Source organism: Ranitomeya imitator, chromosome 9, assembly GCF_032444005.1.
Source record: "Ranitomeya imitator isolate aRanImi1 chromosome 9, aRanImi1.pri, whole genome shotgun sequence".
Taxonomy (NCBI): Eukaryota; Metazoa; Chordata; class Amphibia; order Anura; family Dendrobatidae; genus Ranitomeya; species Ranitomeya imitator.
The window spans coordinates 133,820,233-133,926,067 of NC_091290.1; the positions used below are offsets into that span (position 1 = coordinate 133,820,233).

A 105,835-nucleotide genomic window follows, 5' to 3' on the forward strand; every position below is an offset into this window, starting at 1 on the left:
TAAATGAGACAACCCCTTAAACAATTCTCCGAAAATGAGAATAATCGAGATTCATGAGTTACTGGCATAGGGATATCGAAGGATGTTTTCACGTGATTGCTGTACTTGAAATTCCGCACCAAATTGGTAAATAAGTTTTTGCAGATATCGCTGTGGTTTCCGTTGCAGATTTACAGCCAAATTCATCCTTTCAATTTAAAAAAAGGTAAGATCATGATATCTGCGGCATAAAATGACATGGTTTGGGATTGGCGCTGGTGCTATAATCCACTGCGGCGTCTTTCTCGGTTTTATTGGTCCCGGTTTATAGTGATTGTTGCAGGACGTGTGTGAGTTAAATTTACAGATATCGGAGAGTGCATCCTCAGGAAGGAAGGAAGGAACGCCTCGTGTTGGTGCCGGGCTTCCCAGATAAGCAGCTGTGACAAGTGAGATAGTCGCTGTTTGCAGTTCACTTATTTCTTGTATCTGGGCATTGAGCTTTGGAGGGCTGAGCGTTCTGGGAAGTTGTATGCGTGTAGCTATGGGATGTTTTCCTATAGGGCATCGCCACGTAACTAACGAGAAGGGTGAACGAAAGTGATCAGTTAAAAATGGGGCTATTCTCACACTGACGGCAGTATGTATTACATATCCCACTATTTCCCCCCCCCATTAAGTCTCTATCCCATTTCCAAAATGGATAGACTAGAAATGAGTAATTTGATAGACACTACATCGGTCTGGTCCTTTGTTGAGTCATGACACCATAAGTTGCCACGGAGGACTGGACTGGACGCTGCACTAAGCCAGTGTGTTACCAAAGTGCTTTATCCCTCCCCATTGTAAAATGACCCTAATATTACACCTCCTCCTGTATGTACGTGTATATATAATGCAGAGGGAGACCTTTCTGAAAATGTTAGACTCCCACTGCATGTACAGCCCCCTAAAATGTACACACTAGCACGTGGTTTGAAATAGTGACACCCTATAACATTACTGGCTGCTCCTTCCCCCATACCCCCTGGGAGTGAGTACCCCAGGGTAAGAAGCACGACAATGAGGTATTGTGATAAGTGGGGGTCTTCAGAGTCAGTCTGAGGGCCAGTAGGGACCCTAATTTTGGTCTCCACCACTATGTGTTATTTTATTTCATTTTCTGCCACTGAATGTGCCCAAATCATAATTCTGCCCCCTATTTAAGGTTTTCAGATCTGATACAACTTTAGAAGAGTTATTTTTATAAGGTTCGGAAAAAGTTTTTTTGAAAGTTTCTCGATTTTATAAACTGTGTATCATAACCTCGTCAGGAAAAAAAATAAACAAACCTGTAACTCTCCAAACTCTTTAACTATAACATAGGCGAAATCTTGAACGAAAAAAAGAAACGTCCTAAAAGTCGAGAGAAATCTGTGAAAGTATTTTTGCTGCGGTAAATATTTCTACTCCGCAGAACAGTGAACATGGTGATTGTGAGATCTGCCGAGCTCCTGACCTCACAGGAAGCCTCGCTCCGAAATACAGACGGCAGCAGAATATAGGGGTCGGGGGTTAACGTCTTTAATCTGAACAGTTGGGATCATTTTCTCCCGGCGCAGCTACTAGGACTGAAAAGTAAAACTCCGGTTTGGAGCAATTTTTAAAAATCTGAGGGAATTGCTAAAATAGCAATTACTTTATATAATCCAAGGTTCTTTTAGGAGAATCGATTTTTATTTTGTCTCATCCCAGCCCTGCAGAATCAGTCTCTAACCTGCCCCCTCTTATGTGCAACTACAAATCCCAGCATGCACAAAGCTGCAGTAAGTCAGCCTGAGACTATATTTTTTTATTTTGTAGATTGATATAACATCTGCAAGTGGAAGAAGTTGTATTAATAGTTGCAATCGCTTCTCATGCAAGTCCCAACCCAGATTTTCGCTACGATTGCTCGCGTACATGACACAAGGGAGCGCTTCCCCTTTTTTTTTTCTGTGTTGTATTTTTACTTTCCCCTATGAATAATTGCATTAAATAGAGCTGCACTACCAGATCCAGCCTACTGACCAGAGAGGCGCTGTTTCCGCTGATGATCTGCATGTGTCTGCTTTCCGTTTATCAAAAAAATACAATAATAATTTGTCAGGGGAGTATACAGATGATATCCATCGGAGGCCGTACACCTGCTGCGCTCCTGCTGACGTAGCGCCATCGCCCACCGGGCTGTGCGGAAAGAACAATGCAAATAATAAACATCGGCTTAGGATTGGACATGACCTTCAGGCTCCAGGAGGGGAAATCTCCTAAACCTTCAGGGAGAATGTGATATGTAGGCAGGATAAATAAACGGAGGCATTAAGGGATGTCTGCAGGGGGTGTGGTGGTCATACATGGGCCCTAAACCCTAAGGGGGGGTCCAGAAGACCCCCTGCCACAAAGGGGACTGGTACGTGATAATCATAAAGTGCTACAGAATTTAACATCGTTGGATCAGATATGTTATTGATGCCTTGGGCCCATGGTGGCATAGGGTGGTCTACACTTCGGCTGTGCCCCCCATTGCAGACTAGGAACGTCGGCATGTATGGGGTCTGCTGTGCGCTAAAATGCAGACGGCTGGAGGAAAAGAAAGCTGTAATACCTCCAGAATGTCAGCTTCAGGGTCTGGATTCTTTTCCTAGTATTTGGCACAGGGGAGAGTTATGTGGATCTGACATACTTTCAGATCTTTAAAGGGGTATTCAGATTAAATATATATTTTTCTCCCTTTAAATGGCCCGTTTGATCCTGCAGCGACATCTCTTTGTTGACCACTGCAGCCAATCACTGACCTCAGCATTGATGCTTGCATGGCTATAGATTGGCTGCAGCGGTGAGGACAATCGGATCATAGGACTCTAATAAGGCCCCATCTATGTATTGAACTGTGGGCCAAAGAGACCTGCATGTGAACATAGACTTAGATTTTTGGAGGAAACTTTAGAAAAGCCATTTCCTCAGTAGTAAGAAATCTAAAGTCTGCAGAAAGTGTGAGAATAATAATTTTATGGGGGGATGTGTGAGCTGTGCCTGCCCCCGCTGCCATGTGTAATAGCAGCCAGCAGGTGGCGCTGCGCAGCGGGAGGAGGGAGCCGCCGCCGCCGCGGACACTGGCAGGAAGTGTGCAGCGCACAGGGGGCGACCATGGCGGTGTGGACCCGAGCCTCCAAGTCCGGGCTCCTGGAGCTGCTGCTGCACGACCACTGGGTGCGGGTCCATGCGGAGCTCTCCGGGGACTCCCTGAGCCTGACCTCGGAGCAGGAGCCGCCAGCACTCAATGGCATGAGCAATGGCACAGAGGTGGCCCCTGGCAGCTCCCCTCAGGAGTCAGGACTGGGGAGCCCAGGTGCCAGGTTCCCCCCGGACAGCCCGGAGCTGGGCACAGAGCCAGTGAGGAGGGTGAGGGTGGTGAAGCAGGAGTTTGGAGGACTGGGCATCAGCATCAAGGGCGGCCAGGAGAACCACATGCCCATCCTCATCTCCAAGATCTTCCCGGGGCTGGCAGCAGACAAGAGCCAGGCGCTCCGGGTAGGGGATGCCATCCTGTCAGTGAACGGGGCAGATCTGACCAATGCCACCCACGACCAAGCTGTGCAGGTGCTGAAGAAAGCGGGCAAGGAGGTGACCTTAGAAGGTAAGCCGTGCCAGGGCATGCCAATCAGGGGTCCGACACCATTTCCCAGGACTTGTCATTGGAACTTGCACTTGTTAGAAAAAGTTTTGGCAGAAACTGCGCCCCCTCTTGTCCATTGGCGGTGCCCGGTATTGCAGACTAGAGGCAAAATTGGGGTCAACCCATAGACATGTTTTATCGTAAAGAAAGTACATGACTTCTATCAGCCACCAACTGGGTATTTAGGAGACCCCCATAAAGAATCTGACAATAACCGCCCGACGCCCCGCATCCACATGAACGCGCAGCTTGGACCAGTGTGCAGGTTTGTTCTAACTGACACTTCTGGGGAGCATTTATCTCACCGATGGGGCATGTCAAAATACAACATGTCCAATCCTTTTCCCACCCTCATTATCATCCTCAAGGAGAATGGCAGTTTTTGTAGAGTTTTCCTGAATTGATCTATCTATCTATCTATCTATCTATCTATCTATCTATCTATCTATCTATCTATTATCTATCATCTATCTATCTATCTATCTATCTATCCTTCTATCTATCTATCCTTCTATCTATCTATCCTTCTATCTATCTATCTATCTATCTATCTATCTATCTATCTATCTATCTATCTATCTATCTATCCTTCTATCTATCTATCTATCTATCTATCCTTCTATCTATCTATCCTTCTATCTATCTATCCTTCTATCTATCTATCTATCTATCTATCTATCTATCTATCTATCTATCTATCTATCTATCTATCTATCCTTCTATCTATCTATCTATCCTTCTATCTATCTATCCTTCTATCTATCTATCCTTCTATCTATCTATCCTTCTATCTATCTATCTATCTATCTATCTATCTATCTATCTATCTATCTATCTATCTATCCTTCTATCTATCTATCTATCCTTCTATCTATCCATCTATCTATCTATCTATCTATCTATCTATCTATCTATCTATCTATCTATCTATCTATCTATCTATCCTTCTATCTATCTATCTATCCTTCTATCTATCTATCTATCTATCTATCTATCTATCTATCTATCTATCTATCTATCTATCTATCCTTCTATCTATCTATCTATCCTTCTATCTATCTATCCTTCTATCTATCTATCTATCCTTCTATCTATCTATCTATCTATCTATCTATCTATCTATCTATCTATCTATCTATCTATCTATCTATCTATCTATCCTTCTATCTATCTATCCTTCTATCTATCTATCTATCCTTCTATCTATCTATCTATCTATCTATCTATCTATCTATCTATCCTTCTATCTATCTATCTATCTATCTATCTATCTATCTATCCTTCTATCTATCTATCTATCTATCTATCCTTCTATCTATCTATCTATCTATCTATCCTTCTATCTATCTATCTATCTATCCTTCTATCTATCTATCTATCCTTCTATCTATCTATCTATCTATCTATCTATCTATCTATCTATCTATCTATCTATCTATCTATCTATCTATCTATCTATCTATCTATCCTTCTATCTATCTATCCTTCTATCTATCTATCCTTCTATCTATCTATCTATCTATCTATCTATCTATCTATCTATCTATCTATCTATCTATCCTTCTTTCTATCTATCTATTAAGATTCAAGATTCAAGATTCAAAGAAGCTTTATTGGCAGGACCAAATACACATCAGTTTTGCCAAAGCAAGTGTATAGAGGCAATAGGGATAGGGACTGAGGGGATGTTGGGTAGGAGCTGTGGGGGGAGGTGGATGGGGCAGATCCAGGTTGGGGGCTATAGTCCATGGCATAGGGGAGGTGGATGGGGCAGATCCAGGTTGGGGGCTATAGTCCATGGCATAGGGGAGGTGGATGGGGCAGGTTCAGGTTGGGGGCTATAGTCCATGGCATAGGGGAGGTGGATGGGGCAGGTCCATTGTGGGGGCTATAGTCCATGGCATAGGGAAGGTGGATGGGGCAGATCCAGGTTGGGGGCTATAGTCCATGGCATCATAGTTCTCTTTCTCGCAGTCTATGGCATTCGCTCACATACCGCGCTGCTATCTCCACCGCTCTCTCTTCTTCTCCCAGCAAGATATATGTTTTCTCTTCCTCCTTCATGGTGATGAAGTCTGGGAAGAGATGTGAGAGTCTCCTGAAGTGAGTGTCCCTCACTGCTGAGTATTTGGAGCAGTGTAGCAGGAAGTGGGTTTCGTCCTCTATGGCCTCCTGGTCACAGTGTTGGCACAGTCTTTCCTCCCTGGGCTTGTAGCTCTGCCTGTGTCGGCCACATTCGATGGCCAGACTGTGGGCACTGAGTCTATATCGGCTCAGGATCTGGCGGTCTCTGGGGTCCGGGAGTTTCTCCAGATATGGGGCCAGTCTGTAGTCTCTCTGTAGGCTCCGGTACATGGTCAGTTTCTGTGAGCTGATGATATCATTCTTCCAGTCACTGACATACCTCTCCTGGCCTTCATCTGCCATCTTCCTAATTCCGGCTTTTGTCAGGTTGTTGTGATTGGTGTTCTGCTCCGGTTGGGTTTGGCTGGGCTGTTCCGGGGGTTCTGGTTTTTCTGTTTCACCTTCATGTATCAGGGCTTTATGGTGATGGGAGCTTGGATTGCTCCTATGCAGGTGAGCCCGGAATGACAGCGCCCTCTTTAGAACTGTCAGGTGTAGAGGGAATCTGCCCAGCTCGGCCCGACAAGCACTGTTGGAGGTGCTCCGATGGACCTGGAGAAGGTGCTTGCAGAATTCCAGGTGGAATATTTCTGTTGGACTGGAGTCCCACTTTGACCAGTCTGGGTAGGTGTGAGGACCCCAGACTTCGCTGCCATACAGGAGGATTGGGGCGATGATGGAGTCGAAGATTTTTAGCCAGACCCTCACTGGTGGCTTCAGATGGTAGAGTGTCCTTCGGATGGCATAGAAGGTTTTGCAGGCCTTGTCTTTCAGGGTCTCTATGGCTTGTTTGAAGTTCCCTGACCGGTGAATCTCTAGGCCCAGGTAGGTATATTTGTCCGTTCCTGTGAGGTCGCAGTTGTTGAGGATAAATGATGGGTGTTGGTCTGATCTTCTCTTTCTCCTCTGGAACACCATGGTGTTGGTTTTCTTTAGGTTGACCGGTAGGGCCCAGGTGGAGCTGAATTTCTCTAGGATTTTCAGGTTGTCCTGGAGGCCTTTCTCGGTTGGTGACAGCAGCAGCAGGTCATCTGCATACAGCAGGAATTTCACCTGAGCGTCGTGGAGGGTGAGTCCTGGTGCTGAGGAGGATTCCAGGGCGGTAGCCAGCTCGTTGATGTAGATGTTGAAGAGCGTTGGGCTTAGGCTGCAGCCTTGTCTTACTCCGCGGCTCTGCTGGAAAAAAGCCGTTCTTTTGCCGCTCACACTCACGCTGCAGCGGTTCTCGGTGTAGGAGCTTTTGATGACATCGTAGGTCTTTCCTCCTATTCCACTCTCCAGCAGTTTCAGGAATAAGCCCGGGTGCCACACTGAATCAAAGGCCTTTTTAAAGTCCACAAAGCAGGCGTATATCTTCCCATTCTTTGTATTGTAGACGTGTCTCTGAATGAGGCTGTGCAGAGTATAGATGTGGTCAGTGGTGCGGTGGTTCGGCATGAACCCTGCTTGGCTCTTGTTGAGGACGTTGTGCTCGGTGAGGAAGGTGAGGATCCTCTTGTTCAGGATACTGTTGAACAGTTTTCCCAGGTTGCTGCTGACGCATATGCCTCTGTAGTTGGCTGGGTCATACCTGTCCCCACTCTTGTGGATGGGTGTGATGAGGCCTTGGTTCCAGGTACGAGGGAAGTAGCCGGCACTCAGTACAATATTGAAGAGTTTAACCATTGCAGCCTGTATTTCTGGTGGGCTGTACTTCAGCATTTCTGGTAGGATTCCATCTAGGCCACCGGCTTTTCTACTTCTTATGGAGGAGAGTCTCTCGGTTACTTCCTGTAGTGTTATAGGTGTATCCACCGGGTTTTGGAAGTTTTTGATTTTTTCCTCCATTGCTTTTAGTTTCGCCATTATGTTTTCCTGTTCTTGGCTTAGTCCTTCCTTTGGAATGTCTTTATAGAGGTCTCTGAAGTATTGGAGCCAGAGGTTGCCATTTTGGATATGGTTGTTGTTTTTCTTGTCTTTGGTGTCCATGTGGTTCCATAGTTCCCAGAAGGAGTGGTCTTGGAGGGCGTCTTGGAGTTGATTGAGCTTCGTAGAGATGTAACTCTGCTTATCTATCTATCTATCTATATATCTATCTATCTGTGTGTGTGTATGTATATATATATGTATGTATATATATGTATGTATATATATATGTATGTATATATATGTATGTATATATATATGTATGTATATATATATATGTGTATATATGTATGTATATATATATATGTGTGTATATGTATGTATATATATATGTGTGTGTGTATATATATATATATATATATATATATATATATATACAACCCAGAAGCTGAGAGCGCTGGGGTGTAGCGTCGGCCGTGCTGGCTGTCACCCAGCTTTCCCAGAACCAGATATGACTTAGAAGTGGCAAAACAACATTTTTACCAGCTATTACTATACTTACTCCTCTTATTGCACTGCATAAAATGAAACTTGTTTATACTAACCACACCCGAAATGTACTGGTTTCAAATTGCAGAGATTTCTCCTAGTTTTTGTGAATACCTGATTTTTAGTAATTGTCTTGCGCTTCTGTTTATCACTAATAAAATCTATAGAAACAGGCAAAAAAAAGTTAGTGGAAAACTGGATATTCTTGTTCCACTGACAAATAACTTGCAGACGATATCTACCGTATTATACTCCAGAGCTGCACTCACTATTCTGCTGGTGCAGTCACTGTGTACATACATTACATTACTGATCCTGAGTTACATCCTGTATTATACTCCAGAGCTGCACTCACTATTCTGCTGGTGCAGTCACTGTGTACATACATTACATTACTGATCCTGAGTTACCTCCTGTATTATACCCCAGAGCTGCACTCACTATTCTGCTGGTGCATTCACTGTGTACATACATTACATTACTGATCCTGAGTTACATCCTGTATTATACCCCAGAGCTGCATTCACTATTCTGCTGGTGCAGGCACTGTGTATATACATTACATTACTGATCCTGAGTTACATCCTGTATTATACCCCAGAGCTGCACTCACTATTCTGCTGGTGCAGTCACTGTGTACATACATTACATTACTGATCCTGAGTTACATCTTGTATCTTATCCCAGAGCTGCACTCACTATTTTGCTGGTGCAGTCACTGTGTACATACATTACATTACTGATCCTGAGTTACATCCTGTATTATACCCCAGAGCTGCACTCACTATTCTGCTGGTGCAGTCACTGTGTACATACATTACATTACTGATCCTGAGTTACATCCTGTATTATACTCCAGAGCTGCACTCACTATTCTGCTGTGCAGTCACTGTGTACATACATTACATTACTGATCCTGAGTTACATCCTGTATTATACCCCAGAGCTGCACTCACTATTCTGCTGGTGCAGTCACTGTGTACATACATTACTGATCCTGAGTTACCTCCTGTATTATACTCCAGAGCTGCACTCACTATTCTGCTGGTGCAGTCACTGTGTACATACATTACATTACTGATCCTGAGTTACATCCTGTATTATACTCCAGAGCTGCACTCACTATTCTGCTGGTGCAGTCACTGTGTACATACATTACATTACTGATCCTGAGTTACATCCTGTATTATACCCCAGAGCTGCACTCACTATTCTGCTGGTGCAGTCACTGTGTACATACATTACATTACTGATCCTGAGTTACATCCTGTATTATACCCCAGAGCTGCATTCACTATTCTGCTGGTGCAGGCACTGTGTATATACATTACATTACTGATCCTGAGTTACATCCTGTATTATACCCCAGAGCTGCACTCACTATTCTGCTGGTGCAGTCACTGTGTACATACATTACATTACTGATCCTGAGTTACATCTTGTATCATATCCCAGAGCTGCACTCACTATTCTGCTGGTGCAGTCACTGTGTACATACATTACATTACTGATCCTGAGTTACATCCTGTATTATACCCCAGAGCTGCACTCACTATTCTGCTGGTGCAGTCACTGTGTACATACATTACATTACTGATCCTGAGTTACATCCTGTATTATACTCCAGAGCTGCACTCAGTATTCTGCTGGTGCAGTCAGTGTACATACATTACATTACTGATCCTGAGTTACATCCTGTATTATACTCCAGAGCTGCACTCACTATTCTGCTGGTGCAGTCACTGTGTACATACATTACATTACTGATCCTGAGTTACATGCTGTATTATACTCCAGAGCTGCACTCACTATTCTGCTGGTGCAGTCACTGTGTACATACATTACATTACTGATCCTGAGTTACATCCTGTATTATACTCCAGAGCTGCACTCACTATTCTGCTGGTGCAGTCACTGTGTACATACATTACATTACTGATCCTGAGTTACATCCTGTATTATACCCCAGAGCTGCACTCACTATTCTGCTGGTGCAGTCACTGTGTACATACATTGCATTACTGATCCTGAGTTACATTCTGTATTATACTCCAGAGCTGCACTCACTATTCTGCTGGTGCAGTCACTGTGTACATACATTACTGATCCTGAGTTACCTCCTGTATTATACTCCAGAGCTGCACTCACTATTCTGCTGGTGCAGTCACTGTGTACATACATTACATTACTGATCCTGAGTTACATCCTGTATTATACTCCAGAGCTGCACTCACTATTCTGCTGGTGCAGTCACTGTGTACATACATTACATTACTGATCCTGAGTTACATCCTGTATTATACCCCAGAGCTGCACTCACTATTCTGCTGGTGCAGTCACTGTGTACATACATTACATTACTGATCCTGAGTTACATCCTGTATTATACCCCAGAGCTGCATTCACTATTCTGCTGGTGCAGGCACTGTGTATATACATTACATTACTGATCCTGAGTTACATCCTGTATTATACCCCAGAGCTGCACTCACTATTCTGCTGGTGCAGTCACTGTGTACATACATTACATTACTGATCCTGAGTTACATCTTGTATCATATCCCAGAGCTGCACTCACTATTTTGCTGGTGCAGTCACTGTGTACATACATTACATTACTGATCCTGAGTTACATCCTGTATTATACCCCAGAGCTGCACTCACTATTCTGCTGGTGCAGTCACTGTGTACATACATTACATTACTGATCCTGAGTTACATCCTGTATTATACTCCAGAGCTGCACTCACTATTCTGCTGGTGCAGTCACTGTGTACATACATTACATTACTGATCCTGAGTTACCTCCTGTATTATACTCCAGAGCTGCACTCACTATTCTGCTGGTGCAGTCACTGTGTGCATACATTACATTACTGATCCTGAGTTACATACTGTATTATACTCCAGAGCTGCACTCACTATTCTGCTGGTGCAGTCACTGTGTACATACATTACATTACTGATCCTGAGTTACATCCTGTATTATACTCCAGAGCTGCACTCACTATTCTGCTGGTGCAGTCACTGTGTACATACATTACATTACTGATCCTGAGTTACATCCTGTATTATACTCCAGAGCTGCACTCACTATTCTGCTGGTACAGTCACTGTGTACATACATTACATTACTGATCCTGAGTTACATCCTGTATTATACCCCAGAGCTGCACTCACTATTCTGCTGGTGCAGTCACTGTGTACATACATTGCATTACTGATCCTGAGTTACATTCTGTATTATACTCCAGAGCTGCACTCACTATTCTGCTGGTGCAGTCACTGTATACATACATACATTACATTACTGATCCTGAGTTACATCCTGTATTATACTCCAGAGCTGCGCTCACTATTCTGCTGGTGCAGTCACTGTGTACATACATTACATTACTGATCCTGAGTTACCTCCTGTATTCTACTCCAGAGCTGCACTCACTATTCTGCTGGTGCAGTCACTGTGTACATACATTACATTACTGATCCTGAGTTACATCCTATATTATACTCCAGAGCTGCACTCACTATTCTGCTGGTGCAGTCACTGTGTACATACATTACATTACTGATCCTGAGTTACATTCTGTATTATACTCCAGAGCTGCACTCACTATTCTGCTGGTGCAGCCACTGTGTACATACATTACATTACTGATCCTGAGTTACATCCTGTATTATACTCCAGAGCTGCACTCACTATTCTGCTGGTGCAGTCAGTGTACATACATTACATTACTGATCCTGAGTTACACCCTGTATTATACCCCAGAGCTGCGCTCACTATTCTGCTGGTGCAGTCAGTGTACATACATTACTCATCCTGAGTTACATCCTGTATTATACCCCAGAGCTGCGCTCACTATTCTGCTGGTGCAGTCAGTGTACATACATTACTCATCCTGAGTTACATCCTGTATTATACCCCAGAGCTGCGCTCACTATTCTGCTGGTGCAGTCAGTGTACATACATTACTCATCCTGAGTTACATCCTGTATTATACTCCAGAGCTGCGCTCACTATTCTGCTGGTGCAGTCAGTGTACATACATTACTCATCCTGAGTTACATCCTGTATTATACTCCAGAGCTGCACTCACTATTCTGCTGGTGCAGTCAGTGTACATACATTACTGATCCTGAGTTACATCCTGTATTATACTCCAGAGCTGCGCTCACTATTCTGCTGGTGCAGTCAGTGTACATACATTACTGATCCTGAGTTACATCCTGTATTATACTCCAGAGCTGCGCTCACTATTCTGCTGGTGCAGTCAGTGTACATACATTACTGATCCTGAGTTACATCCTGTATTATACTCCAGAGCTGCGCTCACTATTCTGCTGGTGCAGTCAGTGTACATACATTACTGATCCTGAGTTACATCCTGTATTATACTCCAGAGCTGCGCTCACTATTCTGCTGGTGCAGTCAGTGTACATACATTACTGATCCTGAGTTACATCCTGAATTATACTTCAGAGCTGCGCTTACTATTCTGCTGGTGCAGTCAGTGTACATACATTACTGATCCTGAGTTACATCCTGTATTATACTCCAGTGCTGCGCTCACTATTCTGCTGGTGCAGTCAGTGTACATACATTACTCATCCTGAGTTACATCCTGTATTATACTCCAGAGCTGCACTCACTATTCTGCTGGTGCAGTCAGTGTACATACATTACTCATCCTGAGTTACATCCTGTATTATACTCCAGAGCTGCACTCACTATTCTGCTGGTGCGGTCACTGTGTACATACATTACTGATCCTGAGTTACATCCTGTATTATACCCCAGAGCTGCACTCACTATTCTGCTGGTGCAGTCACTGTGTACATACATTACATTACTGATCCTGAGTTACATCCTGTATTATACCCCAGAGCTGCACTCACTATTCTGCTGGTGCAGTCACTGTGTACATACATTACATTAATGATCCTGAGTTACATCCTGTATTATACCCCAGAGCTGCACTCACTATTCTGCTGGTGCAGTCACTGTGTACATACATTACATTACTGATCCTGAGTTACATCCTGTATTATACTCCAGAGCTGCACTCAGTATTCTGCTGGTGCAGTCAGTGTACATACATTACATTACTGATCCTGAGTTACATCCTGTATTATACTCCAGAGCTGCACTCACTATTCTGCTGGTGCAGTCACTGTGTACATACATTACATTACTGATCCTGAGTTACATGCTGTATTATACTCCAGAGCTGCACTCACTATTCTGCTGGTGCAGTCACTGTGTACATACATTACATTACTGATCCTGAGTTACATCCTGTATTATACTCCAGAGCTGCACTCACTATTCTGCTGGTGCAGTCACTGTGTACATACATTACATTACTGATCCTGAGTTACATCCTGTATTATACCCCAGAGCTGCACTCACTATTCTGCTGGTGCAGTCACTGTGTACATACATTGCATTACTGATCCTGAGTTACATTCTGTATTATACTCCAGAGCTGCACTCACTATTCTGCTGGTGCAGTCACTGTATACATACATACATTACATTACTGATCCTGAGTTACATCCTGTATTATACTCCAGAGCTGCGCTCACTATTCTGCTGGTGCAGTCACTGTGTACATACATTACATTACTGATCCTGAGTTACCTCCTGTATTCTACTGCAGAGCTGCACTCACTATTCTGCTGGTGCAGTCACTGTGTACATACATTACATTACTGATCCTGAGTTACATCCTATATTATACTCCAGAGCTGCACTCACTATTCTGCTGGTGCAGTCACTGTGTACATACATTACATTACTGATCCTGAGTTACATTCTGTATTATACTCCAGAGCTGCACTCACTATTCTGCTGGTGCAGCCACTGTGTACATACATTACATTACTGATCCTGAGTTACATCCTGTATTATACTCCAGAGCTGCACTCACTATTCTGCTGGTGCAGTCAGTGTACATACATTACATTATTGATCCTGCGTTACACCCTGTATTATACCCCAGAGCTGCGCTCACTATTCTGCTGGTGCAGTCAGTGTACATACATTACTCATCCTGAGTTACATCCTGTATTATACCCCAGAGCTGCGCTCACTATTCTGCTGGTGCAGTCAGTGTACATACATTACTCATCCTGAGTTACATCCTGTATTATACTCCAGAGCTGCGCTCACTATTCTGCTGGTGCAGTCAGTGTACATACATTACTGATCCTGAGTTACATCCTGTATTATACTCCAGAGCTGCGCTCACTATTCTGCTGGTGCAGTCAGTGTACATACATTACTCATCCTGAGTTACATCCTGTATTATACTCCAGAGCTGCACTCACTATTCTGCTGGTGCAGTCAGTGTACATACATTACTCATCCTGAGTTACATCCTGTATTATACTCCAGAGCTGCACTCACTATTTTGCTGGTGCGGTCACTGTGTACATACATTACTGATCCTGAGTTACATCCTGTATTATACCCCAGAGCTGCACTCACTATTCTGCTGGTGCAGTCACTGTGTACATACATTACATTACTGATCCTGAGTTACATCCTGTATTATACCTCAGAGCTGCACTCACTATTCTGCTGGTGCAGTCACTGTGTACATACATTACATTAATGATCCTGAGTTACATCCTGTATTATACCCCAGAGCTGCACTCACTATTCTGCTGGTGCAGTCACTGTGTACATACATTACATTACTGATCCTGAGTTACATCCTGTATTATACTCCAGAGCTGCACTCAGTATTCTGCTGGTGCAGTCAGTGTACATACATTACATTACTGATCCTGAGTTACATCCTGTATTATACTCCAGAGCTGCACTCACTATTCTGCTGGTGCAGTCACTGTGTACATACATTACATTACTGATCCTGAGTTACATGCTGTATTATACTCCAGAGCTGCACTCACTATTCTGCTGGTGCAGTCACTGTGTACATACATTACATTACTGATCCTGAGTTACATCCTGTATTATACTCCAGAGCTGCACTCACTATTCTGCTGGTGCAGTCACTGTGTACATACATTACATTACTGATCCTGAGTTACATCCTGTATTATACCCCAGAGCTGCACTCACTATTCTGCTGGTGCAGTCACTGTGTACATACATTGCATTACTGATCCTGAGTTACATTCTGTATTATACTCCAGAGCTGCACTCACTATTCTGCTGGTGCAGTCACTGTGTACATACATTACTGATCCTGAGTTACCTCCTGTATTATACTCCAGAGCTGCACTCACTATTCTGCTGGTGCAGTCACTGTGTACATACATTACATTACTGATCCTGAGTTACATCCTGTATTATACTCCAGAGCTGCACTCACTATTCTGCTGGTGCAGTCACTGTGTACATACATTACATTACTGATCCTGAGTTACATCCTGTATTATACCCCAGAGCTGCACTCACTATTCTGCTGGTGCAGTCACTGTGTACATACATTACATTACTGATCCTGAGTTACATCCTGTATTATACCCCAGAGCTGCATTCACTATTCTGCTGGTGCAGGCACTGTGTATATACATTACATTACTGATCCTGAGTTACATCCTGTATTATACCCCAGAGCTGCACTCACTATTCTGCTGGTGCAGTCACTGTGTACATACATTACATTACTGATCCTGAGTTACATCTTGTATCATATCCCAGAGCTGCACTCACTATTTTGCTGGTGCAGTCACTGTGTACATACATTACATTACTGATCCTGAGTTACATCCTGTATTATACCCCAGAGCTGCACTCACTATTCTGCTGGTGCAGTCACTGTGTACATACATTACATTACTGATCCTGAGTTACATCCTGTATTATACTCCAGAGCTGCACTCACTATTCTGCTGGTGCAGTCACTGTGTACATACATTACATTACTGATCCTGAGTTACCTCCTGTATTATACTCCAGAGCTGCACTCACTATTCTGCTGGTGCAGTCACTGTGTACATACATTACATTACTGATCCTGAGTTACATCCTGTATTATACTCCAGAGCTGCACTCACTATTCTGCTGGTGCAGTCACTGTGTACATACATTACATTACTGATCCTGAGTTACATCCTGTATTATACTCCAGAGCTGCACTCACTATTCTGCTGGTGCAGTCACTGTGTACATACATTACATTACTGATCCTGAGTTACATCCTGTATTATACCCCAGAGCTGCACTCACTATTCTGCTGGTGCAGTCACTGTGTACATACATTGCATTACTGATCCTGAGTTACATTCTGTATTATACTCCAGAGCTGCACTCACTATTCTGCTGGTGCAGTCACTGTATACATACATACATTACATTACTGATCCTGAGTTACATCCTGTATTATACTCCAGAGCTGCGCTCACTATTCTGCTGGTGCAGTCACTGTGTACATACATTACATTACTGATCCTGAGTTACCTCCTGTATTCTACTCCAGAGCTGCACTCACTATTCTGCTGGTGCAGTCACTGTGTACATACATTACATTACTGATCCTGAGTTACATCCTATATTATACTCCAGAGCTGCACTCACTATTCTGCTGGTGCAGTCACTGTGTACATACATTACATTACTGATCCTGAGTTACATTCTGTATTATACTCCAGAGCTGCACTCACTATTCTGCTGGTGCAGCCACTGTGTACATACATTACATTACTGATCCTGAGTTACATCCTGTATTATACTCCAGAGCTGCACTCACTATTCTGCTGGTGCAGTCAGTGTACATACATTACATTACTGATCCTGAGTTACACCCTGTATTATACCCCAGAGCTGCGCTCACTATTCTGCTGGTGCAGTCAGTGTACATACATTACTCATCCTGAGTTACATCCTGTATTATACCCCAGAGCTGCGCTCACTATTCTGCTGGTGCAGTCAGTGTACATACATTACTCATCCTGAGTTACATCCTGTATTATACCCCAGAGCTGCGCTCACTATTCTGCTGGTGCAGTCAGTGTACATACATTACTCATCCTGAGTTACATCCTGTATTATACTCCAGAGCTGCGCTCACTATTCTGCTGGTGCAGTCAGTGTACATACATTACTCATCCTGAGTTACATCCTGTATTATACTCCAGAGCTGCACTCACTATTCTGCTGGTGCAGTCAGTGTACATACATTACTGATCCTGAGTTACATCCTGTATTATACTCCAGAGCTGCGCTCACTATTCTGCTGGTGCAGTCAGTGTACATACATTACTGATCCTGAGTTACATCCTGTATTATACTCCAGAGCTGCGCTCACTATTCTGCTGGTGCAGTCAGTGTACATACATTACTGATCCTGAGTTACATCCTGTATTATACTCCAGAGCTGCGCTCACTATTCTGCTGGTGCAGTCAGTGTACATACATTACTGATCCTGAGTTACATCCTGTATTATACTCCAGAGCTGCGCTCACTATTCTGCTGGTGCAGTCAGTGTACATACATTACTGATCCTGAGTTACATCCTGAATTATACTTCAGAGCTGCGCTTACTATTCTGCTGGTGCAGTCAGTGTACATACATTACTGATCCTGAGTTACATCCTGTATTATACTCCAGTGCTGCGCTCACTATTCTGCTGGTGCAGTCAGTGTACATACATTACTCATCCTGAGTTACATCCTGTATTATACTCCAGAGCTGCACTCACTATTCTGCTGGTGCAGTCAGTGTACATACATTACTCATCCTGAGTTACATCCTGTATTATACTCCAGAGCTGCACTCACTATTCTGCTGGTGCGGTCACTGTGTACATACATTACTGATCCTGAGTTACATCCTGTATTATACCCCAGAGCTGCACTCACTATTCTGCTGGTGCAGTCACTGTGTACATACATTACATTACTGATCCTGAGTTACATCCTGTATTATACCCCAGAGCTGCACTCACTATTCTGCTGGTGCAGTCACTGTGTACATACATTACATTAATGATCCTGAGTTACATCCTGTATTATACCCCAGAGCTGCACTCACTATTCTGCTGGTGCAGTCACTGTGTACATACATTACATTACTGATCCTGAGTTACATCCTGTATTATACTCCAGAGCTGCACTCAGTATTCTGCTGGTGCAGTCAGTGTACATACATTACATTACTGATCCTGAGTTACATCCTGTATTATACTCCAGAGCTGCACTCACTATTCTGCTGGTGCAGTCACTGTGTACATACATTACATTACTGATCCTGAGTTACATGCTGTATTATACTCCAGAGCTGCACTCACTATTCTGCTGGTGCAGTCACTGTGTACATACATTACATTACTGATCCTGAGTTACATCCTGTATTATACTCCAGAGCTGCACTCACTATTCTGCTGGTGCAGTCACTGTGTACATACATTACATTACTGATCCTGAGTTACATCCTGTATTATACCCCAGAGCTGCACTCACTATTCTGCTGGTGCAGTCACTGTGTACATACATTGCATTACTGATCCTGAGTTACATTCTGTATTATACTCCAGAGCTGCACTCACTATTCTGCTGGTGCAGTCACTGTATACATACATACATTACATTACTGATCCTGAGTTACATCCTGTATTATACTCCAGAGCTGCGCTCACTATTCTGCTGGTGCAGTCACTGTGTACATACATTACATTACTGATCCTGAGTTACCTCCTGTATTCTACTCCAGAGCTGCACTCACTATTCTGCTGGTGCAGTCACTGTGTACATACATTACATTACTGATCCTGAGTTACATCCTATATTATACTCCAGAGCTGCACTCACTATTCTGCTGGTGCAGTCACTGTGTACATACATTACATTACTGATCCTGAGTTACATTCTGTATTATACTCCAGAGCTGCACTCACTATTCTGCTGGTGCAGCCACTGTGTACATACATTACATTACTGATCCTGAGTTACATCCTGTATTATACTCCAGAGCTGCACTCACTATTCTGCTGGTGCAGTCAGTGTACATACATTACATTACTGATCCTGAGTTACACCCTGTATTATACCCCAGAGCTGCGCTCACTATTCTGCTGGTGCAGTCAGTGTACATACATTACTCATCCTGAGTTACATCCTTTATTATACCCCAGAGCTGCGCTCACTATTCTGCTGGTGCAGTCAGTGTACATACATTACTCATCCTGAGTTACATCCTGTATTATACCCCAGAGCTGCGCTCACTATTCTGCTGGTGCAGTCAGTGTACATACATTACTCATCCTGAGTTACATCCTGTATTATACTCCAGAGCTGCGCTCACTATTCTGCTGGTGCAGTCAGTGTACATACATTACTCATCCTGAGTTACATCCTGTATTATACTCCAGAGCTGCACTCACTATTCTGCTGGTGCAGTCAGTGTACATACATTACTGATCCTGAGTTACATCCTGTATTATACTCCAGAGCTGCACTCACTATTCTGCTGGTGCAGTCAGTGTACATACATTACTGATCCTGAGTTACATCCTGTATTATACTCCAGAGCTGCACTCACTATTCTGCTGGTGCAGTCACTGTGTACATACATTACATTACTGATCCTGAGTTACATCCTGTATTATACCCCAGAGCTGCACTCACTATTCTGCTGGTGCAGTCACTGTGTACATACATTGCATTACTGATCCTGAGTTACATTCTGTATTATACTCCAGAGCTGCACTCACTATTCTGCTGGTGCAGTCACTGTATACATACATACATTACATTACTGATCCTGAGTTACATCCTGTATTATACTCCAGAGCTGCGCTCACTATTCTGCTGGTGCAGTCACTGTGTACATACATTACATTACTGATCCTGAGTTACCTCCTGTATTCTACTCCAGAGCTGCACTCACTATTCTGCTGGTGCAGTCACTGTGTACATACATTACATTACTGATCCTGAGTTACATCCTATATTATACTCCAGAGCTGCACTCACTATTCTGCTGGTGCAGTCACTGTGTACATACATTACATTACTGATCCTGAGTTACATTCTGTATTATACTCCAGAGCTGCACTCACTATTCTGCTGGTGCAGCCACTGTGTACATACATTACATTACTGATCCTGAGTTACATCCTGTATTATACTCCAGAGCTGCACTCACTATTCTGCTGGTGCAGTCAGTGTACATACATTACATTACTGATCCTGAGTTACACCCTGTATTATACCCCAGAGCTGCGCTCACTATTCTGCTGGTGCAGTCAGTGTACATACATTACTCATCCTGAGTTACATCCTGTATTATACCCCAGAGCTGCGCTCACTATTCTGCTGGTGCAGTCAGTGTACATACATTACTCATCCCGAGTTACATCCTGTATTATACCCCAGAGCTGCGCTTACTATTTTGCTGGTGCAGTCAGTGTACATACATTACTCATCCTGAGTTACATCCTGTATTATACTCCAGAGCTGCGCTCACTATTCTGCTGGTGCAGTCAGTGTACATACATTACTCATCCTGAGTTACATCCTGTATTATACTCCAGAGCTGCACTCACTATTCTGCTGGTGCAGTCAGTGTACATACATTACTGATCCTGAGTTACATCCTGTATTATACTCCAGAGCTGCGCTCACTATTCTGCTGGTGCAGTCAGTGTACATACATTACTGATCCTGAGTTACATCCTGTATTATACTCCAGAGCTGCGCTCACTATTCTGCTGGTGCAGTCAGTGTACATACATTACTGATCCTGAGTTACATCCTGTATTATACTTCAGAGCTGCGCTTACTATTCTGCTGGTGCAGTCAGTGTACATACATTACTGATCCTGAGTTACATCCTGTATTATACTCCAGTGCTGCGCTCACTATTCTGCTGGTGCAGTCAGTGTACATACATTACTCATCCTGAGTTACATCCTGTATTATACTCCAGAGCTGCACTCACTATTCTGCTGGTGCAGTCACTGTGTACATACATTACATTACTGATCCTGAGTTACATCCTGTATTATACCCCAGAGCTGCACTCACTATTCTGCTGGTGCAGTCACTGTGTACATACATTACATTACTGATCCTGAGTTACATCCTGTATTATACCCCAGAGCTGCACTCACTATTCTGCTGGTGCAGTCACTGTGTACATACATTACATTACTGATCCTGAGTTACATCCTGTATTATACTCCAGAGCTGCACTCACTATTCTGCTGGTGCAGTCACTGTGTACATACATTACATTACTGATCCTGAGTTACATCCTGTATTATACTCCAGAGCTGCACTCACTATTCTGCTGGTGCAGTCACTGTATACATACATTACATTACTGATCCTGAGTTACATCCTGTATTATACTCCAGAGCTGCACTCACTATTCTGCTGGTGCAGTCACTGTGTACATACATTACATTACTGATCCTGAGTTACATGGTGTATTATACTCCAGAGCTGCACTCACTATTCTGCTGGTGCAGTCACTGTGTACATACATTACATTACTGATCCTGAGTTACATCCTGTATTATACTCCAGAGCTGCACTCACTATTCTGCTGGTGCAGTCACTGTGTACATACATTACATTACTGATCCTGAGTTACATCCTGTATTATACTCCAGAGCTGCACTCAGTATTCTGCTGGTGCAGTCAGTGTACATACATTACTCATCCTGAGTTACAGTACATCATACATACATTTTCAGTTTTGTTGTTTTTAAAGAAAATTAGCAAAACTTATTTTTTAGTGACCTGAGCTAATTTGCATACCTTTTTTCCCAACGAGTCTTGCTCATAAGACTTTGTTCCCAGAGTTATTTTTAATTTTGTCTCTTTCACTTACTATTCATTTTTATTAGAATTTCATTTTGCTGTGGATATTTTTGTGCAGTTTTTTTTTTTAACTGAATCTTAAAAAAAAGCCTAGTGGCAAAAAAAACCCACAAAAAACCTGCACGTCAGTTCTTATAAGCCGATCTTGAAGAAAATATTTCCAAATTGGACACTATATAATCAAAAGGCTGCAAAGCATACTTCAGTAAAATAACAGCTGTCATCAACCCCAACTACCATTACCCTGGGCAATTGGGAAGAGCTAGGCAAAGTTCCAAAATTGGCACATGCAATGGATGCATCGAAAATATGCTGTGTCCAGAATGCTAGTATTACTGATCCCAGCCTTAGATGCCGACGTACCCTGAAGACACTTTAGGAAAACGCTGGTGGGTTGTTGTTTTTTATATTGTCTTTTCAGACATGTTTTTGCAGCAGCTTTTATTATATATATATTTTTTTTACTTTTCATATATAACATAGTGGTGGCTTTCAAGCTGAAGAATGGAAAGGTCATTTCTTTTAGCCTCTTCACGGCTGAAAGAAGTGACAAAAGATGAATCACGTGCATATCAAAGTTGTTTGGACATTGCCGTATATTTGTTCTTTTTGCCGTTTTTATTAGCGATTTTTCCGAGGTGTTGTAGGCAGAATCTGTTTGAAAAATACGCCCAAAAAAAAAAATGCCTGTAAAAACACCTTAGAAATGAATAGGAAAAGTTTTCCAAATCTATTTGAGGAGCATTTTGGACTGGATTCGCCCTATAACGTTCGTCTTATTCCTATGGGCTGCAAATGTGCAGGTTTGTCCCAGAAATCTGGGTGTGTTCGTGTAAAGGATTTTTTTTTTTTTTTTTAGTAGACGCTCCTCTTTGCCCAGTTCCAAAAAAACAGAACATTCTGCAGCCGCGTTAACCCTTCCATGCAGAATTTTGCCTCGCGCTTGCCTACCAGAATGGCCAGATTTGCTGAGTCTGCTCCTGACAATACTAATCGGTCTTAACCCGGCATTAATATTAATACCCCGCTCCAGCCCCTGCTGATGACTGCTGTCACCTTATAGAGCGCATCATCTGCTTCTGTGTATGCGATTTCACCAAAAAAGTGGGAAGATTACAGCAGTGGTGTCGTTACATTGGGATTATTTCATTATCTGGGTCCCTGATTGGCGGAACCCATAGGGTAAGCTACTACGGGGCTCAGATAACCATAATCCTACACAATTATAGGAATTATCGCTCCATGAGATGGTTAAAAATAATGGAGGTTTGGCAGTGGGAGCTGCAATATTTTAACGTTTTTATAAATTACTTTTTTTAATGGCGGAGCTGTGGTCTGCGAGACCTCATAAAGATTTGGCGCCATCTTTCACCGCGCTGGGATGCGTCGAAATGTATCCACCAAGTCCTATGTTTTACAAGGTAGTGCCTGCTGTAGGGACTACAACTCCCAACATTATCAGCAGCACAAATCTTTCTTCTATTCTTGCAGTTTGCTACAATGTATCACTCTGTAGTCTTGTCTTCGTTTTGATCTTGATGATCTTGTGTAGCAAACCTTCAGGATGTGACTTGGGCTGATCTTATGTAGCAAACCTTCAGGATGTGACTTGGGCTGATCTTATGTAGCAAACATTCAGGATGTAACTTGAGCTGATCTTATGTGGCAAACCTTCAGGATGTGATTTGAGATGATCTTGTGTAGCAAACCTTAAGGATGTGACTTTAGCTGATCTTATGTAGCAAACCTTCAGGATGTGACTTGAGCTGATCTTATGTGGCAAACCTTCGGGATTTGACTTGGGCTGATCTTATGTGGCCAACCTTCAGGATGTGGCTTGGGCTGATCTTGTGTGGCAAACATTCAGGATGTGGCTTGGGCTGATCTTGTGTGGCAAACATTCAGGATGTGACTTGGGCTGATCTTGTGTGGCCAACCTTCAGGATGTGACTTGGGCTGATCCTGTGTAGCTAACCTTCAGGATGTGACTTGGGCTGATCTTGTGTGGCATACTTTCAGGATGTGACTTGGGCTGTTTGCACACATTGAGTATTTGCAGCAGATTTTTTTTGCACCAAAAGTCAGACTGTTGGCAAAAAAACCCGCTGTGGAGAATTTCAGAAATCGCGTTCACTTTTCTGGTACTATAAACAGCAATTTTTATTTATTGTTTAAAGACAGGGCAAAAAATGCAGCATGGGAACAAGTCTTAACACTTCATGGATCAATTTCCGTTTACATCCAGGAGTTGGGAGAAACAAACAACTAAACCTGTTTGCTACTATGTATCCTGTGCAGACTGATACAATGTATCTGCATCTTGTTTATTTCAAAGCCTTGTGTGGATGAGATACAATTGTAGCAAATTGTCAGCTGTGGAATTCTTCGGTTGTCCTGGTTTTCAGCCTATGGGTGCATTCACATTAATGTATTTTCCATGCGGATAATGCGTGGACTAACGTTAGCCACGGTGCTAGTCCACGTGGGCGATTTTTCGATTTACGGAACCAGACGAGGACATGGAGCTTCTTCCAGGTCTGCGAAGTTAAGCTCCCAACTAAAGCAAAAACTTATTTTGAAAATGTGGTTCGTTGCCATACTCCCAATTCCATAGCTATGAACATAGATGGTTAGGACATGCTGAGAGTTGTAGTTCTACAAGCTTTGGAGAGGCGCAGTTTTGAGAACACCGGTATAAAGGAAAAACTACAGACCTCAATGTCCCTCTCCCCCAGATAGAGGCATCTGTTGAGCTAGGAGCGGCCGGGTCTCTGGGCACTGGGTGTGCCGTGTATGTAGCCAGCATATGCTCCGCATGTGACTGACACATAAATGTTACAAGATGGTGATGTTTACTCGGCGCTGTAAAACTGTCGCAGATGGTTAAAGTTTGGGAGTGTTCATGAAAAACACAGCACAAAATTTGTAGTACGCATAGATCTGCATTGGAGCTGTATACACAAAACGGTAATTTTTTATTATTATTTTTAATATCGGAAAGTTGCACATTTTCTTTTATTTTTTTACCGTTTCAGAAACTTGATAAATTTATTTAATTTTCCTTTTTGTCACGTTTTGAGAATTCCATATCATGTGCATGTTTGCCCAGAATGAGAGGTGATTTTCTTAGCAGGCGTCCCAGGTATGTCTGATTGTGAAAAACATGGCTGTTTTCTTCCAAAATCAGGGTCCTCAGGTTGTGTCGGGTATTGCAGATTTATTTCTTGGAACTGCAATACCACGCATAACCTGCAGTAAGAGGTGGCGCTGTTTCTGGAAGCTTGGATTGATAATCCTAAGTACCAGCTTTCATGATATTGGTAAACTGATGATCCATAGGAGGGTGAATATTCGCCTCTAGAGGAAAGGTAATTTTTCCTCCTCCTCGTAAATTTGATATCGTACAGTATTTTATATGATGCACTATGATCCACTCGCTAATAAATGTGGATTATACCAATGTCCTTCTGTTCTCTACATCTGTTGGCTGATACTTCTAGAAACTACTTATCCCATGACACCTTGCTTCACTGGGGGAAATAAGTGTGCAAATTGCCTCTTCGGAGAGGTCAAAATTGACTTTTAGGATTGCTTCTTCCAGTATGTGTCAGTAGAGTTTATGTTACCCTTTAAATGGTGTAACCGGTAGTCTTGCCAAATCCTTAGGGGACAGCAATGGAGTCATGTGAATCCTAAAGCCTCAGGCAAAAAGGAGGGCAAATACCTTTACGTTATTTGTGGTGGAGCCGTTTAGTTTCAGCCAATCAGCTTCTTCATTAAGGCTACGTTCACATTAGCGTTGTGCGGGGCAGCATCTGCGACGCAACGCACAGCGCATGCAAAAACGCATGCACAACGCAGCTTTTTGTGACGCATGCGTTCATTTTTGCATGATTTTTGGCGCAGAAAAAAACTGCATCATGCAGCGTCCTCTGCGCCCTGACAGTTGCGCCAAAATGACGCATGCGTCACAAAACGCAAGACAACGCATGTCCATGCGCCCCCCCCATGTTAAATATAGGGGTGCATGACGCATGCGTCGGCGCGGCTGCGCCCGACGCTGCCCCGCACAACGCTAATGTGAACGTAGCCTAAGAGGTTCTGGTGGGGTATATTAGTGAATTCAAGGGTGTGCATATAACACTAACTGAACAGCACCAGAAATCATTTCAGGGGTATTGAGTGCAGCCTGCAGTCCTTCTGGAAAGGACAGGTGGGCGGGGCTTCTGGAATAGAGCCCTGTCAGTCATTGGCTTTCCTCCAATCAAGGCTCACGTGGCTCTTCCCTCTGAAGTTCTGCAAACATGTCCTTTTCAGAAGGACTCTAACCTTTCAGGAATTTTTTTACAAGTGACAACTGTATATTAATAGTGATATAAGTAGTCCCCCTCCCCCCCCAAAAAAAAAAGGGGTGCCCCAGAGTATGTATTACACAGCCTTTATTGGAAAAAAATGGGACAGTCACTCTTTCCAGTAACTTTTTTCGGGGGGGGGGGTGCACTGAATGGACCCCCTAAGTAACATCAGTTTCTGTTGGTTCAGATGGAGAACAATGGAGTTTGCTTTATTTTTCTCGTTGCCAAATTTGGTGGAAAAGTCCCAAAAGTAGGACCGCTCGGTACGAGTGGCTTTAACATGTCTGATACAAAAAAAAACTGTTGTCAAACTACAACCTCCAGCATTTAGCGGTCAGGACATGCTGTGATTTGTAGTTCCACAACAGCTGTAGAGCCACTGATAAACAATGCCACTGCCTCCCTCCTCTCTCAGCTGTGGACCTCATTCTCCTCCTCATTCTGGAGTCAGGTTATGCTGGGATTTGTAGTTTCACAACAGAATGGAACTGATAAGCAAACAATGACCCGGGTGACCCACCTTTACCAATATCCAGCCTTTAAGGAGTTTTGGAAAGCTGAGTGGTTCCTTAAATGGGGGTCCATCACCCAACTTTCCGTGTAACTGATATTTAGGAGGGATGGCTGTGGAATACAGCGACTTATTTTGGCTGCACCTGACAGCTCTGTCCTTAGGGGCTGCTGGTATTGGAGCGAGACCCTTCTGTGCCCCCCTTTCCCCTCTTCTGCGCCTCTCCATTTATAACACCCTGCGATCCCTCTCTCCCTTATATGGAGACTCTCCCTAATCCTCCCCTATTCTGCAGCAAGCCATATAATCTGCAGCGAGATATCGGCTTCAGACCAGATTAACCCCTGACGTCCCCGAGGAGCGAGGGTGGGGGGGTAAGATGTCTGGCAGCCACCTTCAGTCTGGCGTCATTATTTCTTGCCATATTTATTCTGGGGACCCCATTTAAGGGAATATTCTAAAGTTTTTCTTAAGCCTTTTTTTTTTTTTTTTTCTCCCCCATTACTCGCATCTTATGCAACTTCCAGGAATAGATTTAACGAAAATTTCATTGTGAAATCCATAACATCAGCAGTAAAAAATATGAAATTCTTGACTCATTAAGATGCTAAAAATATTCCAAGAAGTATAAGAAAGTTGAGTGAGCTCAAACCCAACTGTAACCAGGGTTGTCACCCAGCTTTTCCAGGATCCTGAATGGCAATGTAATTGCTGTATGCATGCGCCGTATTAACTCTTTAATTCTCCAATCTTCTCTTCTCCGCAGTGCGCTTCCTGCAGGACGTGTCCCCCTACATTCGGAAGGCGTCCCTGGTGGGTGATCTTCCCTGGGACAGTTGTGACCTCCGCAGTCCGGCGCACAGCGATGCATCTGGATCCCCCAAACATGACCCCAGGGACTGCAAGGTCATTCCCTTAAAAATGTGTTACGCTGCGAGAAATCTGAGCATGTACGACCCCGAGGGACGGTCAGTGACAATGTGTGCGTGGCTCCAGTGTTCCTGTTTGTCTCCGTAGGAGGTACATGTAGCGGTGTGCCTCGCGCCTCTGCTCCGTGCCTCTTATGTCTCCATCTCTTCCAGGCTGGTAGAGCTGCGCTCGCCGGATGGATGCCACTCTCTGGTGCTCCGCTGCAGGGACTCGGCCTCCGCTCTGTCCTGGTCACAGGCTTTGCACAATAACATCACGGCTCTGCTGCCGCAGGTCCTGGCGGAGACCCAGTGCATGCTGGGAGCTGCGACCGATGACCTCAGATACTTAGGCTGGGTGGCTGAGCAGGTACGTATACGGTCCGATATCTACTCAATACATGATCGCTGAGGAACTGACGGCCGAGACCCCCTCCAATAGTGGTCCATGCTGACCACTGCTTCATTCACTTCTATGGGAAAGATAGCGACCATCGCTCCCATACACAGTGAGTGGCACAATGGTCATGCATATGTGCTCCCTCTTTATTCACATGGTGGACTTTGGGGTCCCTGTACTCGGGACTGATAGGGATCCCAGCAATCATATGTTTATCATATATTCTGTAGATATATTATTAATGGAACAACCCCTTAAAATGCTGTTGATGAATTCTGCATATTTCCAGTCAGTGTTAAATTTCACCATTATGAAGAACTCTGCCTGCTGTCAGTAAATGGGGACGATTTACAGATCTAGCACTTCTCACAACTGAGACGCCCTCACATATACCCCTATATACAGTGTGAGCCCCACATAGCCTTCTATATAAAGTATGAGCCGCTACATAGCCCAATATATTAAGTATGAACCCTCATATAGCCTCCTATATAGTGTAAGCCCCCCACATAGCCTCCTATATACAGTATGAGCTGCTAAGTAGCCTTATATATTCAGTATGAACCCCACATAGCCTCCTATATACAGTAAGTCCCCACATAGCCTCTTATATAGTGTAAGCCCCCCACATAGCCCCCTATATACAGTAAGTCCCCACAAAGCCTCTTATATAGTGTAAGCCCCCCACATAGCCTCCTATATACAGTATGAGCTGCTACATAGCCCAATATATTCAGTATGAACCCTTATATAGCATCCTATATATAGTGTAAGCCCCCACATAGCCTCCTATATAGTGTAAGCCCCCCACATAGCCTCCTATATACAGTATGAGCTGCATAGCCCAATATATTCAGTATAAACCTCCACATAGCCTCCTATATACAGTATGAGCTGCTATGTAGCCTAATATATTCAGTATGAGCCCCCACATAGCCTCCTACCTACAGTGTAAGCCCCCACATAGCCTCCTATATACAGTAAGAGCATCTACATAGCCAAATATATTCAGTATAAACCCCCACATAGCCTCCTATATACAGTGTAAGCCCCCACATAGCCTCCTATATACAGTATGAGCTGCTACGTAGCCTAATATATTCAGTATGAACCCCCACATAGCCTCCAATATACAGTGTAAGCCCCCACATAGCCTCCTATATACAGTATGAGCTGCTACGTAGCCCAATATATTCAGTATAAATCCCCACATAGCCTCCTATATACAGTGTAAGCCCCCCACATAGCCTCCTATATACAGTATGAGCTACTATGTAGCCCAATATATTCAGTATAAACCCCCACATAGCCTCCTATATACAGTGTAAGCCCCCCACATAGCCTCCTATATACAGTATGAGCTACTATGTAGCCCAATATATTCAGTATGAACCCCCACATAGCCTCCTATATACAGTGTAAGCCCCCACATAGCCTCCTATATACAGTATGAGCTGCTACGTAGCCCAATATATTCAGTATAAATCCCCACATAGCCTCCTATATACAGTGTAAGCCCCCCACATAGCCTCCTATATACAGTATGAGCTACTATGTAGCCCAATATATTCAGTATAAACCCCCACATAGCCTCCTATATACAGTGTAAGCCCCCCACATAGCCTCCTATATACAGTATGAGCTACTACGTAGCCCAATATATTCAGTATAACCCCCCACATAGCCTATATACTTGTCAGCCCCCACATAGCTTCCTATATACTTGTGAGCCCCCACATAACCTCCTATATACTTGTCAGCCCCCACATAGCCTTCTATATACGGTACGAGCTGCTACATAACCCAATATATTCAGTATGAACCCCGACATAGCCTCCTATACACAGTGTTAGCCCCCACATAGCCTCCTATATACGGTTTGAGCCCCCACATGGCCTCCTATATACAGTATGAGCAAGCACATGGCCTCCTAGATACATTGTGAGCCCTCACATAACTTCCATTATACAGTATGAGCCCCCACATAGCATATTATATACAGTATGAGCGAAGCACATGGCCTCCTATATATAGTATGAGCCCCAATATATAGTATGATCCCTCACAGCCCCCTAAATACAGTATGAGCTCTCACATAACCTCCTGTATACATGCAAACATCCCATACACGTATTAAAAAAAAAAAAAAACCCTACTTGCCTCGCTCCTGTTTCCCCAGCGCTCTGCTCCAGTGCGCTAACTCGTCGCACAGTAGACGCAATGTAATGACCTGATCACATCTGCTGTCTCAGTTACGCACACCGATTGGGGGAAGAAGGAGCCGGCGGCTCTCTCCTCCACCAATGTATTCACCGCTGTCTGCATCCTGAGGATGGGGGTAATATCGGGACGCGGGTGGTAAGCGAGGACATGATGCAGCCCGTGGGCCACTGTATTCAGCCCTTTGGCTGTCTCAATCTGCAGACTGGACTGGACCAGCCAGAGGACCGGATGTGACCCACGGGCCTCACTTTGCCCAGGTCTGGTCTAAGCTGCATGTACTAATGCAAACTCCTGGCTGTGATAAGTATTGTAGGATTGTAGCTTGTGACTAAAGTGGCTGATAACAGAGACTCGTGTACTGACCTTCATTATTTTCCACCTCAGATCTCTCAGGATGATGGACGGGCTTTATGGCATGCTATGCTTGCCGTTGTTTCGCAGAAGGATTTTCTTCTCTTTGAGGCAATGCCCAAGACTCGGGAAGAGTGGGTGCACCCCAAGCAGAAGCTGCCGCTTATCTCCACAAGGTAATAGTCCTGAAAATTGAGCTTTGGAAAGCATTGAATTCCTTATCTTAATTTGTTACGGCATGTTTGATACTTCAGAGCTGCATTCACAATTCTTCTGGTTTTTGGCATTGGAAACCATTGACATCACTGTAAAGTGCTATGTGCTCCCACTGAATAGGATAGGAATGCTGGGAGATTTCTGCTCTGAACCCTGCAGAACTGTTAACGCATCTCTAATAGAGGTTGAGATTCTGCACAAGATTAGTAATGTATGTATTAATAAAGTTGCAGAACTTTTTTACGTAGCTTAAACTTGAATAGAAGTGGTTTTTAAAGGTAGACATGCCCTTTAACTGAAATGTACATATTTATGTAGGCTAAATTACCGTTAATCGCAATCGGACCACCAACAATAACGAGAACTGGGCTCCTCATCTTGAATGCAACAGAGGAGCACATTCAGGACATCTGCTCTATTCATTGTCTATCGGACTGCTGGAAATAGCCGAGCGCTGTACTTGGTTTTCTCCAGGAGTCCCATAGACAATGAATGGAGCAGCGCATTGCAGACAGGTGTATACACAGTCATCATATACATATTCACTACAATTACAATATCTCACAACGTGGCACTTACGCCTTACGTAGGACCATCCAGGACTGTCCCCAAACTTACTAGCAACAGCCTTTTATGGGTCGTATTTGTTTAAACCATGTGTGGTGCACAGGATTGTCCTGGCAGAATTGGGGCTGTTGGCAGAATATACCTTTTTTTTTTTCTTTTTTTTCCCTCTAGAAGGCATTGTTCAGTCTCTACCTATGTTTTATTTTTGCCCACGATTGGAGCGTATAAGGACGGGAACTGTCATGTTCTTGGGTGACCGATGCAATTAACATAAAGGGGTTGTCCACTACTAGAAAATCCCTTTTAATTGTCATAGGCAGGTGGAAGATATTTACAATATATATATATATATATATATATATATATATATATATATATAATGTAAAAATTGGAACAGCATCACGTATTACCGCAGTTGTCGTGCAGCGCTTTCCCAATGTTCAAATGGCTTCCAATAATAGAGATAAAAAAAGGAAAACAGCACAAAAATTAAAGAAAAACGGGCTTTTAATGCCTGAACGGCGTGGCAACGTTTCGGATATGGTATCCTTTCTCAAGCTTTATCTATCTATCTATCTATCTATCTATCTATCTATCTATCTATCTATCTATCTATCTATCTATCTATCTATCTATTATACTAGCTGAAGAGCCCGGCGTTGCCTGGGCATAGTAAATATCTGTGGTTAGTTATAGCACCTCACTTCTCTTATTTTCCCATCACGCCTCTCATTTTCCCCCTCACTCCTCTTATTTTCCCCCTCACTCCTCTTATTTTCCCCCTCACTCCTCTCATTCCCCCCAACACTTGTCATTTCGACCTCACATCTATCATTTTCCGATCACTCCACTATTTTCCCTCACTCCTCTCATTTTGCACTCACACCTTTTCATTTTCACCTCACACCTCTCATTTTCCCCTCAGTATATACATGTTTGTCATCTCCCCTGTATATAGTATATACCTGTATGTCATCTCCCCTGTATATAGTATATACCTGTGTCATCTCCCCTGTATATAGTATATACCTGTATGTCATCTCCCCTGTATATAGTATATACCTGTATGTCATCTCCCCTGTATATAGTATATACCTGTGTGTAATCTCCTCCTGTATATAGTATATACCTGTGTCATCTCCCCTGTATATAGGATATACCTGTGTCATCTCCTCCTGTATATAGTATATACCTGTGTCATCTCCCCTGTATATAGTATATACCTGTATGTCCCCTCCTCCTGTATATAGTGTATATACCTGTGTGTCATCTCCTCCTGTATATAGTATATACCTGTGTGTCATCTCCTCCTGTATATAGTATATACCTGTGTGTCATCTCCTCCTGTATATAGTATATACCTGTGTCATCTCCCCTGTATATAGTATATACCTGTGTGTCATCTCCCTTGTATATAGTATATATCTGTATGTCATCTCCTCCTGTATTGGACCTCGTTCACACGTTGTTTAGTCAGTATTTTTACCTCAGTGTGGCGAGTTTTCCATGAGGTGAGTTTTGCACTTGTGGCGAGTTTTGCATGTGGCGAATTTTGCGCGTGGCGAGTTTTGAGCGGTGACTTTTGTGTTTCGACTTTTATGTGGCGAGGTTGGTGTATGTGTGGTGAAATGTGTGCTGAGGGTAATATGTGTTCAAGCACGTGGTAGTGTGTGGCGCGTTTTCTGTGTGTGTTCATATCCCCGTGTGCGGTGAGTATCCCATGTTGGGGCCCACCTTAGCAACTGTACGGTATATACTCTTTGGCGCCATCGCTCTCACTCTTTAAGTCCCCCTTGTTCACATCTGGCAGCTGTCAATTTGCCTCCAACACTTTTTCCTTTCACTTTTTCACCATTATGTAGATAGGGGCAAAATTGTTTGGTGAATTGGAACGCGCGGGGTTAAAATTTCGCCTCACAACATGGCCTATAATATGCAAATTGCCTCTTCTGAGAAAAAGAGGACTTAGGCTCTACAAGGCCAATGACATGGCCTATGATGCTCTCGGGGTCCAGACGTGTGACTGTGCAAAATTTTGTGCAAAACAGCCACGACCAATCAGCGACGGGCACAGTCTGGAAGAAAATGGCCGCTCCTTCCTCCCCACAGTCAGTGCTCGGCGCCCGCATACTCCCCTCCAGTCACCGCTTACACAGGGTTAATGCCGGCAGTAACGGACCGCATTATGCCGCGGGTAACGTTACCGCTGAGATTAACCCTGTGTGTCCCCAAATTTTTACTATTGATGCTGCCTATGCGGCATTAATAGTAAAAAAAAATGTAATGTTAAAAATAATAAAAAAACTAAAAACCTGCTATTATCACCCTCTGTAGTCCGCCGAGCCGCACGCGCCTGCCGCCATCTTCCGTTCCCGGCGATGCATTGCGAAATTACTTAGAAGACTTAGCGGTCTCGCGAGACCAAGTCATCTGGGTAATTTCGCAATGCATCCTGGGAACCACGCGGGGGGACCACGCGGGGGGACCTAGTGAATGAACTGCAGAGAGCTGGGACCAATGTAACAAGGCCTACCATAAGTAACACACTACGCCACCATGGACTCAGATCCTGCAGTGCCAGACGTGTCCCACTGCTTAAGCCAGTACATGTCCGGGCCCGTCTGAAGTTTGCTAGAGAGCATTTGGATGATCCAGAAGAGTTTTGGGAGAATGTCCTATGGTCTGATGAAACCAAACTGGAACTGTTTGGTACAAACACAACTTGTCGTGTTTGGAGGAAAAAGAATACTGAGTTGCATCCATCAAACACCATACCTACTGTAAAGCATGGTGGTGGAAACATCATGCTTTGGGGCTGTTTCTCTGCAAAGGGGCCAGGACGACTGATCCGGGTACATGAAAGAATGAATGGGGCCATGTATCGTGAGATTTTGAGTGCAAACCTCCTTCCATCAGCAAGGGCATTGAAGATGAAACGTGGCTGGGTCTTTCAACATGACAATGATCCAAAGCACACCGCCAGGGCAACGAAGGAGTGGCTTCGTAAGAAGCATTTCAAGGTCCTGGAGTGGCCTAGCCAGTCTCCAGATCTCAACCCTATAGAAAACCTTTGGAGGGAGTTGAAAGTCCGTGTTGCCCAGCGAAAAGCCAAAAACATCACTGCTCTAGAGGAGATCTGCATGGAGGAATGGGCCAACATACCAACAACAGTGTGTGCCAACCTTGTGAAGACTTACAGAAAACGTTTGACCTCTGTCATTGCCAACAAAGGATATATTACAAAGTATTGAGATGAAATTTTGTTTCTGACCAAATACTTATTTTCCACCATAATATGCAAATAAAATGTTAAAAAAACAGACAATGTGATTTTCTGGATTTTTTTTTCTCAGTTTGTCTCCCATAGTTGAGGTCTACCTATGATGTAAATTACAGACGCCTCTCATCTTTTTAAGTGGTGGAACTTGCACTATTGCTGACTGACTAAATACTTTTTTGCCCCACTGTACATACATAAATATTTTAGAATACCCGACGCTATATATATAATATACACTCTTCTCCTGTACCGGCTCTGCTAGTCCGTCTGCTGGGTCCAATATCCAGCATGTGAGTAAGGCCGGGATCACACTGGCGACTTAAATGGACGAGTGCAATGCGATTAAAAACCGCATTTGCACTCGGACCAATGTTACACTATGGGGCAGCTCCCAGCAGCCGATTGTTTTTTTTTTTGTCGGCCGTTTTCCTCGGTCCGAGACAATCGCAGCATGCTGCGATTGTCACGGACACTCGGCCGACTCTCGGCTCATTCGCACCCATATAAGCCTATGGGTGCGAGTGAGACAGCGCACACCACTCGGATATCATCCGAGTGCTGTGCGTTAAACGCGGACCCCGGCAATGGAGGAGATGGAGAAATTAGTTTCTCCGCCTCCTCCGCAGCTGTGCTCCGATCCGCACTGTGCGAGAGGCTCGGAGCACAGACGCCTGACACTCTGCTCGCAGGAGAGCAGGAGCCGAGTGTCATTAGCATATCGCATCCGATGCCATAAGCTAGTGTGACGCCGGCCTAATGCAGACACTCAGCGGGCAGGTGACTTTACATTTTTTTTTCTACTATCCGTAGCCTAATAAGGGTTTTCCAGTAGTGGACAACCCCTTTGATATGAAATCTTCAATCCTTTTTTAGAGGTGAGATTTCTGCAGCAAGATCTGTGCGATTTTGACACGGATTTTCCCACAAACTGGAATCTGTTGTTTTTGGCAATATCTGTAATTTTGTTAGAAATAGCGCCACTTTTTGTTTGAAGGCAGTGTCTGGTATTACAGTTCAAGGCGGGCAGTATTTCCAAACACAACCAGTAGACCAGAATGGCGCTACGGTCGGATCTTTCACTACCTTGAATGTTGTATAGTTGTGCTATTGTGTTGGTCATGTATAATTTTGTCTTTTTTCAGGTTGGTGCACTCGGGACCCGGGCAAAACTCGCCCTCTCTAGGGCCACATCTAACATTCGCCACTCGTACAGGGCATCCTCAGGGAATCGATATGCGCATTTTCCGCGTGGAGAACCAGCGGGATCTTTCCGCCTGGACGAGAGCGTTGGTGCAGGGGTGTCACGCGTCAGCTGAACTCACGAGAGAGGTCACAATTAGTAAGTCTTTTTTTTTTTTTTGCAGAATGTAGAGTCTGTTCCACATAACTGTGCTTGCTGTCAATAAATGAGAAAATTCATGTTAACGTGCACAGGGTGACTTGGGGTCAAGAGTTTTCCAGGTCTCTACAATAGGTGCAGTTGTAGCAAACTCTCAGCTGTGAGAAGTATCAGCTAATGGGGAGGATCTTTTCTGTTTCTTGTATGTATCCTAGTAGACCCCTTAAATTTAGGCCAGCCTGAATTATAAATACTCGCTGCTAATGAATATTCCAGTGCACATACTTCTATTTTATGGCAAGATTCCTTAGCCCTGCAAAGGATTTAGCAATACTGTCCGAGTTCCCAGCATTCTGTCATCATCCCATATTTAACATAGGGAGGATTTGGCTAGGAAACTATTTCCATGAGAGAAATTGTGGGTCCCCTTGAAGACATATGGAGCGTGTTATTGGCCTTCTTATCCTTTTACCCTCTTGTATAATATATATAATTCACAGACGGATAAAACAATCTCCAATATTCTATGTACAGATACTCCTGATGTCCTAATGTATCACATAACACATTGCTATGCTCCCTGTCACCAGGCTGCTCTCTACGCGGGGAATCAGTGTCTCTCTCCATCCATTATGACACCGGATTCACATTGTGCCGGGGAGGACCTTCCGGCCCCCTCATGTACAGATACCCGTTCGAGAAGCTTCGTATGTCAGCAGATGATGGGACCAAAAATCTTTATCTGGACTTTGGCGGACCAGAAGGAGAACTGGTAAGAGATGAGTGTATTAATATAATAAATATTTAGTATATAACATACTGATAGAGCATCTGTACCTGACCCCCATAGACAAATGCATATGTAGCCCTGCTGCACATGGTGCCTCTGGCTCCCAGTCTCTGCCCCCTGATTGCTCTGGCTGCTAATCCCCAGTCTGTACCCCGATTGCGCTGGCTGCTGGTCCCCATTCCCTGCCCCCTGATTACGCTGGCTGCTGACCCTCAGTCTCTGCCCCTGATTGCGCTGGCTGCTGACCCTCAGTCTCTGCCCCTGATTGCGCTGGCTGCTGACCCTCAGTCTCTGCCCCTGATTGCGCTGGCTGCTGACCCCCAGTCTCTGCCCCCTGATTGTTCTGGCTGTTGACTCCCAGTATCTGCCCCCTGATTACGCTGGCTGCTGACCCCCAGTCTCTGCCCCCTGATTGCGCTGGCTGCTGACCCTCAGTCTCTGCCCCCTGATTACGCTGGCTGCTGACCCCCAGTCTCTGCCCCCTGATTGCGCTGGCTACTGACCCTCAGTCTCTGCCCCCTGATTACGCTGGCTGCTGACCCTCAGTCTCTGCCCCCTGATTGCGCTGGCTGCTGACCCCCAGTCTCTGCCCCCTGATTGCGCTGGCTGCTGACCCTCAGTCTCTGCCCCTGATTGCGCTGGCTGCTGACCCTCAGTCTCTGTCCCTGATTGCGCTGGCTGCTGACCCTCAGTCTCTGCCCCCTGATTGCGCTGGCTACTGACCCCCAGTCTCTGCCCCCTGATTGCGCTGGCTGCTGACCCCCAGTCTCTGCCCCCTGATTGCGCTGGCTGCTGACCCCTAGTATCTGTCCCCTGATTGTTCTGGCTGCTGACCCCTAGTATCTGCCCCCTGATTGCGCTGGCTGCTGACCCTCCAGGCTCTGCCCCCACATCGTGACCACCGATATGACTTCTTCCGGCCATACTGAACTCTAGAATAATATAGTATTTGCATAATTTCTTCTATAACAATCAGTGTTTTTTTTCCCCCCAACTTTTTAGGCTCTGGATTTGCACACGTGTCCGAAGCCTGTTGTTTTCCTGTTACACACATTCCTTTCCGCTAAGGTCACCCGGATGGGTCTTCTGGCGTGACCCTAGCGTGTCGTCTGCAGAGCCACGCTGATTAATCTGTGCCTTCCAGCGACAATCACAACACGTAATGAAGGACCACGCAGAGCCATAATACCAAATGTATTATGACCTGGGAGCCATACTGTCTTATGAGAGCGCTGATCCGCAGGACGCCCTCCTCCCAAAGATGTGAGCGCACTAGCTACAACCAATCAGAAGTTACCGGTATACTCAGACTTTTGCTGTTTGTTTTGTCTGGCGAGGACCGCCGTACCCTAGAACTACGGTGTTCGTCCCCTTTTTCACTACAATGACTGAAGTTTTCCTCTGGGAATATGAAGCCATATTGTTTATATGACCAAAGTGCCTTTTATGTTATTGCTGCCTTAAATTTTTATTACGCACAAATCGTATTTATAGAGGATATAGATATATACATATGTATAGATCTACACACATTCCTGCACCGCTACATAACACATACACAGTTTCTAGACGCAGGTTCCCCGCGAGCTGCCGTGAGACACCATTTTAGTATTTTTTGGCCGCCAACGGGTCTCTGTTAAGACCAAAGATTATACCGAGCAGGAATATCTGTTATGTATTGTGCAAAAGATGACTTGCTTCAACAAAAAATGTACAAAATATACAACATTTAAAGGATTTATTTTGTCTCTCATTTTTCCATAATTCTACAGCAATTGCGCATATATTCACATGCTAATCCTATTTACATCCGATTTTACATGGAGAATACACCGCTTGTGATATAATACAAAAAAAAAAAAAAAAATCTGCAACTTTCTAATGGATTTTGTGCTCCCATGCAATTTTCAAACAATTTTTAATTTTTTAACTTTCATTTTTTTTTTCTTCCAAGAGCCATAACTTGATTTTTTTTTTTTTCCGTCGACAGGCGTTTTTTTACAGGGTGAATTGTAGTTTCTATTTGTACCATATATGACTCTTTGATTTATTTTTTTTTTACTTCCTTTTTTGGGGGAGTTGATGTGATAAAAAAAAACCAATGCTCCTACAATTTTGATTTTATTTTCCATTTCACGTGCACTGTATGGGATAAATTTCTTGTCGATTTTTTTTTTTTTTTTTTTTTTTTTTTTTTAATTTATTTTTTAATTTATTTTTTTAGTTTGTATAATCGCACATGAACATTGGCATTTTTTTTTTTCATTTATTAGATGTTCCTATTTGAATTTAGAGGAAAAGAGGGTAGAGGAAGGATTTCAATGGAACCTGTCAGCTGATTCATACTGCCGAAACAATGGGTTGCATAAATGATCTTCTGCTGCTCCGTAGAGAGATCAATAAAAAAAAATGAAAGCATTTAAAAATATATTATTTTTTTCCTATTTTTTTTTTATATATATATTTAATTGCTTTCACTTTTTTTAAATTGGTCCTCTTCAAGACTTAACCCTGCAATCACATATAGTGTATTGTTTAAGCTGACTCCTAGCAGTTGGGTATCGGAAATGAAACCTACTCCCCATTCCTAACCTAAATTTTGCTGCGGCGTGGTATCTAAAAGGTTAAAAGTTTTGATTGGAGCCTTTTCTGGTCTGTACGTATCAGGAAGGGCCAAGTTCACTCACAGCAAGCAGAGGCCTAGGATGTAGTGAGGCATTGAATTATATTAGAAAGTTGCAGAGTGGGTCAGATACAGATTTTTGGTTTTTTTGGTTGGTTGAGGGTGGGGCTGGTATTTGTTCCTGACATTGATGGAACACTAGCTTTTGTCATCCCATAATAGCTGGATACTGGAATACTTTCCTTCTAGGAATACTGGCATAATGCAGTTCCCCATGTCATCGGTCATCTCTACACTCACGTACCTCTATCTGCCTCCAATTTCGGGGCAGGTTTATCAAAAACAAAAGGTATCTCTAGCAACCAATCACAGCGTAGCTTTTATTTTTCCACAGCTGTTTCAAAAATGAAAGCTGAGCTGTGATTGGTTGCTACTGGCAACAGACCATTTAGAAAATTGAGGCCTAGTGTGTCTCTGATGCTCTTCTGTTACTTAGTGGTGTCATGGTGCCGCCTACTTGCCTGAAATAATTAAAAAAAAAAAAAAAAGCAATAAACACAATTTATAATGTTTTTATTTGCTCCCAGATCGGCTTGTTGAAAACATTTATAACATTTTTGCTATAACAAAGTGTTCTATTTAACCCCTTCACGCCACAGCCCTTTTTCATTTTTGCATTTGTTTTTCACTCCCCTCCTTTCCAGAGCCATAACTTTTTTATTTTTCCGTCAATACGGCCATGTGAGGGCTTGTTTTTTGCGGGACGAGTTGCACTTTTGAACGACACATGCCGTGTATTCAAAACCAGGAAAAAAAATTCCAAGTGCGGTGAAACTGCAAAAAAAAAGTGCAATCCCACAACTGTTTTTTTGATGTTTTATTTTTAGCATGTTCACTGAACGCTGAAACTGTGCCGCCATCATGATTCTGCAGGTCATTACGAGCTCATAGACACCAAACATGTAAAAATCAAAAGTTTGTCTAAAAAAAATAAATTGCGCCATTTTCCGTTACCCTGTAGCGTCTCCATTTTTCGTGATCTGGGGTCGGGTGAGGGCTTATTTTTTGCGGGCCGAGCTGACGTTCTTGATTATACCATTTTGGTTGGATATGATCTTTTGATCGCCCGTTATTGCATTTTAATGCAAGGTTGCGGTAACCAAAAACAATAGGAATAATGGCGTATCTTCCAGACTAGAAGACACATTTTTTTTCTCCAAAAATGTGAGGAAAATGGAGGTGCGTCTTCTAGTCTGGCTGTGCTGGGGAAGCGGCAGCGGGTCACAGGGGGCGGCATACACCCGCAAAACCGACCCTATTCAGCCCCGCCAGCATTACACAGCCAACTACCACGACACGCATGCGCCCAGCATCAGAGACCCCCACATGTGTGAGCCTTCGCCCCCGCCACCTCTCGGGGATGCAGAGGAACAAGCGCTAAACATGGAGCAGCCCTGCAAGCGTACAAGAAACCAAAACACGCCCACAACATGTGCCGGAAGTGACGTCACGCCTGAAGGAGCGTTCTTGGCGTCTACTGAAACGCAGCACGTGATGTCAGCTACTTCCTGTTTCGATTAGACGTCGCTTCCGGTTCCGGTGAACTGACAGGCCCCGGAATCCAGAGGAAACCCCCCCAAAGACACCGGGACCGGGAGATGAGATGACAACATCAACTCTGCAGGTAGCGCGGTGTGTGAGGGCTGCTGGGTGCTGCCTACAAGGGGTGGTGGCGAGTGCACACCCGGAGGGGCGGCTGCACCCAATAATGCCCGGGCCCTTGTGTCGCCCCCTGCTGTTCGGATCTTATTAACCCCCATTTAATGGTCTTGGATTAGTCCGTTCCTGGGAAAGCTGGGTGATAGTTTATTATTTATACATCCCATGCAGGGTTGACAAGGCACCGAGGCTGTCACCCAGCTTTCCCTGCCTCCTGATCGGCATATAATTTCATCAATCACTAAGACATCCTGTGAGCTCATTACCATTGGAAAAGCCCCGTCTTTCAGAAGTTTGGGAAAGCTATAATGATGGCTTTATCGCTGTCACTCAGCTTTCCCAGGTTTCAGAGAGGAAAATCTTTTAATAATCCTCAAGGACAGTTTTGATGCTCTATAAATGAACCGATTCATCAGATCAAGAAGACCTTTCTGAATACTATACTGGTGGCTGTATAGTCGTCACCCAGCTCTCTCCGGCTCCTGAAAGGCAAATCTGACTAGTAATTACTGATACATCCCATGCTGGTATTATAGTAATGTAATGTAACCCGAAGGTTTTTAATTTCCTATCAGGATTGAGCAAAAGTTTGGTGATTTGGCTATGGGAGCTGTGGTGGAGGTTGCAGTGGTTTTCTCCCAGCTTTCCCAGACTCCTGATGGGCTTTTGAGTCTGATCACTCACTTGAACATCTGCTGCATTGTAGAAATATTCACTTTCAGCATTGTGGAAAAGCTGACACCCGGCTTTCCTGGGAATAGATAAAATACGATAATAGCCAGAACAGAAGATTTTATTTATTACGTCAGTATTAACCCTTCAGCCTCCATCTGTTGGTTATGCATTGCTGATTGTGGTCAGGGTGTTTCAGCAGAGGCCCGGTGACATTGGGGTGCACCCCACACTATTGTAGGCATCAGTCATCCAGACCTGCCAGTCCTCACCTGGAAGACAATGGCCGGAGAGAAGGATCAGGGCTACACATGACTTTTTTACATCATTCCTATACAAGTAGTCGAGGCAGATGCAGTTTTTCCCATTCACTTCCAAGGAGTGAGATACAAGTAATGAAATGCTTTCTTTGCTCTTTTGGGATCATACAAGTCTTGGTTTAATTGTAGCTGCTGGTGGGTCTGGGCAGGATCAGTCTCCTTCCCCTTCTGGCAGCTGTCAGTATGTTTTTTTTCTTCTATTCGCCTCTGTGGAGAGCCAGGGCCAGTCCGGGCATTGTGGCGCAGAGCCAGGGCCAGTCCGGGCATTGTGGTTTGGGATTGGACTGAGCTGCACAGATGTCTAAAAGAGCCCTAAAGGCCATGTAACCTCTGCCAGGAGGGGTTGTCTATAGGGAACCTGTCATCAGTGTTTAATGCCACCTGAACCACCGGCAGGATGAAATCCCCACAGGCTATTTATCAATCAAGCTGGTCAGGGAGAATCTGCAGTGTTATGTGTCTCCGTGGTAACGGGCAATCTAAACACCGTATGTAGCCTGATCCTGCACCCGCTACTTGTACCATAAGTATTACTGATAAGTAGCTGCCAGATGGATGGCACTGCAGGATCCGTGCTGGCAGCTGTGACCGGGCGCAGGACTTGGCGAGTATCAGAAGGGCCTGTTTTTGGCAGTATAACCGAGGGCTTGTTTTCCTCCTTAATGTCGGTGCCAGGGATTGCAGGGACAGAGCCTGCACATTGTGAGAGATTGTAAAAGGACTAGAACCAGGGATGGCAATCCAGCTGTTATGAGACTACAACTCCCAGCATGCTCTGACAGCCGCAGGTTGTTGACCCCCAGCACTGAGATCAGGTGACGCCTTATCGCTGCCTTGTTTCCTGTTGTGTCTGACCTTATAGTGATCGGGCTGCACCCAAAGGTCTCGTTAAAGGTACATGTCATGTGATCGCTAAATATATCTGCGGTGACTCAGGTAGAGCTGGCGAGTCCAGGCGTCACATGCTTCACTGCAGCAGAGATACATGACGGGGCCGAGGTTTCCTTGTAGTATTTCCTCGTCATATGATAACTCATAAAAGCGCAGCTCAGGGAGCCATGTACCATGTTATGTACCGCGCTGTGCCATTATTGGTGTTGTGGCAGGGCAGAGCAGGCACAAAGGCTTTTATATGGAGGCTTCTGCCATAGACCTGTAAAATAAATATATAATCTATGTATTGCCTCCATGTTACAGATCCATGTTCCCACCACCTCCACGCTCAGCCCCCCTCCGTGCCGCCACCGCCGCACTCTGCCCCCCCTCCATGCCGCCACCGCCGCGCTCTGCCCCCCCCTCTGTGCCGCCACCGCCGCGCTCTTGCTCCCTTCGTGCCACCATTCTCTGCCTACACCCTCTGCCCCCTCTTTCCCTGCTTGCCATCTTCTGCCCTCAACTCCCTTGTTGCCATCTTCTGCCCTCTACTCCCTTCTTGCCATCTTCTGCCCTCTACTCCTTTCTTGCCATCGTCTGCCCTCTACTCCCTTCTTGCCATCTTCTGCCCTCTACTCCTTTCTTGCCATCTTCTGCCCTCTACTCCCTTCTTGCCATCGTCTGCCCTCTACTCCCTTCTTGCCATCGTCTGCCCTCTACTCCCTTCTTGCCATCGTCTGCCCTCTACTCCCTTCTTGCCATCTTCTGCCCTCTACTCCCTTCTTGCCATCTTCTGCCCTCTACTCCCTTCTTGCCATCGTCTGCCCTCTACTCCCTTCTTGCCATCTTCTGCCCTCTACTCCTTTCTTGCCATCTTCTGCCCTCTACTCCCTTCTTGCCATCTTCTGCCCTCTACTCCCTTCTTGCCATCGTCTGCCCTCTACTCCCTTCTTGCCATCTTCTGCCCTCTACTCCTTTCTTGCCATCTTCTGCCCTCTACTCCTTTCTTGCCATCGTCTGCCCTCTACTCCCTTCTTGCCATCTTCTGCCCTCTACTCCCTTCTTGCCATCGTCTGCCCTCTACTCCCTTCTTGCCATCGTCTGCCCTCTACTCCCTTCTTGCCATCTTCTGCCCTCTACTCCCTTCTTGCCATCTTCTGCCCTCTACTCCCTTCTTGCCATCTTCTGCCCTCTACTCCCTTCTTGCCATCTTCTGCCCTCTACTCCCTTCTTGCCATCTTCTGCCCTCTACTCCCTTCTTGCCATCTTCTGCCCTCTACTCCCTTCTTGCCATCTTCTGCCCTCTACTCCCTTCTTGCCATCTTCTGCCCTCTACTCCCTTCTTGCCATCTTCTGCCCTCTACTCCCTTCTTGCCATCGTCTGCCCTCTACTCCCTTCTTGCCATCCTTTTCTCCATGCTACCTGCCTCTTTTGGTTGTTTTATCTTTGCTTCTTATCTGTTTTCCCTACCTTATGCCTTCTTGGTCCTTCTCCTCCGTTCTGTTGATTTATTCCTTCTGGTCTTCTTTGCCTCCTCTTCTCCCAGTCTCTTTTCTTCTCTACTTTCTTCACTCTTATATCTCCACCTTTATTCCTCTGGGTCTTGCCGCTTGTCAGGTGTTTTTTCCATTGAGCCTCCTACTCAGTGATTACTACAATTGTTTATGTTGAACTTATATTGATCGGAGTGTTTCTTCATCCTTCCAGAAAGCCATTGATTTGGTGACCAAAGCCACAGAGGAGGACAAGAACAAGAACTATGAAGAGGCCTTGAGGCTTTACCAGCATGCGGTGGAGTATTTCCTGCACGCCATCAAGTGTAAGTCATGGGTTACGAGGTGGAGGTGCTGCCGGTCAGCAGGGACGGAAATGCGGCCAACGTGGTGACGTAGGGCGAGATACCTGCGATGGATGCCTCACCAGTATGGTTGCAGGCTGGATATAGAAAATGCTCATCATGGTGCCATACTGTGCAGAAGGTGTCGGAGGGGTGGACAGGTCAGATTGTTGAGGCCCTGAACACTATTTTTTTTATTGCCTACAGATGAAGCTCACAGTGACAAGGCCAAGGAGAGCATCCGAGCCAAGTGCATGCAGTACCTGGACAGAGCCGAGAAGCTTAAGGATTATCTAAAAACGAAGGACAAGCAAGGCAAAAAGCCTGTGAAAGAATCCCAGAATGAGAAAGGGTGAGTTGTCCGGGTTTCTTGTGGGGGTTCCCGTTTTATAGCCGACCAGTGTTAGAGATATGACTGAAGTTCTAGGTTACTAATTTGGACTACATGTCCCAGCATGCACTGCTTGCTCCACTCAGTACTCAGCTGTGTTGTGAGCTAGTGTGCTTTTGCAATAAAAGTGGTATCCCTTCTCTAGCGTAAGAAAAAGACCCCTCTTACTACGATCTCACTATGCAAACAGAAGAGTTAGGGGGCTTTACTGCGACCCCCTAGGGCTGCTACTCCCATCTATAGCATCTCAATAGAAGTGTGTGGTAGGACCCCGACCCCTGTTTACAGGGGAGACACTAGGAAAGCTGAACACGCTCACGTGGTCCATCAGTGCGTGTCACAGGCCATAGAGGAGTGTATGGCTACCCCTGCTGCGAACCAATGGAGTCGGAGTTAGAAGTTTGGCTTACCGACTCCTCAGCCCTGTTGCAAACTGAATTGTTGTAAGACCCTTGTTAGATTCGAGGAGTGCATCTGCAGCCCCCTTAATAGCAAGTTGACCACCAATGCATTGTAAGAATATATACCATATACCCAACCTCACCATAAATCACCAGTATTTTCTGTTTTCACAGAAGTGACAGCGACAGCGAAGGGGAAAATCCAGAAAAAAAGAAACTACAGGAACAACTAATGGGTACGTTCTGAGGGGTAAAGAGGATTGTCCGGGAAATAGAAGAAAAGTAGTTGGTGGGAAAGGGGTACAGTGGTGGAGGAGGAGTATGGTAAGGTAGGGGTGGCTAAGGGTTAACATGACACTATTCGTGTAGGAGGAGTGGAATTAATATGGGTCATCCTGGCAGGGATGGTCATTGTTGGACTCAGAAGCGCAAAGGTAACTCTAGCCTTAGATTCTGTCCCTTTATTGCAGCCGCTCAGTGTATCGCCACTTTTTCTGCACCTTGTGTCTTATTTCTACATTTATCTTATGTTCCCCCCAATATCTGCAGGTGCCATCGTAATGGAGAAGCCAAATGTGCGGTGGAACGACGTTGCCGGGTTGGAAGGCGCGAAGGAAGCTTTAAAAGAGGCCGTGATTTTACCCATTAAATTTCCCCATCTCTTCACAGGTTAGTCTTTCTAAAATGCATGTGTTCCTGTGTATATGTTTAACTTTTTTTTTTTTTTTTTTTTAAACCTATTCTGGTCCTTGATCTCTGACAACGTGCAATAATACTTGCTGTTCGAAAAACTAGTTATCCTCTGTCTCTCCTGTGGCTGTAGTTGTATATTTTGAGGTTTTTCATTCACACCGTTTTTCTTTTCCTTGTATTTTTTTAAGTTGCCATGAAGTATGGAAAAATTATACTAAGCCTTTGGCGTTTCTGGTTGACTTTTCCTGATAACAAATACTCAAAAATCTAAAAAAACAACAACAAATGGGCAGAAAGTGGATGGTAAAAAGGCCATGCAGTGTATTTCAACAGTAGATAAGAAGCTTTGTTGACAATGAAACGCGTTGTATAGACTTTTTACCTCTTGTTTTATGCCAGTTTGTTATTTTACTACGTCCTGCTAGATCCTCTTTGTATTCCATTGGAATATGCCAACCAGACTCGCCCAAGGCTCAGTACATCATGTCAAGTTTTTTTCATGGCTGTCCAGACATCACATACGTTTTGGGAGTTCCATGCCGTTTGAGAAAATCCGTGCTTGACGTTCCCTTATCACTTAATGATCTTTTAGATCGGTGGGCGTCCCATCTTTGGGTATTTGAATCCCTTATAGAACTGCAGATCGTACGTGTGCCCGTCCCCCCATATAAGTCTGTGATAGTTGGCAGCTGTGCGCCGCTGTCTTCGGTATCATAGGCTTGAATGGTAGTGCACATGTATGACCATTCGTAATGTTCTGCTCCTCCTGACACAAGTTCCCCTTCCTGACGATTGGTAAGGGACATAGCAGCGGGACTCACAACGATCTAACAGTTTTCTTATTTAGTGGTATTTCTTGTTAATACAGGTATATTTGTAATGTATGTTCTAAAGTCTTGGACAGAAGCTTAAAGAGACTTTTCATTTTTAGAAAAGTGGACCCCAGACGTTGCCCGTCATGTAGTAAGAAAATCAGATAGTACTCACTCATCCGAGGTCCAGCACCAGCTCTCCTAACTTGCTCTGGTCTCAAAGTTTTGGTTGCAGGCATGACGTCATATACCCTCCCCCCCCCCATCACCAAAGTACTGTATTTTTCAGACTAGAAGACAACATTTTTGCTAAGAAAAACTGTATTCAAGAAGTGTGTGCATCTTATAGTCTGAAGGCAGCTTCCTGTGATGGAGGAGAACACTGACCATGTCCTTCCCGATCACAGAGAGCTGCTGTCTCTCCTCCTGCAGTTCACTGATCTATGTGATCGGTGCAGAGCGGTAGAGGAAGACATCAGGAATGAACGGAGACTGCAGGAGCTGAGCAGATGAAGCACCTTCTGCACCAGTAATTCTAGGACCTTTCAGGTCATGTGACTGATCATATGACTTGAAAGGTGCTTGAGTTAATCAAATGCTCATCTGCTGCAGCCTGTGTTCATGTCCTGATCAAGAAATGCAGGATGTGGGAATGTATAGTGTGTATGTCTAAATGCACATGTAACTGAGCTGTGTGTATGTCGGTATGGGCATGTAGCTGAGCTGTGTGTATGTCAGTATCGGCGTGTAGCTGAGCTGTGTGTTTGTCGGTATGGGCATGAAGCTGAGCTGTGTGTATGTCAGTATGGGCATGTAGCTGAGCTGTGTGTATGTCAGTATGGGCATGTAGCTGAGCTGTGTGTATGTCGGTATGGGCATGTAGCTGAGCTGTGTGTATGTCGGTATGGGCATGTAGCTGAGCTGTGTGTATGTCGGTATGGGCATGTAGCTGAGCTGTGTGTATGTATAAGGGCATGTAGCTGAGCTGTGTTGTGTATGTATAAGGGCATGTAGCTGAGCTGTGTTGTGTATGTATATAGGGAGGGCGAGCGCTCTCTGATGGACCCAGGGAGGGCGAGCACTCTCTGATGGACCCAGGGAGGGCGAGCACTAACTGATGGACCCAGGGAGGACGAGCACTCTCTGATGGACCCAGGGAGGGTGAGCACTCTCTGATGGACCCAGGGAGGGTGAGCACTAACTGATGGACCCAGGGAGGGCGATCACTCTCTGCTTTTGTATTTTACTTGACAGAGCAATCAGTGTTTTATCTGCCATCGATTGGGGGCATCCCACTCTGCCTTCCTACATAATGAGACCTCTGTGATCTCTTCTAGGGAAGCGTACCCCCTGGCGCGGTATCTTGCTCTTTGGACCACCAGGAACAGGCAAATCATACCTGGCCAAAGCCGTAGCAACTGAAGCCAATAATTCCACTTTCTTCTCCGTCTCCTCCTCTGATCTGATGTCCAAGTGGTTGGGAGAGAGCGAGAAGTGAGTGATCCGGGAGTCACAGGTACTTGCAGGTGTTTGAAGCAGGCGTCATAATGTTTTTCTTTTGATGTTTTCCAGGTTGGTGAAGAACCTATTTGAGCTAGCGCGGCAGCACAAACCTTCAATTATATTCATTGACGAGGTCGACTCGCTCTGCGGCTCAAGGAATGAAAATGAAAGCGAAGCAGCACGGAGAATCAAGACAGAATTCCTGGTGCAGATGCAAGGTTCGCTCACAAGTCACGCATAGTCTGGATATATTGTGCACGTCATATTTAATCAGTGGAGCACTAGCCTTAGGGTATTAGCAAAGCGTTTTTATAATTCACCATCAGGTTCTTCACACACTGACCACGTCTGCTGTAAGGGCTCATTCAGACATCTGTGCAAATCGCTCCGAGCATGGACTGGCCATGAGTCTCCGTGAGCGTGAAGGCCTCATAGAAATGTATGAAGCGGTCATGTTCCCGTCAGGAGAGCCACGGCCAATCCGCGCATTGCTGATCCACAGATGTCTGAATAAGGCCTTAGGTGGGCGGCACACACCACTTTTTGTACAGGAGGGACTTGGCGCCACATTAGCTGACTGGGTGTTTTGCTTTTCAGGTGTTGGAAATAACAATGATGGTATCCTGGTTCTGGGAGCCACCAACATACCCTGGGTGCTGGACTCTGCCATCAGGAGGAGGTGAGATTTTTGGATATTGAGGATTTGTAGCCACTTAACTTTTTTTTTTCCCAACATATTAATGTTCTCCTAGTTGCTAAAAAGTGACACTTCAGCCTCAATTCATTAATACTGGTGTTTAATTGTCCAGTCTAAACTGAGGCTAAGAGGATGTTCTACAGAAATAACGGGGCTTATGTAATTTATACACAATTATAATGATTTTTTTGGGGTGTGTAGAAGCTTGATCCACTTCGGCAGAACTGGCCCAGTACCATCGTAAAGACTAGAGATGAGTGACTATGTTCAGAAACAATTGCCTATCCGAATTTTCCATATTGATACCCTATTTGTGCACAATTTATGTTTGATGATCAATTCTGAACATATTCGTTCATTTCTGCTCCCACTGACTTCAATGATGTTTGGTTAATATTGCAAATACAATATTCGTCGGCGATCGTAATCCAAACATTCAAAAATTTGCTGAATATGAGCCATCACGTGCAGGTTGGGTGAGTCGTGACGAGTCTGTGCTCGATTGACGCGGGTGTCTGAACTGAATGAGTCCTAACACGGGTGTCTTGAATTTCAGGTTTGAGAAGCGGATATACATCCCTCTGCCGGAAGAGGCCGCCCGAGCTCAGATGTTCCGGCTACACTTGGGCAATACAGCTCACAGTCTGAGCGACGCAAACATCCGCGAGCTGGCCAACAAAACGGATGGATACTCAGGGGCAGATATTAGTATTATCGTCAGAGATGCGCTAATGCAGCCCGTGCGCAAGGTGCAATCAGCCACACACTTCAAAAAGGTAAGTGGGGTGATTGAGGCGTGCATGCGCGTAGTAGAGCTGGTGTGGCGTGTACTGAGGCCCTTGCATTTGTTGTTAGGTACGAGGTCCATCTCGCACCAACCCCGGAGTCATCATAGACGACCTCCTAACTCCCTGTTCTCCCGGAGACCCCGGGGCTATTGAGATGACCTGGATGGACGTGGCCAGTGATAAACTGCTGGAGCCTGTAGTATGCATGGTAAGTAACAAAGAGTCTACGCTTTCTATAAAATGTTCATATATATCTTCTATATCTCTTTTTTTATTGTTCCCTCTCACAGTCCGATATGCTGAGATCTCAGGCTACCACTCGGCCCACTGTAAATGCGGAGGACCTGCTGAAAGTGAAGAAATTTACAGAAGATTTTGGCCAGGAGGGATGAGGTGCCCTGGCAACTACAGTGGGAGGGGGCATCAGATTTGCTTGCTTATCTCTTAAGTGCCCCCCACCAATAATGTTACAGAAAAGCGCAGGCTCTGACTACCCTCTCCCATGTCCAGGACTCCTACCCTCCCCTAGGGCCCTGCACTGCCTGGGAGGAACCACATACCTTCAACAAGCTTCTGTATCTGGGGTTTACATTCATCAGTCACCAGACCTTCAGTGTGATGGCCTTCCCTGTACCCTCCGTCCTCTTAAACTGCGGGGGGCTCCCTCAATGCCTGACTTACAATTACAACTGACTTCTAATTGACTGTAATGTCCCTTTCCCTTCATCGCCCCATGCTGGGAGCAGTGGCAGGTTGGTGCCAAGCCCAGACCCCCTTACCGAAGCCTGTATGTTCCCCCCATTTCCCCGCCGGTCTCTGATGTGTGCATTACTGGGGATGAGTGTTCAGCTGTGTAAATATATCCTATCTCTCTTCTCTTTGAAATCACATCCTATGTCTGATGGCCATTCTTAAATAAAGCGGCTCGTACACTGCTACCTGCACCAACAGCAGAGGGGCAATCCCCCCGACTCAACTGGGCCAAAATATATTCCATTATAGCCATACTGCCTGTCTATCATAAGGGTATCGTCCCTGACCTCTGCAAATGTTACCGGAAGAAAGTCAATACTTCTTCTCCAAGGACAGACTACTGTAGAGTACACAGGACGAGTCAGTGCAGGTAAAGGAGACCTGGGAGCTGTGTCATGTTCACCATCGGTAATGAAATTCCTGGCCTGACACTGACTCAAGAACTGAACTTACAGGATCGTGGGGATATGTGATGCTGTAAGGGCAATCGGCACAAAATGACTGTCCAAACAAAGCACAGTCGCTCAGAGCACCTTTGTCATGGCGAAGCAGTTCAGCCTATCAAGGAAGGTAGAGATAGGAAGATGCACTGAGCAGGTTGGCCATGACGGGTGCACTGAGCACCTGGGCTTGTTGTTCTGTGATTAGACTCTCTTAAGGGCTTGCTCATAACACCGTATTTTCTATCCGAGTGCAACCTAACAAAACATCAGATCGCACTCAGACCAATGTTAGTCTATAGGGCCGTCACATGTCCAGTTCTTTTCTTTGCATGTAAAGAAGCTGCGGAGACACCATCACGTCCCCGGGAAGGAACAACCACGGGAAGGGCAGCATCCTATGAAGGAAAGCCACCTATGCCAAGCATGGTATCCATCCACAGACAGTTGTTTCGGGGTATTTGCCCCTCATCAGTGTGGAGTAGGAGACTTGCTATTGGGAGCAGTGCCTAGTAAAAGGCTGTGAAGGTACAGATGAATGACCTCGGGGAGACCAAAACATCCAACACCGCGGAGACACCATCACGTGTTTCTCAACGCAGTGATCCAGCACACTGCTCCCATCCCTTAGCGTTGAGAAACACGTGATGGTGTCTCCGCAGCTTACTTTACATGCATTTGCATATTTCCCATAAGGGATGGGAGCAGTGTTCTGGATCACTGCGTTGAGAAACACGTGATGGTGCCTACGCGGTGTTGGATGTTTTGGTCTCCCCGAGGTCATTCATCTGTACCTTCACAGTTCTTTTCTTTGGACTGAGCTGGTCCAGGGAAAAAAACCTGTATAATACCTGATTTTGATCAGATATTCGAGTCGCACGCATCCATGCAAGTCATTGAGTGTGTGGTAATCGTCTGACAGCACTCAGCAGGCATCTGAGTGCAGTCTGATTTCCATGCACTGACACAATGAAGACATTTTGGTTTAAGGACGGACGTCTCAATGATGTTTTTGGCTAAGTTCAAAAATGCAATGGCACCAGGACCCACTACCACAATGACTGCCGTATGTTGTGGCAAGAATGAATAATTTCTAATATATGCCCTATCCAAACTAACTCAGTGCTCATCCAGCGTGAATGAGACATCCCGGATTTGCACTTTTCACTGTTCTATGCGCTATGATGGAAAATAAAGCAAAAAAAATAAATTTGCACCCTTCCTGCTCTCAGCTTTGGTGTAGAAACTGTATTAGGGGCTCAGTTGGTGATTGAGGTGTTTATTTACTGGGAACAAACAAACAAACAAAAAATCCTGTCAGTCATTTACTTCCATCCAGTTAATGTTCACGAAGGTCCGAGGATCCATTTTATCAACGTAGAGAACTCCGTCCAAGTGGTCCATCTCGTGCTGGATGACGCGGGCTGCCCAGCCTTGTGCCTTCCACCGCGCGGCTTCTCCTTTCTCATTCAGACCTACAGCGAACAGATAAAAGACAGAAATACAAGCTCAGTACCAAATCTAGATCTGCAAGGTCTTACTATGCACAGATAAAGCCAAAATGTATTCACAACGTTGTGCCCAGTAATGGGTAACACCACATGCACTAATATATAACCCACGTGTTCCATGGCAGTATAGACACTCTGTAACGTAAAAGTGAATGTCCATCTTTAGTGACTTTTTTTTACTTAAATGTGTGTATTTGGAGCTAAGAATCATTTTTGCAGTTGGATTTCGTTATCAATTTTGCATTGTTTTGCTTTTACAGGCTCTTTGTTTCGCTGCACTTTCAACTATGATGTGGTCTGTGGTCATAGATCAGCTGAGAGGAGCTAGAAAAAGACAGCAGATAGTAATTCTCCGAACAAGCTCGCTGACTAATTCTGCCGCCAGCAGTAGGTAGCGCAACACAGAAGCTATAGAAGGTAAACGGTGCAAAATTTCTCATGCCAAAAAATAATTTTTAGACTCCAATATATGCAATTAAGTAAAATAAAAGGCAGATGATACCCATCTGTACAGGGGCCGTGAATCTCAGGGTGTGTCAAACTGACATTTGAGCAAAGGCATATATTAGTTTATTTTTTACATCCAGGTTCTGCAAACATCCTGTTCATATTAAGTTTTCATCCTTCCAGGAAAGCAGACATGTTCACAGGGTTCCATTAGGCAATTGTAAGCCCCAAACCCATACCGATCTGTTAAAACCCAGACACCAAACTTTGGGAGGAAGCATGCTCTGCTTCCTATGCAGGCCAGTGATTACTTTCATACGGATTTTGGAGCATAACCAGTGGTATTTCTCTCACCTATGGATCACACTTGCTTTTCACAATATTAATAATAATCTTTATATAGCGCTAACATATTCCGCAGCGCTTTACAGTTTGCACACATTATCATCACTGTCCCCGATGGGGCTCACAATCTAGAATCCCTATCTGTACGTCTTTGGAATGTGGGAGGAAACCGGAGTGCCCGGAGGAAACCCACGCAAACACGGAGAGAACATACAAACTCTTTGCAGATGTTGTCCTGGGTGGGATTAGAACCCAGGACCCCAGCGCTGCAAGGCTGCTGTGCTAACCACTGCGCCACCGTGCTGCCCCAATAATTATTGAACACTTCAGTATTACAGATAATCGTCACCTGATATCTCCACGGAGTGATACCGGGGCACGACAGCTGAAAACCCGTGAATGCTGCTGCAGCCCTCCGGGAAGCTCAGCTTTCGAGAGTCCACAATTCGCATAGTGGGGTTAATAAAAATCTTGAGCGGGAAAGGCTCCATCTCGCGTTGCTCCCGCACATCAGGAGGCACCAGCTGGCACATCTCTTCTCGGAGCTCCAGAGTCACGATGCGTAGCGGGAGCCCCAACTGAGGGGCACTTAGTCCCACACAACCACAGGAGTTCAGGACCTGCACCATTCGTCTTAGGACCGCCTGTGTATCCGGGTGCGAGATGTGGTCTGGGGGAACAGTCTGCGTCGAGACCCTCAAAATTGGATCTCCTGTTTGAGCTACTTGCTTGTAAGGTGGGGAGGGGGCTCCCAGGATGGACCGCTTCAGATACTTCCAATAACTGCGCTTCTTCACTCCAGCCCAGGAGGCACTGAGACGGGAAGACTGGATGCCGAAACTAGGAGAGTAGCGGGACAGGAGGAGACTGAAGACTCGGTGACTTCTTGAAAACCACATGATCGGTTCATCTGCTAAAAGAAAGAAATGCATCAGTCCTCTGAGCTGTGCCCCGCAGAGCTCTATACAGCAGCCATCAGAAAACCTATCTCTGCAAAACATCAACCCAAAATCATTGCTAATGCGTCAACGCCTCCAAATAACTCGAGTCCTACAGTCGTCTCCTCCTGTTAAACTCCTAACAGTTCTAAGTCAGTTTTCCTGGAGTTATGGATAGAACAGTGGGAATTCGGGAACAGCATTGGCGCATGGATTGTAAGGGGCCTCGTTATACTATTAATTCATGCAGAAGTAGATTTCACTATTCCAGCTTTAGGCCGGGGGGCTCCAGTCACAGATCATGGCCGTTAACTGCAGGATGTCACTTCTTATGTAATACTAGGGTCATGCTGTTACTCTGGCCGTGACACAGGGCGCACTGTCAAAAATTGCTGAAACACCATGACGCCGATGAATGAGGCCACAACTGTGGCAAGCAAGTCACAAAAATGACTGAGAATTTTTTGCAAGCTGCTTGTTGTGGTACCCTATGGGTAATAACACAATGTCAATGTTCTGCAGAGCATTGCGACATTTGCCCAGACCTCTGTGTAACCCGAGTGGGGGCAGGGTATAGTACGCATGTGGATCTTTGGGCGGTTCTCAATACACTGTGCAAAGGAGAAGCGGCCGCACATGTGCTGATCTCTCCATTCACTTCTATGGAAGTTTGAAAACTGTCTGACCCCTCTTGTGCTTTACAATTATGATCTGTGGCTTTGTCTGCTCTGCCGTCTACCACAGACTTCATTGGATATGTGAGACACGGCTCCTCCATTCTTGGGATCACTGAGGTTCCTGGAATTGTTAGTAATGTTGGCCCTCATTCATCCCATCCATGACCAAATTAGGTCCTAATAATCAGAGCGACCCTGCACCCGTGCCATCTCGCTGCATCCGATGTCAGACATAATGGAAAAGTGGCAAGCCCAGGACAATGGATGTAACTAAGAATGTTCCCATTCACTGATAGGAATAAATTAAAGAAATACCAAAAAGTTGCAGAAACTCCTGTTATGAGATCAATTACTCTTATTTAAAATCTCATTAGAGAGAACCTCTCCTGCACACTTTTAATCTCGGCACCAGGTATGGATATATAGGTGCTTTCTCCATGATGGAAATCTAGTGTACAAGTCACATGCATATCAGGCTGGAAGGGCACAGGAGGTGTGTCTAAGTGCATTGCCACGCCCCCTGTGTCAATGCACTTAAAAACACCTCCAGTGCACTCCCCCCACAATTTGGATATGACTTTATCATCAGATCTGTACCAAAAAATTGTAACCTTTTTTTTAATGGAGAGTGATCACCTGTACAGCCAGATGACTAATTTCAGGGGTAAAAACATGCAGACGAGTGAATGATAAATGCTCTTTTGGCCTAGTTTATTACTGTATGTGATGCCCCCCAATGCCCTTGACTATGGTGACCCCATACAACACACGTGTCTGTGCACCCGAGGGTCAGACATCCGCCTTATATACAACCTGCCACTGGTGCAGCACAGTCCTGCCAGCACTGACCCGCACACCTAGCCTCACCTGTGCAGGGACCACACTGCTCTGCGGCGCACGAGTTTCACGTCACCACGCCGCGAAGCATGCCGGGAGATGTAGTCATCCATCCTGTTCGCGTTTCCGGAATGGTAAGACACCTCTCCTGCCCCTCAGCGTGCATCCTCGCTGCCGTATAACCATGAAGCGCTGTGTATTTCATCTATAGGGGCTTGTGCGTTACTTTATCTAGTGCGCACATAACGACCCCCCTAATAATAGATAGCGCGTTACCCCCTTAGCAACCAATCAGCTTCCGTTTTTGCAGTACAGGTTGTGAAATGAGAGAAAGCATCTGATTGGCTGTTACAGCCTGTCTTATGTACGAGGACGCCATCTTTGTTTTGGGTCAGGCCTGTACATGGTGCTGGGCTGGTTTTCTAGCGCCCCTGCAGTAAAGCTTGTGATATGTAACAAAGGGGTAGGGCATAGGTGACCCCCCAAAACAGGTCAAGGCTGCAAGTCATGGACCCTCTGATAAAGTGAGGAAACGAGACAAAGGGTATAACACGTCCAAGTTAGAAGACATTGTACAGCAGTCGGCCCAGATCTGACATTATTTTCTAAGGCGGATTGCTGAGAATCGGATCACATGCCACCGTACAAGTCTATGGGTGCGTGTGAAACAACGGACTGCACTCTGATGTCATCTGAGTGCAGTGCAATTCTGCAAGCTAAACACATCTGGCCGCCATTGGGAACTGCTGACCGGTGGGACTGCTGGGTGCTGCTCCCTTATATATCCAGCATAGGCCATCAATATGAAAAGCACCAGACTGCTAGAGTCCATAGATAAAATTAAAAATTCCCGTAGTCTAACTGCTTCCGTGAAAAAAAGCCAAGAGTATTAACTCCAAAAGGGAAAGAAAACCATCTAAATCTAAAACTTCTGTGACGAATCCTATCTGGATTGTACGATCGCTTTCTCTTTATTTTCTTAAGTTAACCTACGAGTGCCCGATTACAGAGATTGTTGCAATAATTGATCCCAGTGGCTGAAATGCTTCGAGGATGGTACACAATCCCCAAAATCCATTTTTCCAGAAGGCAAAAAAAGAAAACATTTTTTTTAAGCTGAAACAGTCTTCAGAAAACAACTTTTTTTTTTTTCTTTTACCCTGAAGATGTTTTTGTTCGCCTTTTCATTAACTTATTCTAAAGCGGTTTATTTACATTTTTGTGCGTTTTTCAGGTGCGTATTTAGCAACGATTAAAGTGTGACCATTTTAGGGGGAAATCACGATTTTCCATAGAGGCCTTTCCTGGCATTTTATTTTAGGGTTCCCGTTGACTTCTATTGTATACTATGGAAAATCTTCAGAGCAGAATACGCCTGAAGAATGGACCGGTCACCTCTTTTAACCATTTGACTTCTTTGGAAACCTAAAGCAAGCCTGTTTTTTTTTTGTTTTTTTTTTTTTTACATAGAAACGAATAAGAAGACGTCTTTGGAGTATTTCCCTTGACATTTTTCACAGCGACTCATTCCAAACCTTCTTGAATTTTTTTTTTGTGTGTGAACGTACTCTAAGAGCACTTGATTTATTAAAAAAAAAAAAAAAGCATCATAAGAACACGGCCTAAAAGGGTTCACCAGGCTCAATGAACGCCAGGAAGGAGAGAAATGCCATAGGGTAATAAAAGAAGCATTAATTACCTATTACATGGAGTCTATCAGCCCAAATTGCCTTCTAAACTACTTATCCTTGTAGGAGACTGAGGCTATGTTCACACTTTGCGGATTTTGCTGCGGATCCGCACCTGATTTGACCGCTGCGGATCCGCAGCAGTTTCCCATGAGTTTACAGTACAATGTAAACCTATGGGAAACAAAAAACGCAGTGCACATGCTGCAAAAAAATCCGCGCGGAAACGCTGCGGATTACATTCCACAGCATGTCACTTCTTTTCTGCGGATTTTCACCTGCTCCAATAGAAAACTGCAGATGAAAATCCGCAGAAGAAACCACAGTAAAAACCGCGATAAATCTGCAGTAAAAACCGCGATGGGTTTTCACTGCGGATTTTGGAATTCTGCTGCGGAAAAATCCGCAGTGGAATCTGCAAAGTGTGAACATAGCCTAAGCCCATATATAAAACATGTTGATTCATGTGACCGCTGCAGTCAATCACTGATCACAACAAAGGCACGTGACAGTGAATACAACTTGAGGCCATATAATTCAAGGAAAACACAAAAACAAAAAAGGCAGAAATAAAAGTTAACTTTTTTTTAATTTTTATAAATACATATCCCCTATGGAGGGGGATAAATTACAGTCATGGTACAACCCCTTTAAAAGGAAAAAAAATACTCCTGGCAACCAATCAGATGACTGCACTAATTTCTGAAATGCAACTCATCTATGACTTATCGCCAGGGCTCGGGCAAGTACCCAAAAGTGCAAATAGTCAATAATTAAAAGACATTTTACAGAATTTGGATGGAAATGTTGGCGTCGTTGTGGACGCAGGTGATGGCTGACGTCTGTGCAAGCCTCACCTAACATTAAATAATTGATTGACAGCAGACAAATCCCTCTCCCCAATGTAGAGTTCATTCACAATAATTGCAGTCACGGGCCATCTCATGCCTAAGGCTCAGACACTGCAGACACGATCTGTGTATCCTCGTTATTGTTCATTTTCGCATTCTCTATGGATGGTTGAGATTTCTCCGGCTCGGCCTCAAGTGCGGGAAGGATTTCGGGCTCCTTTTGAGGCAATATACCCTCCAAGGCTTCATGCAGTGGAATCTTATTGATAGAACCCAGACTGCTGTAACGGGAGAGGTGAGTGGGGGCGACACCTGAGAGGGTAAAAAAAGATCAAAACTAAAATATCACACTACATAAACATATTACAGATCCTGAGTTACATCCTGTATTATACCCCAGAGCTGCACTCACTATTCTGCTGGTGCAGTCACTGTGTACATACATTACATTACTGATCCTGAGTTACATCCTGTATTATACCCCAGAGCTGCACTCACTATTCTGCTGGTGCAGTCACTGTGTACATACATTACATTACTGATCCTGAGTTACATCCTGTATTATACCCCAGAGCTGCACTCACTATTCTGCTGGTGCAGTCCTGTGTACATACATTACATTACTGATACTGAGTTACATCCTGTATTATACCCCAGAGCTGCACTCACTATTCTGCTTGTGCAGTCACTGTGTAAATACATTGTTCATCTTTCACTGAATCTAACTTCTAAACTGTATTATGCTCCAGTGCTAAAGTCAAACTCTTGCTGGTTTCTATTGGAAACAGTCAGCAAGATTGTTGATTATATTTCATTCAGCTTTGCGCTAACATTTAGCATGTTACCTGCTATTCCACATTCTGGCAGAATTCATTTTCTTCTATTTATAATTAGATGACAATAATTCTTTTCACTACATCCATCTCTGTACTCACACTGAATAAGCAGGTCGTGCAGCCAGAGATCAGCTCATCTCCCTACAGAATTGTGAATACTGCTCCGCAGGTAAATAGGACAGAACCTAAGTTGTACTATACAATCGACAGCTATTTCCTAACAACAATTTTTTTTTTTTGTACCAAGTATCTGTGCTCTCTGTGCTGGAGGAAAGAGGACCTGCAAGCAGCGGTTCAGATACGGGGTCAGGTCCTCCAGGAAGACAGTGCAGAATTGGATAAAGAGTTCACGTTCCTGGGGGCTAAACGCAGCTTCCTCGGCTCGGTGGAACGTCAGGATAGATTTAACAACCTACGAAGGAGACAAAAGAAAAAACAACATGAAAGGTGCTGCATAATTACAACCACCAGTATGCACCAACTGGTGAAAAATAGTAGTTTTGCAACAGCTGAAGATCGCCAGGTTCTCTTGACAGTTCTTGTGACTCACTGCCTTATTCTCTGACTTGGCTGTTGACAGATCCAACCAGTTCCCACAAGATCAGGAAACAGTATGTTTATGGGAAAATCCATACAATCAAGAGCGATCACTTCTGCAAAAAATTAAAGTCACTGATGTACCTTTTCCAACGCATCCTGCAACGTGTTGGTCACTTCTTCAGTTAACACCACAGGACAGCAAAGTCTCAGGTCATTGAAGGCCACCAGGATGTTGTTAAGAAAGCAGGCTAAGGGCGGGAAGTCCAGGAGAACCATAGGAGGCTGTAGGGTCCCCGGCTGGGCAGGCGGTGTTGGCACCGGTGGGATACTTGACCCGAGAACGGCGGTGGTGGAGATCAGCGTATACATGTTCATCTCCTCCTGGAACTTCTCCACTGCCTCCTTTGCTGCCCGTGCAAAGTTCTCGGCAGCCACCCTCTGGAATATGGGCGCCAGCTGCCCACGGAAATCAGCGCCCACGCGGCTGAACGAGAGTCCAAAATACATGCACTGCCCTAAAAGAGAGTCCAGACGACTGCCCACCCCTCTCTGAAGATCACTTTCTAGCACCTGCAGGAACTCGCTCACTTTCTGCAACACCCATCCGTGGAATATGGCGCCTTCACTGATGGGCAAGGAGCCTGCAGGAGAAGGAGGGAGGAGAAGGGGGTCTTCATCGGAGAAGATGGCCCGGTACTGGGTGATGACATCAAAGAGGTGCACGCGGCAGCTCTCAATGGTCTTGGTGAGATGGAAATAAGGGTCGTCTTGAGGGATGGAGCTCTGCATGGAGCGGAGCCAGGCATCCCGAGCCTGCAGGAACTTTATCCGTAACTCTGCTTCAGTGAAGACGTCCATCCTGCGCAGGAAGCTGATCACCCGCAGGCAGGCGGGCAGCTGGATGTTACTGCGCAGCTGCTGGAGGAGCTGGGTCAGCATCAACTGGGCAGACTGGCGGACCTCGCTCACTATGCCCTGCAGAGAAGGGGCACACACCGCAGAAGAGAGGCAGAAAGTTATGTTCTGTTTACAAGACTTAACATAACCATTTACTAGTGAACAGATAGAATACATGCAGGAGGTTGGCACTCGCACCTGGATGACAGGGATCGACGAGAACTTCTTCTCCAGCCGCTTCACGTAGGCCGCCAGCTCCAGCGCCTCCTCGTAGTACCCATTCCGGACACACGTGTCCATCAGCTGCGGGATCTCCAGGATTTCTAGGATCTCGGTGTGGCGGTTCAGAGTCAGCGTGTTCATCCGCCGGCTGGAGCTGATCTCCTCCGCCTGCTTCACAAACCCCCTGCGGAGAAGAGTCTGATCATGTAAGGTTCAAAGGAGGAGAAGAGAAAGAATGCAGGGAAGATTGGAATACTAGTGACTCACACAACAACAGAGGGTGGGAGTAGTAGTGACACAGGGGAGGACAGGAGAAGTGGTGGCACAAGTGATGGCACCAGGGTGACGGGAGCACTAATAACAAAACTGAGCAGCAGGGACACGGGGGACGGGAGCAGGGACAGGTGACAATAGAATGACTGTATTAAGCGACAGCAGGAGGATGAGAGGAGCAGCGACAGGGGACAGCAGGAGGATGAGAGGAGCGGCGACAGGAGGAGGATGAGAGGAGCGGCGACAGGAGGAGGATGAGAGGAGCGGCGACGAGACAGCAGGAAGATGAGAGGAGCGGCGACAGGGGACAGCAGGAGGATGAGAGGAGCGGCCACAGCAGGAGGATGAGAGGAGCGGCCACAGCAGGAGGATGAGAGGAGCGGCCACAGCAGGAGGATGAGAGGAGCGGCCACCGCAGGAGGATGAGAGGAGCGGCCACCGCAGGAGGATGAGAGGAGCCGCCACAGCAGGAGGATGAGAGGAGCCGCCACAGCAGGAGGATGAGAGGAGCAGCGATAGGGAACAGCAGGACGATGAGAGGAGCAGCGACAGCAGGAGGATGAGAGGAGCGGCCACAGCAGGAGGATGAGAGGAGCGGCCACAGCAGGAGGATGAGAGGAGCGGCCACCGCAGGAGGATGAGAAGAGCAGCCACAGCAGGAGGATGAGAGGAGCAGCCACAGCAGGAGGATGAGAGGAGCAGCCACAGCAGGAGGATGAGAGGAGCAGCCACAGCAGGAGGATGAGAGGAGCAGCCACAGCAGGAGGATGAGAGGAGCAGCCACAGCAGGAGGATGAGAGGAGCAGCCACAGCAGGAGGATGAGAGGAGCAGCCACAGCAGGAGGATGAGAGGAGCAGCCACAGCAGGAGGATGAGAGGAGCAGCCACAGCAGGAGGATGAGAGGAGCAGCCACAGCAGGAGGATGAGAGGAGCAGCCACAGCAGGAGGATGAGAGGAGCAGCCACAGCAGGAGGATGAGAGGAGCAGCCACAGCAGGAGGATGAGAGGAGCAGCCACAGCAGGAGGATGAGAGGAGCAGCCACAGCAGGAGGATGAGAGGAGCAGCCACAGCAGGAGGATGAGAAGAGCAGCCACAGCAGGAGGATGAGAGGAGCAGCCACAGCAGGAGGATGAGAGGAGCAGCCACGAGGAGCAGCCACAGCAGGAGCATGAGAGGAGAAGCCACAGCAGGAGGATGAGAGGAGAAGCCACAGCAGGAGGATGAGAGGAGAAGCCACAGCAGGAGGATGAGAGGAGAAGCCACAGCAGGAGGATGAGAGAAGCAGCGATAGGGAACAGCAGGACGATGAGAGGAGCAGCGACAGCAGGAGGATGAGAGGAGCAGTGATAGGGGACAGCAGGACGATGAGAGGAGCAGCGATAGGAGACAGCAAGACGAGAGGAGCAGCGACAGCAGGAGGATGAGAGGAGCAGCGATAGGGGACAGCAGAAGGATGAGAGGAGCAGCGATAGGGGAGAGCAGGAGGATGAGAGGAAATCAATAGGGGGCAGTAGGAGGATGAGAGGAGCAGTGATAGGGGACAGCAGGAGGATGAGAGGAGCAGCGATAGGGGACAGCAGGAGGATGAGAGGAAATCAATAGGGGGCAGTAGGAGGATGAGAGGAGCAGCGATAGGGGACAGCAGGAGGATGAGAGGGTTAGTGACAACAGGAGGATGAGAGGAGCAGCGATAGGGGACAGCAGGAGGAGAGGAGCAGCGATAGGGGACAGCAGGAGGATGAGAGGAGTAGTGATGGGTGACAGCAGGAGGATAAGAGGAGTAGTGATGGGTGACAGCAGGAGGATGAGAGGAGCAGTGATGGGTGACAGCAGGAGGATGAGAGGAGCAGCGGGGTGATGGGAGGAGTGGTCGCCCGGTGACAGCGGGGTGATGGGAGGAGTGGTCGCCCGGTGACAGCGGGGTGATGGGAGGAGTGGTCGCCCGGTGACAGCGGGGTGATGGGAGGAGTGGTCGCCCGGTGACAGCGGGGTGATGGGAGGAGTGGTCGCCCGGTGACAGCGGGGTGATGGGAGGAGTGGTCGCCCGGTGACAGCGGGGTGATGGGAGGAGTGGTCGCCCGGTGACAGCGGGGTGATGGGAGGAGTGGTCGCCCGATGACAGCGGGGTGATGGGAGGAGTAGTCGCCCGGTGACAGCGGGGTGATGGGAGGAGTAGTCGCCCGGTGACAGCGGGGTGATGGGAGGAGTAGTCGCCCGGTGACAGCGGGGTGATGGGAGGAGTAGTCGCCCGGTGACAGCGGGGTGATGGGAGGAGTAGTCGCCCGGTGACAGCGGGGTGATGGGAGGAGTAGTCGCCCGGTGACAGCGGGGTGATGGGAGGAGTAGTCGCCCGGTGACAGCGGGGTGATGGGAGGAGTAGTCGCCCGGTGACAGCGGGGTGATGGGAGGAGTAGTCGCCCGGTGACAGCGGGGTGATGGGAGGAGTAGTCGTCCGGTGACAGCGGGGTGATGGGAGGAGTAGTCGCCCGGTGACAGCGGGGTGATGGGAGGAGTAGTCGCCCGGTGACAGCGGGGTGATGGGAGGAGTAGTCGCCCGGTGACAGCGGGGTGATGGGAGGAGTAGTCGCCCGGTGACAGCGGGGTGATGGGAGGAGTAGTCGCCCGGTGACAGCGGGGTGATGGGAGGAGTAGTCGCCCGGTGACAGCGGGGTGATGGGAGAAGTAGTCGCCGGTGACCTGCAGCTCTCCTGGAGGCCGGGCAGTTTGCCCAGTAGCCGGGACACGTTGTTCTCCACTTGGCTGAAGTCCCGGTAGATGAGCTCGGTGCACTCCGCCGTGCGGATGAACGTCTTGTAGTGAGTGAACGCCAGGTCCCGGGTCTGCTGCAGGATCTGCGCCCGCTCCTCCGCCAGCCTCTCCGGCTCCCTCCGCAGCTTCTCCACCCCGAAGGAGCTGAGCTCCAGCAGATAAGCGGCGAAATCCGGGCTGTCCCTCCAACTCTCCGGGAAACTGTTCCTGAACACCGAGGCCAGCAGGCTCTCATCTTCCTCCACGTCCACCGCCGCCATCCTGCTGCAGGGAGACGGAACGCTGCTTCAACAAAACTTTATCAAACGTGACGTCTACAGTTGTCGCTGGCAAGCAGAAAAGCGCACTGATTGGTTGGCTGTGCTGTGACGTATAAAAAAAGTCGCCATGTTGGTAGAGGCATTGAAATTAGTCTATAAACTTTATTGAAAATGAACAGTCCTTTCCCAGAGTGCATTGCGAGACTTCTCAGTATCCGCCTGGGTCACACGTGGGAAAGATGAGGCCGCTGACTGACGAGGAGACCAAGACCATGTTCGAGAAGCTCTCCAAATAGTGAGTGCAGGGTTACACGGCGCTGCACAGGGGTGTCAGTGAACAGAAACGGTTTGTGGCTTGTTTCCATTCTGTGACAGCAAGCAGAGGTTTGGAAAATGAGGAAAAGCAATGGTGGTCATTTCCATTTGATAAAGTGGAGTCACTTTACCATTGGAGGGGTCCGCAGGCTCAGGCTCAACCTTCTCTCATTTGCTCTTTTTTTTTTTTTTTTTTTGTACAAAATTTTTCAGTTTCAAGAATTTTGCAACTTTTCTCTATATTTTCTTTTTTTTTTTTTTAAAGCAAAAAATTTCAAAATTTTACACACAAAGAAAGTTTCAGTCTCACCTAAAAATGACTGCGGGGAAGGAGGGTCTGGATCACTACATCTGGGCAAACATTTACCTTTTTTTTATTTTTGTATTATTATTTTTAAAGTCTCTCTTGATGGGAACAAATATCTCGAAAACAAAAACCGAGACCACAATGTCAACTGTAAAAAAAAAAATTAAATAAAAATAGACTTAAAAAAGGTGCAATATTAAAGGCGTTTGGTAGAGATTAACACCTAGAGGAAGAAAAGGCGCAAATATAATAATGGATCAGAGCTATCGTCTAGGGGACTGGAGGAGAGAGTGGAGCTCTGTGAAGTTTCCAGCCGTCCCGTAGACAATGAATGGAGCGGAGGTGGAGGTTTTGCACCTCTATTTTATTCACGGCTGGGGGGGGCCTGTTCTTTGAATTGCTGGTTGGAACTCTTGTTATCGGCATGTTATCCCCCACCCTTTAGACTGTGAAGCGCTGCGGAATATGTTGGCGCTATATAAATAAAGATTATTATTATTATAGGGGATAACTTATTTTTTAAATAATTTTTTAAAGTTGCTGCTGTTCCTTGCAGGGTGGGTAGCTGAAAAAGACTGAATGGCAGCAGCTCCTGTAGTCCCTTTGATTTTGGGGGAGACTCCCAGAGGTCATATTGTAATGATGTAATTATTCCTTAGATATAAAGCCCTTTTCTCTGAGCGGTCACATAAGTTATCAATGGGATGATAGTGGTTGTAGTAGTGATGGTCTTGATATCTTTGTGGAATCATCCTCATTTTCTTCCTTGATCCTTAGCATTGGAGAAAATATCAAGCTTCTCGTGGACCGACCTGATGGGACGTACTGCTTCCGGCTGCACAATGACCGCGTGTATTATGTAAGGTGAGGCAACGCAAACTTCGACTTTAAGGGGTTGTTCTAGGCCGCAGTGGTCTGTTATGGGGGAGGTCTTGTCACATTACAGGATTAGCCACCACAATGGGATGTGTCATCTGCAGCCATTACTATGAGAGGAGCTGTGAACACAAAACGGGACAACTTGTAAAGTTCCATTCATTTTTTTTTTTTTTCCCCCCAGTGAGAGAATGCTGAAACTGGCCACAAATGTCGCCCGAGATAAACTTGTGTCTCTTGGAACCTGTTTTGGAAAGTTCACCAAGACTCAGAAGTTTCGTCTTCACATTACGGCTCTGGATTACCTGGCGCCGTATGCAAAGGTGATTAGAAAATCTATTGATCTGCTATAACAAACGGTGATGAACTCTCATCATCCTGCGCTGCTGCCAGTACCTGACGCCTGTTTCTTTACCTCGTAGTACAAGGTGTGGGTGAAGCCTGGATCCGAACAATCTTTCTTATATGGCAACCACGTTCTAAAATCCGGACTGGGGAGAATAACTGAGAACACCACACAGTACCAGGGGGTGATCGTCTACTCCATGGCCGACGTTCCCTTGGTGAGTATTGCTGCTTCCCGGTCATATTAAACGGGGTGTTCACATCTAATATTGCGATTATCAGATCCCTTGGCCCAAATTCAGACCTCCGTATATAAGGGTCTGTGATAAACGGAACGGCCTTGGGGGTCTCCTGACTCAAACTTTACAGCTTCATAGATACTAATAGGCCTGCCAAGTTCCAGTTAGTCTGTATATTGTGGTCTATACCCGAAATTTAATGTATGTACATCTACTTGCGGCCCTAGGATATATATTCATATTATAATCATTGCAGGTTCTGACCTCTGGGACCCCCACAGTTCTGAGAATGAAGGGCCCCACAACACTAATGTATGATGTGTGAATTAACTATGCTACCCCTTCCTTGTCAGGAATGGTGGGGGTCCCAACACTAGGGAAAAAAAAGATCTGTTTTGTTAATTTACTCCCAGCTTTGTTTTATATCAGCCCGGCTCATTCTCTATTTCCGTTCCCTTGCAGGGTTTTGGTGTAGCCGCAAAGTCCACCCAAGAATGTAGGAAACTGGACCCCATGCAGATTGTCGTTTTCCACCAAGCCGACGTCGGGGAATACATCAGACATGAGGACACTTTGACCTAAATCACAGAACTGGAGAAAGACTTTACATGCCTCCTATAATCTACCAGACTGGGGAGAATGTTATGTACAGGACTGACCACCCCATTGTGTACCTGGATCTAAAACCTTTAATCACCATCCTATTAAACAGACTGTATCAAAAGATTGGGCGAAGTCAAGTTGATTTTATTTTTTTTTTTTATTGGAGTGAAAAATGAGACAAGACACCAAGAGGATTTTCCACTGTCCATTTATTTTAAGCGCTTTGTTTACAGCCTTTATAGGAAATATCCAACATTCTACCGTTTATATAATATTCCACTTATGGGGTGATTCACACTAACCATGCTTTCTGGTCCGTATAATAGCCAAGCAATGGCTCTCCTGATCCAGACTAACAACTTCCAGACAACGCAAGTTGTGTGCATGCACCGATCAAGCAGGGAGCGCTGGAAGATTTCAGCTCTGCAGCCAACACCATTGTGAATGCATAAAATGTAGATTTTATAAGGGGGCACCCTGAAAATATTTGCTTTTTTTTCCATCTTGCTTATATCAAGGTTTGAGAAGGACAAATTTAGCTACATATAAAACATATATAATGGTTACAAAATTGTCATAAAACCCGAGTTACTGAACCTCGCTCCCTCCATTGATAGTGTGAAGTTTCCTTCCTGAAATGCATCTGTCCGTGTGCAGTACATCCTCAGCAGCGCGGTTTCTGGGTTTCGGTCATTGGTTTAGAGTTGAAAAGACGTTTCAGGAAGTAGAGCTGCAGGACCCCCGAGACCACAATAAGGACACTGGTACCCGCGGACCACCAGTTCACATAGTGATAGTTGGACATCAGCCTGTAGTAATCGGATCCTTTCCTCATGCGAGCAAAGGTATAGTATCTCCACATATGAAGAACGCGAACTTGTACCAGCTGGGCACTTTGCTGGAAGAGGAGGGGAAAAAAAAAGAAAATCTATTATTTTAGCTTTGTGTATTATTTGTGCCAAATCCAGAAGTGAAGGGCGCATTCCTCGGGGGCCGCAAACCGTGCGTGTTTTCAAGATTTCCTTAGCATTGCACAAGGTGCTGGAATCATTCTCTGCAGGTGATTACATTATCACCTGTGCAATGCAAGGAAATCCTGAAGACATGACCTGTTTGCAGCCCTCGAGGAATGCAGTTTGACACCCCTGCAGAAGTGGATCAAGCAAGACTAAGAAGTGTTTCTCCTTTTTATAAGCTTTCCTATTGAATCTACTTTTGGATTTAGCTTCAAATACTGCATTGATCGAACTGAAGGGTCCTGGTGATGCCCCCCACCCCCAGCATGAGATTATGCAACACGATTATAGACATGCTGATGGCCTGTGTTCTGCACGCAATGGCATTTAAAGGGAACCTGTCCCCTCCAGAAAAACTAAATTACTTGTGGATATACTGATAATTTGCAGGTAAATAGCAGCAGCTAGAGGGAGAAAATGACCTTATATCCTCCCTGCAAGCTGCTTACTTGCCGTCATCAGGACGGGACAGAACAAATGGATTGACAGCCTGTTCTGCAAGAAGCCTGGTCTCTTTAGGGTGCACATATCTGCACTGCACAAAACTTTAAGGGCACTCGCTTCTTGTAGAGAGCATCTCTGAAATGCAGCCCATAAAGGCATTACATTTAAAGGGATGATGCCGCACTTTTATTTCTGACTGCTGCTGAGTGAATTAGTTGCCAAGGCAAATGTCTGATGCTCAGTCAGATATAGTGCACCTGTTCTATTCTAAATAGGCAGATATGTAGATGATGCAGCGCCTCGCTGATGAATGCTGAAGTTGCTGCAGAACCTCTTTCTTTGGTGTCGTATTACAGTAACATTAGTGTGCATAGAGTCTAAGACAAATCAATGTCGCAGCCGGGTTATCAGTGTTGCTCCGTGAGCCGGTCTCGATCGCAGGACTCACCTCAATAGTAATCAGGGTGTCATTTAACTTCTGTTTGTCGTCTTGCGAGTGCTCAGGTCCTTGTCCATCATAGAACACCCCGAAATTCAAGTACACCTGCACCGAGCTGAAGCTATTCTTCCAATTATTTATACAGAGCTGATAAAAACCTGAAGAAAGGAAATGGAGGGGATTGGGGTGACGCATTAAAGGCTCCTCTTGCACAAGGATAACACACAAATGTATAGATGTAATAAGGCCCAGGCTCCCGCAGTTCAATATTCCTGTGGGAATCTGGAAAAAAACACTTATAGTAGCTAATTATTATTATTTTTTATATGATTTTGGAAAGTAATTAAACTTTGCAATGAACTTTTATTAGGGGGATTGGTCTTCATTGCATTCCCCTGTTTTTCGCCACATTATTTGCTGCCTTTAGCAGAGGATGAGAAGCCACTTTTTTTTTTTGTACCAGGAATGAAGACAAATCCCCTAATAAAGTGATTTGCAAACTTTCAAAAAGTTTAGTCTTTAATCTAATTTTCTCCATCTTATTACCCGTTTCCTTGGTCTGGAAGTTGATTTGACCACGGACTTCCTTGGAGGACTCGATGAGAAAACCCTGGGGATCGTGGGCTGAGGCAGACACGTGCCTGTCCCGCATGATGCCAGATGTCCATTGAACCTAGAGAAGGTAAAAAAAACAAAAACACTATTCAGAAACAAATGGAACAACCTTCACAATGAATGTAGACCCCATTCAAAGGCTTGTGACGCAGCGACTTCGCCTTATGTAGTAGGAACAGCCTGTTCTCTATAGGCTTCGAATTGCCAGACCGTAATCCTGTTCCAGTAGGGAGTGCTGCTCTGGAGCACGAGCTTCTGCTTTTAAAAATTTTATATATATTACCGCACTGCTTAACGTTTAGGAAACATCCAGCTGTTTGCTCTGGCTAAGGGAAGGGTCACCTTGGTGGAAGTGATAAGGCGCAGCTGAGAACATTTCGGCTGGCAGCAGATGTTAAGGTTTTCGTTGTTGCATCAGCACAAGGGAATAATGTAAAGGAGAAAGTGTCGTGCCATAAATGCAAATGGTCATTCATACAATGGATGGGGGGGGCAATATAGAGGGGAAAAAAAAGCATTGATTGGGGCACTACAAGTGCCAGAAGGATGTGATTGGTTTCAGCTGGAGGATAGAAATTTGCCTGATTATTTTGGATGCACAATGGGTTGTTTTATACAGGTTAGGGGGGGGATTAATGGGACCCGGACCCCCACTTACCTCATATCCAAAGTAGAAATAGCCGCTCTGATGCGCAAAGTGCCAGAAGCATTCGGTACCGGCCGGGCCCACCACAACGGCAAAGTCATAGCGGTCCGCCCCACGGAACAAGGGCTCGGAGCCGGGAGAGCTCAACGGCTCGGACTTCTGCTGCAAACCTGGACACAGGAGGGACAGGAGGAGAACGGCGAGAGCGAGCATGATGTGAGCGGCCCAGGCAGCATCTGAGCGCTGGGGATTAGGTACAGCTCAGCAATCATTAACCCGTCCTGCCCACAGCCCCGATAAGGAGGCTCGGCTCGTACCACGGAGGGTCCAAGCAAAAAAACCTGCATCAATCTTATAAAGGAAAAGCAATAAAAAAACAAAACACAAATGAGCGACTCCTGGAAAATAAACTCTGGACGTTTATTCAGCAACACAAAACTAGAAAATATTACTAGAAAAAAGTGAAAAGATAAAACTTCTGACAACTGGAGGTGAGATTGTCCGGCGGTGACATATTAAAGATCGTGGGCGTCTGACACCCACCACCCTCATCGATCAGCTTTTATCTGCTCCGGTTGTCGCCAGATAAAAACAGTTTTGAACAGAGCGCATGTCCATTCGGTGTGTAATAGCTGCTGCCAGGTGCTGCAGAGCACTTCCTATTCTTTCTGCAGCTGTTCTGCAGCACCTGGCAGAGACCGCTTAGCCGATCCTTTTAAAGTCTTCTCATCCTGTGGCCCATCAGGGCTTGTAACAGCCGATCGTTGGATGTGTCGGATCCCCACCGATCGGCTATTGATGACCTATTTCTAGGCATAGATCATCAATATGGGTGTAGTCAGACCACCCCTTTAAAAGGTTAGGGATATTTCAATCCTTTATTACTTAAATGCATGTATCTAGGCTGAAATAAAAAAATTGCAGCGTTTGTCCTTTATATATGACCTCCGTGTCGCACTGTTTATTGCTGGCTGCAGGATGAGTTAACTAAGAAACTGTTAGTGAGCTCTTCTGGATGAGAGAGTTTAACTCCTTAATCTTCCTCCTTTCAGCTGATTTATGACCATAAAGTCCAGATCAATAATCCTGTGGTCATAAATCAGCTGAAAAGTGCGTCTGTGCACACGTCGGGAGCTTTTTCCATTTACCAGACATTGTTTCGGCCTCTGGTACATAAGCGCTTGTACACTGTGTGTAAAAAAGTGCGCAATACTCTGCCATCCAATACAGAGGACCAGTGGAAAAAGACTTAACATGCAGTATATTTTGGGCTTTATTTAGAGCCGACCCCATGATGGGCACATAACTCCTCACAGTGGGCACAGAGGCAGCGAGTACCTTGTTCTTAAGCCAAGAGCTCCCTGACAGATTCTCAGTTCACTCATTCTGCAGTCAGCAGCCAACCAATTACAAAAATGATTTGCAGCCAAAAATACTTGCATTCAATGTTAAAAAAAAAAATGCCCTTAAAGATGGACATGTCCCTTTAATTCTACAAATCCGAGTCATTGCCCCTGGAGGAGCAGAATGGGGCTGTAGGGCATTATTAGAGGGGGAAGCAGGGTATAACAAAACGTGGTATGGACAGAGCGATGGGGTGACCCCTCAGAGGGTCAGGCTAGAGAGAAGCATGGCTCCGGGGACTCGGAAGGGTCCTTTATCGTCACATGACGTGGCTCTCTAGTGGACGGCGGCTCCGGATGATACAGACGTGTGTCCTGCACACAGTGACCATAGTCTCCCAGAGACGACATATTGCGGATATTTACAGGTGACGGCTCCGAGAGGTGAAGATGGGGCCAAACACGGCCCCCCGGGGTCGGCCATCACACCAGAGACAGCTTCTTCATCGTCCTCCACCGGTCCTTTATCATGATATGCGTGCGCTCCTTGAACGGATAATTATTCAGGATTTTCGTCCATTTGCCTTCACCATATTTTTCCACTCCCAACCGGATCCATTCGGTCTCTTCTGTTGACCATTTCTGCACAAAACGAAAAAAAGAAAAGTCAGCGCCTGCTGGGAGTTGTAGTGCTGCAGGTCGGCGACCCTGCAGTAGAGTATTCAGCTCGCACCACCAGCTGACCCTGGGCGATAAGCAACCCGTAATTTGAGAACGGTCACATTCACATGACAGCCCGGCCAATCAATGACGATCCTGACCGCGTGCACATTGCACACAGTCAGGATTGGCCGTTCTGCGGTTACATGGGGCGAGTGCACAAATTTGGCTCCCTTTAACCCTTCCACCTCCGGGGCCATTTTCCAGTTTTATTTTTCCCCTATTTTATCATTTGATACGCTGGAAAAAAAGATGCGTTGAAATTGCAAAAAAAAAAGTGCAATTTCACAATAGTATTTTTTTTTTGGTTTTTATTGTGCACTATATGGTAACACAGACCGGCCATTATGATTGTCCAGGTCAGTACGAGTTTACAGATACCAAACATGTCTACTTTTTTTTTTTTTTCAAGTCATGAAAACAATTAGGAACTTCGAATAAAAAAAAAAAAAAAAAAAAAAAAAACTCGATGGACCTGAGTCATGTCAGTAAGGAGTTAAAATAAGAACTGTCACTTTAAGTGGCCGTTGGATCACGAATCCCTTTAAGGGCAGTCTCACACGTCAAGATAATTCCGGTACCGGAAAAAAATCGGTACCGGAATTATCAGTGTCCGTGTGCCCCTACGTTTTTGTGGCACACGTGTGCCGCCCATGTGCCCACTGGGTACCACATGCACCGTGCTGGGTACTACACGTACCAGCATCTGGTGCTGAAGCCGCGATTCATATCTTCCCTGCAGCAGCGTTTGCTGTAGAGAAGATATGAATAACTGTGTTTAAAATTAAGATCTATGTGCCCCCCGCCCCCCCACCCCCTGTGCGCCCCCCGCTGTTCTGAAAATACTCACCCGGCTCCCTCGTTGGCTGTCGCTGCTTCCTGTTCTGGCCGCATCTTCTCCTGTATGCGGTCACGTGGGGCCGCTCATTTACAGTAATGAATATGCAGCTCCACCCCTATAGGTTGGCACATAGATCTTTATTTTAAACAGTATTATTCATATCTTCTCTACAGCAAACGCTGCTGCAGGGAAGATATGAATCGCGGCTTCAGCACCAGTGGGGGGGGGACAGCGCTTACTGTAGCGCAGTCTCCTGCACGGCACACGGACTGCACACGGACAACGTCCGTGTGCGGTACGTGCTTTACACGGACCCTTTGACTTTAATGGGTCCGTGTAATCCGTGCGCTCCCACGAACACTGACATGTCTCCGTGTTTGGCACACGGAGACACGGTCCGCAAAAAATCAATGACATCTGAACAGATGCATTGATTTTTATGTGTCTACGTGTGTCAGTGGCTCCGGTACATGAGGAAACTGTCACCTCACGTACCGGAGCCACTGACGTGTGAAACCGGCCTAATTGTTCTATACGCAATCTTCTATCATAAGGGCACACATCATATTTTCTATCCAGCGGCATATCTTAGACATAAGGGCGGCGCGGCGGCCATCTTACCTTCTTTTTAGCAGTGCTGATTGAATAGTTTGTAGATCCTGCAAAATATAAAAATAAAAAAAAAAATTTACCACTGGTGACGGAGGAAATGTTTCCTGTGTAAAGTTTTCTTATTTAAAGGGGTTGTCCACAGGATATACAGTTTACTAAGCTGAGATCGTCTGATCGCTTGTGCCACGCACAGCATTGCAGCCCGGCCGTGACCATTGCTGCACCACCTATAACCAGTGCTGGGCCGGTCAGGCATTGGGTGGGAGGCATTTAACCTAACCACGTCCCAAATCTCCTGCTGGACCCTCGTGAAGTAGAATCCCTCCTTTATTACACAATTCACCAGTAAGGGAAGTACAATAGCGGCAGAGCCGGCGGCACTTACTGCTCCTGAGAAACAGCTCATCCTCGTCGCTCCAGGTTTCCGGCTCATCCGCAGGAGTCGCCCCGTCCGTGGCCGGATTGTCAGCTCTGCGGGGGAGGAACCAAACATGATATCACTGGAGGTCCGGCCTCGAATACTGCACTCATGTAACTGCTGAAACCAAGGGGGATGTCCGGTGATCATATGACGGGTGGGGGTCCCCTTAACACTGCACACGTATGACCGCCGCTCCATCCATTCCCTATAGGGCTGCGCTCCGCTTTTTCCGGCGGCTCCATAGAGAATGAATAGAGTGCGATCCGCTTTGCAACAAAGGTAAAGACCCCCCCGCTCTGCCGGACTGCCACCGATCCGGCGAGCGGTCACAACCCAACATGGGGGCAAGGAGACTAGAGACCCCCGGGGAAAGCACTGGCAGGGGGATACCTGAAAAATGAGGCTATTTTACCATTAGAGTGTTCAATGTGTGGGAACGGGATATTTCGGGGCATAAAATAATTTTGGCAATACCAAAACAGTTACGTATACACATAATAAAATAAATATTATAAAGAATTTTATATTTGTTTTTAATTCAGAACTTTGTTTAAAAGGAACACGACGACGGCAGCAACGCAGAGCAGCGGCTCCATAAACCCGAGGGTCCCGACGTATTGTGCACCTTCATCCATATGTGGGAAGGGATTGAAAAGGGTCGTCCGCATAAGGGGGTACGATCGCTGGGAATGTTGATGTCGGATAAAAAACAGTGGCAGGTTGGATCCATCTATTTCTATGGGGCTGTGGGATAAAGCCCTATAGGGGATGCATGGTGAGCGCACTGCCACTCTGTTACTAATATGTATTTTTGATTTGCAACGACAACAGGCATCGACTTAATGTTCCCTTTGAGCATCCGATAAAATAATAAAATGACATGTTTGGAATATAGGTCATCATGTGACTTTACAGTTTTCTCAGCCTCCATTCAGACTGGTCAGGTTCTCTCTAAAATCAACCCCAGACCTGGCGGGTAATAAGACGCGTGAAGTGCTTACAAGATTTTTCTTTTCTTCCTTGTGATGGGTGAGCTGAACAAGCTCCGGACAGGATCATTGCTGCGCTTGGGCTCCTCCTGGCTGCGCTTGGGCTCCTCCTGGCTGCGCTTGGGCTCCTCCTGGCTGCGCTTGGGCTCCTCCTGGCCGCGCTTGGGCTCCTCCTGGCCGCGCTTGGGCTCCTCCTGGCCGCGCTTGGGCTCCTCCTGGCCGCGCTTGGGCTCCTCCTGGCCGCGCTTGGGCTCCTCCTGGCCGCGCTTGGGCTCCTCCTGGCTGCGCTTGGGCTCCTCCTCGTTGCGCTTCGGCTCCTCCTCGTTGCGCTTCGGCTCCTCCTCCCTGCGCTTCGGCTCCTCCTCGCTGACGGTCTCCACTTTAACTTCCTCCTCTTCGTTTTCCTGCTGACTGTCCTGTTCCGTCACCAACTGGTGGAGAGACACCAAACACCTCCGCTGTGCCATCTCCTGTATGATGGACGCCTCCTCTCTGGGGGAGCAAGCACGGGGGCTCTTATTGGTTTGCCTTTCAGGAGAGACCCTTTGTAGACAGGCGTCTCCCCTACAGAAGTCTGTCTCACAGAGGTGTCTGAATGTTACATCGGGGTTGTCATCTTGACAGAGTAATAAGAACTTAGATCTTATGGCAGACAGGCTGCACGAGGGGCCGCGGTCTACGTCCGACCTGGAGGGACGAGAAGGACATACAGCTCATCAGTCCCCATTCTGTGCCTCACTAGACGGAGAGGACATCAACCAAACCAAGACAAACCTGGCTGCTTTCTTCTGTCCATGCTGCAATACCACGCACCACCTGTACACAAGGGTGGCGCCGTCTAGTATAGAAAGCAGCCATGTTTCTCAACCCCTTTAACTATACAAGAACTCACTGAGAAGAGCTCAACCTTGATCTTAAACCCATTCCTGACAAAATGGCTACATTAGGGGCCCCCGAATACTCCAGGGTTATTCAGTCACTGTACGTACCCAGCTTCCTTTCCTTGGCTGGTGCCTTCATTGCTGTGTGATGCTGCAGTCAGACCATGGGGTGCGGTGGTCTCGTCTTCGGGGGATGTATTTCCCAGGCTCGGCTCACGGTTTGTCTCTGGGTCGGTATCTTCCTCGGACTCTTCCTTCAGTTCTAGAAACTCTTCTTGTGCAAGCTTAAAAAAAAAAAAACAAAAAAAAAAGCACAGTGTGAATGCGGCTTTACGCCATCTCTTGCTGAGCAATTATTCCTCCCGGATCATAGAGTGACGGACCGCCGACACTTACGGTCAGTAGGAAGGAGGGAATTCTCTGGATCTTGCTCTCGAACAGGTCGTAAATCTTTTCTTTGATGGTAGACAAGGAAAAATTTGCGATCAGCGGATGCTTGACGTTCCTCTCCTGGATGATGTGCAGCAGATCCGCCCACAGCTGCTAAAAGAAGACAGACGAAAATCTGCGCAACAGAGATGTGAAAAGTGGCCAATCCCAGGAGCAACACTCAGCTTATATCCATGGCTCCTGACAGATCCCCTCCCCCGAGGATCCGGGTGAAGCGGGCGGCCAGTACTCACTTGTGTATTTCGGCTCTTAGAAATGTACTTCGTCAGGATTTTGTTGGCTTTCTCAAACCGCTGCTTCTGTATACAGGTGACCACGGCCTGGAAAAGAGCAACACATGAGTATCCGATGTGACACAGGACGGGCGGCCATACTCTGCGAGCACCGAGTCCGCAGCCGCGTCTTTAGGGGCCACTTACTTACCAGCTCCTAAAAACTAGCAGGGGGACGGTGCTGTAAGAAGTAGAGGACAGAAGCGGTTTATAAATGCTTCTGTCTTCTAAGGGCTCGTGCACGGGACCGATCTTCTCCAACGAGTGGTGTCTGTGGTTTTCATAGACTGCACTCGTACCTATGATATTCTACAGAGCTGCGGACATGTCAGATTTTTTCCCAGGTTGATTAATCAGCAGAAAAAAAAATTGGAGACCATGTTTGATTTTGATCTGAGTGTCAGATCAAAATTGACAATGCAAGTCTATGGGTCAGTGAAAAAAATAAATAAAAAAAAATAATAATTGGGACAGGAGTGCGCCGGACAGGACTGCGCGGGACAGGACTACGCCGGACAGGACTGCGGCCAGACAGGACTACGCCGGACAGGTGATAAAGAGGTTGTCCAAAGAAAACAAGTTAAGTCACTATAAGACTATTTGTTTTGCACACTCCCCCCAAAAAAATAAAAAATACCCCTTACCGCCTCTTTCAGCATTTGCTTGTTGGCATTGATGAGATCCGCAGGGAACGACTTCTTCATCGTGTCCATGACTCTGACAGCTGATTCCAGCGGCGTGTAGCTCTCGTCTTCATCAAACGTACAGTCTGAGGATACAGGAAGAATCATTGGCTTATAGCGATCCTCACCAGGACGTACCGGGTCGGTGCCAAATCCCTCCTGCGCAGTTCCCAGGGGCGGCGAGCGGATCACCAGAAAAGTGCTGGACAAGGAACAATGACCCTGAAAGGTGAGGAGCAAGGGCCGCATTACTTACCGAGATCGTCCCCTTCTTCCACGCAGGAGAAGAGCTGCATGATGCGCAGAAGTTGTGTGTTCTCCTTCGCACTTTTTAAACGTCGCTGGATTAAAACTATTTTGAAAAAAAAAAATGGGATGAAATAAGAGACAGAAGCGCGACCGACGACATTTATGTGATTCGCTATTTTAAAGCTGAATGATTGTTAGCCCCAACTACATGTATTTAAGTAAGAAAAACAAAAATGGCCCCAAAAGGAACCACCCCTTTAATTATGGGGGATGGAAAAAAAGGCATTATGGGAAATCCCGAGCGCTATCGGAGCACTTTAGCCCCTTAGATGCCACAGTCAAATGAAACCGCAGCATTTAAGGGGGATAGAAATGGAGGAAAGTGTCTCTTCTGACAGGGGGGCCAATGGCGTTATCATTATGGCCCCTGGATTAATTGAAGACCACCTGGATCTGCCTTATTTTTACACCTAAGATTGGTAATTTTACAAGACAGTGCGAAATTACAGATAACAAAAACAATGTATTTTTTAAATAACATTCTTTTGACGCCTCTCACCATCTGTTCCAAGAACGCAAAAATAATAATACTTAAAAAAAAAAAGTAAAATAATCTTGTAATAGTGCGCCACCTGCTGGCGACTTTCAGTAAATAAATAACATCCTGTAATAGTGCGCCACCTGCTGGCGACTTTCAGCAAATAAATAACATCCTGTAATAGTGCGCCACCTGCTGGCGACTTTCAGTAAATAAATAACATCCTGTAATAGTGCGCCACCTGCTGGCGACTTTCAGCAAATAAATAACATCCTGTAATGGTGCGCCACCTGCTGGCGACTTTCAGTAAATAAATAACATCCTGTAATAGTGCGCCACCTGCTGGCGACTTTCAGTAAATAAATAACATCCTGCAATAGTGCGCCACCTGCTGGGGCCTTCGAGTGTAGCAGTTACCCGCTCCTTACGCGACACGATGTCCCGGATCTGTGCGAAGTCCTCCTTACGGCAGTTTTTGAAGGCGTCCACGTACAGATGGAAAAAGTATTCCAACACCCACTGGTTTACCAGAGGCTCCAGTCTTAGCAGGTTGCAGTCCTCGGTGCCCAACTCCATCCTGCACCCTATTAGTAAAAAAATAAGTAATTCTGCCGCGAAATGGCCCCACTTCCGGTGATGCTGTCATGTGACTTGGATGTTGACGTCGGCCATGATGGGAAGGGCGGAAGTTGTGATTTTTATTATTATTATTTTCGCTTTTTTACGTGTAAAAATGTGCACATAATGAGATGCAAGCAGTTGCTGTATTAGATTAGATTAGAGATACAGTTTTCGGTTCCCACATCAAACATGGCTGCTTTTTTCTTTTTTATATGTCTATTCTAATTGGTTGGTGGCCTGAGAGAACCGGCGCTAGTGATTGGATGACTGTTTTGCGAGCATCCCGCCTTTCTGAAGGCGATTGGTTGTCACCTTGGAGACCTCACCTGTGTCCATGAGCCGAGTGTCTGAGGCGTCGCTGCTACGGAAGCCGGGGGTCGTCATATCAGTAGTTACGTAACGCGGTTTACACACCGGCAATGGCGAACGGTGAAGGCGGCTCCAGCGAGGAGTCTGAGGCGACTTACTACAGCCTGGAAGATGTGAGGAAAAGAAACAGCGCGAAAGAGCTATGGCTGGTGATCCACGGCCGGGTGTACGACATCACACGCTTTGTGGAAGAGGTGAGGACCGGACGGCGACGGTGACTGAGGCGGGGGCGTCTGTGCGGCTTCACCCGGGGGAAAGAAGAGTGACCGTGATGTGTGCGACTGTATCTGCACTAGAGGCGTTACAGCAGAGGAGAGCGTCCCCGGTATAATGGGGCGTCCCCGGTATATGGCCGGTATAATGGGGCGTCCCCGGTATATGGCCGGTATAATGGGGCGTCCCCGGTATATGGCCGGTATAATGGGGTGTCCCCGGTATATGGCCGGTCTCCGGTATAATGGGGCGTCCCCGGTATATGGCCGGTATAATGGGGCGTCCCCGGTATAATGGGGCGTCCCCGGTATAATGGGGCGTCCCCGGTATAATGGGGCGTCCCCGGTATAATGGGGCGTCCCCGGTATATGGCCGGTATAATGGGGCGTCCCCGGTATATGGCCGGTATAATGGGGCGTCCCCGGTATATGGCCGGTATAATGGGGCGTCCCCGGTATATGGCCGGTCCCCGGTATAATGGGGCGTCCCCGGTATATGGCCGGTCTCCGGTATAATGGGGCGTCCCCGGTATATGGCCGGTCTCCGGTATAATGGGGCGTCCCCGGTATATGGCCGGTCCCCGGTATAATGGGGCGTCCCCGGTATAATGGGGCGTCCCCGGTATATGGCCGGTCTCCGGTATAATGGGGCGTCCCCGGTATATGGCCAGTCTCCACTGTAATGGGGCGTCCCCGGTATATGGCCGGTTTCCACTATAATGGGGCGTCCCCGGTATATGGCCGGTCTCCGGTATAATGGGGCGTCCCCGGTATATGGCCAGTCTCCACTGTAATGGGGCGTCCCCGGTATATGGCCGGTTTCCACTATAATGGGGCGTCCCCGGTATATGGCCGGTCTCCGGTATAATGGGGCGTCCCCGGTATATGGCCAGTCTCCACTGTAATGGGGCGTCCCCGGTATATGGCCGGTTTCCACTATAATGGGGCGTCCCCGGTATATGGCCGGTTTCCACTGTAATGGGGCGTCCCCGGTATATGGCCGGTTTCCACTGTAATGGGGCGTCCCCGGTATATGGCCGGTTTCCACTGTAATGGGGCGTCCCCGGTATATGGCCGGTTTCCACTATGTGAAAGAGGATCTGTTACCAGAAAGATCCTAATTACATATGTAGGGGCGGCTGGAATACTGTGTCCGGTTTTGGGCACCACATTTAAAAAAAAAAATGCATCAACAAAGTGTAGTAAGTTCAGAGAAGAGCCACCAGGATGGTGACCGGTCTGCAAACCATGTCCTGTGAAGAACGGTTACAGGATCTGGGAATGTTTAGCTTGCAAAAAAGGAGACTTACTATGTGTCTACAAATATCTCTAGGGCTGTCACATTGTAGAAGGATGATCTTTATTCTCATTTGCACAATGAAAGACTACAACCCCTGGCAATAATTATGGAATCGCCGGCCTTGGAGGATGTTCATTCAGTTGTTTAATTTTGTAGAAAAAAATCATATCACAGACATGGCACAAAACTACAGTCATTACAAATGGCACTTTCTGGCTTTAAGAAACACCAAAAGAAATCAAGAACATAAATGTGGTAGTCAGTGATGGTTACTTTTTTTTAACCAAGCATTGATAAAAAATTATAGAGTCATGAAAAACAAACAAACAAAAAAACCCTTCAACACATCACTAGTATTTTGTTGCACCACCTCTGGCTTTTCTAACAGCTTGCAGTCTCTGAGGTCTGGACTTAATGAGTGTCACACAGGACTCTCCATCAATCTGGCTCCAACTTTCTCTGATTGCTGTTGCCAGATCAGCTTTGCAGGTTGGATTCCTGTCATGGACCATTTTCTTCAACTTCCATCAAAGATTTTCCATTGGATTGAGATCCGGACTATTTGCAGCCATGACATTGACCTTATGTGTCTATTTTCAAGGAATTTTTTCACAGTTTTTGCTCTATAGCAGGATGCATTATCATCTTGAAAAATGATTTCATCATCCCCAAACATCCCTTCAATTGATGGGATAAGAAAAGTGTCCAAAATATCAACATAAACTTGTGCATTTACTGAAGATGTAATGGCAGCCATCTCCCCAGTGCCTTTACCTGACATGCAGCCCCATATCATCAATGACTGTGGAAATTTGCATGTTCTCGTCAGGCAGTCATCTTTATAAATCTCATTGGAACGGCACCAAACAAAACTTCCAGCATCATCACCTTGCCCAATGCAGATTCGCGATTAATCACTGAATATGACTTTCATCCAGTCATCCACAGTCCACGATTGCTTTTCCTTAGCCCATTGTAACCTTTTTCTGTTTAGGTGTTAATGATGGCTTTCGCTTAGCTTTCCTGTATGTAAATCCCATTTCCTTCAGGCGGTTTCTTACAGTTCGGTCACAGACGTTGACTCCAGTTTCCTCCCATTCGTTCCTCATTTGTTTTGTTGTGCATTTCCTGTTTTGGAGACATATTGCTTTAAGTTTCCTGTCTTGAAGCTTTGATGTCTTCCTTGGTCTACCAGTATGTTTGCCTTTAACAACATTCCCATGTTGTTTGTATTTGGTCCAGATTTTAGACACAGCTGACTGTGAACAACCAACATCTTTTGCAACATTGCGTGATGATTTACCCTCTTGTAAGAGTTTGATAATCCTCTCCTTTGTTTCAATTGACATCTCTCGTGTTGGAACCATGATTCATGTCAGTCCACTTGGTGCAACAGCTCTCCGAGGTGTGATCACTCCTTTTTAGATGCAGACTAGCGAGCAGATCTTATTTGATGCAGGTGTTATTTTTGGTTATGAAAATTTACAGGGTGATTCCATAATTTTTCCCCCTATGTTGGGGGGCTGCCAAGAGAGGTGGGGAGTTCTCCTTCAGTGGAAGTCTTTACACAGAGGCTGGACAGACATCTGTCTGAGATGGTTTAGTGAATCCTGTATTGAGCAGAGGGGTTGGACTAGATGACCCTGGAGGTCCCTTCCAAATCTAACATTCTATGACTATAAAATCTGTCACCAGAATGGCACATTGGTGCTGACATCTATAGGACATGTCAGTATTAAGGTACATAGCTGCAAGGACATCTGTAGGACCTGTCGCCAGGAATGTACATGGTTTGGTTTGGAAGGTCTGTAACCAGGAAGGCACATGGCTGTGGAACATCTGTAGGATCTGTCACCAGGAAGGCACATGGCTGTGGGAACCTCTGTAGGATCTGTCACCAGGAAGGCACATGGCTGTGGGAACCTCTGTAGGATCTGTCACCAGGAAGGCTCATGGCTGTGGGAACCTCTGTAGGATCTGTCACCAGGAAGGCTCATGGCTGTGGGAACCTCTGTAGGATCTGTCATCAGGAAGGCTCATGGCTGTGGGAACCTCTGTAGGATCTGTCATCAGGAAGGCTCATGGCTGTGGGAACCTCTGTAGGATCTGTCATCAGGAAGGCACATGGCTGTGGGAACCTCTGTAGGATCTGTCATCAGGAAGGCACATGGCTGTGGGAACCTCTGTAGGATCTGTCACCAGGAAGGCTCATGGCTGTGGGAACCTCTGTAGGATCTGTCACCAGGAAGGCACATGGCTGTGGGAACCTCTGTAGGATCTGTCACCAGGAAGGCACATGGCTGTGGGAACCTCTGTAGGATCTGTCACCAGGAAGGCTCATGGCTGTGGGAACCTCTGTAGGATCTCTCACCAGGAAGGCTCATGGCTGTGGGAACCTCTGTAGGATCTCTCACCAGGAAGGCTCATGGCTGTGGGAACCTCTGTAGGATCTGTCACCAGGAAGGCTCATGGCTGTGGGAACCTCTGTAGGATCTGTCATGATAGGTCATCCACACAGCAGCCCTGCGCACTGACTAGTGGCAGTTGGTGTGTACTGCAGTTTATCACCCACTCAAGTGAATAGGATTGGGACACAACCACAACTGAATGTACAAGGTTGTGCCTGGCAAACAATAATAAATTTTTATTTATATATTGCCAACATATTCCGCAGCATTGTTCAATTCAATAGTTCATATGAAAGTAACAACGTTAAAGATAATACCATAATTAAAGCAAAGATACCGTAATAATGACCCTGCTCGTAAGAGCTTACAATCTGCAATGAGGTGGGGGGATGGGGGAGACAAAGTACAGGGGCTTATTTACAACTAGATGGTGGCCCGATTCTAACGCATCGGGTATTCTAGAATATGCATGTCCACGTAGTATATTGCCCGTCCACTTAGTATATTGCCCAGCCATGTGCCTTCCGTAGTATATTGCCCAACCACGTAGTATATTGCCCAGCCACGTAAGTGACAGGTTTAACAAATAAAAAAGAAACATATACTCACCATCCGAAGAGCCCGCTGTAGTTCCTGCGCTTGTGTGCGGTGCATTCGGCAGCTTCCGGTCGCAGGATTGGTATGAGAGCAGGACCTGTGATGACGTCGCGGTCACATGACCGTGACGTCATGGAAGGTCCTTCTCCCATAGCATCTTTGAAAGCAGAACCTGCCGCTTGCAGTGCCGAGGAGAGGATGCGACGGCAGAGGGTGAGAATAACGTTTTTTTTGTTGTTGTTTTTTTTATTATTTTTAACATTCGATCATTTTACTATTGATGCTGCATACGCAGCATCAATAGTAAAAAGTTGGTCACACAGGGTTATTAGCTGCGTAACCGGAGTGCGTTACACCGCGCTCCTGTAACGCTGTCATTAACACTGTGTGAGGGCTGACTGGGGGGGGAGTATGGAGCGGGCACTGACTGACTGTGGGGAAGATAGAGCGGCCATATTGCCGCCGGACTGCGGCCGTCGCTGATTTGTCATGGCAATGGTCGTGGGCGTTTTGCCACGACCAATCAGCGGCTTGGATTCCATGACGGACAGAGGCCGCAACCAATGAATATCTGTGACAGACAGAAAGACGGAAGTGACCCTTAGACAATTATATAGTAGATGATGATCCAGTCATCTTGAGGGAATGGGGGCTAGATAAAGGCTGCATGAGCTAATCATCAGCCAGTATTTGTAGTGCTTTTGGGTGTAGTGGAGTTTGATGGAACGTGATAGGCCGCTCTAAACAGATGTGTTTTTAGGGAGCGCCTAAAGCTGTATAAATTGTGTATAGTCCTAATTTCTTGGGGTAGAGCATTCCAGAGGATTGGTGCAACTCGGGAGAAGTCTTGGAGCCAGGAGTGGGAGGTAGGGATTAGTACGGATGTTAGTTGAAAGTCTCTTGTGGAGTGCAACAATCAATTAGGTCGATAAACAGAAATGAGGGAGGAGATGTAGTGGTGCCGCACTGTGGAGAGCTTTGTGGGTGAGAACAATCAGTTTAAATTGGATCCTAAAATGAATGACCGCCACAGAGCGGAGGTGTACAAGTACCGATTAGCTAGATGGACAACCCTGGCTGCTGCATTAAGGATAGACTGGAGAGGGGAAAGTCGAGTGAGGGGGAGGCCAATTAATAGAGCGTTGCCGTAGTCCAGGCGGGAGTGGATCAGGGCGACAGTGAGGGTTTTTGTTGTTTACATGGTGAGAAAAGTGCGGATTCTAGAGATGTTCTTTAGGTGTAAGCGACAGGAGCGGTCAAGAGATTGTATATGGGGAAGTGAATGAGAGATCGGTGTTAAACGTAACACCCAAATTTAAAAAACTGACCGTCACTTCCAAACCTAGAATAAGTGTGAACAGGTGCTGAACCTAGAGTCACCAACTCGTATACAGTCAAATAAATAAGGCAGCACACTGCGGCGCTAAAACATACAAGCATGAAACATGAAAATTGAACTGCATTACTGCACTAGAAATATGAAAAACTAAGAGCGTTTAGCGTATAAATTGGCCAATTCATGTGTACCTGGTAGCCACATTAGGGCAACCCTCGTATACCAGGTCCTAAATTTGCATTCACTAGCCTTCTGACTGAGCACTCCGCCTCTTAGCCACAGGTGTTTTAATCGCAGCAGGACCATTACCCCTGCGCAGAGAGAAATTTAGTCTGAGGATTCACAGTAGGTTCCCATTCAGATGAAGACTTTTATTCTCAGCGAGGAAAGGAAAGTTTAGGACCTGGTATACGAGAGATGCCTTAATGTGTCTACCAGGTACACATGAATTGGCCAATTTATGCGCTAAACGCTCTAATTTTTTTCATATTTCTAGTGCAGTAATGCAGTTCAATTTTCACGTTTGTTTGTTTTAGCGCCGCAGTGTGCTGCCTTATTTAACCATAACACCCAAACAGCGCGCCTGCTGCTGGGGTGTTATTATGGTGCCGCCCACGGAGAAGGAATTGTCAGCCTCAGACAATAAAAGTGACAACCCCCTTCAATCACCTAATTGCCATGGTTCTTGAGGTGGGGCCCCCTGATCTAACGTTGATGATTTTTATGGGCCATTAATTTTTAAAGCCCCTTTTTAACATTGTCCTATTGAAACGATCGATTCGTGACTTACCGGTAACCTCTACTGAACAATAATGAAAACTTGCATTTTTGGAGATAATGGCGCCATTTGTGAGCCCAAGTATCATGGTTTACCGGTGGCATTACATGCTCCATTTTTGTAGACTGGGGTATATAGGTAAAGCAGAACACATGATGGCTCCTGGCCGGACGTGCCCTCGTGTTTGCGGAGTACATGGTTCTATTGCAGCTTTTTGTATGCTTCTGCCCGTATGACTGGAGGTAAATATATTTCTTTTCTCCGGGTGTTGGTATATGGTCATATTTAGGTGAAGCTTACTTCATATTGATTTCCTCTGCTTCCGTGACTGCTGTTTGGCTAGCTTTTGCCCATTAGAACTGACATAGTGGGCACAGGTGGGTCAGATGTCATGTGCCCGGTCTCCGATCTGCTGATTGACAGGTGAGGCTGACAGAAGGACTGTTGCCATTGTTACTGTAGTTCTAAGCTTGCCTCCCAACATTTGCAGATATAAAGGGATGGCTGCAGGTATGTGAACTAAATACTGTATGTTGGCCCCCGTGTCTCTGCTACAGTGCCTGCCATCCCTAAATCATTTCATTTAACCTCTTCATCTGTTCATGCCATATTCACATGGAGGTCAGGCCTGGACCCACTGCTGATCTGATCCCCAGAGCTAGCCGAATTGTAGGTCTGGGATGATCAGATCAGAAAAGTGCCCGTGTTATGACACTTTTCGACAACTGCAGCTTTTCTGTTATCAAATAGTAACTTGAAGGATCAAAGGTTGCAGCTCTCGTGCATTATCACTATTGTGCGCTGGCAGTTTTCAGCCTCTTGGATCATGATAAAAGCCGTGTGCCTGACGAGCGGACTGTCAGCTGTGCTCACTGGTGTCCGGTATCCCGACTTCTTGATTAAATGATCAGAGATTTTGTTGTTTGGTGTGAAAATTACACACTCCATTAAACCAATCAAAATTTATTTAAAGGGCATCTGCACATTTTGCATGCTAGATGCAGTCTAGGCTACTTAAACAAGCTCTCATATCAAAGTCTGTATCTTCTTAATATTTTGCAGTCATCATATTATATAACGCTGTGTACTTTCAATTACTCATTTTGCCTTTCTACCAGCTAGTTTTTCTTTTCTCTGATCTATGTGGAAATTTGATGTCCTGTCACTGCAGAAATCATTCCCCTCTTCAACTTCTGCCCCAATTCTCCATCCATACCCCCTGCCCTGTTCCTGCCTGGGAATTTTGCAGTGACTTAATGAGTCATCAGGGAAAATTTCTACATAGAACTTAGAAGGAATCAGCTAGTCAGTTTTTAATTACGTGATGTCATAGACCTTACGGAAAAGAGAAGAATTATCTTGGTAGAAAGACAAAATGAGCAATTGTAAGTACACAGTGCTATATAATATGATGACTGCAAAATATTAAGAGGATACAGTTTTGTTGGGAGGAGCAGTGCTTCTTTAATATTCCAAAGGCCACAATTTTCTTATTTTTTTCCATTGATGAATCTCTTAAGGGCTCGTGGGTTGTTTTTTTTGTTTGTTTTTTTTCTTTTATAATTTTGATTTTCTTTCAGATTTCTCTTGTGCTCACACTCATCATCTACCCTTTTTTCCCTCCTCCTTTTCCGTATTTTACACCCCCTTTTGGCCCCCACTACCTCATCTTCCTCCCCCTTGGCTACTTCTAAGCCCATTTTTTTTTTATTTTCTCCCTCACTTGAGCCTGTAATGGGCCCAGTCCACTACTCCCCAGTCGGCCTTACTTGCCTCTTCAGCCCTTTCGACTTCTCCTGCGCTCCACCACAAACAACCCCTCCATCGTACAACTCTTGGATGAACATAATATTCCACTTTATGGTGTTCACAAACCTCCTAATAAAATGCGGAATAATCAGGTGCCCGGCGTGCCAATGTCTCCACCAGTCGACATGTTACCCCTTAGGACTATATGCATTACACGTGGCATGCCATTCTCAACAGTCACCACATGAGGGCGCTGTGAGCCTGTCATCTCATTGACAGCCATTTTCCGCACTTGGCACGCGTTTTTTACCCATGGAATAGTAAAATGCCCAAAGGGAGGGAGGACTGCTGCTTTCCACATGGGGTGAAAAGTTCGTCATGCCATGCCCCGTATCTCACATTCACACAGCAGTAAATTTTGTGCCTGCGCAACAGACCTCTTGTGACATTAATTAAAGAGATGACACTACAAAACCGAGCCCCGCGTGCCCTGAGCTGCGTTATTCTGTTCAGACCTTCTCATTATGAACCTATTATTGGGGTGTGGTACATCAGGCGGTGCTATTGTGTGCGCAAATTGTTATTTACTCGGCCGTGCTTCTGTTATGTGTGTATAATGGCCTCAGGATCGTTTCACGATGGTCAGTATTTCTGAATTGGACCGCGGTATAAAATATGTCCAGATATCTGGGTCGGTGGTGGTGATGGTCCCATAGATCAGACCCCCCCATCAGACTTAAAAACGAGCAGAGTTCCAGGTTTTTGGAGAAAGAGAGCCACTGCAGGTGTCCGAATGTCCTGCAGCTTCTCTCCTTTCACCATCAGCACAAAATGGAGAGAAAAGGGGCACTGGATGGCGCTTTTATTATGCTGAAAGTTGCTGCCAATACCCCTTGCCAATTGTCACAATCCCTTCTACTATGAAAGCGATCAATTCAGGTTGTAGAGGACATTAATTGAGGGGTGGGGAGGTCAGATCACGTCAGATTTACTCGCCCTGGGCTTGGTCATGTGATCTCACATCCAAAACCACTTCCAACTTTCACTGTAATTTTTCTTGCAACATTCTCTTCCCTCCTTCAGGCATCGATACTCATCCCTATACTCGTGACCCGCTCAATAAATCTTACATATACGATGGTAATATAGCGTCCCTACGAGAAAACGTCAGATATTGGAGCAGGGTGCGTTTCTCCTTTTTTTTCAACAGTAGCTCCCATCCCGATCTGTTACAATGTGTCCGTGTAGATGCAATGCAGCAAACCCTCAGCGGTGACTATTAGGCTAGGTTCACACATTGCTTTTTTTTTTTTTATGCAGTAAAAACCAGATCTCTTACATAGTTACATAGTTATTACATAGTTATTAAGGTTGAAGGAAGACTATATGTCCATCTAGTTCAACCCATAGCCTAACCTAACATGCCCTAACATGTTGATCCAGAGGAAGGCAAAAAAAACCCATGTGCAAAGAGTAAGCTCCACATTGGGGAAAAAAATTCCTTCCCGACTCCACATACGGCAATCAGACTAGTTCCCTGGATCAACGCCCTATCAAGGAATCTAGTGTATATACCCTGTAACATTATACAGGATGTATAATGGCAGTAAAAAAAAGCTGAAGATAAAAGTTACGTTTTGCTGCTTTTCTTGCTGCGTTTTCCAGGATCCCAAAGTTCAGCTTTATTTTCCCCTTCCAAGCATGAACAATACAAGACATGTGAAACCATAAAACATTTTTGGGAAAAAAGGACAATTAGATCGAATTATTTTGTTGAAACAGTTTTATGTCTGAAAAATAATTACTATTCTGAACAAAATAAGTTCATGTGAGTTAAATGCAGATGATACAAAACTATGTAAAGCAGTTAATACAAGAGAAGATAGTATTCTGCTACAGATGGATCTGGATAAGTTGGAAACTTGGGCTGAAAGGTGGCAGATGAGGTTTAACAATGATAAATGTAAGGTTATACACATGGGAAGAGGGAATCAATATCACCATTACACACTGAACGGGAAACCACTGGGTAAATCTGACAGGGAGAAGGACTTGGGGATCCTAGTTAATGATAAACTTACCTGGAGCAGCCAGTGCCAGGCAGCAGCTGCCAAGGCAAACAGGATCATGGGGTGCATTAAAAGAGGTCTGGATACACATGATGAGAGCATTATACTGCCTCTGTACAAATCCCTAGTTAGACCGCACATGGAGTACTGTGTCCAGTTTTGGGCACCGGTGCTCAGGAAGGATATAATGGAACTAGAGAGAGTACAAAGGAGGGCAACAAAATTAATAAAGGGGATGGGAGAACTACAATACCCAGATAGATTAGCGAAATTAGGATTATTTAGTCTAGAAAAAAGACGACTGAGGGGCGATCTAATAACCATGTATAAGTATATAAGGGGACAATACAAATATCTCGCTGAGGATCTGTTTATACCAAGGAAGGTGACGGGCACAAGGGGGCATTCTTTGCGTCTGGAGGAGAGAAGGTTTTTCCACCAACATAGAAGAGGATTCTTTACTGTTAGGGCAGTGAGAATCTGGAATTGCTTGCCTGAGGAGGTGGTGATGGCGAACTCAGTCGAGGGGTTCAAGAGAGGCCTGGATGTCTTCCTGGAGCAGAACAATATTGTATCATACAATTATTAGGTTCTGTAGAAGGACGTAGATCTGGGGATTTATTATGACGGAATATAGGCTGAACTGGATGGACAAATGTCTTTTTTCGGCCTTACTAACTATGTTACTATGTTAAATAAATAAATAAATACACACTTGCAAGTGTAAATAAAGCGGGGGAATGAATTGAATTGGTCGGACTTTAATTTCAAACATATCACTGATTACACAGTACTAATAAGTTCATGTGAGGACACCAAGACCTTATCGAACTACCAAGACAGCATATCAAACTACACAGAGAAATTAAGAAAACCTACGGAGTGTATATGCCCATTAAAAAAAAGATTTTTATTATTGAAAATTAATACCTACATAAAATAGAAAATCTTAAACGGATGCTACTAGGTGCACATGCATACATGGGCAAATGCAGGAGGTGAAAAACAGGATGCATAATATAGTATAAATATATGGTAAACCCCAGGGAGAAGCTTGAATCACAGGGTTAAACTTTCCATAACATGTATGTAGCAAAGGGAGACTTAAACAGCCATATTAAGGCTTACATGCAGATATCACCTGCTGCCTGCAGCGTTCCCACCGCCCCAACGCACGTTTCGTTAACTCTTCATCAGAAGAAGTGTGAGGCAAAAGGGCGATCTCATAAGAAAAACCCTGGGATGCCTTGCCGGCGGCGGCTGCTTTCCCTGGCATGATCAGATGGGGTCACTAAGAGCAGAATCTGGGATGGCAGGTGGGGCAGGCAATCGTTATTCGGAGAGTGACTCTGATGAGGCGCACTATATTGCCTCTTGGTATTTACAGCCATAGTATTACCATTGTATGTCTGACACCATCTGCTGAGAAATACTGCACATTTCCCTTTTTTAGCTTGTTTAATTGTGGGTGATAATGGGAGTGGCAATTGAATGATCATATGCAGATGATTCACAGCATTGTGTTCAGATGGTATAAGTTCTCACCGCGGGTGCTGAAAGGAAAACACCAATTACAGGAAATAACTTATTATCTGTGCTTCATTTACTGTAATGATGTGATCAGCTCTGGAAAAAAATCTGCACCATTCCACTCCTCATAGCTGCGGTATAGTGAATGATCTCCCTATATACCCAGTGTTAGAACTTAAGTTACAGCCTGTTTTATACTCCAGAGCTGCGCTCACTATTCTGCTGGTGCAGTCACTGTGTACATACATTATATTACTTATCCTGAGTTACATGCTGTATTATACTCCAGAGCTGCACTCACTATTCTGCTGGTGCAGTCACTGTGTACATAAATTACATTACCGATCCTGAGTTACATCCTGTATTATACCCCAGAGCTGCACTCACTATTCTGCTGGTGCAGTCACTGTGTACATACATTACATTACTGATCCTGAGTTACATGCTGTAATGCTGTATTATACCCCAGAGCTGCACTCACTATTCTGCTGGTGCAGTCACTGTGTACATACATTACATTATTGATCCTGAGTTACATCCTGTATTATACCCCAGAGCTGCACTCACTATTCTGCTGGTGCAGTCACTGTGTACATACATTACATTACTGATCCTGAGTTACATCCTGTATTATACTCCAGAGCTGCACTCACTATTCTGCTGGTGCAGTCAGTGTACATACATTACATTACTGATCCTGAGTTACATCCTGTATTATACTCCAGAGCTGCACTCACTATTCTGCTGGTGCAGTCACCGTGTATATACATTACATTACTGATCCTGAGTTACATCCAGTATTATACCCCAGAGCTGCACTCACTATTCTGCTGGTGCAGTCACTGTGCACATAAATTACATTACTGATCCTGAGTTACATCCTGTATTATAATCCAGAGCTGCACTCACTATTCTGCTGGTGCAGTCACTGTGTACATACATTACATTACTGATCCTGAGTTACATCCTGTATTATACCCCAGAGCTGCACTCACTATTCTGCTGGTGCAGTCACTGTGTACATACATTACATTACTGATCCTGAGTTACATCCTGTATTATACTCCAGAGCTGCACTCACTATTCTGCTGGTGCAGTCACTGTGTACATACATTACATTACTGATCCTGAGTTACATCCTGTATTATACTCCAGAGCTGCACTCACTATTCTGCTGGTGCAGTCACCGTGTATATACATTACATTACTGATCCTGAGTTACATCCAGTATTATACTCCAGAGCTGCACTCACTATTCTGCTGGTGCAGTCACTGTGTACATACATTACATTACTGATCCTGAGTTACATCCTGTATTATACCCCAGAGCTGCACTCACTATTCTGCTGGTGCAGTCAGTGTGTACATATATTTGGTACCTGGGCAGTAGGTACTGTAGGCTCATCCATATCGTGCCCTTCTGCTGTATGGGGCACAGCTTTTAACCATTCTGATCTAATTGAGCAGAATCTACCAAGAAGCCTCATTAAGGTCCACAATTAACTCTGGGAAAGTAATGGGGAGGGGTGACTGGTAGAACCTGATGCTGGAGCCTGGGGGAACGTGTAAGGAATGCTTTCTGTTCCTGGCACTGGGAGATGTGTATCCTGTGCGGTGTTGAAATATCTCGTCAATGAATGGATTATTATGGATGGTTTTATATTAGGTAAACGTGATTATTAATTACCCCTGTAATTATTAGGTCTACAACCTGTAATTAAATAACATTGTTACTATGGCTTCTCTACAGTTATCAAAGATTAGAAAAACATCAATTTCTTTTTTTTTCAACAGCGCCTCTCGTACATGGGCGCTTACTGGTATTTTAGCTCCAACCTGATTGGGTAAGATCTGCGATACCGGACAGTCTAGTAACGTTATGGCCCCAGCTTAATGGAAATGTTGGGGTGTTAGGAGAGTGATCCTAAATTCCGGTTTGTCACTCCATCCTGTGCACCAGGCTACTTGAAGAGACTTCATTATGGTTCTTCTGCTTGTCTCCCCAGCATCCAGGAGGAGAGGAAGTCCTGTTCGAACAGGCCGGCGCCGATGCTACCGAGAGCTTTGAAGATGTCGGCCATTCTGTGGATGCACGGGAGATGCTGAAGCAGTATTACGTAGGAGATCTGCATCCGGTAAGATTGTTATTACACATTATGGTATAAAGTGTTTTGTTTTCTTTACCCAATCACTAATGCCACTTATGGCTTGGGTACTTCCAATTTATTAAAAAAAAAAAAAAAAAAAAAATATGGCCACTCGGATGATCGACCCCCCCCCCTAAAAAAAAAAAAAAAAATGCAGCACGATCACATTGTGTGATCATACCCTGATGGTACAAGACCAAGAAGAAGCCACTAAAGACACTTTGGAAAAACCACGGTGTTCACGTCACATCAATGCCGGTTTCACACCAAGTACGGATTGCAATGCACCGATTGGCGAACGCCGCAGCCTTATATTACGCCTACGGGGCTGATGTGTTTGGAACCATATTTGTGAAACCAGCCGAAGGCTATGTGCACATGTTGGGATTTCCTGCGGATCCGCTGCGTTTTTTGCGGTGCCGAAATGCTGCAGATCAGCAAGTGATTTACAGGACAGTGTAAATCAATGTGAAAAAAAAAGCTGTGCTGATGGTGCGGAAAATTCAGTGCGGAAACGCTGCTGATTAAAAGAAGTAGCATGTCACTACATTTTTGCGGATCTGCAGCGTGTTTGTACCCATTCCATTATAGAAATCCGCAGGGGTAAAAAAACGCAGCAAAACCACACAAAAAACGATTTTCTGCCAAGAGATGCAGAATCCGCACCAGAAATTCCTAAGCCTAATCTGCAACGTGTGCACATAGCCTAAAGCCGTGTTCAAACAATGCGTTATTGCAGCTTTTTTTATTTTAATGCTAATTTTCAGCTGCGTTTCACAGTTCCAGCTAAGTTAGAGATTTCAGAAATCTGAAAGCAATGTGTAGTGCACAAATACTGCAAAAAACGCATGTATCAGGTTTGACGGCGGTTTTGGTGCCAAAACCTTATAAACTTGAATCCAATTTTTCTTTTTAAGCGCTAAACTTTATCAGCATGCACAATAAACAAATGTACTCTGACAAAAACGCAGCAATGAAAACGCAGCAAAAACACGACATGTGAACATTGCCTTATGGCTGGCAATAAAGGTGCCAGGTAGCGGGCGCGTATTTGGCATCTATGTATGGGCTTTTGTGAAAGGTTTGTTTTTCTCACGATAATCACATGTCTAATTTCCGCAATATCAGTAGGATAGCCCATCACTTTGAGTATTGGGGTTCTGACCTCTGGGATTACTGAGCATTAAAGTTTCTGCACCGCTACGCCAGCACCGCAGCAGTTTTGTTTTTTCCATTCCTTGGTGATTGGTCCGGTCACCGATGTGCTAAGAAGTTGGAGAAGAGCTGCTCGGTTGAATTGCAAATCTGCCCCTTTCCTTTTCAGGGTGTTCCAAAGGTCAGACCCTCACCAAACACAAAGTGATGGCAGATTCTATACCCTGATGTACTGTATGTATTGTATCGAGCGAGATGGTGGCTTCAGTTTTGTGCATAATTTACTGTGCTATGTCAGAGAATTAATTTTTTATTTTTTCCTGAGCAGGATGATTGCAAAAACAGTAAAAAGGTAAGAGTAGCTCTATAAACATTGCGTTAATGCCGCATCACATTTTCTTTTTCCTGTATCCGTCCTCCACGGAGAAAATCAATCTATCTATCTATCTATCTATCTATCTATCTATCTATCTATCTATCTATCTATCTATCTATCTATCTATCTATCTATCTATCTATCTATCTATCTATCTATCTTTTCTATATCTTCTCTACACGTCTGACAGCCATTCCAGTGTCAGTTGAATTCCAACCAGATTACGCCTCATTCTTCTTAATGTGCCTCAGATTAGGTGATCACCTGAGCCAAATCTTATTTAACGAAGGAAAGAATACAAAACCCTGCTGTGGTGATCACAATCCTCTTGCAATAGGACAAGCTGGATGGCAAAACAAGTGCTAGTAATATCCCAAAAGTCATAGGAATGAAAAAATAACTTTTAACCATGCAAAGGAGTTGAAAAGAAAAGTCTTGAGTGAGTAAAAGAAGGGCTCAATTCTGGCTTTACTAGCAGAGGGACACAGTTAGCGTCATGTTGCCTCCATCCTTAAATTTTCTAAGATGGCGGTTAATTACAACAAGGTCAAGCAGCAGACATTGGGGATGACAAAGCTACAGACCGGCAGAGGGCAAAAATGACGCTCCACTGACCTGGATGACCGTCATCTTATCTTATTTGAATGTCACTCAGCAGCCGCAGGATGACATCAAGTGACCTACAAAAGAAATGGCAGCAGGGGTGAAGAGCACGGCAAGAACAGTTCGCAGCAGGCTCCTATAGGCATGTAAAGCTAGAAAAAAATCCTTTCATCAATGAGAAGCAAAGGAGAGCCAGGCTGAAGTTTGCCAAAGACCACAAGGGTTGGACCATAGAGGACTGGAGTAAGGTAATCTTCTCTGATGAGTCTAATATTCAGCTTTGCCCAACACCTGGTCGTCTAAGGCCGGGATCACACTACAGCGAGAGACGGCCGAGTCTCGCAGGTTAAAACCAAGCTCTGGCACCGGCACTCCGGAGCGTGCAGCCGCATAGCAACACATGAAGTACAACTCGTCCCGCTAAACACAAGCCCTCACATGGCCGTATTGATGGAAAAATAAAAATGTTATGGATCTGGGAAGAAGGGGAGCAAAAAACAAAAACGCAAAACAAAAAAAAGCTCCGGCCATGAAGGGGTTAATTTTTGCCAGAGCTGTATATTTAGAGAGATATAATTTTTATTTATTTTATTTTTTATTTTTAACACCAGAGGGGACTTCTATACATGATGCCAAGTATTTGTTCCTCTCCATGGCACATATGCCAGTGATGTTGGCTTTGGTTTGATAACGTCCTGAGAGCCATGGGCTACGCTGTATGTTCAGCTCCTTTTGGGACTGGTCTGGTGCCAATAGCTTCTTACACAATTTTTTTTTTTTTTTCCTCCAGGATTTATTTTATTTTAATGCCCATATTATTTTTTTTTTTTTTTTGTTAATAAGGAGATTTACAAATTTTCTCTTCCTTTTAGACAACATAAATTTAGACTACACAATCTTAGAATGCACAAAATTTATCACACTGTTTCATGCTGGATGAAAAATTTGGTGCATTTTTGGAACATCGAAGTCGGCTTCTTTAAAGCACTGTGCCACATTTCGGGACAAAAAAAAGTGAAAAAAAAGTTTCTAAAACACAATAAAAATGGTGCAATGCAAAATGAGGCCAGAATTCGGACTCCTTTCAATTAATAAATGTCATCTAGTGTGAAAACTTTTTTTTCTGTTGCATTTTCTGTTTTTCAGTCATGTTCTTGAACGATTCCTTTTAGAATCAAATGATTTGCGATGTGGAATAAGAAAAATGTCACCCCCCAAAAAATCAAGATTTTAATTTTTTTTTTTTCTTAAATGTCTGGGAGAAATGTGTTTTTTTTTTTTTTTTAAAGTAATATTTTCTCACTGACCGACCAGCAGCCTTTGGCCTCAGCGACGTTTGTTTTGCTGCAAAAATTCAGTGTATTGTTTGTTTTGTTTTTTTTTTTTTCTCTGTCCCCAGAAAATCTCTTCTTCACTTGGCAGCAGTCCTTGAAAATCAGCGTTGCCTGCCCATCGGCCTTGTATACTCTCCACATCGCTGGCAGCCTGCCCTGCCCAGATTAAATATAATTTCCGATATTTCTAATTACAACGTCTTGTAATTATTGTTTTCTTTTAATGGTGTCTTGTGCCTCTTCCTCCTTCCCCCGCACCTTGTATCTTCTCTGTGCTGGTTATTTCCTCCCTGGCTGTATACATGCTCGGGGCGGCAGCATCGATAATTATCACAATGTAGCTCACTATTCCACATGGCGGAACACTCCGGTGTATAATTTAATCTTTGAAAGCACACGTGACTCTTCCATTTCATCACTTTAACCGCAATTAGTTAAGATGAGTACCCAAAGACAAAAGATCATGGGGCTTCTCGCTAACCTTCAGACAGTAGCAGAGGTAACAAAGTAATAAATGATCAAAGGATCAGACTACACAAGGTTTGTTTGTAGTCTGTAACCATGGAGACACATAAGCGTGCAAAAGAGCTGTAGTACCAAGCTAATTTTATTTTATTTTTTTGTGTGTAAAACTGCTTTATTTTGTTACTTTTGATCTGATTGTAAAATTGTTCTTGAGATGAATGCCTACAAAGCGGGTTGGCATGATGAGTATGATACAAAAGTGTTAGAAACCAGAGCGTCGCAGCTTCCTGTTTAAAGGGCTGTGGAGTCGCAGACGGGTCAAAGAGGCAAAATTGCCCACTGCAAAAGAGACCTGTAGCGAGGATGGGAGATGTATTATGGAGGAAGGTGGCCTGGTCTGATGAATCATGATCCCTGGAGGACAAAAGACTTAAGGGATCACTCTCAGAAGTGGAGTCCATTCATCGATGGGTCATGGCTGGCACAATGGAGACCTACCCAATATATGGGCCTAATATTATGGCTGATCGGTGTAACCCGACTGCCCAATTCCCTTCTCATAGTATGTAGACGGGATGTTCTCATCATGCATTAGCATAAGGTAAGAGAAATTCTCACCATGTTATTTTCTTTTTTTTTTTTTTCTTCCAGGATGTCTTAATATCAACATCATCCAATTCATCCAGGTAATGGCCTCTTTTATAAAACTTTTTTTTTTCTTTCTACACCTAAAGGTGAATGTCACATTATAAGGGACCCAGAATTACTGTAACGTGTGGATCGCTGAAGAGACAGGAGGATGTAATTCTGATGTCTCCCTTCACTCCCTGCCTCCCCTGCAGTAACCCCAATAAATGACACGTGTCCGGTATGCTTGAAAGCTCTTTAAGAGTCCACTGTCAGAATTTAGGAGTCCGGAGGAGGGGGGATTACAATACAGGACAATGGTTATTTGCTGAGCTACTGCAGGGAAATGGAGACCAGAGATAAAAATGGACATCCTTGTCTCTACCACAATCAGAACAATATAGTAGTTTAGGACAGTTTTTCATGACAATGTATTATTTCAACAACCCCTTTAAGTGTAACTAATTTACATCCACTTATAATAATGTTGTCCTAAAGCAGAGACTTTAGGTGTTGCTACCTTATGGTTATTCCTCTCCGTTCACTTGAGGGACAGATGTGTGACCTCTTGTTTTTGGGATTGAAGGTAGACCCCTACTGATCAAACATTGGTCACCTATCCTGTGGACGTTGGTGAGATAACCCCTTTAAGGGCCTAGTCACACACTTTTTATGAAAATAAATATATATATATCACTTTTGCAATTTACGGCTAAGGCTACTTTCACACTAGCGTCGTACTCGGTCCGTCGCAGTGCGTCGGGCTGACGTACCGACGCTAGCAGTGAATGCGCCGCACAACGGTGCAGCGGATGCATTTTTGCAGCGCATCCGCTGCCCCATTGTGAGGTGCGGAGAGGTGGGGGAGGATTTCCGGCCGCTCATGCGCGGTCGGAAATGGCGGACCGTCGGAAGCAAAAAATGTTACATGTAACGTTTTTTGCTCCCGGCGGTCCGCCACAACACGACGCAACCGTCGCACGACGGTTGCGATGTGTGTCAATGCGTCGCTAATGTTAGTCTATGGGGCAAAAACGCATCCCGCAGACAACTTTACAGGATGCGTTTTTTTCCCCTAAACAACGCATTGCGACGTATTGAAAACAATGCTAGTGTGAAAGTAGCTTTAGTAAAATTTACAGCTGTTCCTGAGATATTACCACTTCTCTTTTGTTGACAGCTCTTTGCTTAGGAGGCCGACCACCACTGCTGTCTAGTTTGTAAGCCTTGCATTGAAGCTGGCCGGGACGAGGAGGTATCAGTACACCACAGTGATGCTGGTTAGCTTCAGTGCAGCACTTAAATGCTCTTTTCTGTGGCGCTTGTAAGCTCTGCACATGTTCTGCTGTATCTAGCAGCGGTGGTCTGTTTCCATGGAAACGAGATGTACACAAGTGTTAATATGTGAAGAACAGCTTAAAATTTTAACAGGCAGGCAATTAAAAACTGGCTTACATTTGCAATTGCTCTCCGACAATATGGGATTAACCTCCTTAAGGTGCTTCGAATATGCGTGTCTTCTGTTCTCCACACAGTTCATGGAGCAATTGGCTGATCCCCGCCGTGGCCGTGTTGCTTCTGGGCTTGATGTATCGTTTTTACTCTGTGGACAGCCGCTCGTCGTGAGCGTTACCATAACCTGAACCTACCATAAGCTGCCGGAGTCTTCACGCACAAGAAAACGAGCAGGATCCGAAGCACAGAGAAGAAACGTCCCACCTCTCTGCCACATCCAAAAAGTCCAAACTTGAGCCGAACCTCCTCATTTTATATCAGTGACCAAGACCTTTTCCTCCATCCCGTGTGCCTGTGTCGTGACTTTAGCCCTATCTAAACTCTGGATATTCTTACAGGGCCTTTCTATCATGGAGCATGCCTCGTACCCAATAATCTTACAAATTTGAAAGTTTGTCTCCGTATGAAAAGTTTTTTTTTTTGTTTTTTTTTTTTGTGCTGACTTCAAAATTCTGCTGGTTTCCATTGGAAACAGACTACACGGTTCACCCTGTTGTCAGACATGTGATTTATAGCCCCTCTGACTTCTAAGATCCCATACTGGAAGCTGGCAGAATTCTGAATGAAAAAAGCCACAGTAATATAAAGTTCCCCAACTTGTTCTTTGCTGTAAGTTTGGAAGTGGAACTCCCCTTTAATTATCTACATTTTCGGGTATCGGTGGTCTTCTGGGTTGCTGGGATGGTGCTTCGTATGCATGTCGGGGACCACATAATTCAGTATTTCAGACCCCTTAATTGCTGTGTGTGAATGAGTCTCTTTGCTTTTTCAATAATGAAAACTGTCGTCATCAATGTCATCTGTACACTAAAAGCCATAACTAAAATTCTTCAGCCATCACTAATTTTAATAAACTCCTTCTCCTGGGGCTCATTTGTGAGTCACTTGTTGCACAGTGTATTTTTTTTGCCATAGGATATGTTCTTTTTCTGCACTAAAAAACATTTGAAAAAAAAAACGTACGTTCAGCTGTTTCTTTTCCGCATGTTTTTTTTTTTTTTAAAGCGCAAATCCACAAAAGGTACCTGAATTTCCATCGCAGGTAACAGTTCAAATTCGCGTCAGATTGTTTTTTTTTTTTTGTTTACTCCGTGTGAAAGGTACTCTTGCAAATTTGCTGGTGCTCAATTAAACTTTTTATGTGTAATACATCACATATTAGATCTTCAGTATCACTGCCAGTGAGGTGAGTATTGCTTCTTTTATTTTTCTTAACGTATTTGTGGTATCGTTTTTTTTTTTTGTTTTTTTTTTTATTTAAAGGGGCAAAATAATCCCCAGATTTCACAAAACAAACCGTACACATTAAATATGCCTTAGACCTGATGAGGCTGTTATATTTACTCTTAAAATCTGTTTAAAATGGCTGTAGATTTTTTTTATATATATTTTTGTCTTAATATCTTAAGGTGCATTTTAGGAGTCCGTTATGTTCATTTTAAATTTAGGATTTTACAGCAGCTCTGACAATGAGTATCATATCATTTCATTCACTAGCCTCATCAGGTGTAAGATCTATTTATTAAAGGGGTACTAATTTTTTTTCTTCTTCAGGAGGGAAGAGGGAACCTGTATATTTATGATCAAACCCAGGGACATCGAGTGCACTGCTCTCCCATATTAACATACTAGATGCTATAGGATCGGCCATTGCTCCCTATGGTGGGCTGTCTGGTATGACTTATGGTTGTATATTTGCACGCTGCTTGTTTCTTCAGGTCTTCTTCATTCTTCTTGCCCGATGTCATCCTGTATCAGTATGTTGCCCCCCCAAGTCTTCCTCCTACTCATTCATAAAAGGTTTGTTTACCATTTTCGTGCCTTTTTCTCCCCCCTCCCGTTACGTTCTCTCGTGAGACAGAGCCCCTTGTGTGTGGCCAAGTCTCGCACAGTAAATGTTTGTTTGGTCGGTCACCGCTCACACAATGAGGCTCTGTGAAGTGTGTAAGTTTGTCAGTACGATTGTCTCCGTGCCATCCGAGTGACAATGATGGGGCATGTGCTGAACGCTCTGCCTACATAGAAAGTATTCTTCGCACTCGCCGTACTGCATTCTCCGTCGTCTTACCGTGGCTGCTTCCCAATGCTGGTGGACCACGTCCATCTACGTGCACAATGGAGATCCATACACTCATTTCTTTGGCGTTATTCTCTTTTGGAACTGGTATGTTTGGCAGCATCACACAGACTTTTTTTTTGTCATATTGGCTGTCAGATTCTAAGAAAGATACGGTCGATGAATGAAAGCCGGTAGTTGCCAAAATGCACAGCCAATATGGCAGCAGATCTTCCTGACACCTAATCACTCAGAAACATGCAAAATGCCAAAATCTTCATGTTGCTACCAGTCAGTGGTCATGAAGAGGTAGACTGCACGACACCTATCAATCACCGACTGCAGCTGTCAGGGGTCTTGACATCACCGCTGCAGCCGGGTTAGACTGTTGGGGGGGACGAAGATCCTCTGCTGAAGTGGCAAGGTGTAAGTAAAAATGATTTTGATATTTTTAAGAAGTACATATTTGGACTATTAAAGCTTAAAAATGGAGCCCCCTTTCCCAAAATCGTTATCCCCTAGCAGGAGGACAGCAGATCATTTACTGATCAGTGGGGGTCCAACTGATGGACCGATGCACAAATATTTTAATCTTATATCTGCTTTAAATCTTCAATCACAATCTGAACTGTGACAATAATCTCCTATTACCTCAAATATTTTGGGTATCATCATTTGATAGTATAAGTATCCTTCCTATAGGGGTTTACATAGAAATCATAGGAACTCCATAGCAAAAATTCTAATTGGGCCCCCTCTATCCACACTTCATAGGCACAGTCGCAGAAGGGCATACCTCACAACTTTTTTTTTTATTTTTTAAGACTGACATAGGGACGTGTAGTGCAGCATGAGCACAGTAATTGTGCCACTACTGAAGCCCCTTAGTTTTCTCACCCATGACGATATTCCTGTGATAGCCCCCAAAAATGTCCTTCCCCCATACACCGGTTAACACATGATGCTGTCACAGTGGTTCCAACACAGTATGATGTCCCCAGTAACTCTCAAAACACATGATGCCCCTAAAGTGCCCAATACACAGTACGAAATCCCCTCTGTCTGACACCCCCACACATGATGGCTTCAAAGTCCTCCACACACAGTATGATGCCCCCCACATAAAGTATTGTCGTCCCTGCAATCTCACAGTATCATAGACCACACAGTCTCGCACACATAGTTAAACACACAGTACCATGGACCCAACAGCCCTTCTACTCAGTATTGCGACCCACTCAGCCTCCTAAATACAGATAATGCTGCCACACACCACAACACAGTATATGATGTCCCTATATTTTCCCACTCACTACTTTCTGATCCCTTGATATGCTCCCTCCACCCCCGTTAATTCACGGCCCCATAGCAGCTGCATGGTCTGCCGCTCTTCGAGGTACTCCGCTGCTCCGGTTATTAGTTCGCCGCGATTCTGTTGGTGATATGGCCACACAGCTCTGAAACCTTTAGAGGAACACAAGGAATTAAGGATATATTAAATAGAAGGTGCACTAAATTCCCCACGGAATTCATGCTAATCAAGGATATAATCCTTTCCTGAGTGGCGCAGGATATACAGTCTGTTTCCTGGACTTATTAACCTTCTGTATACTAACACCCACCAATCAAGAAGAAAAAATATGAGGTTTATTTAAGGTAGTACTCCTGTGTGGAATGAAAATCTTTCCAGGTAACCGGTGGTCCCTAGTATCTGCCTGCCGCTGTGCTGTCCTCTTCGTTCTTTTTTTTTTTTTTTTTTTTTTAAAGGTTTGGACACTTGAGGAATACAATCTCCAAATGTATCATAAAAATTAAAATGATCAACTTAGGTCTAAGGGGTAACGTCTCTCCTTGTGGAGACCATCCACTGTTGGATCCTAGTGGATGTCTATCAATTTTTGGCCAAATTCTGAACACTGGTGTTGGGGTTTCCAGAAGGGAAATTTAACACAAACCTCTTCATAGCTGAGAACTGTGCAAAACTTCTAAACAGAATTTTTGTTTTTTTTACTAAGTGGCCTATCTTGGTCATTAAAGGATCATTCGCAATATTAAAAAATGATCACCAATCCTTGGATACAGATCATCTCCAAGGATGGGGCTATGAAAAGATATGTGGGAATCGAACGGTAGACACGCCGGTGCTCCATTCGTTCTCATTGGCACTGCTACAGATCATCAAGGAAAATAGAGTGGTGGCGCATTACAGGGCATTTTATAGCCCCTTCCTTGGATCCACAAGTTATTTCCTATCCTTTGGATATATTGTTGGAAATAACCCTTTAATACATGTTTAGAAAAAGTATAATTAAAGTTGATGAGCCCGTATAGGATTCCATCTACCGTGTTCAATGAAGGTCCTATGTGGCGACACAGTGAGTAAAGTCCTACAGGTGTCCAACAATGAGACTTGTGCCCTCAGATGGCTGAGCCTACACAGGCGGTGGTGATGACAAGTGACACGTTGGACAGAGCAGCTCTTCTGCACTTACTGATGGGTATGATGGAATATTTCCTGCTCTTTTCTCCATTCATCCCTGGGCTGATGTAAGACTTTAGGACACAAACCTTCCAGCCGCACCAGCAGAGCTGTTTTCCTTGGAGAGGATCCTCTTCCGTTTTGCGGTGGGTTCGGTGTGTAGTTAACACAGAGATCATCGGTTTGTTTAATGACTTCTTTCTCGTGCTGGGATTGAGCTGTAGGAGTATGCACTTCTCAAACCCGGTTATAGTGGATTCTTCTTATAGAGACGCCTTCTGCCCTTTATTATTGTATGGTCAGTAGAGCATTATATTGGCCGTACTACTATTATGCATCGTTTTCGCGGCTTCCTGTAAGCTCCTTTTGTTGTGGTGTCTTGTGCTACTTGTGTCTGAGGTTGAAGCTCAGTCAGTATTCGTGTGCTCCGACAGACATCTAATCCAAATACCCCCTATTAGTCATACATTGATGTTTTCTTTTCCTTCTGAATCCACTTTGGCTTTTAAAAAAATGCACGTATCCCTAAAGACTGTTTCATGCCTCTGTGTTTCGTGGTCCGAGTATGTATGGACGGCGTTCCGGTCTCCTAACCCGAACTCGACAGCCTATGCAGGTGTGAAGGTCTGACCAGAGGACACAGATTTTGGAAACCAGTCTTGCAGTCGTGGCCCCTACCCGGCAGCGTATGGAGAAATAAGGAAGCACCACAGCAGAGCTCTGGATTCTTCCTCCAATGTGGTTTTGGGATTCAGAAGGTTTTGTGCCCCCTTGACTCTATTTCCTTAACAGTTAGGCCAATTCCCCAACTTTACTAATGCAGATACTTTGGAGAAGGAATTTTGTTCGGGCTCTTGATCAAGTGAAGAAGATTAATGGACCAAAGTCTCCCCTCTTGAGCCTGCTTGATCTACCTTTATGGGGTATACATCCCTGCTTGTGCCCCCTCGGTCCCACTAATCTTAGGATCATAACCTACAGCTACATTTGTTCTTGTAAAGAGGTTGTGCAGCGCCTGTCACTTCTGCACCTGTCGTAGAGGGTCGCTGATGATTTGACAACACTGCCGGTATCATGCACCCGTCCTGGTATAGAATAGAACATGAACAATACCTACAGGGCGTCATAGGTCACCTCACCTGCGGCGCCTCTCCGTGCTAAATGGGGAAATGAGAGGTGCTGCTCTATTGCCTTAACTGGCGCATCTTGTAGAATAGATCGGATTCTCTAAAATCTCCCATACACCTTCGGTAACTTTGGGCTGACCGCTATCTCTTCTGACACCCCATACACGAGTGTTCAGTTTAATATTTTGGGTATAGTAAAGATGTGTTCTGGACGGAAGGAGGAAGATGGACAGAAAAGCAATTTTTGTTTCAACGCAGTGCATTTTAAGAATGGGAATGGATAGGGGTAAATTGCAAGGAAAGTCTCCTAGGGTATGTGCCCAACTGCAGTATTAAGGAGGATTGGGAGGAGAACGATCACTAAGACTTAGGGCTAGGGCAGCCAAGGATAAAAAGAAGCGTAGAGGGTTGGTTCAACAGGACTTAAAGTGAATCTATCACCAGATTTCCCAATAATAACTGTATAAATGAGTAAATAGATCTTAAACCTCATGAGGCTGATGTACTTACTTTGAATAATCATCTAAGCATGAGGTATAATCATGATATTAAAATTAGTATTTTATGAGTCCAAATGTAGCTTGAG

General features: G+C 45.3%; 7 protein-coding genes across 13 annotated transcripts; 4 read left to right on the top strand and 3 right to left on the bottom strand.

Moving 5' to 3' along the window:
* The first annotated feature begins 3,078 nt into the window (after positions 1-3,078).
* SNTB2 (syntrophin beta 2) lies at positions 3,079-38,673 on the top strand. Its single transcript, XM_069739067.1, has 7 exons — positions 3,079-3,634; positions 27,629-27,830; positions 27,945-28,140; positions 30,778-30,920; positions 35,950-36,146; positions 36,737-36,918; positions 37,939-38,673. The coding sequence occupies exons 1-7, from the start codon at positions 3,145-3,147 to the stop codon at positions 38,029-38,031; spliced, it is 1,503 nt and encodes a 500-aa protein (XP_069595168.1). The 5' UTR covers positions 3,079-3,144; the 3' UTR covers positions 38,032-38,673.
* Positions 38,674-41,118: 2,445 nt separating this feature from the next.
* On the top strand, positions 41,119-51,156 carry VPS4A (vacuolar protein sorting 4 homolog A). Its single transcript, XM_069739068.1, has 11 exons — positions 41,119-41,243; positions 44,852-44,963; positions 45,189-45,333; positions 45,948-46,009; positions 46,323-46,442; positions 48,616-48,772; positions 48,851-48,999; positions 49,379-49,460; positions 50,035-50,254; positions 50,334-50,474; positions 50,557-51,156. The coding sequence occupies exons 1-11, from the start codon at positions 41,223-41,225 to the stop codon at positions 50,656-50,658; spliced, it is 1,311 nt and encodes a 436-aa protein (XP_069595169.1). The 5' UTR covers positions 41,119-41,222; the 3' UTR covers positions 50,659-51,156.
* Positions 51,157-52,722: 1,566 nt separating this feature from the next.
* Positions 52,723-64,595, bottom strand: COG8 (component of oligomeric golgi complex 8). 2 transcript variants are annotated; one of them, XM_069739070.1, is made up of 5 exons: positions 64,221-64,595; positions 61,225-61,432; positions 60,271-61,104; positions 59,833-60,001; positions 52,723-52,934 (listed from the first exon to the last, which is right to left on the bottom strand). In XM_069739070.1, the coding sequence occupies exons 1-5, from the start codon at positions 64,550-64,552 to the stop codon at positions 52,777-52,779; spliced, it is 1,701 nt and encodes a 566-aa protein (XP_069595171.1). In that variant the 5' UTR covers positions 64,553-64,595; the 3' UTR covers positions 52,723-52,776. The 2 variants fall into 2 exon arrangements, with proteins under 2 accessions (XP_069595171.1, XP_069595170.1); XM_069739069.1 differs by lacking the exon at positions 52,723-52,934 and adding an exon at positions 58,473-59,065 and having other exon boundaries at positions 64,221-64,593.
* Positions 64,596-64,756: 161 nt separating this feature from the next.
* On the top strand, positions 64,757-67,360 carry NIP7 (nucleolar pre-rRNA processing protein NIP7). The gene is made up of 5 exons (XM_069739078.1): positions 64,757-64,847; positions 65,952-66,038; positions 66,235-66,373; positions 66,473-66,613; positions 67,097-67,360. The coding sequence occupies exons 1-5, from the start codon at positions 64,792-64,794 to the stop codon at positions 67,214-67,216; spliced, it is 543 nt and encodes a 180-aa protein (XP_069595179.1). The 5' UTR covers positions 64,757-64,791; the 3' UTR covers positions 67,217-67,360.
* A 69-nt stretch (positions 67,361-67,429) lies between these two features.
* On the bottom strand, positions 67,430-70,647 carry TMED6 (transmembrane p24 trafficking protein 6). Its single transcript, XM_069739076.1, has 4 exons — positions 70,410-70,647; positions 69,683-69,809; positions 69,146-69,294; positions 67,430-68,135 (listed from the first exon to the last, which is right to left on the bottom strand). Exons 1-4 carry the CDS (start codon positions 70,608-70,610, stop codon positions 67,902-67,904), a joined length of 711 nt encoding a protein of 236 aa, XP_069595177.1. The 5' UTR covers positions 70,611-70,647; the 3' UTR covers positions 67,430-67,901.
* Positions 70,648-70,796: 149 nt separating this feature from the next.
* TERF2 (telomeric repeat binding factor 2) lies at positions 70,797-79,020 on the bottom strand. 5 transcript variants are annotated; one of them, XM_069739072.1, is made up of 10 exons: positions 78,825-79,020; positions 77,866-77,961; positions 77,571-77,695; positions 76,888-76,974; positions 76,601-76,744; positions 76,313-76,488; positions 75,336-76,010; positions 74,299-74,384; positions 73,923-73,960; positions 70,797-72,382 (listed from the first exon to the last, which is right to left on the bottom strand). In XM_069739072.1, exons 1-10 carry the CDS (start codon positions 78,970-78,972, stop codon positions 72,224-72,226), a joined length of 1,734 nt encoding a protein of 577 aa, XP_069595173.1. In that variant the 5' UTR covers positions 78,973-79,020; the 3' UTR covers positions 70,797-72,223. The 5 variants fall into 5 exon arrangements, with proteins under 5 accessions (XP_069595173.1, XP_069595174.1, XP_069595172.1 ...); XM_069739073.1 differs by having other exon boundaries at positions 75,336-75,815; positions 76,601-76,747; XM_069739071.1 differs by having other exon boundaries at positions 76,601-76,747; positions 78,825-79,019.
* Positions 79,021-79,186: 166 nt separating this feature from the next.
* Positions 79,187-100,467, top strand: CYB5B (cytochrome b5 type B). 2 transcript variants are annotated; one of them, XM_069739079.1, is made up of 5 exons: positions 79,187-79,580; positions 93,372-93,500; positions 94,996-95,019; positions 98,097-98,131; positions 99,608-100,467. In XM_069739079.1, exons 1-5 carry the CDS (start codon positions 79,437-79,439, stop codon positions 99,696-99,698), a joined length of 423 nt encoding a protein of 140 aa, XP_069595180.1. In that variant the 5' UTR covers positions 79,187-79,436; the 3' UTR covers positions 99,699-100,467. The 2 variants fall into 2 exon arrangements, with proteins under 2 accessions (XP_069595180.1, XP_069595181.1); XM_069739080.1 differs by lacking the exon at positions 94,996-95,019 and having other exon boundaries at positions 79,321-79,580.
* The last annotated feature ends 5,368 nt before the right edge of the window (positions 100,468-105,835 follow it).

Bases quoted from the DNA above. Each gene is read 5' to 3' on its own strand.
- SNTB2 (XM_069739067.1), top strand. From the start codon at position 3,145: ATGGCGGTGTGGACCCGAGCCTCCAAGTCCGGGCTCCTGGAGCTGCTG. The intron at 3,635-27,628 runs GTAAGCCGTGCC...TCTTCTCCGCAG, and splicing joins CAAGGAGGTGACCTTAGAAG to TGCGCTTCCTGCAGGACGTG. The intron at 36,147-36,736 runs GTAAGTCTTTTT...CCCTGTCACCAG, and splicing joins CACGAGAGAGGTCACAATTA to GCTGCTCTCTACGCGGGGAA.
- VPS4A (XM_069739068.1), top strand. From the start codon at position 41,223: ATGACAACATCAACTCTGCAG. The intron at 44,964-45,188 runs GTAAGTCATGGG...TATTGCCTACAG, and splicing joins TTTCCTGCACGCCATCAAGT to ATGAAGCTCACAGTGACAAG. The intron at 50,255-50,333 runs GTAAGTGGGGTG...ATTTGTTGTTAG, and splicing joins CAGCCACACACTTCAAAAAG to GTACGAGGTCCATCTCGCAC.
- TERF2 (XM_069739071.1), bottom strand. From the start codon at position 78,972: ATGGAGTTGGGCACCGAGGACTGCAACCTGCTAAGACTGGAGCCTCTG. The intron at 77,696-77,865 runs GTAAGTAATGCG...CTGTATCCTCAG, and splicing joins GGAAGAAGGGGACGATCTCG to ACTGTACGTTTGATGAAGAC. The intron at 72,383-73,922 runs GTAAGATGGCCG...CGTTTTGTGCAG, and splicing joins TCAGCACTGCTAAAAAGAAG to AAATGGTCAACAGAAGAGAC.
- CYB5B (XM_069739079.1), top strand. From the start codon at position 79,437: ATGGCGAACGGTGAAGGCGGCTCCAGCGAGGAGTCTGAGGCGACTTAC. The intron at 93,501-94,995 runs GTAAGATTGTTA...TTTCCTGAGCAG, and splicing joins ACGTAGGAGATCTGCATCCG to GATGATTGCAAAAACAGTAA. The intron at 98,132-99,607 runs GTAATGGCCTCT...TTCTCCACACAG, and splicing joins ACATCATCCAATTCATCCAG to TTCATGGAGCAATTGGCTGA.
- COG8 (XM_069739069.1), bottom strand. From the start codon at position 64,552: ATGGCGGCGGTGGACGTGGAGGAAGATGAGAGCCTGCTGGCCTCGGTG. The intron at 61,433-64,220 runs GTCACCGGCGAC...TCTTCTCCGCAG, and splicing joins GGCCTCCAGGAGAGCTGCAG to GGGGTTTGTGAAGCAGGCGG. The intron at 60,002-60,270 runs GTACATCAGTGA...TCTCCTTCGTAG, and splicing joins TGCAGGATGCGTTGGAAAAG to GTTGTTAAATCTATCCTGAC.
- TMED6 (XM_069739076.1), bottom strand. From the start codon at position 70,610: ATGCTCGCTCTCGCCGTTCTCCTCCTGTCCCTCCTGTGTCCAGGTTTG. The intron at 69,810-70,409 runs GTAAGTGGGGGT...TACCTTCTCTAG, and splicing joins ATTTCTACTTTGGATATGAG to GTTCAATGGACATCTGGCAT. The intron at 69,295-69,682 runs GTAATAAGATGG...TCCTTTCTTCAG, and splicing joins CTTCCAGACCAAGGAAACGG to GTTTTTATCAGCTCTGTATA.
- NIP7 (XM_069739078.1), top strand. From the start codon at position 64,792: ATGAGGCCGCTGACTGACGAGGAGACCAAGACCATGTTCGAGAAGCTC. The intron at 66,039-66,234 runs GTGAGGCAACGC...TTTTCCCCCCAG, and splicing joins GACCGCGTGTATTATGTAAG to TGAGAGAATGCTGAAACTGG. The intron at 66,374-66,472 runs GTGATTAGAAAA...TTTACCTCGTAG, and splicing joins ACCTGGCGCCGTATGCAAAG to TACAAGGTGTGGGTGAAGCC.